This window comes from Bufo gargarizans, chromosome 3 (genome assembly GCF_014858855.1).
Source record: "Bufo gargarizans isolate SCDJY-AF-19 chromosome 3, ASM1485885v1, whole genome shotgun sequence".
Taxonomy (NCBI): Eukaryota; Metazoa; Chordata; class Amphibia; order Anura; family Bufonidae; genus Bufo; species Bufo gargarizans.
In genome coordinates this window covers 414641733-414785911 of record NC_058082.1, presented here as the reverse complement: position 1 = coordinate 414785911, position 144179 = coordinate 414641733, and positions in this window count along the sequence as shown.

Genomic DNA, 144179 nt, shown 5'->3' with positions numbered 1-144179 from the left:
ACCACACTACTGAGGGTTAAATGCACTTGGTGACGGGCGCAGCTTGCCCCTGATGTAGTATATGGCCAAAAAATGAACAGACTATTGCTGGTTAAATGCACTTGGTGTCACAGCTTGACGAACCACACTACTGAGGGTTAAATGCACTTGGTGACGGGCGCAGCTTGCCCCTGATGTAGTATATGGCCAAAAAATAAACAGACTATTGCTGGTTAAATGCACTTGGTGTGACAGCTTCACCCTGATGTAGGCTTTAGCCAAAAAACAACCACACCATTGAGGGTTAAATGCACTTGGTGACAGGCGCAGCTTGCCCCTGATTTAGTATATGGCCAAAAAATGAACAGACTATTGCTGGTTAAATGCACTTGGTGTGACAGCTTCACCCTGATGTAGGCTTTAGCCAAAAAACAACCACACCATTGAGGGTTAAATGCACTTGGTCGCAGCTTGGATGCACTTGGTCGCAGCACCGCACAAGACACAAAATGGCCGCCGATCACCCCAGAAAAAAGTGACTGACAAACGGTCTGGGCAGCCTAAAAACAGTGAGCATTTGAATTTCAGCAGCTCAATGATGCACAGCTGCAGATCGATCGATTAATCAAGTGAAGTCCTTTGGAGGAGTTAATCTGCCTAATCTCGCCCTACTGTCGCAGCCGCAACCTCTCCCTACGCTAATCAGAGCAGAGTGACGGGCGGCGCTATGTGACTCCAGCTTAAATAGAGGCTGGGTCACATGGTGCTCTGGCCAATCACAGCCATGCCAATAGTAGGCATGGCTGTGACGGCCTCTTGGGGCAAGTAGTATGACGCTTGTTGATTGGCTGCTTTGCAGCCTTTCAAAAAGCGCCAAGAAAGCGTCACAAAAGCGCCAAGAAAGCGACGAACACCGAACCCGAACCCGGACTTTTACGAAAATGTCCGGGTTCGGGTCCGTGTCACGGACACCCCAAAATTCGGTACGAACCCGAACTATACAGTTCGGGTTCGCTCATCCCTAGTTGCAATAATGCCTGCTCAAGTTACAGGGGTTAGGTCAAGATTTGGCTTGGGTGGTGCCATTTCAATTTTCTCCTCCCCTGCCACTGGCCATATAGCACAGAGGGAAGGGGGGCCCAAGCTGAATTCTTGCACCAGGGCCCATGAGCCTTTAGCTACGCCCCTGGCTGTATGAGAGCTAGTTTTTGCAGGACAAGTTGTACTTTGGCACCATTTAATGGGACACATAATTGTTGATTAACTTTTATTAACTCTTTCTGGGAAAGAATGAAAAAGAAACATCAATACCCATGTTTCCTTTTGAAGTGAATTTTGCGATATTCACTTTGAGGCATAAATAATTTGATAACTTTACTCTCAGGTAGTACAATTCCATTGATCCCAAATACATACAGATTTTTTAACTACTTATAAAATAAAATTCCTTCTTAACCACTTCAGCCCCCCTAGCTTAAACACCCTTAATGACCAGACCACTTTTTACAATTCTGCACTACACTAATTTCACGGTTTATTGCTCGGTCATGCAACTCACCACCCAAATTAATTTTACCTCCTTTTCTTCTCACTAATAGAGCTTTCATTTGGTGGTATTTCATTGCTGCTGACATTTTTACTTTTTTTGTTATTAATCGAAATTTAACAAAAAAAATTCAAAAAAATGACATTTTTCACTTTCAGTTGTAAAATGTTTCTAAAAAAACGACATCTATCTCTAAATTTATTGTTCTACATGTCTTTGATAAAAAAAATGTTTGGGTAAAAAAAATGGTTTGGGTAAGAGTTATAGCGTTTACAAACTATGGTACAAAAATGTGAATTTCCGCTTTTTGAAGCAGCTCTGACTTTCTGAGCACCTGTCATGTTTCCTGAGGTTCTACAATGCCCAGACAGTAGAAAAACCCCACAAATAACCCCATTTCGGAGAGTAGACACCCTAAGGTATTCACTGCTGGGCATAGTGAGTTCATAGAACTTATTATTTTTTGTCACAAGTTAGCGGAAAATTATGAATTTTTTATTATTTTTTTCCTTACAAAGTCTCATATTCCACTAACTTGTGACAAAAAAATAAAAACTTCCATGAATTCACTATGCCCATCATGAAATACCTTGGGGTGTCTTCTTTCCAAAATGGGGTCACTTGTGGGGTAGTTATACTGCCCTGGCATTTTAGGGGCCCAAATGCGTGCAAAGTAGTTTGAAATCAAAATCTGTAAAAAATGGCCGGTGAAAACCGAAAGGTGCTCTTTGGAATGTGGACCCCTTTGCCCACCTAGGCTGCAAAAAAGTGTCACACATGTGGTATCACCGTACTCAGAAGTTGGGCAATGTGTTTTGGGGTGTCATTTTACATATACCCATGCTGGGTGAGATAAATATCTTGATCAAATGCCAACTTTGTATAAAAAAAATGGGAAAAGTTGTCTTTTGCCGAGATATTTCTCCCAGCATGGGTATATGTAAAATGACACCCCAAAACATATTCCCCAACTTCTCCTGAGTATGGCGATACCACATGTGTGACACTTTTTTGCAGCCTAGGTGGGCAAAGGGGCCCACATTCCAAAGAGCACCCTCACTGGACCCACAGCTGTCCTGTGAACACATTGGCACCCCACTATCTCATTCATGGCGGCACCCATGGCTGATTGCTCTGTAACCACTTAGATGTCTCTGTCGCTATTGACTGCAGCATTTAATGGGTTAAATAGCAATTATCAGTGCTTTTGCCAGGCCATTATAGCAGCTGCCCGGCTGTCATGAGAGAGCCAAGCTCCTGCTCTTCGCTGCATTGGTGACCTCTCCAGTGTTTACACTAGGCTGCCATAAAAAAGGTGGAAGCCTAGACTAAGGCCATTTAATAACCACCATAAAACAGTGTAGCGGTGGTAATTAAGAGGTTAAAAAAGCCAAAAGTATTACAGGGTTGATACTTGTACTGTCTAACCCAAAAAATGGTATCTGAAAGCTTTCAGGGCATAGACATGTTTACACCAGAGCGCTGCAGTCCCTTCAAACTGCTGATCGGGGACCTGAGAGTTGGACTTCCACCAATCTGATATTAATGACCTATCCTGAGGATAGATCATCAGTATTTAAGTCCCGGACAATCCTTGTAACCTATATACAGTCATGTGAAAAAATTAGGACACCCTTTGAAAGCATGTGGTTTTTTGTAACATTTTTAATAAAAGGTTATTTCATCTCCGTTTCAACAATACAGAGAGATTAAAGTAATCCGACTAAACAAAGAAAACTGAAGAAAAGTCTTTTCAAGATCTTCTGTAAATGTCATTCTACAAAAATGCCTATTCTAACTGAGGAAAAAGATAGGACACCCTTGCCCCTAATAGCGAGTGTTACCTCCTTTGGCTGAAATAACTGCAGTGAGACGGTTCTTGTAGCCATCTACCAGTCTTCGACATCGGTCTGAGGAAATTTTACCCCACTCCTCAATGCAGAACTTTTTCAGCTGTGAGATGTTTGAGGGGTTTCTTGCACGTACAGCCCTTTTCAAGTCACCCCACAGCATCTCAATGGGATTCAAATCTGGACTTTGACTTGGCCATTCCAGGACTCTCCATTTCTTCTTTTTCAGCCAATCTTTGGTTGATTTACTAGTATGTTTTGGGTCATTGTCATGTTGCATGGTCCAGTTCCGCTTCAGCTTTAATTTTCTAACTGATGGTCTCACATGTTCTTCAAGCACCTTCTGATACACAGTAGAATTCATCGTGGATTCTATGATGGTGAGCTGACCAGGTCCTGCTGCAGCAAAGCAGCCCCAAACCATGACACTTCCACCTCCATGCTTCACAGTTGGTATGAGGTTCTTTTCTTGGAATGCTGTGTTTGGTTTACGCCAAACATGTCCTCTGCTGTTGTGTCCAAATAATTCAATTTTGGACTCATCTGTCCAAAGAACATTATTCCAGAAGTCCTGGTCTTTGTCAACTTTATCTCTGGCAAATGTCAGTCTGGCCTCGATGTTTCTCTTGGAAAGCAAAGGTTTCCTCCTTGCACACCTCCCATGCAAGTTAAACTTGTACAGTCTCTTTCTGATTGTAGAGGCATGTACTTCTACATCAACAGTAGCCAGAGCCTGCTGTAGTTCTCGAGATGATACTTTAGGGTTTTTGGAGACCTCTTTTAGCATCTTGCGGTCTGCTCTTGGGGTGAACTTGCTGGGGCGACCAGTCCTGGGCATGTTGGCAGTTGTTTTGAAAGCCCTCCACTTGTAGACTATCTTCCGGACAGTGGAATGGCTGATTTCAAAATCTTTTGAGATCTTTTTAAATCCCTTCCCAGACTCATAGGCTGCTACAATCTTTTTTCTGAAGTCCTCTGACAGCTCTTTTGCTCTCACCATGGTGCTCACTCTCACTTCAACAGTCAGGAGCACACCAAACTAAATGTCTGAGGTTTAAATAGGGCAAGCCTCATTCAACATGCAGAGTAACGATCTACTAATTATGTGCACCTGGTGTGATATACCTGTGTGAGATCTGAGCCAATTTAAGAGGGAATACATGTGAGGGTGTCCTATCTTTTTCCTCAGTTAGAATAGGCATTTTTGTAGAATGACATTTACAGAAGATCTTGAAAAGACTTTTCTTCAGTTTTCTTTGTTTAGTTGGATTACTTTAATCTCTCTGTATTGTTGAAACGGAGATGAAATAACCTTTTATTAAAAATGTTACAAAAAACCACATGCTTTCAAAGGGTGTCCTAATTTTTTCACATGACTGTATATGGTAGCTTTAGGCCCCTTTCACACAGGCGAGTTTTCCACGCGGGTGCAATGCGTGAGGTGAACGCATTGCACCCGTACTGAATCCGGACCCATTCATTTCTATGGGGCTGTGCACTGGAGTGGTGATTTTCACGCATCACTTGCGTGTTGCATGAAAATCGCAGCATGCTCTATATTGTGCATTTTTCACACAACGCAGGCCACTAAGAAGTGAATGGGGCTGCGTAAAAATCGCAAGCATCCGCAAGCAAGTGCAGATGCGGTGCGATTTTCACGCATTCGTTGCTAGGAGACGATAATAAGGGAAAATAATAGCATTCTTAATACAGAATGCGAAGTAAATTAGGGATGGAGAGGTAAAAAAAATAATAATAATAATTTAAACTCACCTCATCCACGCTGCCCGGCTTGTCTTCTTTCTTTTTCTTTGAGGACCTGGGAGGAAAAGGAACTTTGGTGACGTCACTGCGCTCATCACATGATCTTTCACTATGGTGATGGACCATGTGATGAGTGCAGGGATGTCACCAAAGGTCCTTTTCCTCCCAGGTCATCAAAGAAGAAGACAAGCCGGGATGCACGAACAAGTGGATGAGGTGAGTTTAATTTAATTTTAATTTTTTTTAACCCCTCCATCACTATTTTACTAAGCATTATGTATTTAGAATGCTATTATTTTCCCTTATAACCTTGTTATAAGGGAAAATAAAATCTACACAACACCTAACCCAAACCCGAACTTCTGTGAAGAAGTCCGGGTTTGGGTCTGGGTACCAAACATGCAGATTTCTCTCACGCGCGAGCAAAACGTATCAAAACGCTTTGAACTTGCGGGGAAAAATCATGCATTTTCCCACAGCGCACACGCATCTTTTTCCGCACGTCACCCGCAGCGCCCGTGTGACAGAGGCCTTAGTCTTTTGTGAAAAATTGCTTTTTAATCATCCTGATATAATTTTATGTAATCAGTCTATTCTGGTCAAATATTCCTAGAATAAATGCTATACAGAAGACATTACCAGGTATTTCCATGTAGCAAGAAATATGTCTCATTGGTAGAATAGACTGACTTGCCAATTACTGTAAATAAGCAGGGACATATAGAATGTTACAGTCACTTGACTAGAAGCTCAGAAATGGTTCAATAGTTCAATATGCATTAGTCATAATAGGGTCTGCTCAAGTTGCTATGTGCTTCTTCTAAGTAAAGGAAAAAATAAGCAATGTTGTTTTCTGGAGTCCATCTGAAATGTGTCCTCTTTGGTCATTGACATTCACGGATGTCCAGTTCATTCAAGTCCATGGACATAGAGAGAACAGTGTAGATGGCTTCATTCTATAGGATTATTCAGTTCCTGAAGAAAGTAGTTGGTTCTTTGATGTGCACATGTGAGGGGAATGTTCGAATAAGGTTATGTTCATAGCTGCATCACGGCCTACATTTTGCGCATCCATCATCTGCTCTGTCACTTTTGTCAGTGGAAATAGTGCTGCATGTACAGTACAGACCAAAAGTTTGGACACACCTTCTCATTCAAAGAGTTTTCGTTTTTTTCATGACTGTGAAAATTGTAGATTCACACTGAAGGCATCAAAACTATTATTATACATAACAAAAAGTGTGAAACAACAGAAAATATGTCATATTCTAGGTTCTTCAAAGTAGCCACATTTTGCTTTGATTACTGCTTTGCAGACTCTTGGTATTCTCTTGATGAGCTTCAAGAGGTAGTCACCTGAAATGGTCTTCCAACAGTCTTGAAGGAGTTCCCAGAGATGCTTAGCACTTGTTGGCCCTTTTGCCTTCACTCTGCGGTCCAGCTCACCCCAAACCATCTTGATTGGTTTCAGATCCGGTGACTGTGGAGGCCAGGTCATCTGGCGCAGCACCCCATCACTCTCCTTCATGGTCAAATAGCCCTTACACAGCCTGGAGGTGTGTTTGGGGTCATTGTCCTGTTGAAAAATAAATGATGGTCCAACTAAATGCAAACTGGATGGAATAGCATGCCGCTGCAAGATGCTGTGGTAGCCATGCTGCTTCAGTATGCCTTCAATTTTGAATAAATCCCCAACAGTGTCACCAGCAAAGCACCCCACACCATCACACCTCGTCCTCCATGCTTCACGGTGGGAACCAGGCATGTAGAGTCCATCTGTTCACCTTTTCTGCGTCGCACAAAGACACGGTGGTTGGAACCAAAGATCTAAAATTTTGACTCATCAGACCAAAGCACAGATTTCCACTGGTCTAATGTCCATTCCTTGTGTTCTTTAGCCCAAACAAGTCTCTTCTGCTTGTTGCCTGTCCTTAGCAGTGGTTTCCTAGCAGATATTCTACCATGAAGGCCTGATTCACACAGTCTCCTCTTAACAGTTGTTCTAGAGATGTGGCTGCTGCTAGAACTCTGTGTGGCATTGACCTGGTCTCTAATCTGAGCTGCTGTCAACCTGCGATTTCTGAGGCTGGTGACTCGGATGAACTTATCCTCCGCAGCAGAGGTGACACTTGGTCTTCCTTTCCTGGGGCGGTCTGCATGTGAGCCAGTTTCTTTATAGCGCTTGATGGTTTTTGTGACTGCACTTGGGGACAGTTTCAAAGTTTTCCCAATTTTTCGGACTGACTGACCTTCATTTATTAAAGCAATGATGGCCACTCGTTTTTCTTTACTTAGCTGCTTTTTTCTTGCCATAATACAAATTCTAACAGTCTATTCAGTAGGACTATCAGCTGTGTATCCACCTGACTTCTCCACAACGCAACTGATGGTCCCAACCCCATTTATAAGGCAAGAAATCCCACTTATTAAACCTGACAGGGCACACCTGTGAAGTGAAAACCATTTCAGGTGACTACCTCTTGAAGCTTATCAAGAGAATGCCAAGAGTGTACAAAGCAGTAATCAAAGCAAAAGGTGGCTGCTTTGAAGAACCTAGAATATGACATATTTTGAGTTGTTTCACACTTTTTTGTTATGTATATAATTTCACATGTGTTAATTCATAGTTTTGATGCCTTCAGTGTGAATCTACAATTTTCATAGTCATGAAAATAAAGAAAACTCTTTGAATGAGAAGGTGTGTCCAAACTTTTGGTCTGTACTGTATGTCTGTTCTTGCTGTCAAAATATGGACACTTTTGCCCCTGATGGACCTCATTATAAGTCAATGGTGTTTGCTGTAAGATGGATCAACCACAGCACAAAGGATTCAATTATGGATGGATTTCACAACACAGATATGGATACAGCCTGATACATGTGCATTTTTTTTTTATTACGAAATGACATACATACCGTGCTGTAGGCATGAAGATAGAAGCTGAGGAAACAATAATGTGTGCATTTATAAGCCGCACTTGTGTTGATGTCACAATAGTGCGTGCACTAATAAGTTATGCTTCTGTACAATGTACTGATGCCACATAGAGCCTTGTTCACATTGGCACTACTTGTTTTTATTGTTCTTCTTCTCTTTTGATGAAAAATGAGGGATGTGGTGGATCCATCATATAACGAACAACAACAGTGCCCGACAAACCCTGTTGACTATAATAGGGTCTGTTGGGTTTTGTTGTGGATTCCTGCATTTAACAGGACAAAATAGTGCAGCATGCTAAATGTTTTACAAAATTGGCAACAGAGGCTCCAATACACACACTTAGTGTGTCTGTGTGTACAGTATTTACAGGTTGTGCTCTGTTATGACGATATCAGCATAGACTACCTAAGTATAATGGTCCATTCACACGTCCGCAACTGTTTTGTGGTCAGCAAAACACGGACACCAGCTATTTTTTTTGCAGGGCCGCGGAATGGAAGTGCTGTCCGCATCTATTGTGGCACCATTGAGAATGAATAAGTCCGCACCCGGACCCGTTATGCGGACGTATAAATGGACCCTGATGGTGTTACACATATGAGTGTGTGTATTCATCTGTTAGCTGGGCTCTGCTGTGATGTCACAAAAATGTGTATATGGATATTTATAAGCTGCATTATACTGTGATGATGTCACAATAGTATGCGAAGGCTGTATTTCAGTGACGTCATAATAGTGTGTATTCTGTTGTAATGACATCGCAATAGTCTATGCTACAGAATGTGTATATCTATAGGTTGTGCTCTTTTGTAATAATTGCACAATAGGGTTTGTGCATAGATTCCATTCATTTTTTTACATCACCATAGTGCGTGTGTTTATATTAAAGGGGTTTTCTGGGACACAGCAGATCCCACAAAGCCATCTTAAAGGGAACCTGTCACCATGAAAATTGCAGTGTAATCTGCCAGCAGCATGTTATAAGTAGTCAAGAAACCTTACGTGGTCGTACCCTTACCGCTCTGAAGTTTCACCCAGAAACCCAGTCACGTGATTCTGTCCTTCTGAAAATACAGCTTCTGTTGACATCACATCCTTTACCAGATCTCAGACCTGAGCTATGGATGACACCTCACTTCCACTATGGACAGGGCCAAAACTATTCCTCCTTCTGATGCATGCGCAGATAAGGTGGATTCAGGAGTTTATGCAAGCGGCAGGAAGAGACAGGGAAATGACATTCCATCCATAACCCAGGCTGGAAACCTGTTAAAGGACGTAAGTTTAAAATCTATAGATGGAAAATTACTTTAAAGTATAATAGCTAGGGATGAGCGAACTCGAACTGTATAGTTCGGGTTCGTACCGAATTTTGGGGTGTCCGTGACACGGACCCGAACCCGGACATTTTCGTAAAAGTCCGGGTTCGGGTTCGGTGTTCGTCGCTTTCTTCGCGCTTTTGTGACGCTTTCTTGGCGCTTTTTGAAAGGCTGCAAAGCAGCCAATCAACAAGCGTCATACTACTTGCCCCAAGAGGCCATCACAGCCATGCCTACTATTGGCATGGCTGTGATTGGCCAGAGCACCATGTGACCCAGCCTCTATTTAAGCTGGAGTCACATAGCGCCGCCCGTCACTCTGCTCTGATTAGCGTAGGGAGAGGTTGCGGCTGCGACAGTAGGGCGAGATTAGGCAGATTAACTCCTCCAAAGGACTTGATTAACTGATCGATCTGCAGCTGTGGATCATTGAGCTGCTGATCCTCAATTGCTCACTGTTTTTAGGCTGCACAGACCGTTTGTCAGTCACATTTTTCTGGGGTGATCGGCGGCCATTTTGTGTCTTGTGGTGCGCCAGCACAAGCTGCGACCAAGTGCATTTAACCCTCAATGGTGTGGTTGTTTTTTGGCTAAAGCCTACATCAGGGTGAAGCTGTCACACCAAGTGCATTTAACCAGCAATAGTCTGTTCATTTTTTGGCCATATACAAAATCAGGGGCAAGCTGCGCCTGTCACCAAGTGCATTTAACCCTCAATGGTGTGGTTGTTTTTTGGCTAAAGCCTACATCAGGGTGAAGCTGTCACACCAAGTGCATTTAACCAGCAATAGTCTGTTCATTTTTTGGCCATATACTAAATCAGGGGCAAGCTGCGCCTGTCACCAAGTGCATTTAACCCTCAATGGTGTGGTTGTTTTTTGGCTAAAGCCTACATCAGGGTGAAGCTGTCACACCAAGTGCATTTAACCAGCAATAGTCTGTTTATTTTTTGGCCATATCCCAGTCTAATTCTGTCACTAAATCCATACCGGTCACCCAGCGCCTAAATACTAGGCCTCAAATTTATATCCAGCTAAATCTGTCCCTAGTGCTGTAGCTGGGCGAGTTATTTAGTGTCCGTTCAAGCACATTTCTTGTTCTGGGTTGAAATACAATTCCCAATTTAGCAATTTCATAATTTAGTGGTTTCTGCTATATCAGAGCTATTTGAAATCTATCCCTAAAAGGGTATATAATATTCAAGGTGCACATTGGGTCATTCAGAATAACTTCACACACACCCGCTACTGTGTATTTCCAAGTCTAATTCTGTCACTAAACCCATACCTGTCACCCAGCGCCTAAATACTAGGCCTCAAATTTATATCCTGCTAAATCTCTCGTTAACGCTGTCCTGTTGTGGCTGGGAAAGTTACAGGTACAGGCATTAGTCAATTGGGTGGCCGACAGTGGATCCAGCACGTTCACATTATCTCCCACCCAGTCTTCTGCAGAAAGCGCACAGATGGCGCCTGAAAACCAACCCCATCAGTCTGTCACATCACCCCCATGCATACCAGGGAAACTGTCTCAGCCTCAAGTTATGCAGCAGTCTCTTATGCTGTTTGAAGACTCCGCTGGCAGGGTTTCCCAAGGGCATCCACCTAGCCCTTCCCCAGCGGTGAAAGACATAGAATGCACTGACGCACAACCACTTATGTTTCCTGATGATGAGGACATGGGAATACCACCTCAGCATGTCTCTGATGATGACGAAACACAGGTGCCAACTGCTGCGTCTTTCTGCAGTGTGCAGACTGAACAGGAGGTCAGGGATCAAGACTGGGTGGAAGACGATGCAGGGGACGATGAGGTCCTAGACCCCACATGGAATGAAGGTCGTGCCACTGACTTTCACAGTTCGGAGGAAGAGGCAGTGGTGAGACCGAGCCAACAGCGTAGCAAAAGAGGGAGCAGTGGGCAAAAGCAGAACACCCGCCGCCAAGAGACTCCGCCTGCTACTGACCGCCGCCATCTGGGACCGAGCACCCCAAAGGCAGCTTCAAGGAGTTCCCTGGCATGGCACTTCTTCAAACAATGTGCTGACGACAAGACCCGAGTGGTTTGCACGCTGTGCCATCAGAGCCTGAAGCGAGGCATTAACGTTCTGAACCTGAGCACAACCTGCATGACCAGGCACCTGCATGCAAAGCATGAACTGCAGTGGAGTAAACACCTTAAAACCAAGGAAGTCACTCAGGCTCCCCCTGCTACCTCTTCTGCTGCTGCCGCCTCGGCCTATTCTGCTGCTGCCGCCTCGGCCTCTTCCTCCGCCTCTGGAGGAACGTTGGCACCTGCCGCCCAGCAAACAGGGGATGTACCACCAACACCACCACCACCACCTCCGTCACCAAGCGTCTCAACCATGTCACACGCCAGCGTTCAGCTCTCCATCTCACAAACATTTGATAGAAAGCGTAAATTCCCACCTAGCCACCCTCGATCCCTGGCCCTGAATGCCAGCATTTCTAAACTACTGGCCTATGAAATGCTGTCATTTAGGCTGGTGGACACAGACAGCTTCAAACAGCTCATGTCGCTTGCTGTCCCACAGTATGTTGTTCCCAGCCGGCACTACTTCTCCAAGAAAGCCGTGCCTTCCCTGCACAACCAAGTATCCGATAAAATCAAGTGTGCACTGCGCAACGCCATCTGTGGCAAGGTCCACCTAACCACAGATACGTGGACCAGTAAGCACGGCCAGGGACGCTATATCTCCCTAACTGCACACTGGGTAAATGTAGTGGCAGCTGGGCCCCAGGCGGAGAGCTGTTTGGCGCACGTCCTTCCGCCGCCAAGGATCGCAGGGCAACATTCTTTGCCTCCTGTTGCCACCTCCTCCTTCTCGGCTTCCTCCTCCTCTTCTTCCACCTGCTCATCCAGTCAGCCACACACCTTCACCACCAACTTCAGCACAGCCCGGGGTAAACGTCAGCAGGCCATTCTGAAACTCATATGTTTGGGGGACAGGCCCCACACCGCACAGGAGTTGTGGCGGGGTATAGAACAACAGACCGACGAGTGGTTGCTGCCGGTGAGCCTCAAGCCCGGCCTGGTGGTGTGTGATAATGGGCGAAATCTCGTTGCAGCTCTGGGACTAGCCAATTTGACGCACATCCCTTGCTTGGCGCATGTGCTGAATTTGGTGGTGCAGAAGTTCATTCACAACTACCCCGACATGTCAGAGCTGCTGCATAAAGTGCGGGCCGTCTGTTCGCGCTTCCGGCGTTCACATCCTGCTGCTGCTCGCCTGTCTGCGCTACAGCGTAACTTCGGCCTTCCCGCTCACCGCCTCATATGCGACGTGCCCACCAGGTGGAACTCCACCTTGCACATGCTGGACAGACTGTGCGAGCAGCAGCAGGCCATAGTGGAGTTTCAGCTGCAGCACGCACGGGTCAGTCGCACTACAGAACAGCACCACTTCACCACCAATGACTGGGCCTCCATGCGAGACCTGTGTGCCCTGTTGCGCTGTTTCGAGTACTCCACCAACATGGCCAGTGGCGATGACACCGTTATCAGCGTTACAATACCACTTCTATGTCTCCTTGAGAAAACACTTAGGGCGATGATGGAAGAGGAGGTGGCCCAGGAGGAGGAGGAGGAGGAGGAGGAAGAGGGGTCATTTTTAGCACTTTCAGGCCAGTCTCTTCGAAGTGACTCAGAGGGAGGTTTTTGGCAACAGCAGAGGCCAGGTACAAATGTGGCCAGCCAGGGCCCACTACTGGAGGACGAGGAGGACGAGGATGAGGAGGAGGTGGAGGAGGATGAGGATGAAGCATGGTCACAGCGGGGTGGCACCCAACGCAGCTCGGGTCCATCACTGGTGCGTGGCTGGGGGGAAAGGCAGGACGATGACGATACGCCTCCCACAGAGGACAGCTTGTCCTTATCCCTGGGCAGCCTGGCACACATGAGCGACTACATGCTGCAGTGCCTGCGCAACGACAGCAGAGTTGCCCACATTTTAACCTGTGCGGACTACTGGGTTGCCACCCTGCTGGATCCACGCTACAAAGACAATGTGCCCACCTTACTTCCTGCACTGGAGCGTGATAGGAAGATGCGCGAGTACAAGCGCACGTTGGTAGACGCGCTACTGAGAGCATTCCCAAATGTCACAGGGGAACAAGTGGAAGCCCAAGGCCAAGGCAGAGGAGGAGCAAGAGGTCGCCAAGGCAGCTGTGTCACGGCCAGCTCCTCTGAGGGCAGGGTTAGCATGGCAGAGATGTGGAAAACTTTTGTCAACACGCCACAGCTAACTGCACCACCACCTGATACGCAACGTGTTAGCAGGAGGCAACATTTCACTAACATGGTGGAACAGTACGTGTGCACACCCCTCCACGTACTGACTGATGGTTCGGCCCCATTCAACTTCTGGGTCTCTAAATTGTCCACGTGGCCAGAGCTAGCCTTTTATGCCTTGGAGGTGCTGGCCTGCCCGGCAGCCAGCGTTTTGTCTGAACGTGTATTCAGCACGGCAGGGGGCGTCATTACAGACAAACGCAGCCGCCTGTCTACAGCCAATGTGGACAAGCTGACGTTCATAAAAATGAACCAGGCATGGATCCCACAGGACCTGTCCGTCCCTTGTCCAGATTAGACATTAACTACCTCCCCATAACCATATATTATTGGACTCCAGGGCACTTCCTCATTCAATCCTATTTTTATTTTCATTTTACCATTATATTGCGATGCTACCCAAAGTTGAATGAACCTCTCCTCTGCCTGTGTGCTAGGCCTAAATATATGCCAATGGACTGTTGCAGTGGTGGCTGACATGAAGCCTGATTCTCTGCTATGACATGCAGACTAATTCTCTGCTGACATGAAGCCAGATTGTCTGTTACGGGACCTCCCTCCTCTGCCTGGGTGCTGGGCCTAAATTTATGACAATGGACTGTTGCAGTGGTGGCTGACGTGAAGCCTCATTCTCTGCTATGACATGCAGACTGATTCTCTGCTGACATGAAGCCAGATTGTCTGTTACGGGACCTCTCTCCTCTGCCTGTGTGCTAGGCCTAAATATATGCCAATGGACTGTTGCAGTGGTGGCTGACGTGAAGCCTGATTCTCTGCTATGACATGCAGACTGATTCTCTGCTGACATGAAGCCAGATCCTCTGTTACGGGACCTCTCTCCTCTGCCTGTGTGTGTGCTGGGCCTAAATATATGCCAATGGACTGTTGCAGTGGTGGCTGACGTGAAGCCTCATTCTCTGCTATGACATGCAGACTAATTCTCTGCTGACATGAAGACAGATTCTCTGTTACGGGACCTCCCTCCTCTGCCTGGGTGCTGGGCCTAAATATATGCCAATGGACTGTTGCAGTGGTGGGTGACGTGAAGCCTGATTCTCTGCTATGACATGCAGACTAATTCTCTGCTGACATGAAGACAGATTCTCTGTTACGGGACCTCTCTCCTCTGCCTGTGTGTGTGCTGGGCCTAAATATATGCCAATGGACTGTTGCAGTGGTGGCTGACGTGAAGCCTCATTCTCTGCTATGACATGCAGACTAATTCTCTGCTGACATGAAGACAGATTCTCTGTTACGGGACCTCCCTCCTCTGCCTGGGTGCTGGGCCTAAATATATGCCAATGGACTGTTGCAGTGGTGGCTGACGTGAAGCCTCATTCTCTGCTATGACATGCAGACTGATTCTCTGCTGACATGAAGCCAGATCGTCTGTTACAGGACCTCTCTGCTCTGCCTGTGTGCTAGGCCTAAATATATGCCAATGGACTGTTGCAGTGGTGGGTGACGTGAAGCCTCATTCTCTGCTATGACATGCAGACTGATTCTCTGCTGTCATGAAGCCAGATTGTCTGTTACGGGACCTCTCTGCTCTGCCTGTGTGCTAGGCCTAAATATATGCCAATGGACTGTTGCAGTGGTGGGTGACGTGAAGCCTCATTCTCTGCTATGACATGCAGACTGATTCTCTGCTGTCATGAAGCCAGATTGTCTGTTACGGGACCTCTCTGCTCTGCCTGTGTGCTAGGCCTAAATATATGCCAATGGACTGTTGCAGTGGTGGGTGACGTGAAGCCTCATTCTCTGCTATGACATGCAGACTGATTCTCTGCTGACATGAAGCCAGATTGTCTGTTACGGGACCTCTCTCCTCTGCCTGTGTGCTAGGCCTAAATATATGCCAATGGACTGTTGCAGTGGTGGCTGACGTGAAGCCTCATTCTCTGCTATGACATGCAGACTAATTCTATGCTGACATGAAGCCAGATTGTCTGTTACGGGACCTCTCTCCTCTGCCTGGGTGCTGGGCCTAAATTTATGACAATGGACTGTTGCAGTGGTGGCTGACGTGAAGCCTGATTCTCTGCTATGACATGAAGACTGATTCTCTGCTGACATGAAGCCAGATCCTCTGTTACGGGACCTCTCTCCTCTGCCTATGTGTGTGCTGGGCCTAAATATATGCCAATGGACTGTTGCAGTGGTGGCTGACGTGAAGCCTCATTCTCTGCTATGACATGCAGACTGATTCTCTGCTGACATGAAGCCAGATTCTCTGTTACGGGACCTCTCTCCTCTGCCTGTGTGTGTGCTGGGCCTAAATATATGCCAATGGACTGTTGCAGTGGTGGCTGACGTGAAGCCTCATTCTCTGCTATGACATGCAGACTAATTCTCTGCTGACATGAAGACAGATTCTCTGTTACGGGACCTCCCTCCTCTGCCTGGGTGCTGGGCCTAAATATATGCCAATGGACTGTTGCAGTGGTGGGTGACGTGAAGCCTGATTCTCTGCTATGACATGCAGACTAATTCTCTGCTGACATGAAGACAGATTCTCTGTTACGGGACCTCTCTCCTCTGCCTGTGTGTGTGCTGGGCCTAAATATATGCCAATGGACTGTTGCAGTGGTGGCTGACGTGAAGCCTCATTCTCTGCTATGACATGCAGACTAATTCTCTGCTGACATGAAGACAGATTCTCTGTTACGGGACCTCCCTCCTCTGCCTGGGTGCTGGGCCTAAATATATGCCAATGGACTGTTGCAGTGGTGGCTGACGTGAAGCCTCATTCTCTGCTATGACATGCAGACTAATTCTCTGCTGACATGAAGACAGATTCTCTGTTACGGGACCTCCCTCCTCTGCCTGGGTGCTGGGCCTAAATATATGCCAATGGACTGTTGCAGTGGTGGGTGACGTGAAGCCTCATTCTCTGCTATGACATGCAGACTAATTCTCTGCTGACATGAAGCCAGATTGTCTGTTACGGGACCTCTCTCCTCTGCCTGTGTGTGTGCTGGGCCTAAATATATGCCAATGGACTGTTGCAGTGGTGGCTGACGTGAAGCCTCATTCTCTGCTATGACATGCAGACTAATTCTCTGCTGACATGAAGACAGATTCTCTGTTACGGGACCTCCCTCCTCTGCCTGGGTGCTGGGCCTAAATATATGCCAATGGACTGTTGCAGTGGTGGGTGACGTGAAGCCTGATTCTCTGCTATGACATGCAGACTAATTCTCTGCTGACATGAAGACAGATTCTCTGTTACGGGACCTCTCTCCTCTGCCTGTGTGTGTGCTGGGCCTAAATATATGCCAATGGACTGTTGCAGTGGTGGCTGACGTGAAGCCTCATTCTCTGCTATGACATGCAGACTAATTCTCTGCTGACATGAAGACAGATTCTCTGTTACGGGACCTCCCTCCTCTGCCTGGGTGCTGGGCCTAAATATATGCCAATGGACTGTTGCAGTGATGGCTGACGTGAAGCCTCATTCTCTGCTATGACATGCAGACTGATTCTCTGCTGACATGAAGCCAGATCGTCTGTTACGGGACCTCTCTGCTCTGCCTGTGTGCTAGGCCTAAATATATGCCAATGGACTGTTGCAGTGGTGGGTGACGTGAAGCCTCATTCTCTGCTATGACATGCAGACTGATTCTCTGCTGTCATGAAGCCAGATTGTCTGTTACGGGACCTCTCTGCTCTGCCTGTGTGCTAGGCCTAAATATATGCCAATGGACTGTTGCAGTGGTGGGTGACGTGAAGCCTCATTCTCTGCTATGACATGCAGACTGATTCTCTGCTGTCATGAAGCCAGATTGTCTGTTACGGGACCTCTCTGCTCTGCCTGTGTGCTAGGCCTAAATATATGCCAATGGACTGTTGCAGTGGTGGGTGACGTGAAGCCTCATTCTCTGCTATGACATGCAGACTGATTCTCTGCTGACATGAAGCCAGATTGTCTGTTACGGGACCTCTCTCCTCTGCCTGTGTGCTAGGCCTAAATATATGCCAATGGACTGTTGCAGTGGTGGCTGACGTGAAGCCTCATTCTCTGCTATGACATGCAGACTAATTCTATGCTGACATGAAGCCAGATTGTCTGTTACGGGACCTCTCTCCTCTGCCTGGGTGCTGGGCCTAAATTTATGACAATGGACTGTTGCAGTGGTGGCTGACGTGAAGCCTGATTCTCTGCTATGACATGCAGACTGATTCTCTGCTGACATGAAGCCAGATCCTCTGTTACGGGACCTCTCTCCTCTGCCTGTGTGTGTGCTGGGCCTAAATATATGCCAATGGACTGTTGCAGTGGTGGCTGACGTGAAGCCTCATTCTCTGCTATGACATGCAGACTGATTCTCTGCTGACATGAAGCCAGATTCTCTGTTACGGGACCTCTCTCCTCTGCCTGTGTGTGTGCTGGGCCTAAATATATGCCAATGGACTGTTGCAGTGGTGGCTGACGTGAAGCCTCATTCTCTGCTATGACATGCAGACTAATTCTCTGCTGACATGAAGACAGATTCTCTGTTACGGGACCTCCCTCCTCTGCCTGGGTGCTGGGCCTAAATATATGCCAATGGACTGTTGCAGTGGTGGGTGACGTGAAGCCTGATTCTCTGCTATGACATGCAGACTAATTCTCTGCTGACATGAAGACAGATTCTCTGTTACGGGACCTCTCTCCTCTGCCTGTGTGTGTGCTGGGCCTAAATATATGCCAATGGACTGTTGCAGTGGTGGCTGACGTGAAGCCTCATTCTCTGCTATGACATGCAGACTAATTCTCTGCTGACATGAAGACAGATTCTCTGTTACGGGACCTCCCTCCTCTGCCTGGGTGCTGGGCCTAAATATATGCCAATGGACTGTTGCAGTGGTGGCTGACGTGAAGCCTCATTCTCTGCTATGACATGCAGACTATTTCTCTGCTGACATGAAGACAGATTCTCTGTTACGGGACCTCTCTCCTCTGCCTGGGTGCCGGGGCCTAAATATCTGAGAATGGACTGTTCCAGTGGTGGGTGACGGGAAGCCAGATTCTCTGCTATGGAACCTCTCTCCAATTGATTTTGGTTAATTTTTATTTATTTAATTTTTAATTTAATTCATTTCCCTATCCACATTTGTTTGCAGGGGATTTACCTACATGTTGCTGCCTTTTGCAGCCCTCTAGCTCTTTCCTGGGCTGTTTTACAGCCTTTTTAGTGCCGAAAAGTTCGGGTCCCCATTGACTTCAATGGGGTTCGGGTTCGGGACGAAGTTCGGATCGGGTTCGGATCCCGAACCCGAACATTTCCGGGATGTTCGGCCGAACTTCTCGAACCCGAACATCCAGGTGTTCGCTCAACTCTAATAATAGCACATCCCAGCAAACATCAGCAGCAAACATGAATTCATGAAATAATAAGCAGGAATGTGGACAGATGGCTTTTAATCAGTGCAATATAATTAGACTGTACTAAAACGCGTCATACTGTCCTCTGCAGGCAGTAATAGCACTTCTATGGATAGCAATGTTTGGAATTCCATACAAAGTTGGCTAAAGAAAAACATCCAATCAGCAGTCATAAAAGGCTCACATTCAAATTAGACTAGGATCTGAACTAGGACCATTCATTAATATGAAACAGGTATTTAAAATATAGAATAACGGTCAAATAATCAAACTGCTAGTAGGAGGTCAGAAAGGAAAATAGCAAAGCAGTCTGTGCCTTTCATGGATGGTTCTGATCAACTAGGGTTTGTAAGTATAAAATGTTGAAATTAATGGATTTATGTATATTTATTCAAATTACTATGTAATTGTCATGTTATTATAATACTATATACTCATACAGTACAGTCTACTGTGGAGATAACATGGCTGCCACTGCTCTTCTCCCAGCCTCTGTTGCTTACCTACCACTTCTTTATGCTCATCTCTTGCTCCCCACCTCTCTGCGCAACATCCTGGACCCGTCAAACAGCTGATCAGTGGATGAGTCGGACCCCCACCGATCTGACATTAATGACCTACCCTGAGGATAGGTCATTAATATTTACCTCCTGAAAAAACCCCAGTTAAGGGCACTTTACTAATTACTAATTACTAATTACGTGCCTAAACAATAATGTCCCTTATGTTCTATTTCTTGTGCAAAGGTGTTCCACTATTTATCCGCTCCATTATTGACCCTCACTGTTTCCTTGCAACATGCAGATCCATTGAAAACCTGGAAAAAGATTTAGATCTCACTGTGCAGGCACTGGTTGGGGTCAATGAAATAGAGGTGGGTGAAGGAGGGCAAGATCAGGACTCTGGGTTCAGCAGCTGGGTAACAGTTATGATAATGGGTAGGGGGTAAAGTTCCATGGAGGCTAGTCCTGAGCTGGAACACCCTAGTAAATATGCCTGTTTGTTTCTCCTAGCAACCAGGAGGATGACTACTGTGGGAAGGATGGGAGGAATGCAGCAAAGGTCATGCAGATGCTGGTGGTAGGGGACTCTATTATTAGGCAGACACACAGGGTCATCTGTTTCCAAGAACATGAATGCCGAACAGTGTGTTTCCTTCCGGGTGCTTGGGTTTGGCATATTGCGGTTTGGATAGACAGATTTCTAGGTGGAGCTGGGGAAGACCTAGGAGGTCATGGTACACATTAGTACAAATTACAAAGTCAGAGGGAAATGGAAGGTCCTTAAAAATCAAGTCCAGAACCTCCAAGATAGTGTTTTCAGAAATACTACCAGGGCACAAGCGTCACTAGACAGATAGTAGGAGCTTAGGGAGTTAAGTATCTGGCTCAGAAACTGGTGCAGGAAGGAAGGGCTAGGGTTCATGGAGAACTGCGCTGACTTCTCTATCGTATACAGACTCTACAGTAGGGACGGGCTGCACCTTAATGGGGAGGGTGCCTATTTTAGAAAAGTCTTAATCAAATCTGTAAAAAAAAGAGATTAAATCTGCCAAAATACAAAATGAACTGCAGGTGACCAAAGAGAGCAAAACAAATCCCCCAAAAATATTTAAATATATAAATGCTTAAAAAACAAGATCAGAGCATGTAGGTTCCCTAAATAATGGTAAAGGGGGGATAGTAACTAATGATAAGGAAGAGGCAGAGTTATTAAATGTTTTTTTCAGCTCTGTATATACAAAATAAGAGAAAGGAGCTGATATCTGTGGTGCTGGGGCTGTTAGTACATCCAGTAATATACTCAATTGGCAAACTGTAGATATTGTCCAAACTAAGTTAAACAAGGTAAATATGAACAAGGCTCCGTGTCCAGATGGATTACACCCAAGAGTGCTTAAAGAGCTCAGCTCAGTCATTGCTCTGCCCCTGTTTATAATTTTTTGACCTTCTCTATGGTGAGGATTCGCTCTGGTAGGCCGGGTAAGTGTACGCAGAACAGGCAAAAAAACTGTTTGTAAAACAAAACTTCAGTGTTTATTCACACACACAAGCCAAAAACAAAACAACCGCGGCATGAAAGAGGGTAATCCGCCGGCATCGCCTTTTACAGCATTGCCGGGTGCTACCAGAGACTGCCGGACCTCTGCAGTGATTGTGCTCGCACCGCTCCGGTGCCCGCCTGATCAGCCCTCCGTGCATCTACGGCGGAATGCATTCTTGCAATGCATCCACCACCGTACATGCACTTCGTTTTGCATTAATGGGTTAATATATTATATATTGTCATAATGTCTCTCAGTGTCAGGGTAAACCATTGGAGTGGATATCTTCCTGTGGATGTGGAGACGCAGCCGCCGGGAGCAGAGGTCTCCGTTGGCGAATGGTACATGTGCTATGCACTGGGCTGTGGGCCGGGGGAGACTGATGTGAAGCGGAGCAGGGTTTTCTTGGCGACTGTATGGAGGCCAACTAGGGCCCCCACACAAGACGCGGATTTATTGGCTTGGTGTGGATGCAATATAATATATGAAAGGAACATGCGTTTGTTGTCTCTAGTGCGCCTGATCAGCCTCTCAGAGATAATGACGTTGTCCCTGTAAATAGGCACACATGAGAATCATAGTAACTTTATTGGGCATTGATCACTGAGCAAGGCTGGATAAAGTTTACTCCAGTGGTAATGGGAGATTATTGTATACATGTGTTTTGTTAGCTGGCTATGTTATTTTATTGTATTGAAGAAGTGATAGTGGTTTCTCGTCTTCCTGTATCATCACTTCCTGTATATTATCACTTCCTGTATGTTTGTTACTGTTCAGGAAGGAAGTAGTTGGGTGACGGGCCTTTGCCTTTCTATTGTTACCCCTTTGGTGGCTATAAAATAAAAGTGAAGAGACTAGGCAGGAGAAGGAAGGGTGCTCAACAGAAGCTATACAATTAAACAGCTTGTCTGACTCTGGTCACCTTTCCTTACACAAAAGAGCTTGATACACTTGCTTTTAGGCACGGGGGAAATTCTTTGTGGTTGGCGTACTTTGGCGCACTTTAAGCGCAGGTTGGATATGTGCATCTGACGCAAGCAAATATTTACAGCAAAATATCATAAGTGATACCCAGCAAGGACTGAAGTTGTCAGACTAACCTGATTTGTTTTTATGAGGAGGTGAGTAGAAGCCTGGATGGGGGGGCGGCTGTGGATGTAGTATTCTTGGATTTTGAAAACACATTTGATACTGTCCCTCATAGACGTTTTATAGTTAAAGTAAGGTCTATAGGCTTAGAAAGTATAGTTTGTAATTGGATTGAAAACTGGTTGAAGGACCATGTCCAGAGAGTTGTGGTCAATGACTCCTATTCAGAATGGTCCCGGGTTATAAGTGGTGTACCCAAGGGTCAGTGCTGGGTCCCCTATTATTTAACTTATTTATTAATTACATCAAGAATGGGATTACCGTAATAGCACTGTTTCTATTTTGACAGATGACACTAAGCTATGTAGTACTGTATAGTCTATGGAAGATGTTCATAAACTACAAGCTTACTTGGATACTCTGAGTGATTGGGCATCAACTTGGCAACTTGGTTCAATGTGGATAAATGTAAAGTTATGCATCTTGGTAGTAATAATCTCTGTGTCCTAGGTGATGTAACATTGGGGGAGTCACTTATAGAGAAGGATTTGGGTGTCCTTGTAAATAGTAGATTAAATAACAGCATACAATGTCAATCAGCTGCTTCTAAGGCCACCAGGATATTGTCATGCATTAAACGAGGCATGGAGTCGCGGGGCAGGGATGTAATACTACCACTTTACAAAGCGTTGGTGCGGCCTAATCTGGAATATACAGTTCAGCTAGAAAAAGTGCAAACTAAACAGATAAGGGGTATGAAGGGTCTTGATTACCTCTTGCATAACTGTACATTTATCAGTAATAAACCTCATCTGCCACTTCTCTGCCCAAGCCTCCAATCTAGCCAGGTCCCTCTGTAGCGGTATATTGTCCTCTTCTATGTTAATTACTTTACACAGTTTAGTATCGGCAGCAAAAAACTTATTTTACTGTGCAAGCCTTCTATAAGATCATTAATAAATATATAATAACCACCCTCTGTTTTCTATCACTGAGCCAGTTACTTACCTGCATACAGACATGTTCTCCCAGTCCAAGCATTCTCATTTTTTATACAAACTTCATATGAAGCACAGTTCAAATGCTTTGGGAAAATCTAAATACATCACACTTAATAACTTACCCCATTGCAACTTACTAAAATTTTTAAGATTGACAAATCCATTATTTTCCTATGCTGAGACATTTATTGTGGCTGAAAGACTTCTTATAGGCAAACATTCAAACAATTTACCCCTACAGAGGTTAAACTTACAGGCCTATGGTTTCCAGACTAACTTCTTTACCCCTTTTTGAATATTGGCGCCACCTTTGTTATTTGCCAGTGGTCTGGAACATACACAGCCATTATATAGTCCTTAAAAGTTTCTCTGAGACCAGTAACCCCTTTCAATATGGCCATACAGGGGGCATAGATTAAGAAAAATACTTCTCTGTCATTGATGCTCTGGCTCCAGTTCCATGCTCCATTCTACTCTACTTCTGGTTTCCACTGGACTAGGAGTAAGATGTGCCATCTACAAGTACGTTACCAATTACAGCAAATTAATGACCTCAGAAGTGATGTGTGCAGGCATGGCATGTGACCATTGATTGGAACCGAAGGTGGAGAAGGGAGTTTGTTTCTGGAATTGGGCCACTTTTGAAAGGTGAATCTTTTTTTTTCCTTCTTTATAAAAAAAGATTCCTGGTCTAAAGAACCCCTTTAAATATTAGAAACAAGGTCTGTCTATTACATTACTTAATTCCCTTAGGATACAGGGGTGTATGCCATCTGGACAAAGTGATTTATTTTAAGTTTTTATTAAGACAGTGCTGCGCTTCTTCCTGGGTCAGACAGATAACATTTAATGGGAAGTTTACTTTGATAATCTGCATTTCACTTGACATTTTCTTTTCTTCTGTGAATACAATGGAGAAAACATATTTAAGTAATTTGCTCTTCCTCATCACCATCTACAACTCCCTCACTCTCTGATTACATTTTAATGGGCCAAAATTTTCAGTTGTACGCTAGGTTCACATTAGCGTTAAGAGATCCAGGGGCCTGTTCCTCTGATGGAACAGTTTGCCGGATTTTGAACACTGATGTGAACGTACCTTTAACCTTTTTACCAGCTGGAGTACAATGTGTGTGTTTGTGTATTTACAGGGCGTGATGACTTATGATGTCACATTATTGTCCATGAAAGATGGATGGAAACTCCCATAACTAAATACAAATATATTGTCTGAAATGTGCTTGCCTAGCAATAATCCAAGATTACACTAGGTGACAACTGCAAATCTACCTAGTCATATGTAATAGGCCTCATGCACACAACCGTTTTTTTTAAGGTCCGCAAAAACGGGGTCCGTAGTACCGTGATCCGTGACCGTTTTTTCATCCGTGGGTCTTCCTTGATTTTTGGAGGATTCACGGATATGAAAAATGAAGAAAACAAATCTAAGTCAAGTTTGCTATTGAAATGATAGGAAAAAACGGACACGGATCACGGACACGGATCACGGACGCGGATGACAATCTTGTGTGCATCCGTGTTTTTTCACGGACCTATTGACTTGAATGGGTCTGTGAACCGTTGGCCGTGAAAAGAATAGGACGGGTCATATTTTTTTCACGGCCAGGAAACACGGATCATGGATGCGGCTGCCAAACTCTGCATTTTCCGATTTTTCCACTGACCCATTGAAAGTCAATAGGTCCGCAAAAAAAAAATGGAAAACGGCACAACAGCCACTGATGCACACAACGGTCGTGTGCATGAGGCCTTATGCTTTTGGGGTGTAGTGTGATTTTGCCGCTGAATTACTTCTGGGCTACTTCCTGTTTTCCATAGGCTTGTGTTAGCCCAGCACTTGCGCCTGCGCTCCTGTCCCTGCACACGGGCACGGGTGATGGGTTACCTCACTTCCCCTTGCTGCTGTGCACCGTGCTGATAAGCGTGAGCAACAGGTAGCTTAAACTGTTGTATCTGCGCCCCATGCTGGAGCTTCCTTCCTGCTTAGAGTCCTGTACTGTTTGTTAGGGCATGCACGGACATGTCTCTCCTCCTTTTGTGAGGCACCATGGGCACGCTCTCTATCTCCCCAGCATATGGCTGGGTTGCAGGATGTATTTAAAGGCGCTTCCTGCCTCAGGAAGGGACTTGAACAACCTTGGTCACTAGCCAGTCTAGTTCCTTGTGTGAAGGTGTTTGGAAGTTTACTGTTTCCCGGACCCTGCTTCTTGATTAAACAGACTTTGCTTGATTGCCACCTGCCCCTGATCTTATGATCCAGTCCTTCTAACCTCCACCACCAAAGAAAGATAAATAGACCGCTGAGGAAGGTCTGTAAGGACCAAAACGTCCGGTCATCATCAATATCAAGAGTGATTTTCTATTTTGACTTTTGTTGAATTATGTAACTGGATTATAAACTTTGTACGTCATTGTACTAATACATTATCCATAATTGCAAGAGAATAATCTGAGTGCCACAATTTCATATTATTATTATTGACCCCCGACTTCGATTACGGATATTGCTTGATCACTGCCTGCCCTGACTCTGGACTTCCTGACCACGTCTTTACCCTCAGTGCTTTTCGCCGGTATCTCTGACCTCCAGGTCAGCTGCCACTGGCCTGGGGACTGCTGAGAAGTGGTACCTGGTAAGTACTCTAACAGCCCAAGCCTATCCTCACCATATGGGGATCTAGAGAAGACCAGGTAGTTACTTAGTCACGCTCCTCCAGGATATATTGGTCAGTGGCGCAGTGGGTCCACACCCGCTTGCATAACACCTTGCCTGTCATGTGGATTAGTTCTACTCCGAAGAATCTTATACATAATGATATGTAGCTTCTGCGACATATGAGCTGACATCATTTACCTTTATGATGCAAGGCTTTATGGGTCAAGTTGTAGTTACCAGGACTGCTCGCTGCAGGCAGTGATTTGCCCATGCAACATGGTGGACCTGAAAAAAGTTTAATGAAAGAAAAAAGGAGCTACAGTATATAATATCCGCTAGGTTAGGTAGCACAGGTGGGCAGTAGAGTGTAAAGGCCGAGCTGTCCGTCAGAAGCCCTTTGGCAATCATCATTAGGATTACTTCAGGGGTCTAAATAAATAATTTGAGGGCTATAACACATTTTCTGCCTAAAAAAAACTTTGTAAGATATGATTCATGTAAGTGAGTAAACCTTCATTTTAATAACAGTAAACATCATAAGCATTCACACGTTCAATCCTGTCATCCCAGTGTGAAATGTGTCTTTCCATCAATTTTCTCAATAGCTTCCTATCCCATGGGAACTAATGGTTTATGGACCTTTTACAGAAGTTGTATTATAATCCAATGCTCCTTTCTAGCAAAATCCATTAGCAGGAAATTGTTCTTTTCTTCTCTGTCAGAGAGAAGGTCATCACCATGTAGCTGCTATTTCCACCTTTCCGATTTTCAAGGCAATTATTGGTACCTTTAATTATAAAACGACCATAAAACTAGCAGGTGTATAGTATACAGCACTGCACGAACACATTGTTGGAAACACAATAACCCCCCCCTATTTGCTTTATACATTTCTTAGATGAGCATTGACTAACTGCACAATTCTCAATTCCATTTAGTGTTAAACACTTAAAAGAACATTAAACATAGAAATGAATGCGAAAAAGTAAAATCACAAAGCATTCATTGACTAAGCTCCTGAAACAAAGAGTCTTGTAGAAATGTAACACCATAAAGAGCAGGGCTTACTGCTTCCTAGTCTCAACTGCATTGGGGAATTGTCTACGGGATGTGGTGAGGCAGAGTAGGCAGTCTTGTAGGACTCCATTGGTGAGGGAGGCACAATTTATTAATGTAATCAAAAAAAGTTATACTTTTATGTTTTTGTTTTCCTGCAAAGATAAGAAGCAGAAAACAGTTACAAGGTATGTCCCAGCCAAATATAAAGCAATCTAAACCCATCTACTTTCTCTAAATCTATTCTTACAGTCTGATCTGGTGAGATAGAGATGTAGAGAAAATTGATTTAAAATGAATACAGAATAAGAATATGTGAATGGTAACATTTTACCATTTGAGATGCAATCCAAACATAGTACCAAGGAATATAGGAATAGCATTGCAAGTGTTGCTAGTATTTTTCTATATTTTTCAACTTTTTTTCTGTAATTAGGGAACAGGGGTAATTGTGGCAACACTGACAACTTGAGAAAAAAGGGTTGAAATGGTATGTCCAGCTTTTCAACAATTGAATGGATCCAGTGCCATTACAATGAAAACTGAACCGTCATTGCATCAGATTTGTATAAACCTGTACATCTCCTATGAAGACCTAGGTGCCTCCACAATTGCAGGCTACAAACAAAACAGTGTGCAGTCTTTTTCTGTATTATATGTTACTCCACTCCTCTGATTGCCATCTTGCTAATTTAAAGACGAGGCATATGTAAGGGACAGATTTTCAGGATCAGACTACACACAGGACTTGTTTGTAGTCTGTCGCCATGGATACAGTGACACATTGACCTGCATAAGAGATGGAAACACAACAGATGCATATTCTTAATCAAGGGTATTTACAAACTTGCTTCTTTATCACTGTAGACACATTGGAGCAAAACAAAATTTGCTAAGCTGCATATGCAATTTAACCCTTTCAAGACTAAGTCCTTTTAACCCCTGCATGTCCAAAGCAATATTTCATCTTTTGGAATGCTACATTCAAAGGGTATATATTTTTTTTTACTATATACTTTGGCAATTTGGTTTTCCTTTTTTTGGAGTACAGTTCGGGCTTTAACTAGGTACCAAAACAGAACCGGTATCTTTTCATTTTTTATGTTTTATTTATCAGAAAATGGGAAAACAAATTTCCTTTATTTTGCAATTTAACATAAATTAGTCAACCCTATCCTGACATACAAGTGAAACTCGAAAAAATTTAAATATCGTGCAAAGTTCATTTATTTCAGTAATGCAACTTAAAAGGTGAAACTAATATATGAGACTCATTACATGCAAAGCGAGATATTTCAAGCCTTTATCTGTTATAATTTGGATGATTATGGCTTACCGCTTATGAAACCCCAAAGTCTCAATTTTGAGGTCCCCTTTGCTCAGGGGGTATGGATTAATTAGCTGACTAGAGTGTGGCACTTTGAGCTTAGATTATTGAACCTTTTCACAAAATTCAAATTTTAAGCTTCATTAATGCAATTCCTTTTAAGTTGCATTACTGAAATAAATGGACTTTTGCACAATATTCAAATTTTTCGAGTTTCACCTGTAGAGATTTTCCATTTTTGTTTTTAACTTCCTGTCTTATGAGGGCTTGTTTTGTGTGGAATAAGTTGCATTTTATAACATAAAAAGAAACAAAATACATTTTTTTTTTTCTTTGCATCACCATATTCCGACCCCCATAGCTTTCTTATACTTACATCTAGGGACCCTGTGTCATTGTATTCACAAGTGACCATGGCATCTAAGAGGTTAAGCATCAATGATCGGCATGCACCCTGCAGCTATGGCACCATCTTTAAAGAGCCATCATCCTCTGTAAATGTACGGAGGATGTCAGGAAGGGCTTAAACAGTCAGCTATACAGCATTTCACAAAATAAACCTCACACTGTACTGTGTATAACGATAGCAAATATGTGCTGTTGTTCCTCCTACATCATTACTATAATGCTGCAGATCAAAGGTCTCCATTTTTTTTTTCTAGAGTGACTCAAGCGTTCAGGTGGTATGCAGGATCGGTAAGTAGGTACATAACACCCATGTCCCAAAAAACTGTGGCAGGGATCCCGTGGCAAAAACTAGTGACAGGAGACGATTTGCGTGGATATAAAATAACATATTCTGTTATATGGATGCAGTTATTAAATTCATCTTTGTTAAATGCATGCCACAGAAATTAGTCCTTGCTGATGTAGGTACGTTGTGTGTGGTGTTAGAATTTATTTTTAACAGGCTATTTTATAGATTTTTGCTTAATTTCATTATTTCACTTTTTTCCTTATCTGAAGAAAGCAGGAAGAACATTATAGAGCATTCCTCTATACAGTTGCAAGAAAAAGTATGTGAACCCTTTGGAATAATATGGATTTCTGTACAAATTGGTCATAAAATGTGATCTGATCTTCATCTAAGTCACAACAATAGACAATCACAGTCTGCTTAAACTAATAACACACAAATAATTAAATGTTACCATGTTTGTACTGACCACACCATGTAAACATTCACAGTGCAGGTGGAAAAAGTATGTGAACCCCTAGACTAATGACATCTCCAAGAGCTAATTGGAGTGAGGTGTCAGCCAAATGGAGTCCAATCAATGAGATGAAATTGGAGGTGTTGGTTACAGCTGCCCTGCCCTATAAAAAACACACACCAGTTCTGGGTTTGCTTTTCACAAGAAGCATTGCCTGATGTGACTGATGCCTCGCACAAAAGAGCTCTCAGAAGACCTACGATTAAGAATTGTTGACTTGCATAAAGATGGAAAGGGTTATAAAAGTATCTCCAAAAGCCTTGCTGTTTATCAGTCCACGGTAAGACAAATTGTCAATAAATGGAGAAAGTTCAGCACTGCTACTACTCTCCCTAGGAGTGGTGGTCCTGTATAGTCGACTGCAAGAGCACAGCGCAGACTGCTCAATGAGGTGAAGAAGAATCCTAGAGTGTCAGCTAAAGACTTACAAAAGTCTCTGGCATATGCGAACATCCCTGTTGGCGAGTCTACGATATGTAAAACACTAAACAAGAATGGATTTCATGGGAGGAAACCACAGAGGAAGCCACTGCTGTCCAAAAAAAAAACATTGCTGCACGTTTACAGTTTGCACAAGAGCACCTGGTTGTTCCACAGCAGTACTGACAAAATATTCTGTGGACAGATGAAACCAAAGTTGAGTTGTTTGGAAGAAACACACAACACTATGAAAAAGAGGCACAGCACACCAGCATCAAAACCTCATCCCAACTGTGATGTATGGTGGTGGGGGCATCATGTTTTGCTTTGCTACGTCAGGGCCTGGACGGATTGCTATCGTCGAAGGAAAAATGAATTCCCAAGTTTATCAAGACATTTTTCAGGAGAATTTAAGGCCATCTGTCCACCAGCTGAAGCTCAACAGAAGATGGATGTTGCAACAGGACAACGACCCAAAGCATAGAAGTAAATCAACAACAGAATGGCTTAAACAGAAGAAAATACGCCTTCTGGAGTGGCCCAGTCAGAGTCCTGACCTCAACCCGATTGAGATGCTGTGGCATGACCTCAAGAAAGCGATTCACACCAGACATCCCAAGAATATTGCTGAACTGAAACAGTTCTGTAAAGAGGAATGGTCAAGAATTACTCCTGACCGTTATGCACGTCTGATCTGCAACTACAGGAAACGTTTGGTTGAATTTATTGCTGCCAAAGGAGGTTCAACCAGTTATTAAATCCAAGGGTTCACATACTTTTCCACCTGCACTGTGATTGTTTACATGGTGTGTTCAATAAAAACATGGTAACATTTAATTCTTTGTGTTATTAGTTTAAGCAGACTGTGATTGTCTATTCTTGTGACTTAGATGAAGATCAAATCACATTTTATGACCAATTTGTGCAAAAATCCATATCATTCCAAAGGGTTCACATACTTTTTCTTGCAACTGTATATATAGGTCATACATCATACTGATCTAAGGGTTATTGACCATTAGATCGCTATTAGGAGTGATCTGTATGCAGAGGAATGCTGGGATGATACAGATGCTGAATTTGCCCAAAATGTCTGCTATATGTGAGCACCATAGTAGGCAATTCCTTAAAATCCCTCTTTTTATCATGTTTTTTTAATGTCACTTGCAAATTTATCCATGTCGTATTGGGAGGAGCGATATATATATATATATATATATATATACTGATGATAATCCATTTATGACGGTGATAGAGTGGTATGGCAGGTTCATCAATGATTTGCTCACTATATGGAACTTGCCATACCCTCGTTTTTAAGCTATCTCAATGATAATCCTTACAATTTGAAGCTTGTCTGCTCATATGATGCTACTACGATTAATTTTTGGGATTTGACCCTGACTGGTGTTGCAAATCAAAATGTACGATCACAAACATATCACAAATCGACTGCGGGCAATACCATTCTTAGGGCCAATATTCACCATCCTATTCAAACTATAAAGGCCATCCCTGAGGGGGGATTTTTTCCGAGCTAGAAGAAATTGTAGAGAGGATAATTCGTTCATTAGTGAATGCCAAAAAATGACTACTAGGCTGTCAGCTAGAGGTTATCCTCAATGGATGATCTCAAGAGCAGAAAAAATAGCACAAAACAAAAATCGCAGGGATCTACTTTTCAGAGACATTATAAAAAATTGTGAGAAAAGGAGGGATTTTAAGAAATTGCCTACTCTGGTGCTCACATATAGCAGACAATTTGGGCAGATTCAGCAGGCTGTTTCTAAATACATATCCATTTTATATGAGGATGAAATTCTTTATAATTTACTTAGAGATGGATACAGGGTGGTTTCGAAACGTTCTCCCACTCTAGCGGCCTCGTTATCTGCCTCTTTATTCCTCTCTGTGCCCAGAAGAAATAAACATAGCACGTGGTTGAAATATAGTGGATTCACACGATGCGGTAGTCATCATTGTAGGACATGTAATTTTGTAGTACCTAAGATGTTTCATGACTCAGATCATACTATTAATTTTCCTATTAAATCCTATACAAACTGTAACACCGCAGGAGTCATTTACATTATCAAATGCACACAGTGCGATTTACTTTATGTGGGCAGTACAGCAAGGAAACTAAAAAAATGAATTCTGGACACTTAAACTATATTACCAGTACATCATATGCAAATATCTCCAATGCAGCGAGATATTTTAGCACTGCAAATAATAGAAGTCTGCAGACCTTTTGTGCTTATGCCATTGAACGAGTTCTCTCCCCTTTCAGGGGAGGTAACCTCAAAAGACTAATGTTACAGAGAGAAGCTTTCTGGATTTTTCGATTCAAAACTAGATCTCAGGCGATCTGAGAGAAGGACGCTTGCTTGCTCAGCACTTCCTCAGTGCGCCTGCACCGATGACGTATTCTCTTTCAGGTTTAGAGGTGACGTCATCGGCGCAGGCGCACTTAGGGAGTGCTGAGGAAGCGAGCGTCCTTCTCTCAGAGGCCTGCGCCGAATGAGGTGCAGGCGTGGGATTTCAATTGCAGACAGGGCCAGCCGGAGGATGAGAGCGCTCGCTGGCCCTGTCAATCAGCAGGAGGAGAGGGCGTTTTTTTTTATAGGAGGATGCAGCGGCTACCAGCAAGTAGACGCCCTACTTGCTGGTAGTGAATTCATTTGCATATTTTAAAAGATCGCTTTTTAGTGAAACCAAGCCACAGAACAAGGTAAGAGCCCTATATAGGGAAAAGTCTTCCAATAAGGATTTTAATATGCCCAAAAATGAAAAATTAGTTTTGGGGGGTGACATAAGCCCTTTAAGCCATTTTGTTGTTGATTTACTTCTATGCTTTGGGTCATTGTCCTGTTGCAACACCCATCTTCTGTTGAGCTTCAGCTGGTGGACAGACGGCCTTAAGTTCTCCTGCAAAATGACTTGATAAACTTGGGAATTAATTTTTCCTTCGATAATAGCAATCCGTCCAGGCCCTGACGCAGCAAAGCAGCCCCAAACCATGATGCCCCCACCACCATACTTCACAGTTGGGGTGAGGTTTTGATGTTGGTGTGCTGTGCCTCTTTTTCTCCACACATAGTGTTGTGTGTTTCTTCCAAACAACTCAACTTTGGTTTCATCTGTCCACAGAATATTTTGCCAGTACTGCTGTGGAACATCCAGGTGCTCTTGTGCAAACTGTAAACATGCAGCAATTTTTTTTGGACAGCAGTGGCTTCCTCTGTGGTATCCTCCCATGAAATCCATTCTTGTTTAGTGTTTTACGTATCGTAGATTCGCTAACAGGGATGTTAGCATATGCCAGAGACTTTTGTAAGTCTTTAGCTGACACTCTAGGATTTTTCTTCACCTCATTGAGCAGTCTGTGCTGTGTTCTTGGAGTCATCTTTACAGGATGGCCATTCCTAGGGAGAGTAGCAGCAGTGCTGAACTTTCTCCATTTATGGACAATTTGTCTCACCGTGGACTGATGAACAGCAAGGCTTTTGGAGATACTTTTATAAACTTTTCCAGCTTTATGCAAGTCAACAATTCTTAATCGTAGGTCTTCTGAGAGCTCTTTTGTGCGAGGCATCATTCACATCAGGTAATGCTTCTTGTGATAAGCAAACACTGAACTGGTGTGTGTTTTTTATAGGGCAGGGCAGCTGTAACCAACACCTCCAATCTCATCTCATTGATTGGACTCCAGTTGGCTGACACCTCACTCCAATTAGTCTAGGGGTTCACATACTTTTTCCACCTGCACTGTGAATGTTTACATGGTGTGTTCATTAAAAACATGGTAACATTTAATTCTTTGTGTGTTATTAGTTTAAGCAGACTGTGATTGTCTATTGTTGCGACTTAGATGACAATCAGATGACATTTTATGACCAATTTGTGCAGAAATACATATCATCCCAGGAGTCGATTCTGATAAATTCAGCTGTCTGGGCATTTCTTGTAAGTCATGAGTAAGAACTATCTGGTTTGAAATGTGTCGATTTTGTTTGACACCAGATGATGGTATTGATGCTGCATGTATTTCATCACTGAAAATAAAGGAACTAACAACTCAAAAAATACTGGATGCAATTGTATTTTGCAATAAGAATCGAGGTCTTACCTGTGGTTGTCGTGCATGAGGGAGAAATAATTCAGGATAGAGAAGCAGGTGAGCTGGATTTTTCCATTATTGCTTGAAAGTCTCTCAGTTCAAGGATTCTGTCCCCCTCAGTTGGTGACAAGTGGCGATAACTGGCACGTAAACAAAAGGGAGACATCCCACAATCATCCCACATTAATTAATCAGATTCTTGTACCCCAGGTGTTTCGGGTGGCAATCACGTAAATGACACCGATGTGGAATAATAGGTAGATTCATTTTCTTTTTACTAGATTTAAATTGATGCCATCATAAAAATATCTGATATCATATGGTGGCATTTAGCCGCTGTCAGAGACTATGAATGATCTCTTAGGGAAAGGTTAATGGTTTGATTGTAAATCATCCTTATGGTGAAGTCTCCAATTTCTTTTATTATAGGAAAGATGGAGGCAAAGTAATAGCTGATGTTATTATGGACCAGGCACAGTCTAATTTTTATCAACTCTTAGCACTATATGTGTTATAACATTATATTTTGCAATGCAATATGTTGTAATAGCTTAATATATCACCTAATAAGTGTTATTAGAAACGGATAAGAATGCAGTTATAAAAAATCCAACTAGAAGTGAAATGTACTGTACAAACATAAAAAGGATAAGTATAGCGTACAAAACTATTGTATTAATTACTTTTCCCATTCTCAGTCCCTACGTCATTTTCAGGAATGTCACAGCTCTTACGTTTGGTGTCAAATGCTCTATCAGTTATCTTCCAATTAATTTTTCTCAGAATTCCAGATTTCATTGATGCACACATTAGATTCTACCCTTTCTGTAGTTTGTCTACTATTTCTACTTTCCCACCTATAATATGCCCTATTTAAACTCCTCGGGTCTATTTTAGTATAATGTATTATGCAATATATTTGTGAAAGCTTTTCTCTGTTGATTGGGAAAAGTCTTATGGAAATATACGGGAATCCACACACTGACGCTCTTCCATTGATAATAGCATAAGAAGTCATTTACAGGTATTAAAAATGTTTGCAATACCCAATCACAGTTATATTTATAGTTATATAGACTTTTCATAGTCCAACTGTTAGATACTGTATGCCATCAGTCTACTACTTCAGTTGGTATTAAAGGGGTTCTCCAGGAATGCTTTAAAATGATCACCAGCAACCTGTCACAGAGTGGCCAACCCGCGATGGTGATCATACCTTGCTGGCCTCCTCCGCTGCCTTTCGGTCTCTATGGCGCTATGGCAAGCTCATCTCTCTTGTGAGCTCATATCAACATTCTGTTGAAGGGGTGGCCACATCAGTGAACTTCTCCCCTTGCTTCACAGCAAATGGTTATGTGACGCAGGGGAGAAATTCACTGCTGTGGCCAGCTATTGGCTGCAGCAGTCACATACCCCCTAATCAACAGGATGTTGATATCAGACTGAACCAGGTAACTATGTGATGTCTGAAATAATGTTGGATAACCCCTTTAAGCTTCATTTATAGACCTGTTTTCCCTCCAGAGAACTTTAAAAACTGTTTGAAAATCCTTTAAACTTATCTCAGTTTTTATATATTACTAGGCAACCTCTGTAAATGTGCTAAAAAAAAAAAAAAAAGCCATGATCACCCCTTTTCTCCACTGTTTCTGTGAGCGTTGAGCTCCAGTCCTCCTGCTGCTGATGTCATCTTCCTGGCTGCAACGGTGACGTTCTGTGCACAAGTCAATGCTGTAGCCAATCACTGGCGTCCACCATGCATGGTATGTCTCTGTTGAGGCCAGGGACTGGCTGCAGTGGTGACTTGTTTACACAGAATCTCACTGCAGAATCCAGAAGAAAAAAAAAAAGAGCAGTGGTGAGGACCGAAGCTCAGCGCAGGAAGAAAAAGAGGAGAAAACAGGTGAGTATCCATTCATTTGCTATTTTAGACCATTAACTGGGGTTGTCTGAGTTTATATATAACTCAGACAACCCCTTTAAGAGATGGCATGCTAGCTGCTTGCAATCACCACTAGACGGAGCTTACTGAGTTCAATGTTTATTCCTCAAGTGACATATACAGATACACTTTAAAAAAAAAATATCTATATAAATGTGATACTTATATTTATTAAGGGCATTGTACATAGGGCCAGATTTATCATTATCTCAAGTCAAAATAATGGAGTGAAAAAGTCGCAAATGTTTGTGCAATCGCTAAAACTGCGCAAAAATTAGCGACTTTTGTAGGCTCTGCGCTATGCTCTCCAGTTTTCTGAAAGTGGGCGTGTTTTCTTATGTAAATGAATCTCTAGACTGATTTACTATTGCGACAATTTAAAAAGTTTCAAAAAATTGCGCAATTTCACTCCAGTGAGAACCATGCTTATCTTATGCGACTTTTTAATAGAACATGCAACTTTTTCGTAAAGACGTGCAACTTTTGTAAAGTCGCTTACTGAAGGATAAACTTCTACCGTCAAACCACATTTATCACAGTAATAAATCTAACTTAGCCAAAGTGTAATGATAAATCTGGCCCATAGTGTGTAGATTTCTCCATTATACGAGCTATTGGAAAAAAAACAACTTACCTGACTATACTTAGTGAGGAAGCCATTGCTGGATTAGTCCTAACTAGAGAAAATAAAGAATGTGTACGGTGCTATGGCATATGTTATCTTTTTACGAATAAAGTCATCACCATTGTCATGTGGACTCACAATAGAATAACACAATTGTTAGAAACGTTCAGGGAGATTCTTTATTTTGATATGTCGAAGTGTACACAATATTTTTCACACATATAACATTTTACATTACAATGTTTCAACATTTTCTGCGTGAAGACAAACATTGACAATATCAGTTTGGTAACAAGATATCACTTTTGTTGTAAATCACAGAAATTGACATACATCAGAGATATTTAAGATATACATTCTTACTATTATCACTAGACTGCGATTACCCAGTCCCTTTTTTAGGCCAGTTTCACGCCAGCGTGTTCAGTCCGGTGGGGCTCAATGTGGCAGCTGCCTTACCCGGCCAGAACACAGCTCCTCTGACCTGAACACACAGCATCATCGTGACTTAAGATGCTGTGAGTTCATGCATGACCACAGGTCTACTATTCTATACTCACAAAATGCTATGAGTACAGGTGTACAGTAGACTCGCTTTCAAGCAAGTACTCACAGAGTCATTACGAGGTTGTAAGTTCCGAGCAGTGTTCGGGTCGGGAATTGCGTCCGTCACACGGAGCCTGTTACCGAGACCAAACACGATGGTGTGACACTGGCCTTAATCCTTATAATGACTACTAATGGAAGGATCTCCTTTAAAGGGCCACTTCAAAAGTACAAACTTAGAAAAGTAAAGCATAAAAAAAACTCTGCTGATACAAGTCTCTCATATGTATGGAAAGGTTTTGGAATGTAATGATATCTAATCCCATAATACTGCACGCGCTTTGGATGTGAAAGTCCAAGCGCTTTTTCTCATCATTGCGTTTCAAGAGCTATAATTCTTCAATTTTTCCATCTATATAGGTGTGCAAAGGCATGTTTTTTTTAGGCTGGGTTGTACTTTCCAGTGGTACCACTTTGGGTTACATATAGTTAATTGATGAGCTTTAATTAACTAGCGAAGGTAAAGTGCAAAAATAAAATATATAATTCACCATAGTTTTTTTGCATTGTTTTGTTTGCTGTTCTCCATGCGATAACAGAATTAGGCTACTTTCACAAGAGCGTTAACATTTTCCGGTATTGAGATCCGTCATAGGGTCTCAATACTGGAAAAAAAATGCTTCTGTTTTGTCCCCATTCATTGTCAATGGGGACAAAACGTAACTGAATGCTGTGATTTACTTTCCGTCCTGGGATGCGGAGCAAGATGGATCCCAATGCAATCGGGACAGATCCGCTTTCTCTGACACAATCTTTTTTTATAATAGAAAACGGATATCGTCCCCTATTGACTTTCAATGGAGTTCATTACGGATCAGTCTTGGCTATGTTAAAGATAATACAACCGAATTCCGTTCATAATGGATGCAGATGATTGTATTATCAGCAACAGAAGCTTTTTTTTTCTAAACTCTGTGGGATCCAGCAAAAATGCTAGTGTGAAAGTAGCCTAATCACTTTTTTCCCCAAAAGTGGAGGGAAAATGGCCCTGTGTCTTATAAGGCAAATACTAGTGAGTACTTCCATTATGGGGCCAGAGCTTCACTGTCCTGACCGCGTACAGCGTCAGGACATAGTTTGCGCACTATAACCTGAGGCTGCACGCAGTCAAGTGACAGAGCAGCACAGACCGGGAAGACAGGGCAGCGCGACTTCTGCCGGAGGTGGAGAGGAGCCGCGGCGCAGGATAGGTAAGAAGAGGCTTTTATTTTCATTTGATCTGAGGTCTGATGGGTTCTAACATTGAGGGCTGATCTGAGGGCTGATGGGGTCTAACATTAAGGGCTGATCTGAGGTTTGATGGGGGTATGACAATGTGGGCTGATATAAGGTCTGATAATGTGGGCTGATCTGAGGTCTGATGGGGGGTCTGACATTGTGGGCTGATCTGAGGTCTGATGGGGTTCTGACATGGAGGGCTGATGTGATGTCCTGATAAGGGGATCAGATGTGATGTCCTGATGTGGAGACCTGATGTCCTGATATTCATGGGGGTCTGATCTGAGGATCTGATATGAGGTCTGATGAAAAATATTTGTTTATTATTTTCCTCCTCTTAAACCTTGGGTGCGTCTTATTATCGTCTTATCAAGCGAAAAATACAGTACATTCAGTGGATCAGTGTGAATAGAGTCATCACTTTTTTATTTTGCCATCATTGTATCTGTATGAATGCTTTTTATAAAAAAAATATTTAAAAGAACCCAGCAGTTCCGCAATTGTAAAATTTGTTTGCTCTTTTTGCTCATTGTTTACCGTGTAAGTTATTTTTATTTTTTTGTTCTCCTAGGGGACTTAAAGTAGCAATTCTTGGATTACTTCTATAACATTCTGAAAAAAACATAGTGTTCCAAGGCATCATTGTTCTGATAGGTGAACTATTTATTAGGATATACTTCTGACACGGCCGAATAGGCAAATGCTTCCGGCAGGCCTATGTTTGTACAATTGGCCCCCAGATGCCATAGTAAAGCGGCAATCCACTGCGAGTACATTGCAGGGGGAAAATGGGCTATAGATGAAACCCCTCCTCTGTCAAACACCTTAGGTACTAAGTTTGCTATTAACCACACCATCTAAGGGGTTAACACAATTGGAAACTAACTTTAATGGTCTCCGATCAGTGCCCGATACCCAAGGCAGTTAACACTTGATTTTGGAGTGCACAGTAGCCCTGCATCTTCCTCTGCAGCGCCTCCGTTAAAAGGCACTGCATCAGAAGATGTCTCCTCAACAGCCCCCATAAAACACTATACAGTGGTCATAAAGCGGTTAAGTACTGATCATGGGGAAGACATTTTGCAGGACAGTCTCTCCTCAGCCTGGAATTGCACCTACCTGTCCCACTAATGTAACTAACATAAGCTGTAGGTTTTGTGTCCCTTTGACGAGGACCTGGCACCTCTCCTGGCTTATCTACTTTAGTAAAACCTTCTCTATGAAATAATTCTGGAAATATTTTCTAACAACTCTGCATTGTACCGTTCCTCTGTTAGTACGCCTGAAAATGTATGAATAAACTGTCAATTTCTCTTGCCAAAAGGGCAAGTCCCTAGATATGTAACACTATGGAAACTGTGCGATCGGTGTCAGACTGTGGATGGACACACTGTACTGACAGGAGGAATGGTTGTCAATTTAAGAGAATCTGTCACTGTGTTTTACCCCCACCAACTGCAGTAATGGCTGGATAGATGAATAGACAGAATGTGTAATTTTTATCGTCCTACTCATTTGCATTCCCCCATAGTCTGCCGTGCTCTGAATGCTGATACATACCCAGGTCTCCTAAACTCAGCGATATAATGGAGGGGACATCTAAGTGGTTTAGCACATGGACCCTTTTCAGACTGACTGTAGAGGAATGCCAGTGAGTACTGAGAGAAAAAGTACACATCCAGGATCAGCGTCTTTTTTACCTAAACAGCCATTACAGCAAAACACAGAGACAGCTGTTAGAGATGCCTCTGTTGGCATAATCATTGAGTGTTTACAACAGCAAATGTCAGAATTGTGAATGCAGCTCTAGAGCACAATACAGGCTGTACTTGTGATCAGTTATACAGGTGAAACTCGAAAAATGTGAATATCATGCAAAGTTCATTTATTTCAGTAATGCAACTTAACAGGTGAAACTAATATATGAGATGTCAAGCCTTTATTTGTTATAATTTGGATGATTATGGCTTACAGCTTATGAAACCCCAAAGTCATAATTTTGAGGTACCCTTTGCTCAGGGGATATGGATTAATTAGCCGACTAGAGTGTGCCACTTTGAGCCTAGAATATTGAACCTCTTCACGATATTCAAATTTTAAGCTGCATTAATGCAATTCCTTTTAATTTGCATTACTGAAATACATGGACTTTTACACGATATTCAAATTTTTCGAGTTTTACCTGTTCAAAAGAAGCAACAATGCAGTGCTGGATTCATCATATGACACCTTTCATGATGGACCCAAATACTCCGGGGTATGTCATGGTTCTGCCTTGTGCTATTCTTGCTGTTAAATGTGAAGGAACTCCCAACAGAGGCTCTGTAATGCAATGTATTTACGAAGTCTTTCCTTTTCTATATAAAGAAGCACTCCAGTTTCTTTTTTTATTTTACATATATTGCTAACTCATCACCAGTATTATAGCATTGTAATTTATTGCACTGTGTACATTTTTAACCTTTTTATTATGTAAACTTGGTCATGTGACCTGATGTCTGACCAGAAGTCCACAGTTTGCTCTAATGTGTAAACTACAGGATGACATCATCACCAATCACATCCCTCCTGTATATCCCCGGCTCCTCCCCTCTCCCAAGTTCCTCTGTATGTGAAGTGTGAAGGGGCCTATCCTGCACTATACAGGCAAAGAAAAAAATTAAGTGCTTCTTTAATCTTGTAAAAAACTTAAAGGTGATCATACACCTTAGGGCTCATTCACGCTGCTGTTCCATGCATTGTGACCCGCAATTTGGGGTCCCCAATGCACGGACACCATCCGTGCGGCTGACACAGCGGATCCAGACCCATTCAACTTGAATGGGTTCGTGATCCGTCCACATCGCAAAAAATAGAACATGTTCTATTTTTTTGTGGTGCCGAGGCATGGAGAGAAACTCAGCGGAAGCACTCTGTAGTGCTTCCGTCGGGTTCCGTGCCTCCGTTCCGCACCAACCGTCTGGATTATGGACTCATTAGAGTGAATGGATCCACATCTATAATGCAGGGTGCACACGGCCGGTTTGCGGGCTGCAATACGGGCACAGCCAAACAACAACCCCGTTCATGAGCCCTTAATCATTTGACATTGAATCTTGTTGCAGAAGGCAAAAAAATGAATGCTCGTTTTCGTATTTGGTGGCATGAAGGTTTATTTTTGCTGCCAGTCAGGTCTGATCATAATTCTGTCCACTTTCCAAATGTATATTTATCGTATATGTATATTTATTTGCTCTATTTTAAATTTTTTTAAAATGTATTAGAATATGGCCTTGTGCACCTACAGGAGTACCGTATGGGTCCATGTACTTCTATTGGTGCGGTATTACAGCTCAGCTGTAAGGAGCTGTGAATAAAATTATACAAAGCCATAGGGACCTACTGCATGTCACGCACCAAGTTGCAGTTTTCATGCAGCATAGTGCAGATTTTAAAATCCGCAGGATGCTCAATTTAGTCCTGGATTGTTCTATTTGAGCTATATGACGGAGATCTGCACTCTCATGGTCTATCATGTGTGAACCTGGCCAAATTCTTTTTGCAATATGTACTGTACTGTGATGGCAAATGTTCTGTCTTCCTCAATTATTTGGCAACTTAAATCATCTGCTGACTCATGATATGGCGCCACAATAAACATCCGCTCAATTAACCAATTTACATATTAACAAAGCAGTATATAGCAGCACTGAAAAAAAATACAAAGTCTACCCTGGAACAAGTGGAATTTGATACAGAAGTTAGGTCATTTTATTGCTTTATTTACCCTAATTGTCAGCTTATGTGTGTCAGAAAATGCTCTTGTGGGGGACTGTTTCTCTTTGCGGTATGCAAACCATCAAGGTTTACAAATAAACTCTCCTTCAGAAGAATAAAACTGTCTTTTAAAAAGCCTTGAAACATGACGTTTTTGGATTTTAGCTAAGCCAGAGTCTTCTCCAAAAGGAAGAGAAACCCATCTGTAGACAACTCTTTCAGGGTTCTTGTCCCTAGTCAGTGCAAAGCAAGGCATGGGTTGGCCAAATGAGAAGCATTTCACAGTAGCTCTTCGGGACGGTAACAGTACCGATCAGTGGCTTCAGATTTCTTTCTTCTGGAGGATAGCTAAATTACACATCTTTAAAAGGGGTTTCCAACATTTTATAACTCAGTATCTGATCGGTGTCGTCACTGGCCTAGGGAAAGCTGCGAGAAGGCAGCTGCGCTCCCAGGTGTCGGACCACCATCGATCACATACTGATGACCTATCCAGAGAATAGGCCATCAGTTAAAAAGTCTTGGAAAATACCTTTAAAGGGGTTTTTCGAGTCTTCCACATTGGTGGCCTATCCTCAGGATAGGTCATCAATATGTGATCCATCATGGTCTGACACACAGCACCAGCGCTGATCAACTGCTTGAAAAGGCCACAGAACTCCTTAGATCACTGTGGCCTCCTGGCCTAGGAAGCTTGCCCCCCAGTGCCACCAGCTTGCCCCCCAGTGCCACCACCTTTAAAGGTTTTTTTCGAGTCTTCCACTTTGGTGGCCTATCCTCAGGATAGGTCATCAATATGTGATCCATCATGGTCTGACACCCAGCACCAGCGCTGATCAACTGCTTGAAAAGGCCACAAAACTCCTTAGAGCACTGTGGCCTCCTGGCCTAGGAAGCACTCACTCCCAATCTGTGGAGGTCCTGGGAGTTAGACACCCACTGATCAGATATTGATGGCCTATCTGGAGAACAAACCATCAATATAGAAGACCCAGAAAACCCCTTTAAACATTGAGCATTGCCTGTAAGACTCGCTATGCCAGCTGGCGGTCTCGACAAGGACTAACAGTACCTATTGAGAGCTCTATCAAAGGCTTCTCATCAGGCCAACTCATTCCGTGTTCTATACTAGCAAGGGGCAATAACCCCAAAACAGCTATCTACACATGGATTTCTCTCCCTTTTGAAGTAGACTCTGGCTTGGTTAAAATCCCTATATTAGTAGAAAAAGTAAGAGATAGGTTGGAATTTGCATACAATGTAATATTGTAATAGTGGAAATAAAATTAGTTAGGTACAGAACACCAGAGTGAGAAAAACGAGTATGGATTTCACGGTGAATGGCTTCCAATAGCTCTACTCTTCAATGTGCGATCTTGGGGAATAAAGCAGATATACAGCTGAAATTACATACAGGCAGTACACGTAAAAGCCCCACTGCCCATATGAAAATTGTATACAATACTGCATGAATCTTCCCTGTGGAAGTCTTGTGGAACACATAAAAAAATAAGGCAACTTGCATAATGGAAATGTGGAATGTATGTTGGCATGTTCTGTAAATTGTTCACTTGCATGGAGATGAGCTGCAATACCAGACACAGCCCTTGGGCAAGAGTGAAGCTATCTGGGGAAAAGGCCCGTCTTGACATCTTGGACAGCTCATGTAATGAGCTTATCAGTGATGTTTACTGGCATACAAAAGTACCCACACAGAGCTAAATCATAGTTGTAGACCTACCCACCTGCCCCAGGAGAAGAAGAAATGCCATGGGTGAATGCTACTATGTGTAAATGGTATTAAACACAACTATTTGGGGGGTAAACATGACTGGCCACTGCACAGGATAAGTTACACACTAGTGATCACATCGTTAGACAGAACGGACTTACATTTATAGCTTTGGTACATACACTTATAATGTAAAGCTGAGTGTATATATATATATATATATATATATATATATATACTTATGTAGCATTTGACATAAGACGTAAAGCTTGCAGCGTCAGTGAGAAAGGTAACTGATACGTGGACCACGCTGAGATGGAATCTGTTACAAATAGTCCATATGTTACCATGGAATCACATCAGTTAGCAGCAGGACTGGATCCAGTGATCTACTTTACAGTGAATGGCAATGATCACAAAAAAAGAAACAACTTTTTGCATCTAGGTTTTGTCTTTTCCTTCTAAGACATATTGCACTGAATCCGGGGGAGTTTCCGATTTCAACTAAATTTCTTCAACATAATGCACTTGTGTAAAACAGAAAAAGTACGAACAGAGTTTATAAAAATAGAAAGAAAATATTACTGAGAGACCAAGTCTTCTGTTGGTCGCCATACTGCGGTGTCTCTTCATAAAGAGTCTTTCACATTTCATTCCGTGGAGATCTATCATTTGAGGCTTCTTCAGCAACATTTCTTCAAGAAGTGACATGGTTTCTGCATTTTCCAGCTTCTGGAAAATAACTAAGGCAAACATTCTTGTATTACGTATGATACAGGCCTTTGAAAATCTTCTTTTACTGCAAAGAAAAAAAAACAACAACTAAGATTCAATTCAATTATTAGTCATAATTGAAATACCTTTACACCAAGCACATGCCCTGAAATATCCTCTATCTATGCCCCTGCATTTAATCTCTTAGTTAAAGGGGTTATCCAATCCTGTAAACACACCCCTGAAATGCCTGGGTCCCTCATACAGAACATACTTACCTGGTCCCCAACCCCTGCGTTCCTCTGGATCCCTGCACGGCCACTGCTGCATCTCCCCGTCGTGCAGATCTCAACAACTATGTGATGGGGTGTGCAGCCGATAGGAAGACGGGACAGTGACCTGCCCCTTGCAACACGTGTGACGTCACCCGTGGCGCTAGGGAAGCAAGTCACCGTCGCGGACTGCTATTTGCTGTAGGGCTGAAACGATTACTCAATTCAATTGAGTAATTCGACACAAAAAAATCCTTGATGCAAATTTTTGGCATCCAGGATTCATTTGCGTCATGTGACCACAGAGCGGGAGTGAAGCGCTTGCTATTACTTACCGCTCCGTGGTCACCCGCCGGCCCGCACCGCACTTTCTTCCTGACACATCGTCAAGTCATAGTGCATGTAAGCGCGCACTATAACCCGACGCTGTGTGGCATCAGGACGACAGTGCAGTGCGCAGAGAAGAAGATGGAGGAGCTGTGGAGCGGTGCTGGGGACATGGCTAGGAGGGGGAGATGGTGGCACAAGGGGGCAGTTGGTGACACTGGGGGGCAAGCTGGTGGAGTTTTTATAAAGGAAAACAGTCTATTAATTCATTTTTTCTTATTAGATTACTCGATTAATCGTAAAAAATAATCGATAGAATACTCGATTTCTACAATAATTGTCTACTGCAGCCCTAATTGGCTGCACGCCCAGTCTCCGGATGTTGTAGTCTGCACGATGGGGAGCTGCAGCTGCGGCCATGCAGGGATCAGGAGGGACGCAGGAGTTGGGGGCCAGGTAAGTATGTTTTGTATGAGGGGCCTGGGCATTTCGGAGGGTAAATACAGGATTGAATAACCCCTTTAAAAGGTTTCCCTATTGTTCCATGTCCTTCTTAATAACTGCTCCTTCTCTTAGGGGGATTCACCCAATGGATTTTGGTGAAATTTCACGCCACAATTCCGTGTGAAAGTCCCTTATCATGTATTCTGTTGTCTAGTCAGAGAGTCCTAATACATGTCTATGAAGCATGAAGAGGGACTGTCTTCTAAAAACAGCAAATCTAGTGATCATTTGAGTATATGTAACTACTGCATTATTGTAGCGTAAAGAAGTTGCACATTTTGGCGCACCCCTTATTTGCAGCAAAAGCTGAAACTGACAAGGGGATTTGGCAAGGGCAGGACCAGCAGGAGCGGCACATTTATCTGAATTCACTCCAGTTTTCGAATGTGAATCTATGGCAGCTAGGAGGCTGCCATAAACTTTAGCCTGTCGCATGGCCAGAGGGAGGATGTGCCAAATCTATCTGTGCCCCCGCATAAATTAGGTGCCCCCTTCGGCTTCGCAGAAGAAATGAAGAACGTTGATGAAAACGCTGGTCTTGATAAATGTCCCCCATAGATTCTACATAACTGGAAGAGGTTTAATGCTTGTAATTGGGAGAGATGAATGGGGTTAACAGATCATGCCACCCAGCACCACACCTTTCCCTATATATCCAACCCAACTTTCTAACCCTTCCGCAAAATGCGGAGAACACACAGCCGGCATCTGTGTTTTGCGGATCCACAATTCCCAGACCGCAAAACAGCTTATGGTCCTGTGCATGAGCCCTTGTAAGCATAGTGACTATAGCAGTGAAATAATGCAAATATTCAACGTTTCTGGATATCTTATCACCTGCTGCTGCTTTTTGTTTGTTTTAAGCTGCCTTTACTTTCTTATGTATATATACAATGTAATTGTATTGACTTTTAAAAACGGAAAAAAAAATCTGTAAAAAATGTACTACTCATCTGTCACGGCTGGCGGTGGGGGAAACCCCCAGCCGTGCAGTGCCAGGAGATGGTAGCGTTACCCCTTGGCCGGGACCACAGAGTTAGGGAGCAGGTCACCTCCTATTGTGTCCCTAACGCTGACCCTGTCTCCTATCAGTATGAGCCGACCTTGATGGTAGGAGGACTCATACGCCGGAACCTTACAGTCCCTACGAGCCCTCAAGTCGGCCCTGTACTAGGGGACAGAGTCAGACGCCCTACTCCTCCTAGGCACGGAGGAGCAGGGGTCTCAACGGCCAAGCAACACAGGGGGAACATCAACAGACATATGGAAATGACAGGTAAGTGAGACTAGTCCTGCACTTACCTGCCACAGACACACAATCCTGGAACCCATGAACAAGTGCTGATGTCCACAGCAACATAAAGGACACAGCACACACCAGACATTACACGGGAAACCAGGAAACCATAAGCTGCACTAACAAGATAACCCCACACACACCTAGATAACACCGTGAACATAGTTTTAACTGACAATGGTTTATGACCAGAAGGATGGTCCCCACCAGGCAGATGGAGGCGACAGGAGGCTGCTCCAGCCAGCATGGCTGAGAGCAACCTACTGAGCCCAGCCAGGGACTGAGGCTTTATAGGCCAAGAGGCCCCACCCAACGATCAGCACACACCCAGTGAAGTCACACACACTGGGAAGGGAGTTAACCCTTCCAGCAACACAGAAGGGAAAACACCAACTTAAAGGGGAATGCACACAACCTCACTCACCTGTCTCCGACGGCAACGGCATGCGTGGCAACCGTGTCCTCCAGAACAGCCAACAGGCCGAGACACTTCCACAGCATGCAAACATCGCCAGACGTTGCCGCGGACAACCGCAGGTGAAGGGAGGAGTCCAGGTGCATATAAAACATCACCTCGTGCACAACAAACAACACAAAGTGCACACAGACATACAAACGGGCATTCACACAAAACCCGTTGCCAAGGGCAACCGCACGCATGCCTGTTATTCGCGGCAACCGCACCTGAGGCAAACCACTAAGTGCCCCCAGCTGCGGTTGCGACAACACCAGACCGCGGATAACTGCATGCGGCTCCCAAGGAGTCACGACCATGACCAGGGGTCGTGACATCATCAGTTCAAATTTATTAGGGAATAAAGTATAACTAGGATATGTTCACACTACAACTGTACATCAAGTAGCTAACGCATTTTATTCAAATTCCTCAGTGCATTCAAAATCTGTAAGGCTTTTTGGTGAGAGCACAGCCATCTATCATCCCGGTCCATCTGCTAAACGTTTTCATTTTAGAAAAATCTGCAGCTGTTTTTTCCAGGTCACCTTTACAACAAATGTCCGCTTGTTAAGTGTTCACTTAAAACATCATTAAAAAGCTCATCAAAATCACATGGCAACCTCCAGCAGTGGAAAATACTGATTTCTGCAAAGACAATGAACAACATGTGACAATAAGGCCATGTTTACATGCCTTGGTGGCCACATGTGGATGGAACTCTGCCCACCCGTGACCAGCAATGGTTGCACAATTGCAAAGGTAAGACCTTGGATTTATCTGCACAATCATGTGGGCGAAGCTTTGTCCACACGAGACTGCCAGTAAAGGTCTAAAGGTGCCCATACACCTGATAGCTATCATTCCAAGGCTCATTCCTGCTGACAGTTATTCCTTGAGACCTCTATATACATACAAGCTTACCTTGGACAAGTGTACATGTGTTCTCAATGGGAAGATGGGGAAAAGATGCTTGCAGACACCACTGGTGGCTACTACCTCCTGAGAGTCTTATCTACTTTTTATATAATGTCTTGAAAAAAGTATAGAAGGACTCCAGTAATGTCTTTTCAGACCTCCATGTACACAATGGGGGAGATTTATCAAAACTGGTGTAAAGGAAAATGCAGTCACCAGGAACAGGCAGTTCCGAGAACAGCCCCCGCGGGCCTTCATTGGGCTGTTCTCGGAACTGCCTGTTCCCGGTGACCACATTTGATTTCAGACCGGCTCGCGGCACAGGTAAGGGCTTACTTGTGCATCGCCGGACGGGTGAGTCTAACCTTACTAAAGATGGCAGCCCGCATGTGTTCGTTGGCGAACACTGCGAACTGGCCATCACTGCCAATCAGATCCCACCTTAAATTTTTCAGAGCTCTTTTGGAAAATGAAAGGTGCAATCTGATTGGTTTACCAGTTTCCCTTTACACCAGTTTTGATATATCTCCCTCTGTATCTTTTAGTCTCCTTAGCCAAGTTAAAGCTTGCCACCATAGGTACATCCGCTGGCTCCTCATTGCTTTGTTGAGCAATATTAATTTCAATAAAACCTGAACTTGCCACCTGATTGGTATTGCACTTGATCCGATCCCCACTGAAACAAATAGCAATGGTGAATTATTAGGAAGCAGTCAGCCACTGCTGGACTACCCTGACTGCGAAATATAAGATGCAGGCGCTTCATAGGAAGATTTTTGCTTGTTAAAAGGGATGAGTTGAAAGTTGCAAAAAAGGATCATTATTGGACTTGGGGCCAAGGGTGGCAGTATTTCATAAACTGCTCAGTTAGTGAACTGTTCACATGCTGCTGTGGTGAAAGTGTATTTATGATTGGACAAATGGCACCACTGCAAATAAGCGTTGTGGAAACGGCCGAGCACCACGCGCAGTTGATGTAAGAGGTGAACGTCGGCTATGAAGAAGCATAAAGGCAGAGCGACACACTACAGTGGAGCAGCTTACCACCTTAATGAACCATGGGGATACCAGTATTGTGTCTAAAACATAATGCAGTGAACCATACTGCGTAAAGGGCTCCAAAGCAGACGGATGGTCACTGCACCTCTGTTAATGTAGTGGCATCAGCAGAAAAAGCTTAAATCTTTGCAACGTATCGGAATAGGACCTCCACTGATTGGCAAATGGCTGATTTCACCGATGAGTCACATTTTTGCTTTGTCTAACGGATGGATGTTGGCATATGAGGTAAGAAACTTCAGAGAACACCCTGCAACCAATGCTGGAAGAAGCTGGTGGTGGCAGTGTTATGGTCTGGGGAGTGTATCCATGGCATTCTCTGGGCCCACTCATCCATGTGGAAGGCATTCTCAACTCATTTAGGCATGAATCCATCCTTGCAGATCATGTACACACATACATGCTGATTGTCTTCACTGGGGCAGATGGGATCATCCAGCAATACAATGTGACATGTCACACAGCTAGAAATGTCCCCCACTGTTTGGAAGAGCATCACCAAGACTTCCAAATACTATCCTGGCCCCCTAATTCCTCAGACTTGAGGATCTGTGTACCACTTCGATCATCATGTTCGTTCTATGGATCCTCCTCCACAAACCTTCCAGTAGGTGTGGGATGCACTGCAGTCAGCATGGCTCCAGATACCTGTGACAACCTACCAGGACCTCACTGATTCACTCTAGCTGCTGTCCATGCTGCACATGGCGGTTACTCTGGTCATAATAATGTGACTCAACTGTGTATATATTTTCTAGTCCTCTCTAGCATCTGTAAACAGGTAGTCTAAAGATGTGCCAAATGTATTACAGTGGATCAGGCTGGATGATAATTTCAGTGCATGGCCAGAAACTTCAGCTATTGGGTGGCACATATTGCTGCATCGTAACCCATGGCTCTTTCAATGAAGCCAAGCCTTTTCCAATAAATTATGACCAATAACTAAGTTACACAAAGTTTTTTGGGGAACATTTGCTTCACAATATGTCTATACCCCTTGCCTTTATACATTATTACTACTTTTCTCAAACAAATATACCTTTACAGTAACTGGAGGCTGCTGCATAGCATCTCTGAGCTTAGTTTTCACTGTAATGTGGTGACCACCATGCTGGGAACCAGTACATCCTTTTGCCATCAAGTACAGTATATAGACTTATGATTGTTATATTGTCATTTGGCACTCACTTCCGGCGCCAATGTAAATAGGCAGAAACTAAACCCTTCCTCCCAGACTATCCTTGGGGAGACTCAATGTGTACAATATATCGATCGGCACTGTGGGAGATAGAGTGGCGGTCGCGTGTCCCAGGGCAGGCGTCCCATGCAGATCAAAGGAAGAACGGACTGGCACTCGCTGTTAGTATATAATCTTGTCAAACTGTCTGATAAAGGCAGATTGTAAGCCGAAATGCCGTCACTGGAATGTGATAATAAATTACAAGATTATATACTAACAGCGAGTGCCGGTCCGTTCTTCCTTTTATCCTTGGGGAGACTTCAGCAGCTCTCATCATTCACATAGCACTGAGTAAGGCAAGCAGGAATTACCCAATGTAGAAGCCAATGAGAAAAAAACATGGCTTCATCATTTAATAGAAATAAGAGCTAATTACTGGCAACATTTCTGGAGACAGGCACTGAGTTTTTCTCGTTTGTGAAGTTTTTTTAAAATGATCTACTTCGATTGTCCATCTCCTTCGAGGATCAATGCCCAAACTCCTAGCAAATGTGCTGTGTACTGTAGGTGCATCCCCTAGTAGACAGTTTCTATAGACATTTCTGAAACCGAAAATCCATATATGTGAATATGGTTGATTTTGAAGCATGTGCGTGGATTTCTGCAAGCCTGTTATGTGTGATATTACGGTTGGGAAGCTTCTCGGTATTGTGCAATATGCCATTGCTGACTACATCACAGCCCCACTGGGGCTAAGAGAAAGAGTACATGCACACACATATTTACTAGAACCATAAGTTAAATGAGATCTGTGATCCCCTGTATTTTTTTCTTAAAAAGATATTTAAAAAGATAAACATTTTAGCTATGGCAAGGTCTGTTTTAACTTTGGGCTTTGTATGTTAGGGGTTTACCCAGCCAAGATACTGTGCATGACCTTGCTGGGGAGGTTGCGACGTTGACCAGTCAAGCCCCAGCTGGTTGACCTGGAAGCCAAACTAATCAGGATCCTGGCTCAGCGTCCAATCAAAGCGCTAAGCAGGGGATTTAATCCTGCTACTCATTCAGGTGCTGACTGTTGCACTTCTGTATTTTGTACCTCAGGACCTTCTCGTTAACCTTCTGTGTTCCGACCTTGGCTAGTTTTCTGGTTTAACCCCTTGTCTTCTGAATCGGTTACTAATTCTCCTGGATAAATCCCTCATCCACTCTTTTGACTATCCATATCTCCTGGTCTACTACTCTCTGCTGCTCAAACTGGTAGGTCTGATTCTGGTGAGCTTTTCCTAGTTTTTTGATACCTTACTCTGAGTATTTCTCACCTTGAGTGAATGATCTAGGGACAGCCTTATCTTCCTACCAATTGGAGTTGTTAAGGAAGACTGGTAGCAGTTTCTGAATTTGCACTAGACGCAATGCTCTCCTAAAACTACTAGGCACAGACCCCCTCCCCCACCCAACAAATTAGACAAGTAGGGACACTCTACATTGATGCCAAAGCGATCTGTGGCAGTTCATTTGTATGAAATGGTGCCTATGCCATGTAGCAGGCATTAAATCTGTATCACTAGCCTATACCACAAACATCCAGACATTGACTAAAGGCCCTTTTACACGAGTTTAGGATCGGGACAATTATATATCCCTTGTAAGGCCACATCTTGAATATGGGATCAGTTTTTAGACTCCATATACTATGTAAGATATGGGAGAGCTAGATAGGGTTTATAGACCAGCAGCTAGATTTTTAAATGGGATGGAAGATATATAATGAGAGGGTTAAAAAAAACTTACAAATAAATGTGTGATCACTCATATGGAGGAAAGGAGATATAGACATCAATATAGGAAAGGATTCTTTATAGTTAATGTAGTCATGGCATGGAATTACCCCAGGAGGTAATAATGGCAGATACTATTTCAGCATTTAAAAAAAGGCTAGCTGGTCTTCTAAGGCCTCATGCACACGACCATATGTATTTTGCAGTCCGCAAAAACGGATCCGCAATATGGATGACGTCCGTGCACATTCCGTATTTTGCAGAACAGAACAGCTGGGCTCTAATAGAACAGTACTATCCTTGTCCGTAATGCGGACAATAATATGACATGTTCTATTTTTTTGCGGAACTGAAATACGGACATACGGAAACAGAATGCACATGGCGTACCTTCCGTTTTTTTTGTCCAGACCAATTAAAAAATGAATGGTTCTGCATATGGTCCGCCCAAAAAACGGAACAAACACGGAAAGAAAATACGTTTGTGTGCATGAGGCCTAAAAGCAAACAGCATTGGCAGTCATAATTAATCTAACAATAAACGATGTATAATCGATCTGAGAAAGGTGAACTTGATGGACCTATGTCTTTTTTAACCTATGTAACTATATACCTATCATACAAATGTTTGTTCTCGATAACTGTGCTGTGTAAAGGCCACCACTCCCTGGATGATCACATCTTTAAGGCAGCACCTAAAATAACATGAAACAGTATGGGAATAAATGATCGAGGCAGGATTGTTCATCCCCATAGAAAGCAGATTAATGCTGCATGCAAATGCTTGCAGCTGTACTCCAGCACAATGATCTATGGTTTGATCCTGATCACTGCCTTGTGTAAAAGAGCCCTTACACATTACCTTGCCTTGAGAATCCACCATGAACCCCCTTCTGCCCCAGGCTAGTTTTCCTTATCCTTATTTTTCGCTTATCCTGATCCAAGCCATTCTGAGAATGTTTTCTCGTGACACATTGTACTTCCTGACAGTCGTAAATTTGAGTCAATATATTTCACCTTTATTTTTATAGTAATCCAAAATTTGCAATTTTCTAATTTTTAGGTTTTTTTTAAGCGAGATAGTGATACCTCATAAAATAGTATACATTCCCTATATGTCTACTTTATGTTGGCATCAATTTGTAAATGTTATTTTTATTTTTTTGGGATGGAGTTCAATTGTAGATGCAATTTTTAACATTCTTAAGAAAATTCCAAAACCCGCTTTTTAAAGGACCAATTCAGTTATGAAGTCACTTTGTGGGGCTCATAAGGGACCCCATTTTAGAAACTACACCCCTTAAGTTATTCAAATATGATTTCAAAATGTCACTACAGTTTCCATTTTAAGCCATTTTTCCCTGTAAAGCTCAGGTCACATCAGTGTTCAGCCTTTCCATTCTTCTGCTCCATTATAGGAACAGAAGAACGGAAAGGACCGATTCGGCACATAGCTAAGCTGAATGGAGCCTACGGACCCAAAAGAGTATAATGGGGTCTGTTAGGTTTCCGCTCAGAGGAGGATTTTTGAAGCGGAGACAAAAGTCGTGCAAATAGACTATGGGGTCTGTAGGTTCCTTTTAGGTCAGTTTTGTGCCGAATCTGTCCTTTCTGTTCTTCTGCTCCTGATTCTGCAGTTTACAGAAACATCCCATATGTGGTAGTAAACTGCTGTATAAGCACCCGGCAGGGCATAGAAGGGAAGGAGCAACATATGGATTTTGGAGGGCAGAATTCACTGAGATAATTTTAAGTTACTATGTTGCATTTGAAGACCCCCTGATGCATCCCTACAGTAAAAACTCCCAAAAAGTCACCTCATTTTGTAAACTATTGGATAAGGTGACAGTTTAATTAGTACAATTTAGGGGTACATATAATCTATGCTTTTTGTGAGGCAAGGTAACCGAAAAATGGCTGTTCTGGCACCATTTTTATTTTTTATGGCTTTCACCTGACAGAATAGATCATGTGTTATTTTTAAAAAGCGGTTTGTTATGGACATGATGATACCAAATAGGTTCTTTTTTTATTTTTTCAGTTTTACATAACAAAGCATTTTTGAAAAACAAAAATCAAGTTTTTGTGTCTCATAGTAACATAGTTTGTACGGCCAAAAAAAGACATTTGTCCATCCAGTTCAGCCTGTTAGGGTCCATTCACACGTCCGCAAATTACGGATCCGCAAAACACGGAAACAGCAATGTGCATTCTGCAATTTGCGGACCGCACATCGCCTGGCACTATAATAGAATAGGACATATTCAATTTTTTTGCGGAAACGGAAGCATGGATGCGGAAGTGCGGATCCGCAAATGCGGATGCCCAAATGCGGACAGCACATTCCGGCCACATTGAAAATGAATGGGTCTGCACCCGTTCCGCAAAATTGCGGAACGGATGCGGACCCATTTTGCGGACTGTGTGAATGGACCTTTATCCTGCAGGTTGATCCAGAGGAATGTAAAAAAAAAAACTGTGAGGTAGAAGCCAATTTTCCCCACGTAAGGGGAAAAAAATTCCTTCCTGACTCCAATCAGAATAATTCCCTGGATCAACAACCCATCTCTAGTAGCTATAGCCTGTAATATTATTACACTCCAGAAATACATCCAGGCCCCTCTTTAACTCTTTTGTGAACTTACCATCATCACCTCCTCAGGCAGAGAGTTCCATAGTCTCACTGCTCTTACCATAAAGAATCCTCTTCTATGTTTTTTGTACAAACCTTCTTTCCTCCAGATGCAGAGGATGTCCCCTCGCCACAGTCCTGGAGATAAATAGATGATGGGATAGATCTCTGTACTGACCCCTGATATATTTATACAGTTATTAGATCTCCTCTCAGTCGTCTTTTTTCTAAAGTAAATAACCCTAATTTTGATAATCTTTCAGGGTACTGTAGTCCCCCCATTCCAGTTATTACTTTAGTTGCCCTCCTCTGAACCCTATCCAGCTCTGCTATGCCTGCCTTGTTCACAGGAGCCCAGAACTGTACACAGTACACCATGTGTGGTCTGACTAGTCATTTGTAAAGTGGTAGGACTATGTTCTCATCACGGCATCTATGCCCCTTTTGATGCAACTCATTATCTTATTGGCCTTGGCCGCAGCTGCCTGACACAGTTTTTTTGCAGGTTAGTTTGCTGTTTATTAAAATTCCTAGGTTCTTTTCCATGTCAGTGTTACCCAGTGTTTAACCATTTAGTATGTACTGGTGACTTGCATTATTCCTTCCCATGTGCATAACCTTACATTTGTCAGTGTCAAACCTCATCTGCCACTTATCTGCCGAAGCCTCTAATCTATCCAGATCCATCTGTAGCAGTATACTGTCCTCTTCCGTGTCCATTACTTTACACAGTTTAGTGTCATCTGCTAAAATTGACATTTTACTGTGCAAGCCTTCTACAAGATCATTAATAAAAATATTGAAGAGAATAGTGCCCAATACTGACCCCTGAGGTACCCCACTAGTGACCCAATCTGAGTGTGTACCGTTGATAACCACCCTCAGTTTTCTATCACTCAGCCGGTTACTTACCCACATACAGCCATTTTCTCCCAGTCCAAGCATTCTCATTTTATATACTAACCTTTTATGTGGTACAGTGTCAAATGCTTTGGAGAAGTCCAGATATATGACATCCATTGATTCGCCGCTGTCAAGTCTAGAACTTACCTCCTCATAGAAACTGGTTAAATTAGTTTGACATGATCAATCCCTCACGAAGCCATGCTGATATGGCGTTATTTGCTTAGGTACTCCAAGATAACATCTCTTAGAAAACCTTCAACAGTTTACCCACAACAGATGTTAAACTTACCGGCCTATAGTTTGCAGGCACTGTTGTTTTTGGACCCTTTTTGAATATTGGCACCACATTTGCTATGCGCCAATCCTGTGGGACATTCCCTGTCAGTATAGAGTCTGTAAATATCAGAAATAAGGGTCTGGCTGTGACATTACTTATTTCTCTTAGAATACTTTCTGAAAGCCCAATTTTTTTTATTCTTATGTCAATCGTCTTGTGTAGGGGCTCGTTTTTTGCGGGAAGAGTTGAAGCTTTTATTGGTACCACATTTGGGTACAGATGATTTTTTGAGCATTCGAATATAACACTTTTTTGGGCAAGCTGACTAAACAATGGCTAGGATGGGGTTAAAAGGGCTGTCCAGTGTAAGGATTTCCCAAATGGTAGCCTTCGGATAAATACACAGAAGCCTTTATTCAGTGAAAATTAAAGTAATAAATGTCTTATATTGTTGGCACACAACAGGCGGCAATGATCGGCTTACTCCAGCCGACACTTAAAGAAAAAAACAATTCAGTCCCGTATCTGGTGACATCACACAGGTATTATTAAGGCACAGTACTATAATCCCCACGGAGTGGAGGGGGATCTTGCTTTGTCCTCTTTCTCTCGGCAGAGACTTCCCGGCTTTCACTCAGCTAAAAAAACACCCAACTATCCAGAGCTCCACCGTCAGCCAGGTAATCACACACACCCCACCTGACCCTGTTGGCTGACTTTTTGTAAGCCAGTCAAAACCCAGCCTGGACCGTGGGGAGTATCCACCAGCCCAGCACTATGGCTACTCCCAGTAAGAGCCGTCCCGGATTAGCTTTTCACAGCTATGCTAACTACTAAAGTGTCCATCAGCAACTGCTGCGGACATATGCACTACTAGCTCCTACTTCACCGAGTCGAGGAACCTAGGTGACACATATCTTACATCTATGATGGTCCCTTGTGCCTTTCTACACCAGCTATATACACTCCTCAACACTCCTTTCCTTAGCGTTGCCCACGTAGTATCCAGACCAATCTCTGGCTATCATTGCATCCAAGGCAAAAGCATTGAAGAGGAGAGACCTCAATTACAGCCTCCACTGCTGTCTTGCTGTGCACCAAGATAGTCTTTGAGAGTGGTGGCGTGAGGTCAATGGAACACCCGCCCCAGGACTTATGTCTTATATCCCAATTTCATGTAAACGTCTTCTGACGTTTGTTTGGACATTGTTTGCTACCCTAGGTTTGGGATGTGACGTCCAGTTTCACTAGAGAATAGATCACTACAAGCCATTCTTGTAATCAGACCGTCCATCCGTACAGAGGTTCACCTCTTGCTTTCATTCCAGTTCATCGTTGTTCTCCCAACAACCAAGACACACAATGTTAAACTGTGCTGATATCTAGGCTTAGGAATGTAGCGCTATGCTGGAGTTATAAGCCCAGGTCTCTCGGTTCAAGGATTCTGCCAAGTGGCCATAACTGGCATGTCAATGAACAGGAGGCACCGCAGAATAATCCCACATGACTTGATACGATATTTGAGGTTTCATGTGGCTAAAAATAGTATCTTTTCAATCTGACTTTTATGTCCCTTCCACATGCCACAAATTAGAGCTAGTTGCTTGAAAATTTGATTATCTCCAAATCTTAGTGGAACATGCTGGTTCTTTGATTTGCATAACCTTACAGACAGTAATTACTATCAAAGGCTAAATGCAAACAGTGATATGACACAAGTTTTCACAATAAAATGTATTCTGTTGCTAATTTTCTTGATTTATTGTTTCCTTTAACCTTATAATTATGTTCTGAATATTGATTTACTATTCAGGGTTCCCAGAATGAGTACTGAATGAGTACATTTGGATGGTAATATTGCTAAAATGCAGACTGCATGTAGTTATTATATCTTGAATCTATTATTAATATGGACTGCAAGGGCCTAGACAATGACTAAGACATCAATTCATTCTGTTTTTTATATCTACATACAGTATATGAAAGTAGGCCTTAAATAGTCTCTTAATTAAACTTTCATAAGAATACAATGGTTAAACCACTATGTTTTAACATAAAAAATATTATATTCTCTCAGCTAGGTTTTAGCTCAACATCCCAGAATGCATCATAAGGTATACTGAAATCCTACAAGAGTGATGTTTTGGGGGTCCCGATTGGGAGCTTATACAAAAGTGCATTAACAGCAAGTACAGTCTTACTTTGGATGATGCCTTCTGCAATACTCCCCATATGGTGTACTGTTACCGAGTGGAGAAATAACCTGTGATGCCAGTGGTCCATGGACACTGCCATATTCCTGTTCCCAGCAGGTATGGCTGCGGAAGTGCTAACTCAAGTCCCTGCTTATGCGCTCTGGTGGCCTGTGCCCACTGGCGTCTCGCTGCTCCATCGACTGCCATCTGCCCTTGGCCTGCAACGCCTCTATCTGCCTATAGAGTGCACACACTTCTTCCAGTTTTTAAAGGGCCAGCACGTGGTTTAATCTGCCCAGTCTATGACTAGTCTTCTTAGGGCATTTAAGGCACCCTGCCTGAGCAACAGGTTCTAGTTACTAGTTTCCTGTGAAGGTGGGCCATTCTATTGTTCATTTGCCTGTGTAACAACCCGTGCCTGTTTACTGGATTTGACCCTTTTCTGCCTGACCTGACCTCTGCCTATTCCTCATATTGACCCTGTGCTGCCCGCCCTAACCTTTACTGGATAATATGAACGCTGCCCGCGCTGACCTTGGGTCGTCCACTGTCTATGGTTTTGCTTGATTCCTTGCTGCCCTGCATCGGTGTGTCTCAACTTTTGTGAGTCAGCAGCCACTGAAATACTCAAAGAGATAGTTACCTGGTTGTTCCCCTGTTTAGAGGTAAAGACCAGGACGGCCCCTAAATAATAAATTAGGAGTAGCCCCAAGCCAAGTCTGTTCAAGTGACACAGCGGATGCGCATCCGCTTCCATAACATATCCATGCTAAACACTGTTCTCTTGATAGATGCAGGAGGAGGGACCTACATCCTTCAGTCATTTATGGCACAGTATACTGTGTGGATATGCCATAGGAAAACCCTTTAAAGGGGAAGTCCACACAGGATGCACAAGCTGCAAATTTGCTACCATCGATTTTTGTGCGTCAAATCCACAGCGATTTACACTAAAAGTAAAAATGGGTGAGATTTCAAAAAATCTCATCTATACACTGTGAAAAATTTGACCTCCAGTGTGGATTTTAAATCTGCATGATGTCAATTTATGCTGCGGATATCCACTGTGGATATTACCCGTTACAATGTACCCTTTGCAATCATGGCAATATCTGCAGCAGAAAATCTTCTGCGAATAATCTGCCCTGTGTGATCTCATTCTATCCTTGGTTTAACAGAAATCGGTTTTCCATTTACTGACCCCCTGATGATCTTGTGGTGAGCTAATAAAATAGTCTAATAAAGATTTCATCTGCTCTGAAAAATATTATGAATTTACTTTTATTTGCATTTTTACTTATTTTTGCAAACCTGCAGCATATTTTGCAAAAAACAACACAAAAACCAGTGTGCATACAACAGCTCTAGCTTGGTGCATGCCATCTTCCCTTATTAGTAAGACAATAAATATATAGATAAATAATATATGCTGTAGATAAAAAAAAAATATTCCTCATTTCCCGTAGTTCAAGTGTAACAACTGAAGTCCAGTGTCCTGCTGAAGCTGGATAACCCCTTTAATAAGCAGAGCTGCTGTGTAAAGCAAGGTGGTATGGTAAAGCAGGAAATAGAACTTCAGACTACTTCAGGGATTTCAGACTACCTCAGTTTCAATAGACAATTTAACAAAACCTCAGTCATTTCTCATAAATTTGTCCAAATGGAGCAGAACTAAAAGAGAACCTGTCACCACGAAATACGGCGCAAGCTGCAGGAAACATGCTATGGAGCAGGAGAAGCTGAGCAGACTGCTATATAGTTTTATGGAAAATGATTCATAACTGCTTGGCGATCCTATTCAATGACTGTCTTGCCTGTATGCTTGAGATTCAGATACTGATGACCTATCCTCAGTATAGGTCATAAATATCAGATCGGCAGGGTCCGACACCCAATCAGATAAGGAGGCCTTCTCGCAGCTTACCAAGCACAGAGCCGTCCATTGGATAGGGAGTGTGCTTGGTATCACAGCTCAGCCTCATTCATTTGAATGGGACTGAGCTGTACCTAGACCATGGGACCAATGAACTTCGATCCGAATTTCAGGAAAAACACAATTCTCCTCAAAGCCGAATTTCCTTGCACTTCGTGGTGATGAATCTTTCCTGTAATGGCATTCATCACAGCATCTGAGGCTACCATTTTGGCCTTCCAGGGGTTAATCAGGGCAAAATAAAAACCCATCCATTTGCGCACAAAGAGGCCATATCACATTTACGCGGGGTGACATATTGCATCACCACGCTGGCGCGCTGATATTATCAGTGATGACATCACCATGTCCGTGAATCTCACACAGTGCACAATCAAGATGGCTGCGATGGCCTCTACTTGAGCAAATGGATAGGGTGAGTATTTTTTTACCCTGATTAACCCCTAAAAGGCCAAAATTGTACTCTCAGATGGCGTGATCAGCGATGGACACGACATCTGAGGGGTTCAATGACGGGGGAGGCACAATCACCATTCACATCATTTTGCCTGCTACATACAAAGTAATTTGCCCCAAATCGAATTTCGGCTAAGCAGCGGAATTGAATTTTTCAGAACTTCGCTCATCTCTAGTCACTGGGCTAAGAAGAGACCACGGCATTCACTGAAGCACCATGGCCTCCTCAAACAGATGATCAGCTGGGGTCCTGCGTGTCGGACCTCCACTGGATCTGAATATAATCAATCACCAACAGGACCACCCACATGACTCTTAAGCACAGAAGGAGCAGAGAATTAAATGAATAAATGACAAGTTGTGTATAATCTTTTGCCAACAAACCTCTGCTCAGCTGCTTCTGCTCTATAACATGCTGCAGACCGAACTCTATTTTCATGGGGACGAACAGCAGCTAAAGGTAATAACTTATGCCTATGTTTAAAGCTCACAACCAAACATAATAAATTCATACATAAAAATCAAACAGAGCAAAAAAATTACTATTATGTACAAAATCCCACATTTACTAAGGGAGAATATCTCCGTGTTACACTTTTCTCATTTCCCTCCTGTGCTGTAAATCCTACAAACGGCTTCATGGCGAGGCTGCAGTAAAGAAAGAAAATCCATAATCAGACATCGTACATGCAGCTCGTTGTGAGCTCTATAAATATGGCTTTGCATCTGTATATTCTCCGGTTCATGAATTGGCTGATTCCTTTTCTAGATTTCTTCCTGGAAATGTTTCTTCGCTCCAGGCTTGTTCTTATTTGATAATGCTGGGACATTATCACAAAAGTCTGTGCTCATTCAGAATCGCCTAATATAGATTGAGCAGTAACTGCAAGGCAATAGGGAAGGCCGCTGGGCAAAGTGGGATCTTATCAAATCTTTCCACCACATGAGGTTCCTTTCACATGGCGGATTTTGAATAATCTACCTCCAATGAAGCTGTGTTTTTTTGTGCAGTTTGACACCTTTTTTGTACGTTTTTTTTTTTTTAACCAGTGGGTGTGTATTTTAAAACTGCATATTCCCCTCATGGTTTTTGGTCCAGAGTCTAAAGCAGTTTCATGAGGAGTAAGATCTGAGATGAGACTGCATGCAGTACTTTTAGTCTGGCTGCCTCTCGCCTTGTGCTGCTGTTCCGCCACCGGAACTCCGCCCCCGCCCCTATTATAGTCAATGGGGACGGAGCGTCAGTCCGGGGTCACATGTGAACTAGCGACAGGACGGATACGACAGGCTGTTCACCCGCCGGAACAGCCTGCCGGAGTCCCCTGCTGCTAGTGTGAAACTAGCCTAAGATTGGTGAAGTGAAATGAGAAAAATATATAAATAAAACAATTGTTTATAAATAGAAAACAGAAAATGGGCATGTGCGTATGTATTCACCCCCTTTGTTAGGAAGCCCCAAAAAAGCTCTGGTGCAACCAATTACCTTCAGAAGTCACATAATTAGTGAAATGATGTCCACCTGTGTGCAATCTAAGTGTCACATGATCTGTCATTACATATACACACCTTTTTTGAAAGGTCCCAGAGGCTACAACACCTAAGCAAGAGGCATCACTAACCAAATACTGCCATGAAGACCAAGGAAGTCTCCAAACAAGTAAGCGACAATGTTGTTGAGAAGTACAAGTCAGGGTTAGGTTATAAAAAAAATCCAAATCTTTGATGATCCCCAGGAGCACCAAATGGAAAGAACATGGCACAACAGCAAACCTGCCAAGAGACAGCCGCCCACCAAAACTCACAGACTGGGCAAGGAGGGGCATTAATCAAAGAGGCAGCACAGAGACCTAAGATAACCCTATAGGAGCTGCAGAGTTCCACAGCAGAGACTGGAGTATCTGTACATAGGAGGACAATAAGCCTGTACGCCCCATAGAGTTGGGCTTTATGGCAGAGTGGCCACAAGAAAGCCATTACTTTCAGCAAAAAAACAAAAGGGCTCGTTGTGAGATTGCTGTAAGGCATGTGGGAGACTCCCAAAATGTATGGAGGAAGGTGCTCTGGTCTGATGAGACTAAAATGTAAACTTTTCGGCCATCATAAAAAACGCTATGTCTGGTTCAAACCCAACACGTCACATCACCCAAAGAACATCATCCCCACAGTGAAACATGGAGGTGGCAGCATCATGCTGTGGGATGTTTTTCAGCAGCTGGGACTGGGAAACTGGTCAGGGTTGAGGCAAAGATGGATGGTGCTAAATACAGGGATATTCTTGAGCAAAACCTATACCACCTGTGCGTGATTTGAGACTAGGGCGAAGGTTCACCTTCCAGCAGGACAATGACCCCAAACACACTGCTAAATCAACACTTGAGTGGTTTAAGGGGAAACATGTAAATGTGTTGGAATGGCCTAGTCAAAGCCTAGATCTCAATCCAATAGAAAATCTGTGGTCAGACTTAAAGATTGCTGTTCACAAGCACAAACCATCCAACTTGAAGGATCTGGAGCAGTTCTGCAAGGAGGAATAGGCAAAAATCCTAGTAGGTAAGATGTGACAAGCTCCTAGAGACTTATCCAAAGCGACTTGGAGCTGTGATTGCCACAAAAGGTGGCTCTACAAAGTATTGACTTTAGGGGAGTGAATAGTTATGCACATTGACTTTTTCTGTTATTTTGTCCCTTTGTTGTTTGCTTCACAATAAAAAAAAACATCTTCATAGTTGTGGGCATGTTCCGTAAATTAAATGCTACAAATCCTAAAACAATCCATGATAATTCCAGGTTGTGAGGCACCAAAATACCAAAAAAAGGTCAAGGGGGTGAATACTTTTGCAAGGTATTGTACGTACAGTAACAGTGCATGCGTACGATTATCATTTTCATGCGAGCCCTGCGGCCGTGTTAATCTGGCCACTTGTGGAAAATGCTATTTACCGGTGTTACCGAATCATATTTGTAAGTAGAGGTATGAGCCGAATCATCACTAATAAATTAATGCAGAAAAGCATTTGTAAGGTCAGCCGCTGATGTCGGATGAGAGGGCCTAGTTCATCCCAAAGGTGTTCGATGGGGTTGAGGTCAGGGCTCTGGGTGACTTTTTTGCCCTAAGCACCTCAGAACTTGGGTGACCCCACTCTGTCATTTCACTTGACATCCTATCACAGTACCACACACTATTTCAGTGAGTTCTTTAGAATGACCCATTCTTTCAAAAAATGTTTGAAAAGCAAGACTATATGGCTAGGGGCTGGATTTTATACACCTGTGGCAATGGGAATGAATGAAACACCCTATCCAATGATGAAGAGGTGTGCCCCAATACTTTTCTCCATATAGTGTATAAATACAGTATATGCTCAGCTATGTCCACAAATACAATACTGCTCAGTACATGTGCATATTAGATTGTACAGATGGGAACATATACATTTCAAGTGGACAGAACATTGGCACCTGACTGTCACAACGAGACAGACAAAATGTCAAATCATATGCCTATAGATCTTTGTTATGTTATATAATGCTGCAGTGAGAAAATTCATATGGGATTTCACATGGTAGTGCTGCCATCTAGTGGCTAAATAAATTATTAACACACCAAAAGTATTGTATGTCGCCAGCAGACAATGTTGATGATTATTGATCATGTATTTTTCCATATACATGTCATATGGCTTTGGCGTCATTTAACCCTTTCCCTCTCATGAGGCAATTTCACTGTGCCACTGCAGAGGTGCTACCCGAGAACCATGTGTCATTATGTGGAGAGGAAAAAGCAGGTGGCTAGTGTGTTCTCCACTTAGTAATGATGTCTTAAGGTTTCTGAGTATCAATAATTTATTGAAGTACTGTACATATAGTGAATATGGCTTTTCTTTCTTCCTAGTGAACCGCTGTGAGTGCTTCTGACTCTGCCAACTTCTACTTATAATATATGAGCATGAACAGTTATCAACACAGTTAGGGAGAGTCCAAGGGTATGACCATGCGACAAGGTCGTGTGGTGTCTGTGACACAGCCGAAAAATCCAATTAAGGTTAAACAATGTAATAAAAAACAGAACAAATAAAAAAGCACAAACACAGTGGAGTAGGTGCTGTAAACCTGCCCATGGACCCCATCAGACATGCTCCCCATTTATTACAGTGGCTTAGACTGGATGATAAATTTGGTGCAGGGACATTCGCTTCGGGGTATATTTATCAAAACTGATGTAAAGGAAAATTGGCTTAATTGCCCACAGCAACCAATAAGATTTTTCTTTAGAAAATGAAAGGTGGAATATGATTGGTTAATATGGGCAGCTTAGCCCAATTTTCCTTTACACCATTTTTGATCCATCTCCTTCCTTTAACCATCCAACAATTTCTTAAAATCATTTAACAATCTGTATTTTTTTAAGGCATATCAAACTTTTTATTCTTCTTGGAAACCTCCAGAACCTGCAAAGTACTTGTTTTTCTGGGCTACTGGGCTTTATGGATGGTGATACATAACACCAGGCTGGCAAGCTCGTCTATTGTAAAACTTGTCTGTAAACTTTTGAGGTTTTTCCAACTGGAGGATAGTGCCCTCAGAAGGTATAATGCCTCACTTAGTGCCCCCAGTACTCACTGAGACCACTGTAGTTATAAAGCCCCTGAAGTACTGCCCCCAGAAGGTATGATGTCCCTTTTAGTGCCCCCCCATACATAGGGCCCCCAGTACATGCAATGCCCCTTTTAGAGCCCCCAGCACTTACAGAGCCCCCCAATGTCAGTTACACTGCGGTCAGAGCTGCTGGCCTCTGGACTCAGGCAGTGCACTGAAGTCAATGCGCCACCTGCATCTTAGTGCAGGCATGTATGATCGTCGTTGCTCCGCCTGAGTCTAGGTGTTAGTTAGCGACTACCTGCACTGTTCTAGTCTATCATAAGCCTGTGAGAGTAGGCGGCAGGGCATGGGAGCTATGGGCTCCTGTGCCCCGCTGTAATTATTCAACTATGGCCACAACATCTCAGGTACTGTACAAAACATCTGGGGCTCAAGCCTTTGATAATATGCTATCTGCAGCTGAAATGTTCATGTTCATTGTGAACGGTTCCCTTAAAGTTGGATAATGGAAAGTATGTGTACAGCCCCCAGAGGCTTTTCAATGCTGTAAAGTCTCACTACAGTGCTGATTGGGGTCTGCTAAGACCCAGAAGCTTGCACCCACACCCTGCCCTCTCAGAGATCTTCCTGGTCTGTATATACAGTAGTCATTGGCCGTCTTGGTTAGGTTGCCAGGAGATGGGCTGACCCCACCTCACTTTCTACCATGAGAATAAAATCTGCCAGGGAGCAACTGAACTGAGAGACTACCCATAAGAGAAAGAAAGACCTTTGGTTTTTAATGCACGTTTATGGCAATATACTTTACTGCTTGTGGAAAGAGTGTATTGACTCTAGTCCCCACCACACCGCGATAATGAGAATGTAATTGCATGACTTTGCTTATATGGGAAGATTGCAAAGTGCACCTGGAGAGAGACTCAGGGGGTCTACTAACATCATTGCCACCTCCTACGTACAACAGTTGGGAGAATCCTGTTGTGTTCTATACCTCATAACTGTGCCACTTTGTGTGTACTCGCTACAACTCCCAACATCTGCTCAGTAAAGAGAGACTTTATTTATTCTAGCTAAACGGTCGTTGATGCCACCATTCATCCTCCAGCCCCTTACCCTTGTTCTTCTGCCTTGCACCCTGCTACTCATCCACCTACCATCACAGGCACCCCATCCACAAACAGGCAGCAACCCCCTAAAATTCTGGGGTGTGCCCTGAGGGAAAAAGGGTGCACTATCCAAGTACTGCACTGCATGGCTTGGGGAGGGGAGTGCCAGGGTAAGGACTGCCACCATGAGTACTACTACTCCTACCTTTGCCACTGCAACCACTCTGTCCTCCCTGCTCTCGACTCTCCTGCAGCTTCGCATCATATACAGCAAAGGAGAAGGTAGGGGTAGTAAAAAACATCCCTGCCATCACTGACAGCAGGCTCCCCACTCCCGCAGCTGCACAATTAGTGCGGAGCCTTCTCAAACAGCTGATCGGTGGGGGTGCTGATCAGTAGAGTTGAGCGAACACCTGGATGTTCGGGTTCGAGAAGTTCGGCCGAACATCCCGGAAATGTTCGGGTTCGGGATCCGAACCCGATCCGAACTTCGTCCCGAACCCGAACCCCATTGAAGTCAATGGGGACCCGAACTTTTCGGCACTAAAACGGCTGTAAAACAGCCCAGGAAAGGGCTAGAGGGCTGCAAAAGGCAGCAACATGTAGGTAAATCCCCTGCAAACAAATGTGGATAGGGAAATTAATTAAAATAAAAATTAAATAAATAAAAATTAACCAAAATCAATTGGAGAGAGGTTCCATAGCAGAGAATCTGGCTTCCCGTCACCCACCACTGGAACAGTCCATTCTCAGATATTTAGGCCCCGGCACCCAGGCAGAGGAGAGAGGTCCCGTAACAGACAATCTGGCTTCATGTCAGCAGAGAATCAGTCTTCATGTCATAGCAGAGAATCAGGCTTCACATCACCCACCACTGTAATAGTCCATTTTCATAAATTTAGGCCCAGCACCCAGGCAGAGGAGAGAGGTCCCGTAACAGACAATCTGGCTTCATGTCAGCAGAGAATCAGTCTTCATATCATAGCAGAGAATCTGGCTTCCCGTTACCCACCACTGGAACAGTCCATTCTCAGATATTTAGGCCCCGGCACCCAGGCAGAGGAGAGAGGTCCCGTAACAGACAATCTGGCTTCATGTCAGCAGAGAATCAGTCTTCATATCATAGCAGAGAATCAGGCTTCACGTCAGCCACCACTGCAACAGTCCATTGTCATAAATTCAGGCCCAGCACCCAGGCAGAGGAGAGAGGTCCCGTAACAGACAATCTGGCTTCATGTCAGCAGAGAATCAGTCTGCATGTCATAGCAGAGAATGAGGCTTCACGTCACCCACCACTGCAACAGTCCATTTTCATAAATTTAGGCCCAGCACCCAGGCAGAGGAGAGAGGTCCCGTAACAGAGGATCTGGCTTCATGTCACCAGAGAATCAGTCTGCATGTCATAGCAGAGAATCAGGCTTCACGTCAGCCACCACTGCAACAATCCATTGGCATATATTTAGGCCTAGCACACAGGCAGAGGAGAGAGGTCCCGTAACAGACAATCTGGCTTCATGTCAGCAGAGAATTAGTCTGCATGTCATAGCAGAGAATCAGGCTTCACGTCAGCCACCAATGCAACAGTCCATTGTCAGATATTTAGGCCCAGCACCCAGGCAGAGGAGAGAGGTCCCGTAACAGAGGATCTGGCTTCATGTCACCAGAGAATCAGTCTGCATGTCATAGCAGAGAATCAGGCTTCACGTCAGCCACCACTGCAACAATCCATTGGCATATATTTAGGCCTAGCACACAGGCAGAGGAGAGAGGTCCCGTAACAGACAATCTGGCTTCATGTCAGCAGAGAATCAGTCTGCATGTCATAGCAGAGAATGAGGCTTCACGTCACCCACCACTGCAACAGTCCATTTTCATAAATTTAGGCCCAGCACCCAGGCAGAGGAGAGAGGTCCCGTAACAGAGGATCTGGCTTCATGTCACCAGAGAATCAGTCTGCATGTCATAGCAGAGAATCAGGCTTCACGTCACCCACCACTGCAACAGTCCATTTTCATATATTTAGGCCCAGCACCCAGGCAGAGGAGAGAGGTCCCGTAACAGAGGATCTGGCTTCATGTCACCAGAGAATCAGTCTGCATGTCATAGCAGAGAATCAGGCTTCACGTCAGCCACCACTGCAACAATCCATTGGCATATATTTAGGCCTAGCACACAGGCAGAGGAGAGAGGTCCCGTAACAGACAATCTGGCTTCATGTCAGCAGAGAATTAGTCTGCATGTCATAGCAGAGAATCAGGCTTCACGTCAGCCACCAATGCAACAGTCCATTGTCAGATATTTAGGCCCAGCACCCAGGCAGAGGAGAGAGGTCCCGTAACAGAGGATCTGGCTTCATGTCACCAGAGAATCAGTCTGCATGTCATAGCAGAGAATCAGGCTTCACGTCACCCACCACTGCAACAGTCCATTTTCATAAATTTAGGCCCAGCACCCAGGCAGAGGAGAGAGGTCCCGTAACAGAGGATCTGGCTTCATGTCACCAGAGAATCAGTCTGCATGTCATAGCAGAGAATCAGGCTTCACGTCACCCACCACTGCAACAGTCCATTGTCATAAATTCAGGCCCAGCACCCAGGCAGAGGAGAGAGGTCCCGTAACAGACAATCTGGCTTCATGTCACCAGAGAATCAGTCTGCATGTCATAGCAGAGAATGAGGCTTCACGTCAGCCACCACTGCAACAATCCATTGGCATATATTTAGGCCTAGCACACAGGCAGAGGAGAGGTTCATTCAACTTTGGGTAGCCTTGCAATATAATGGTAAAATGAAAATAAAAATAGAATTGAATGAGGAAGTGCCCTGGAGTCCAATAATATATGGTTATGGGGAGGTAGTTAATGTCTAATCTGGACAAGGGACGGACAGGTCCTGTGGGATCCATGCCTGGTTCATTTTTATGAACGTCAGCTTGTCCACATTGGCTGTAGACAGGCGGCTGCGTTTGTCTGTAATGACGCCCCCTGCCGTGCTGAATACACGTTCAGACAAAACGCTGGCTGCCGGGCAGGCCAGCACCTCCAAGGCATAAAAGGCTAGCTCTGGCCACGTGGACAATTTAGAGACCCAGAAGTTGAATGGGGCCGAACCATCAGTCAGTACGTGGAGGGGTGTGCACACGTACTGTTCCACCATGTTAGTGAAATGTTGCCTCCTGCTAACACGTTGCGTATCAGGTGGTGGTGCAGTTAGCTGTGGCGTGTTGACAAAAGTTTTCCACATCTCTGCCATGCTAACCCTGCCCTCAGAGGAGCTGGCCGTGACACAGCTGCCTTGGCGACCTCTTGCTCCTCCTCTGCCTTGGCCTTGGGCTTCCACTTGTTCCCCTGTGACATTTGGGAATGCTCTCAGTAGCGCGTCTACCAACGTGCGCTTGTACTCGCGCATCTTCCTATCACGCTCCAGTGCAGGAAGTAAGGTGGGCACATTGTCTTTGTAGCGTGGATCCAGCAGGGTGGCAACCCAGTAGTCCGCACAGGTTAAAATGTGGGCAACTCTGCTGTCGTTGCGCAGGCACTGCAGCATGTAGTCGCTCATGTGTGCCAGGCTGCCCAGGGGTAAGGACAAGCTGTCCTCTGTGGGAGGCGTATCGTCATCGTCCTGCCTTTCCCCCCAGCCACGCACCAGTGATGGACCCGAGCTGCGTTGGGTGCCACCCCGCTGTGACCATGCTTCATCCTCATCCTCCTCCACCTCCTCCTCATCCTCGTCCTCCTCGTCCTCCAGTAGTGGGCCCTGGCTGGCCACATTTGTACCTGGCCTCTGCTGTTGCCAAAAACCTCCCTCTGAGTCACTTCGAAGAGACTGGCCTGAAAGTGCTAAAAATGACCCCTCTTCCTCCTCCTCCTCCTCCTCCTGGGCCACCTCCTCTTCCATCATCGCCCTAAGTGTTTTCTCAAGGAGACATAGAAGTGGTATTGTAACGCTGATAACGGTGTCATCGCCACTGGCCATGTTGGTGGAGTACTCGAAACAGCGCAACAGGGCACACAGGTCTCGCATGGAGGCCCAGTCATTGGTGGTGAAGTGGTGCTGTTCTGTAGTGCGACTGACCCGTGCGTGCTGCAGCTGAAACTCCACTATGGCCTGCTGCTGCTCGCACAGTCTGTCCAGCATGTGCAAGGTGGAGTTCCACCTGGTGGGCACGTCGCATATGAGGCGGTGAGCGGGAAGGCCGAAGTTACGCTGTAGCGCAGACAGGCGAGCAGCGGCAGGATGTGAACGCCGGAAGCGCGAACAGACGGCCCGCACTTTATGCAGCAGCTCTGACATGTCGGGGTAGTTGTGAATGAACTTCTGCACCACCAAATTCAGCACATGCGCCAAGCAAGGGATGTGCGTCAAATTGGCTAGTCCCAGAGCTGCAACGAGATTTCGCCCATTATCACACACCACCAGGCCGGGCTTGAGGCTCACCGGCAGCAACCACTCGTCGGTCTGTTGTTCAATACCCCGCCACAACTCCTGTGCGGTGTGGGGCCTGTCCCCCAAACATATGAGTTTCAGAATGGCCTGCTGACGTTTACCCCGGGCTGTGCTGAAGTTGGTGGTGAAGGTGTGTGGCTGACTGGATGAGCAGGTGGAAGAAGAGGAGGAGGAAGCCGAGAAGGAGGAGGTGGCAACAGGAGGCAAAGAATGTTGCCCTGCGATCCTTGGCGGCGGAAGGACGTGCGCCAAACAGCTCTCCGCCTGGGGCCCAGCTGCCACTACATTTACCCAGTGTGCAGTTAGGGAGATATAGCGTCCCTGGCCGTGCTTACTGGTCCACGTATCTGTGGTTAGGTGGACCTTGCTACAGATGGCGTTGCGCAGTGCACACTTGATTTTATCGGATACTTGGTTGTGCAGGGAAGGCACGGCTCTCTTGGAGAAGTAGTGCCGGCTGGGAACAACATACTGTGGGACAGCAAGCGACATGAGCTGTTTGAAGCTGTCTGTGTCCACCAGCCTAAATGACAGCATTTCATAGGCCAGTAGTTTAGAAATGCTGGCATTCAGGGCCAGGGATCGAGGGTGGCTAGGTGGGAATTTACGCTTTCTATCAAATGTTTGTGAGATGGAGAGCTGAACGCTGGCGTGTGACATGGTTGAGACGCTTGGTGACGGAGGTGGTGGTGGTGGTGTTGGTGGTACATCCCCTGTTTGCTGGGCGGCAGGTGCCAACGTTCCTCCAGAGGCGGAGGAAGAGGCCGAGGCGGCAGCAGCAGAATAGGCCGAGGCGGCAGCAGCAGAAGAGGTAGCAGGGGGAGCCTGAGTGACTTCCTTGGTTTTAAGGTGTTTACTCCACTGCAGTTCATGCTTTGCATGCAGGTGCCTGGTCATGCAGGTTGTGCTCAGGTTCAGAACGTTAATGCCTCGCTTCAGGCTCTGATGGCACAGCGTGCAAACCACTCGGGTCTTGTCGTCAGCACATTGTTTGAAGAAGTGCCATGCCAGGGAACTCCTTGAAGCTGCCTTTGGGGTGCTCGGTCCCAGATGGCGGCGGTCAGTAGCAGGCGGAGTCTCTTGGCGGCGGGTGTTCTGCTTTTGCCCACTGCTCCCTCTTTTGCTACGCTGTTGGCTCGGTCTCACCACTGCCTCTTCCTCCGAACTGTGAAAGTCAGTGGCACGACCTTCATTCCATGTGGGGTCTAGGACCTCATCGTCCCCTGCATCGTCTTCCACCCAGTCTTGATCCCTGACCTCCTGTTCAGTCTGCACACTGCAGAAAGACGCAGCAGTTGGCACCTGTGTTTCGTCATCATCAGAGACATGCTGAGGTGGTATTCCCATGTCCTCATCATCAGGAAACATAAGTGGTTGTGCGTCAGTGCATTCTATGTCTTTCACCGCTGGGGAAGGGCTAGGTGGATGCCCTTGGGAAACCCTGCCAGCGGAGTCTTCAAACAGCATAAGAGACTGCTGCATAACTTGAGGCTGAGACAGTTTCCCTGGTATGCATGGGGGTGATGTGACAGACTGATGGGGTTGGTTTTCAGGCGCCATCTGTGCGCTTTCTGCAGAAGACTGGGTGGGAGATAATGTGAACGTGCTGGATCCACTGTCGGCCACCCAATTGACTAATGCCTGTACCTGCTCAGGCCTTACCATCCTTAGAACGGCATTGGGCCCCACCATATATCGCTGTAAATTCTGGCGGCTACTGGGACCTGAGGTAGTTGGTACACTAGGACGTGTGGATGTGGCAGAACGGCCACGTCCTCTCCCAGCACCAGAGGGTCCACTAACACCACCACGACCATGTCCACGTCCGCGTCCCTTACTAGATGTTTTTCTCATTGTTATGGTTCACCACAACAACAAATATATTATTTGGCCCAATGTATTGTATTCAAATTCAGCGGGATATAAATTTGAGGCCTAGTATTTAGGCGCTGGGTGACAGGTATGGGTTTAGTGACAGAATTAGACTTGGAAATACACAGTAGCGGGTGTGTGTGAAGTTATTCTGAATGACCCAATGTGCACCTTGAATATTATATACCCTTTTAGGGATAGATTTCAAATAGCTCTGATATAGCAGAAACCACTAAATTATGAAATTGCTAAATTGGGAATTGTACTTCAACCCAGAACAAAAAATGTGCTTTGACGGACACTAAATAACTTTCCCAGCTACAACAGGACAGCGGTAACGAGAGATTTAGCGGGATATAAATTTGAGGCCTAGTATTTAGGCGCTGGGTGACAGGTATGGGTTTAGTGACAGAATTAGACTTGGAAATACACAGTAGCGGGTGTGTGTGAAGTTATTCTGAATGACCCTATGTGCACCTTCAATATGATCTACCCTTTTAGGTATAGATTTCAAATAGCTCTGATATAGCAGAAACCACTAAATTATGAAATTGCTAAATTGGGAATTGTATTTCAACCCAGAAGAAAAAATGTGCTTTGACGGACACTAAATAACTTTCCCAGCTACAACAGGACAGCGGTAACGAGAGATTTAGCAGGATATAAATTTGAGGCCTAGTATTTAGGCGCTGGGTGACAGGTATGGGTTTAGTGACAGAATTAGACTTGAAAATACACAGTAGCGGGTGTGTGTGAAGTTATTCTGAATGACCCAATGTGCACCTTGAATATTATATACCCTTTTAGGGATAGATTTCAAATAGCTCTGATATAGCAGAAACCACTAAATTATGAAATTGCTAAATTGGGAATTGTACTTCAACCCAGAACAAAAAATGTGCTTTGACGGACACTAAATATCTTTCCAAGCAACAACAGTACAGCGGTAACGAGAGATTTAGCAGGATATAAATTTGAGGCCTAGTATTTAGGCGCTGGGTGACAGGTATGGGTTTAGTGACAGAATTAGACTTGGAAATACACAGTAGCGGGTGTGTGTGAAGTTATTCTGAATGACCCAATGTGCACCTTGAATATTATATACCCTTTTAGGGATAGATTTCAAATAGCTCTGATATAGCAGAAACCACTAAATTATGAAATTGCTAAATTGGGAATTGTACTTCAACCCAGAACAAAAAATGTGCTTTGACGGACACTAAATAACTTTCCCAGCTACAACAGGACAGCGGTAACGAGAGATTTAGCGGGATATAAATTTGAGGCCTAGTATTTAGGCGCTGGGTGACAGGTATGGGTTTAGTGACAGAATTAGACTTGGAAATACACAGTAGCGGGTGTGTGTGAAGTTATTCTGAATGACCCTATGTGCACCTTCAATATGATCTACCCTTTTAGGGATAGATTTCAAATAGCTCTGATATAGCAGAAACCACTAAATTATGAAATTGCTAAATTGGGAATTGTATTTCAACCCAGAAGAAAAAATGTGCTTTGACGGACACTAAATAACTTTCCCAGCTACAACAGGACAGCGGTAACGAGAGATTTAGCAGGATATAAATTTGAGGCCTAGTATTTAGGCGCTGGGTGACAGGTATGGGTTTAGTGACAGAATTAGACTTGAAAATACACAGTAGCGGGTGTGTGTGAAGTTATTCTGAATGACCCAATGTGCACCTTGAATATTATATACCCTTTTAGGGATAGATTTCAAATAGCTCTGATATAGCAGAAACCACTAAATTATGAAATTGCTAAATTGGGAATTGTACTTCAACCCAGAACAAAAAATGTGCTTTGACGGACACTAAATAACTTTCCCAGCTACAACAGGACAGCGGTAACGAGAGATTTAGCAGGATATAAATTTGAGGCCTAGTATTTAGGCGCTGGGTGACAGGTATGGGTTTAGTGACAGAATTAGACTTGAAAATACACAGTAGCGGGTGTGTGTGAAGTTATTCTGAATGACCCAATGTGCACCTTGAATATTATATACCCTTTTAGGGATAGATTTCAAATAGCTCTGATATAGCAGAAACCACTAAATTATGAAATTGCTAAATTGGGAATTGTACTTCAACCCAGAACAAAAAATGTGCTTTGACGGACACTAAATAACTTTCCCAGCTACAACAGGACAGCGGTAACGAGAGATTTAGCGGGATATAAATTTGAGGCCTAGTATTTAGGCGCTGGGTGACAGGTATGGGTTTAGTGACAGAATTAGACTTGGAAATACACAGTAGCGGGTGTGTGTGAAGTTATTCTGAATGACCCTATGTGCACCTTCAATATGATCTACCCTTTTAGGTATAGATTTCAAATAGCTCTGATATAGCAGAAACCACTAAATTATGAAATTGCTAAATTGGGAATTGTATTTCAACCCAGAAGAAAAAATGTGCTTTGACGGACACTAAATAACTTTCCCAGCTACAACAGGACAGCGGTAACGAGAGATTTAGCAGGATATAAATTTGAGGCCTAGTATTTAGGCGCTGGGTGACAGGTATGGGTTTAGTGACAGAATTAGACTTGAAAATACACAGTAGCGGGTGTGTGTGAAGTTATTCTGAATGACCCAATGTGCACCTTGAATATTATATACCCTTTTAGGGATAGATTTCAAATAGCTCTGATATAGCAGAAACCACTAAATTATGAAATTGCTAAATTGGGAATTGTACTTCAACCCAGAACAAAAAATGTGCTTTGACGGACACTAAATATCTTTCCAAGCAACAACAGTACAGCGGTAACGAGAGATTTAGCAGGATATAAATTTGAGGCCTAGTATTTAGGCGCTGGGTGACAGGTATGGGTTTAGTGACAGAATTAGACTTGGAAATACACAGTAGCGGGTGTGTGTGAAGTTATTCTGAATGACCCAATGTGCACCTTGAATATTATATACCCTTTTAGGGATAGATTTCAAATAGCTCTGATATAGCAGAAACCACTAAATTATGAAATTGCTAAATTGGGAATTGTACTTCAACCCAGAACAAAAAATGTGCTTTGACGGACACTAAATAACTTTCCCAGCTACAACAGGACAGCGGTAACGAGAGATTTAGCGGGATATAAATTTGAGGCCTAGTATTTAGGCGCTGGGTGACAGGTATGGGTTTAGTGACAGAATTAGACTTGGAAATACACAGTAGCGGGTGTGTGTGAAGTTATTCTGAATGACCCTATGTGCACCTTCAATATGATCTACCCTTTTAGGGATAGATTTCAAATAGCTCTGATATAGCAGAAACCACTAAATTATGAAATTGCTAAATTGGGAATTGTATTTCAACCCAGAAGAAAAAATGTGCTTTGACGGACACTAAATAACTTTCCCAGCTACAACAGGACAGCGGTAACGAGAGATTTAGCAGGATATAAATTTGAGGCCTAGTATTTAGGCGCTGGGTGACAGGTATGGGTTTAGTGACAGAATTAGACTTGAAAATACACAGTAGCGGGTGTGTGTGAAGTTATTCTGAATGACCCAATGTGCACCTTGAATATTATATACCCTTTTAGGGATAGATTTCAAATAGCTCTGATATAGCAGAAACCACTAAATTATGAAATTGCTAAATTGGGAATTGTACTTCAACCCAGAACAAAAAATGTGCTTTGACGGACACTAAATAACTTTCCCAGCTACAACAGGACAGCGGTAACGAGAGATTTAGCAGGATATAAATTTGAGGCCTAGTATTTAGGCGCTGGGTGACAGGTATGGGTTTAGTGACAGAATTAGACTTGAAAATACACAGTAGCGGGTGTGTGTGAAGTTATTCTGAATGACCCAATGTGCACCTTGAATATTATATACCCTTTTAGGGATAGATTTCAAATAGCTCTGATATAGCAGAAACCACTAAATTATGAAATTGCTAAATTGGGAATTGTACTTCAACCCAGAACAAAAAATGTGCTTTGACGGACACTAAATAACTTTCCCAGCTACAACAGGACAGCGGTAACGAGAGATTTAGCGGGATATAAATTTGAGGCCTAGTATTTAGGCGCTGGGTGACCGGTATGGATTTAGTGACAGAATTAGACTGGGATATGGCCAAAAAATAACCACACTATTGCTGGTTAAATGCACTTGGTGACGGGCGCAGCTTTCCCCTGATGTAGTATATGGCCAAAAAATGAACAGACTATTGCTGGTTAAATGCACTTGGTGTCACAGCTTGACCAACCACACTACTGAGGGTTAAATGCACTTGGTGACGGGCGCAGCTTGCCCCTGATGTAGTATATGGCCAAAAAATAAACAGACTATTGCTGGTTAAATGCACTTGGTGTGACAGCTTCACCCTGATGTAGGCTTTAGCCAGAAAACAACCACACCATTGAGGGTTAAATGCACTTGGTGACAGGCGCAGCTTGCCCCTGATTTTGTATATGGCCAAAAAATGAACAGACTATTGCTGGTTAAATGCACTTGGTGTGACAGCTTCACCCTGATGTAGGCTTTAGCCAAAAAACAACCACACCATTGAGGGTTAAATGCACTTGGTGACAGGCGCAGCTTGCCCCTGATTTTGCTAGGAGAAAGGTCCCGTAACAGACAATCTGGCTTCATGTCAGCAGAGAATCAGTCTGCATGTCATAGCAGAGAATCAGGCTTCACGTCAGCCACCACTGCAACAGTCCATTGGCATATATTTAGGCCTAGCACACAGGCAGAGGAGAGAGGTCCCGTAACAGACAATCTGGCTTCATGTCAGCAGAGAATCAGTCTGCATGTCATAGCAGAGAATGAGGCTTCACGTCAGCCACCACTGCAACAGTCCATTGTCATAAATTTAGGCCCAGCACCCAGGCAGAGGAGAGAGGTCCCGTAACAGACAATCTGGCTTCATGTCAGCAGAGAATTAGTCTGCATGTCATAGCAGAGAATCAGGCTTCATGTCAGCCACCACTGCAACAGTCCATTGGCATATATTTAGGCCTAGCACACAGGCAGAGGAGAGGTTCATTCAACTTTGGGTAGCATCGCAATATAATGGTAAAATGAAAATAAAAATAGGATTGAATGAGGAAGTGCCCTGGAGTCCAATAATATATGGTTATGGGGAGGTAGTTAATGTCTAATCTGGACAAGGGACGGACAGGTCCTGTGGGATCCATGCCTGGTTCATTTTTATGAACGTCAGCTTGTCCACATTGGCTGTAGACAGGCGGCTGCGTTTGTCTGTAATGACGCCCCCTGCCGTGCTGAATACACGTTCAGACAAAACGCTGGCTGCCGGGCAGGCCAGCACCTCCAAGGCATAAAAGGCTAGCTCTGGCCACGTGGACAATTTAGAGACCCAGAAGTTGAATGGGGCCGAACCATCAGTCAGTACGTGGAGGGGTGTGCACACGTACTGTTCCACCATGTTAGTGAAATGTTGCCTCCTGCTAACACGTTGCGTATCAGGTGGTGGTGCAGTTAGCTGTGGCGTGTTGACAAAAGTTTTCCACATCTCTGCCATGCTAACCCTGCCCTCAGAGGAGCTGGCCGTGACACAGCTGCCTTGGCGACCTCTTGCTCCTCCTCTGCCTTGGCCTTGGGCTTCCACTTGTTCCCCTGTGACATTTGGGAATGCTCTCAGTAGCGCGTCTACCAACGTGCGCTTGTACTCGCGCATCTTCCTATCACGCTCCAGTGCAGGAAGTAAGGTGGGCACATTGTCTTTGTAGCGTGGATCCAGCAGGGTGGCAACCCAGTAGTCCGCACAGGTTAAAATGTGGGCAACTCTGCTGTCGTTGCGCAGGCACTGCAGCATGTAGTCGCTCATGTGTGCCAGGCTGCCCAGGGATAAGGACAAGCTGTCCTCTGTGGGAGGCGTATCGTCATCGTCCTGCCTTTCCCCCCAGCCACACACCAGTGATGGACCCGAGCTGCGTTGGGTGCCACCCCGCTGTGACCATGCTTCATCCTCATCCTCCTCCACCTCCTCCTCATCCTCGTCCTCCTCGTCCTCCAGTAGTGGGCCCTGGCTGGCCACATTTGTACCTGGCCTCTGCTGTTGCCAAAAACCTCCCTCTGAGTCACTTCGAAGAGACTGGCCTGAAAGTGCTAAAAATGACCCCTCTTCCTCCTCCTCCTCCTCCTGGGCCACCTCCTCTTCCATCATCGCCCTAAGTGTTTTCTCAAGGAGACATAGAAGTGGTATTGTAACGCTGATAACGGTGTCATCGCCACTGGCCATGTTGGTGGAGTACTCGAAACAGCGCAACAGGGCACACAGGTCTCGCATGGAGGCCCAGTCATTGGTGGTGAAGTGGTGCTGTTCTGTAGTGCGACTGACCCGTGCGTGCTGCAGCTGAAACTCCACTATGGCCTGCTGCTGCTCGCACAGTCTGTCCAGCATGTGCAAGGTGGAGTTCCACCTGGTGGGCACGTCGCATATGAGGCGGTGAGCGGGAAGGCCGAAGTTACGCTGTAGCGCAGACAGGCGAGCAGCAGCAGGATGTGAACGCCGGAAGCGCGAACAGACGGCCCGCACTTTATGCAGCAGCTCTGACATGTCGGGGTAGTTGTGAATGAACTTCTGCACCACCAAATTCAGCACATGCGCCAAGCAAGGGATGTGCGTCAAATTGGCTAGTCCCAGAGCTGCAACGAGATTTCGCCCATTATCACACACCACCAGGCCGGGCTTGAGGCTCACCGGCAGCAACCACTCGTCGGTCTGTTGTTCTATACCCCGCCACAACTCCTGTGCGGTGTGGGGCCTGTCCCCCAAACATATGAGTTTCAGAATGGCCTGCTGACGTTTACCCCGGGCTGTGCTGAAGTTGGTGGTGAAGGTGTGTGGCTGACTGGATGAGCAGGTGGAAGAAGAGGAGGAGGAAGCCGAGAAGGAGGAGGTGGCAACAGGAGGCAAAGAATGTTGCCCTGCGATCCTTGGCGGCGGAAGGACGTGCGCCAAACAGCTCTCCGCCTGGGGCCCAGCTGCCACTACATTTACCCAGTGTGCAGTTAGGGAGATATAGCGTCCCTGGCCATGCTTACTGGTCCACGTATCTGTGGTTAGGTGGACCTTGCCACAGATGGCGTTGCGCAGTGCACACTTGATTTTATCGGATACTTGGTTGTGCAGGGAAGGCACGGCTCTCTTGGAGAAGTAGTGCCGGCTGGGAACAACATACTGTGGGACAGCAAGCGACATGAGCTGTTTGAAGCTGTCTGTGTCCACCAGCCTAAATGACAGCATTTCATAGGCCAGTAGTTTAGAAATGCTGGCATTCAGGGCCAGGGATCGAGGGTGGCTAGGTGGGAATTTACGCTTTCTATCAAATGTTTGTGAGATGGAGAGCTGAACGCTGGCGTGTGACATGGTTGAGACGCTTGGTGACGGAGGTGGTGGTGGTGGTGTTGGTGGTACATCCCCTGTTTGCTGGGCGGCAGGTGCCAACGTTCCTCCAGAGGCGGAGGAAGAGGCCGAGGCGGCAGCAGCAGAATAGGCCGAGGCGGCAGCAGCAGAAGAGGTAGCAGGGGGAGCCTGAGTGACTTCCTTGGTTTTAAGGTGTTTACTCCACTGCAGTTCATGCTTTGCATGCAGGTGCCTGGTCATGCAGGTTGTGCTCAGGTTCAGAACGTTAATGCCTCGCTTCAGGCTCTGATGGCACAGCGTGCAAACCACTCGGGTCTTGTCGTCAGCACATTGTTTGAAGAAGTGCCATGCCAGGGAACTCCTTGAAGCTGCCTTTGGGGTGCTCGGTCCCAGATGGCGGCGGTCAGTAGCAGGCGGAGTCTCTTGGCGGCGGGTGTTCTGCTTTTGCCCACTGCTCCCTCTTTTGCTACGCTGTTGGCTCGGTCTCACCACTGCCTCTTCCTCCGAACTGTGAAAGTCAGTGGCACGACCTTCATTCCATGTGGGGTCTAGGACCTCATCGTCCCCTGCATCGTCTTCCACCCAGTCTTGATCCCTGACCTCCTGTTCAGTCTGCACACTGCAGAAAGACGCAGCAGTTGGCACCTGTGTTTCGTCATCATCAGAGACATGCTGAGGTGGTATTCCCATGTCCTCATCATCAGGAAACATAAGTGGTTGTGCGTCAGTGCATTCTATGTCTTTCACCGCTGGGGAAGGGCTAGGTGGATGCCCTTGGGAAACCCTGCCAGCGGAGTCTTCAAACAGCATAAGAGACTGCTGCATAACTTGAGGCTGAGACAGTTTCCCTGGTATGCATGGGGGTGATGTGACAGACTGATGGGGTTGGTTTTCAGGCGCCATCTGTGCGCTTTCTGCAGAAGACTGGGTGGGAGATAATGTGAACGTGCTGGATCCACTGTCGGCCACCCAATTGACTAATGCCTGTACCTGCTCAGGCCTTACCATCCTTAGAACGGCATTGGGCCCCACCATATATCGCTGTAAATTCTGGCGGCTACTGGGACCTGAGGTAGTTGGTACACTAGGACGTGTGGATGTGGCAGAACGGCCACGTCCTCTCCCAGCACCAGAGGGTCCACTAACACCACCACGACCATGTCCACGTCCGCGTCCCTTACTAGATGTTTTTCTCATTGTTATGGTTCACCACAACAACAAATATATTATTTGGCCCAATGTATTGTATTCAAATTCAGCGGGATATAAATTTGAGGCCTAGTATTTAGGCGCTGGGTGACCGGTATGGATTTAGTGACAGAATTAGACTTGGAAATGCACAGAAGCGTGTGTGTGAAGTTATTCTGAATGACCCTATGTGCACCTTCAATATGATCTACCCTTTTAGGGATAGATTTCAAATAGCTCTGATATAGCAGAAACGACTAAATTATGAAATTGCTAAATTGGGAATTGTATTTCAACCCAGAACAAAAAATGTGCTTTGACGGACACTAAATAACTTTCCCAGCCACAACAGGACAGCGGTAATGAGAGATTTAGCGGGATATAAATTTGAGGCCTAGTATTTAGGCGCTGGGTGACAGGTATGGGTTTAGTGACAGAATTAGATTTGGAAATGCACAGTAGCGGGTGTGTGAAGTTATTCTGAATGACCCTATGTGCACCTTGAATATTATATACCCTTTTAGGGATAGATTTCAAATAGCTCTGATATAGCAGAAACCACTAAATTATGAAATTGCTAAATTGGGAATTGTATTTCAACCCAGAACAAGAAATGTGCTTGAACGGACACTAAATAACTCGCCCAGCTACAGCACTAGGGACAGATTTAGCTGGATATAAATTTGAGGCCTAGTATTTAGGCGCTGGGTGACCGGTATGGATTTAGTGACAGAATTAGACTTGGAAATGCACAGAAGCGTGTGTGTGAAGTTATTCTGAATGACCCTATGTGCACCTTGAATATTATATACCCTTTTAGGGATAGATTTCAAATAGCTCTGATATAGCAGAAACCACTAAATTATGAAATTGCTAAATTGGGAATTGTATTTCAACCCAGAACAAGAAATGTGCTTGAACGGACACTAAATAACTCGCCCAGCTACAGCACTAAGGACAGATTTAGCGGGATATAAATTTGAGGCCTAGTATTTAGGCGCTGGGTGACAGGTATGGGTTTAGTGCCAGAATTAGACTTGGAAATACACAGTAGCGGGTGTGTGTGAAGTTATTCTGAATGACCCAATGTGCACCTTGAATATTATATACCCTTTTAGGGATAGATTTCAAATAGCTCTGATATAGCAGAAACCACTAAATTATGAAATTGCTAAATTGGGAATTGTATTTCAACCCAGAACAAGAAATGTGCTTGAACGGACACTAAATAACTCGCCCAGCTACAGCACTAAGGACAGATTTAGCGGGATATAAATTTGAGGCCTAGTATTTAGGCGCTGGGTGACAGGTATGGGTTTAGTGCCAGAATTAGACTTGGAAATACACAGTAGCGGGTGTGTGTGAAGTTATTCTGAATGACCCAATGTGCACCTTGAATATTATATACCCTTTTAGGGATAGATTTCAAATAGCTCTGATATAGCAGAAACCACTAAATTATGAAATTGCTAAATTGGGAATTGTATTTCAACCCAGAACAAGAAATGTGCTTGAACGGACACTAAATAACTCGCCCAGCTACAGCACTAAGGACAGATTTAGCGGGATATAAATTTGAGACCTAGTATTTAGGCGCTGGGTGACAGGTATGGGTTTAGTGCCAGAATTAGACTTGGAAATACACAGTAGCGGGTGTGTGTGAAGTTATTCTGAATGACCCAATGTGCACCTTGAATATTATATACCCTTTTAGGGATAGATTTCAAATAGCTCTGATATAGCAGAAACCACTAAATTATGAAATTGCTAAATTGGGAATTGTATTTCAACCCAGAACAAGAAATGTGCTTGAACGGACACTAAATAACTCGCCCAGCTACAGCACTAAGGACAGATTTAGCGGGATATAAATTTGAGGCCTAGTATTTAGGCGCTGGGTGACAGGTATGGGTTTAGTGCCAGAATTAGACTTGGAAATACACAGTAGCGGGTGTGTGTGAAGTTATTCTGAATGACCCAATGTGCACCTTGAATATTATATACCCTTTTAGGGATAGATTTCAAATAGCTCTGATATAGCAGAAACCACTAAATTATGAAATTGCTAAATTGGGAATTGTATTTCAACCCAGAACAAGAAATGTGCTTGAACGGACACTAAATAACTCGCCCAGCTACAGCACTAGGGACAGATTTAGCGGGATATAAATTTGAGGCCTAGTATTTAGGCGCTGGGTGACAGGTATGGGTTTAGTGCCAGAATTAGACTTGGAAATACACAGTAGCGGGTGTGTGTGAAGTTATTCTGAATGACCCAATGTGCACCTTGAATATTATATACCCTTTTAGGGATAGATTTCAAATAGCTCTGATATAGCAGAAACCACTAAATTATGAAATTGCTAAATTGGGAATTGTATTTCAACCCAGAACAAGAAATGTGCTTGAACGGACACTAAATAACTCGCCCAGCTACAGCACTAGGGACAGATTTAGCTGGATATAAATTTGAGGCCTAGTATTTAGGCGCTGCGTGACAGGTATGGGTTTAGTGACAGAATTAGACTTGGAAATACACAGTAGCGGGTGTGTGTGAAGTTATTCTGAATGACCCAATGTGCACCTTGAATATTATATACCCTTTTAGGGATAGATTTCAAATAGCTCTGATATAGCAGAAACCACTAAATTATGAAATTGCTAAATTGGGAATTGTATTTCAACCCAGAACAAGAAATGTGCTTGAACGGACACTAAATAACTCGCCCAGCTACAGCACTAGGGACAGATTTAGCGGGATATAAATTTGAGGCCTAGTATTTAGGCGCTGGGTGACAGGTATGGGTTTAGTGCCAGAATTAGACTTGGAAATACACAGTAGCGGGTGTGTGTGAAGTTATTCTGAATGACCCAATGTGCACCTTGAATATTATATACCCTTTTAGGGATAGATTTCAAATAGCTCTGATATAGCAGAAACCACTAAATTATGAAATTGCTAAATTGGGAATTGTATTTCAACCCAGAACAAGAAATGTGCTTGAACGGACACTAAATAACTCGCCCAGCTACAGCACTAGGGACAGATTTAGCTGGATATAAATTTGAGGCCTAGTATTTAGGCGCTGCGTGACAGGTATGGGTTTAGTGACAGAATTAGACTTGGAAATACACAGTAGCGGGTGTGTGTGAAGTTATTCTGAATGACCCAATGTGCACCTTGAATATTATATACCCTTTTAGGGATAGATTTCAAATAGCTCTGATATAGCAGAAACCACTAAATTATGAAATTGCTAAATTGGGAATTGTATTTCAACCCAGAACAAGAAATGTGCTTGAACGGACACTAAATAACTCGCCCAGCTACAGCACTAGGGACAGATTTAGCTGGATATAAATTTGAGGCCTAGTATTTAGGCGCTGGGTGACCGGTATGGATTTAGTGACAGAATTAGACTGGGATATGGCCAAAAAATAAACAGACTATTGCTGGTTAAATGCACTTGGTGTGACAGCTTCACCCTGATGTAGGCTTTAGCCAAAAAACAACCACACCATTGAGGGTTAAATGCACTTGGTGACAGGCGCAGCTTGCCCCTGATTTAGTATATGGCCAAAAAATGAACAGACTATTGCTGGTTAAATGCACTTGGTGTGACAGCTTCACCCTGATGTAGGCTTTAGCCAAAAAACAACCACACCATTGAGGGTTAAATGCACTTGGTGACAGGCGCAGCTTGCCCCTGATTTTGTATATGGCCAAAAAATGAACAGACTATTGCTGGTTAAATGCACTTGGTGTGACAGCTTCACCCTGATGTAGGCTTTAGCCAAAAAACATCCACACCATTGAGGGTTAAATGCACTTGGTCGCAGCTTGTGCTGGCGCACCACAAGACACAAAATGGCCGCCGATCACCCCAGAAAAATGTGACTGACAAACGGTCTGTGCAGCCTAAAAACAGTGAGCAATTGAGGATCAGCAGCTCAATGATCCACAGCTGCAGATCGATCAGTTAATCAAGTCCTTTGGAGGAGTTAATCTGCCTAATCTCGCCCTACTGTCGCAGCCGCAACCTCTCCCTACGCTAATCAGAGCAGAGTGACGGGCGGCGCTATGTGACTCCAGCTTAAATAGAGGCTGGGTCACATGGTGCTCTGGCCAATCACAGCCATGCCAATAGTAGGCATGGCTGTGATGGCCTCTTGGGGCAAGTAGTATGACGCTTGTTGATTGGCTGCTTTGCAGCCTTTCAAAAAGCGCCAAGAAAGCGTCACAAAAGCGCGAAGAAAGCGACGAACACCGAACCCGAACCCGGACTTTTACGAAAATGTCCGGGTTCGGGTCCGTGTCACGGACACCCCAAAATTCGGTACGAACCCGAACTATACAGTTCGAGTTCGCTCATCCCTACTCACCACAAGGACACCATACTCAAACCTGATCCCAAACAGTTCCTGGATTCGTTGCTAAAGACGATATTGTTCCAGGCGAGCGATGTGTATGGATGGTGAACAACGAATTTGTGGGAGCTGCTTGTGCTTGTCAGCAGATCAAACCATCCTCTCCACTGGCCTGTATGGGCCATCTGAATTCTGTTTGCTGTGTGTGCTTGCCCTCATGTAACCACTGTACCCAAAACCTCCTAACAGTTCGGTCATAATAGTCTAGATGGCGGGCGTTTTGTCTGTCAACTGGCGCAAAATGCCTTTGAGTGCATGTGTTGCAGTCAACAGACTCTAACCAAGAGGTGCACTACCACCAAAAAGTTGGATCTGTGAGCCTGACTTTTGTTCTAAGGAGCTACTGTATTTGAGCTGCCTAAAACATGCCTTCCAACCACCACAGATCGAGTGGAGTAGTCATGTTTCTTCATATGTTGTGCTGCTGTCCCTGGAAGCTCAGTGTATGTCTGTTGTTCGCCAAGACTGTATGGTGCCTTGCAAGGCCAAGCAGGTGGGGGAGAGCTTGGTGCATGCTCCCTCATCTCCCTGCTACTGCAGTAACTCCCTAAGTAGGGAGGGAGCCGTCACACAGCAATACATTGAAGATCTGGTGATGTGTGGCTACCCCTCTCACACTATCCCTGCCCATGGGTTGCAGTTCTGGACTGCAGCATGCAAGGAGCACAGAGCCTGGGCCACAGGAGGAAAATGAGCCTGGGAGCTATGGCCTATTCCAGGAGTTCATACCTCTGGCCATTAGTTCTTTTGGGAAACTACAAATATCAGTAGACCCTGACAAATGCAGACAATCAAAGAATGCTGAGAATGATAGTTTTCCCAAAATCGTGTGAACTTTTTGGTTTGGAGGTGTGGTATAACAGAAAAAAAAAATCCAGGTGGCCCTTTTTATTGTCCCTCTTTGTATTTCTTAAAAGCAGTCTGTCATAAGGAAATTCACTGTTAAATCAGACACAATGGTGGAGGTTTATCAAGACTTGCGTTCCTTACACCAGTCTTGATCTCCCTGCACTGGATTGTGATAAGCCAAATTGATTATGAGGCAGATGCCTTTTTAATAAACCAGGTAAATCTTTGGCACTCTGTGCACCAGAAACTCAAATCGGCACCATCTGAGGGCTGGCATGGAAGTGAGCTATAATTTAAAGGGGTTATAGAGGTTATTCGACTTTTTGTAACTGATGGCCTATCCTCTGGATAGGTCATCAGCATCTAATTGGTGGGAGTCTAACACCTTGGACCTCTGCCAATCAGCAGCTGTTTGAGAAAGCCCTGGCACTTTAACTGAATGGGGTTGAGCTGCCATTAGATAACGTGATAGATGGTCGTCACTGGCCTAGGGTGAGCAGCAAGAAAACCAGGGCGGCCTTCTCAAACAGTTGATTGACGGAGTGGTGATGACCCCTCAAGAGGTTAGGTCTGTGATGGCTAAGCTTCGGCACTCTAGCTGTGGTAAAACTATAACTCCCAAGATGCACACTTGCTTGTCTGTTCTGAGAACTCCATAGAAATGAATGGAGCATCCTGAGAGTTGTAGTTTTACCAAAGCTGGAGTGCCGGAGGTTAGCCATCACTGGGTTAGGTCATCACTTACAAAGAGTAGGATAATCCCTTAAAGCCAGTTTCTGGCATAAATGAGAGTAAATACGGTGGGCTGCAGAGTGCCACCCCTTTAATCACTACTTTAGAAAAGTGGCAAGAGCTCTAAAAGCCGCAACTTATGGCACAATATGGTGTCCACCATAGTTTTTTGACTTTTTAAAGCCACTTTTGTGGCCTAAAAGTAATGTTATAACTCCCCCAATGTGTTACAGGCCTAGCTCTGCTGAATGTAATGATACATTTCACTTAGCAATCTATTGATAAAAATAATCTTTATTTATATGGTGCCACCATATAACACTGTCCTTTACAATCCAGAGGGTACATGTACAAATCAAAACAGACATCACAAATTACAGATTGTTTTCTAAAGTTGTGCAGCCATCTTTCTACTAATTAGAGCAGTGTAGAAGGATCCACCACTTTATTCTGGTGAAAAAGTTTAATCCATATGCAAACAAGCAGTTATAAGGCAGGCTCAAGCCATTCTGTGCACCCTTGCTCCTCCTGCTTACTTTGTCAGACCCTCTCTCTCCTTCTTTAATGACAGAGACAGGTTCCTGCAGGCCATCTCGCCTGGCCCTGTTAATCAAGGAGATGTGCCATTTCTTGCCAAACTATAGCAAACAAATGACAGATGTAATAATGGTCTGAATAGGCCAATACCAATGATCTGGGATGGTAGTAGGCACTTGAAAACCACATAAACCTTCATGTTCATGACCTGCTGGTTACACGCTGTGCTCTGTTCAGGAGTCAGGCTCTGGAGAAAAGGAACATGAAATAGGAAAATATCCCTATGCAATTAAATAGCTATTTACCACTGAACAGTCCTTGGGGTCCTGTTTAGAGAAGACAGGCAGCTACAGATTCCTCACGCCACTTGTTATGCTGGAAAATTGCACGAGATGCAGTTAGAGGCCATGTCTTGTTAAAGATCATTATGTTATACACAAAGCTCAGGAAGCTGATGCAATCACTATTAATATCAGTAACATACAGAATGACAGAAGTCATTTGGCAAATGTAGGTATTTACCTGCCCAACCAGGCTTAAGCCCATGTGCCAAAACCAATGATCTAGTGGACACCATATTTAAAGGCTTTAGTTATCTGAGCTCTGATTTATAGAAAGTGCCAAAGATCTGAGGTGACATCTTGGAGGCAGCACTCTAGATGGAGGCAGCACTCTAGCGGATGCGTAGAAGAACCCTGACATTTCAAAGGGTTGTATGGTGAGTGAAAATCTTTTACAAAAGGCTACAAATAGGTTAATAAAACTTTAAAAAAATACTCACCTTACCAATACTTTATAATGCTTCCCAGGTCCCACACTAGTCTCTCCTTCCAGGACTCTATAAACACACAGTAAATGAACTCTCAGCCCATCACTGCCCAGCCAATGTGGCCAGTGATTGGCCGGGTGGTCATATTTCCTGTAGAGAAAGGCTTGGCCCAAGAACTGATGGAATAGTAACGATGGGCAATTGGTGAGGTAAGTGTTGCCTATTCTAAGCCTTTTGTAAAATCATTTTGTAGAATTCTACTTGTAAGACAACCCCTTTAACCCCTTAAGGACTCAGCCCTATTTCACCTTAAGGACTTGGCCATTTTTTGCAAATCTGACCAGTGTCACTTTAAGTGCTCATAACTTTAAAACGCTTTGACTTATCCAGGCCATTCTGAGATTGTTTTTTCGTCACATATTGTACTTCATGACACTGGTAAAATGAAGTCAAAAAAAATATTTTTTTTGCAGAAAAAAATACCAAATTTACAAAAAATTTGGAAAAATTTGCAAATTTCAAAGTTTCAGTTTCTCTACTTCTGTAATACATAGTAATACCCCAAAAAATTGTGATGACTTTACATTCCCCATATGTCTACTTCAGGTTTGAATTATTTTGGGAATGATATTTTATTTTTTGGGGATGTTACAAGGTTTAGAACTTTAGAAGCAAATATTGAAATTTTTCAGATATATACAAAAACCCAATTTTTAGGGACCACTACAGCTCTGAAGTCACTTTGCGAGTCTTACATAATAGAAACCACCCAAAAATGACCCCATTCTATAAACTACACCCCTCAAGGTATTCAAAACTGATTTTACAAACTTTGTTAACCCTTTAGGTGTTGCACAAGAGTTATTGGCAAATGGGGATGAAATTTGAGAATTTCATTTTTTTGCCTAATTTTCCATTTTAACTCATTTTTTCCACTAACAAAGCAACGGTTAACAGCCAAACAAGACTGTATCTTTATTGCCCTGACTCTGCCGTTTACAGAAACACCCCATATGTGGCCGTAAACTACTGTACGGCCACACAGCGGGGCGTAGAGTGAAAGGTGTGCCGTTTGGTTTTTGGAAGCCAGATTTTGCTGGACTGGTTTTTTGACACCATGTCCCATTTGAAGCCCCCTGATGCACCCCTAGAGTAGAAACTCCCTAAAAGTGACCACCTCTAAGAAACTACACCCCTCAAGGTATTCAAAACTGATTTTACAAACTTTGTTAACCCTTTAGGTGTTGCACAAGATTTAATGGAAAATAGAGATACAATTTAAAAATTTCACTTTTTGGGCAGATTTTCCATTTTAATATATTTTTTCAAGTAACAAAGCAAGGGTTAACAGCCAAACAAAACTCATTATTTATGGCCCTGATTCTGTAGTTTACAGAAACACCCCATATGTGGTCGTAAACAGCTGTAAGGGCACACGGCAGAGCGCAGAAGGAAAGGAATGCCATACGGTTTTTGGAAGGCAGATTTTGCTGGACTGGTTTTTTTGACACCATGTCCCATTTGAAGCCCCCCTGATGCACCCCTAGAGTAGAAACTCCAAAAAAGTGACCCCATTTTAGAAACTACGGGATAAGGTGGCAGTTTTGTTGGTACTAGTTTAGGGTATATATGATTTTTGGTTGCTCTATATTACACTTTTTGTGCGGCAAGGTAACAAGAAATAGCTTTTTTGGCACCCTTTTTTTTGTTATTTACAACATTCATCTGAAAGGTTAGATCATGTGGTAATTTTATAGAGCAGGTTATCACGGAAGTGGCTATACCTAATATGTATACTTTTTTTTTTTTATTTATGTAAGTTTTACACAATGATTTCATTTTTAAAACAAAAAAAGTTTTTGTGTCTCCATAGTCTAAGAGCCATAGTTTTTTTCAGTTTTTGGGCGATTATCTTATGTAGGGTCTCATTTTTTGCGGGATGAGATGGCTGTTTTATTGGCACTATTTTGGGGTGCATATGACTTTTTGATCGCTTGCTATTGCACTTTTTGTAACGTAAGATGACAAAAAAATTGCTTTTTTTAAACCGTTTTTATTTTAATTTTTTTACGGTGGTCACCTGAGGGGTTAACTCATGTGATATTTTTATAGAGCCGGTCGATACAGACACGGCGATACCTAATATGTATACTTTTTTTATTTATGTAAGTTTTACACAATGATTTCATTTTTGAAACAAAAAAAATCATGTTTTAGGCCTCTTTCACACGGGCGTCATGTTTTTTAGCCGGATGCGTTCAGGGTGCGTTCAGTTAAAAGCTTGCGATTTTTCAGGCGAGTGCTGTCAGTTCATTATACGTTTGGCTCGCGTTCCGTCGTTTTTCCCGTGCGTGTGACATCTGGATGGCATGCGTTTTTTTCAACGCGCGTTAAAAAAAACTGATCAATCCACTACATTCACCTGTAACTGCACACACCATATAAATACCCCCATCATGCATTGTTTTGTTGGACAGCTCCATTTTTTGGTGGAGTGGTTTGTGTGTTGATTGGTGTGTGTGTTTGTTAGTGGATTTTCCTTTGCAGGATGTCCACTTTCACCCTGTCATCCACTGACCATGTCTTTTTGCACTGGCTGGTCTCCCGCTGTTTTGGCGAACAGCCAGAAATGCTTGAGGAGGAGCCGCAGAGGAAGCGCATGTGGGTGCATCCTATACTTGCGCAGCGTGCCAGCAAAGGTATCTTTGTTGGCTTGTACGCAGAGCTCCGTGCGCACCCTCCAAAGTTCTTCAATTATTGCCGCATGTCGGTGTCTACGTTTGATCGTCTGTTGGAGGAGTTGAGGCCTTCCTTAACTTTTCAGGACACCAATATGCGGCGGAGTGTGTCACCTGAAGAACGGCTTATTATTACTTTAAGGTAAGACTATATATATTTTCCTACTAAATACTTATTTAATGCCACCCTATTTTCAAATACATATTTTTTCGGTCAATGGCCTATGTATTCTAAAGTTTAAATATTATCTGCCTGAGTGCGTAAATGAAGTAGACCTGTATTGAAACTCCCTGATTTGTAGTGAGAAACTGTGTGTGGTTAGATTAGTCACACCAGAATCCAGTTCCGCAGGGGTTAATTATTCTAATGCAGCCTGTAATGATGAGGACACCTCACCTGGGTGTGTATATGTTAATTGTCTAGAACTTTATCAAGGTTTAAATGCTATTCCTTATTTACTTTGATATCAGAATATAAAATATTGGTTAACTAAATATACCACTATGTGCTTGTTTCATTTATATTTACCAGCTACTTTTCCATTAAATAATGTCAAGTAATGTTGTCGATTTACCAACATATGCTATGAAAGTATCTAATTCCATTTTTTTTTCTTTGCAGATATCTGGCGACTGGTAATTCATTTTCGTGTTTGCATTTTGTTTTTCGAATGGGCACTTCCACAATAGCTGGCGTGGTACGGGCTACATGTGCCGCCATTTGGTTGACACTGAAGGCTTCAGTGCTGCCACAACCAACCAGGCAGCAGTGGCTTGATATAGCCCATGGCTTCCAGGAAAGGGCTCAATTTCCGAATTGTATTGGTGCCCTAGACGGGAAGCACATACGGGTTAAGAAGCCACCCAACTCAGGGTCCCAATACTATAATTATAAGCAGTTTTTCTCTGTAGTTTTGTTGGCCTTGGCTGACACAAACTACAGGTTTATCATTGTAGATATTGGGTCCTATGGAAGTTCTGCAGATGCTCGCATCTTCAGGGCTTCCAGAATGGGTCGCTGGCTTCAGTCCAACCAACTGGACGTACCACAGCCAGCAAACCTTCCTGGCTCTACTGGGCCACCTGCGCCTTATGTGGTCGTAGGGGACGAGGGATTTGCCCTTTCTAGCCACCTGATGCGTCCTTATCCTCGACGCGGTTTGGATGCCAAGAGGCGCAATTTTAATTATCGGTTAAGTAGAGCCAGAAGGTTTGTGGAGTGCACATTCGGCATTTTTTCAAATAAATGGCGTGTTTTCCAGTCGTCAATACAGCTGGCACCACAAAATGTCAATCAGGTCATCAAGGCATGTGTAGTGCTGCATAACTACATAAGCACCTATGAGGCCACACCAGAAGAAGATGCCCAAGTGTACAGTACACCATCATCAAGAGACACTTTACTACTTGGACGATCTGTATCTGCTGGACTCAGAGTGCGTGATTTTTTTTCTGATTATTTTATGTCCCCTATCGGTTCTTTTCCATTTCCACAATAGTCGTCAATTCATGGACTTTTGTGTTTGGCAGTCTATTTTCATAACCAGGATGGTTTGAGTTTAGTTCAGTTTTGCTTTTTTGAAGTTAGGGACTCGCAAGATAATGAGGACCCTTGACGTGGGTTGCGAGCTTACATATTTTGCAAAAAAAGAGTCGAATCTACCTGGTAGGTGAAATATGTACTAATACCTCATTTCTCTATTACCTCTAAAACGGGGCAAAATTTCTCAAATTTGTCCAAATGGTTTATTTTCGGTTTGAGGAAAATCCCATTGAGAGGATTGAAACGTCGCATGCTTGGTGAATAAAGTTTGTCATTTTTCCTACTACGTGGATGTGCTGCGGAATTGTTTATTTAAATGTTTTGTATGTATGTATAATAAAACAAACTCATTTACATTTATTATGACCAACATTTTGATGTAAGAAGCCCTAAAAATAAAAACTATTGAACCTCAGTGTTTGTGTGCAAAATTAACTTTTCTATTGTGTCCTAAGTGGTTACTAATGTCTAGTCCAAATGTACTAGCTATATATTGTGGTATGTGTATGCACAATAAAATAAAATCACACACATTAGCAGCTTGAAAACAAAAATGTGTTTAATTTCACACAATATTAAAATAAAATCTGGGGTATATGAAAATAAATACATTTATCCGCCAAAAATCCTACAAATTAACATATTGGCTTGAGGGCGAACAAGATCCCTGATAAGGAGGGCCAGAATATTGTGAGGGTCCAGCCTGATTTGGACCTTGTCCCTCATAAGGAGCCCTGGAATATTGGCCCTGTGAAGGGGGGCCGGAATATTGGCCCTGGGAAGGGGGGCCGGAATATTGGCCCTGGGAAGGGGGGCCGGAATATTGGCCCTGGGAAGGGGGGCCGGAATATTGGCCCTGGGAAGGGGGGCAGGAATATTGGCCCTGGAAAGGAGCCCTTGAATATTGGGCCTGGGAAGGTGGCCCAGCTCGACTGGGCGAGGGTCCCGGAGGACCATAGCTCGGCTCCCCCTGAATCTGGGGAACATATGGCGCCATCGGTGGCCCATAATGATCCCTTGGGGGGGGCATTTGTGGTTGGTCGGGGAATGGCTGGGAAACAGTGGGGTGTTTGGGGACAATTAGTTGCCCATAGCGGCGTAAGTTTTCGAGGGCATCATGCATGATCGAGGGATCAGGAAGCGAATTCGCTAGCTCCAGAACGATTTCTACGGAAGTTCTTGTCCGTAACAATCGTTCTGGAAGGTAGCTGCCGCATATAATGGGCCAGACTACGGGCAAACATATCGTGATGATCCTCCTGCCGAGCCCGAGATAAATAATCCAAAACTTGGACATTCACGTTGGACTCGGCAGGGGGATTTGCCCGTCGTCTGGACCTGATGGGTAGAGCCAGAGGGAGGGGGGGGGGAATCAGCTCCTGATGCTGCAGGAGGCTCGGAAGGTCCTGGTGTTGGTCCCGGAAGACTCTCCTGCTGCCCAGCTGTCGGCTCCTCGTCACAGGCACTTGACAACTGGGGTGCAGATTCTTCTTCATCCTCCTCTAGGTTGTCCTCCGTTCTACAAAAGGATGAAAATATATAAACATGACGATTCGCCAAAAAACAATTAACATATTCCTGTCATGAGCTACACCATCTACATTTGTCACATAGTACTAACAGGCACAACAAACCGAGGTTTCTTTTTGGCTAACCATTCGGGGCTTGTGCCCCATATGTTTGGTCCAGTGCCCTGAATGTTATGCTGGATTGCTGATAGAATGTTAAGGAAATATTCCAGTGAATTTTTCCATTGATTGGAACTGCCCAACCCCCTGATCACCCCCCTTGTACTAGTTCCGCTACTTATCTGCTGCGATTGAGCACCGATGGCACAGAAGTGACTGAACTCATGCCAACGCAGCAGATAAGTAGCGGAACTAGTACAAGGGGGGTTGGGGGTTGATCTGGGAGTCGCCCAGATGGCTAGTCTCTTCGCAGTAGTTATTAAACCACTTTCAGCACTCCCCCATTCACTGAAGGGGGGACTGCTGAAAGGGGTTAATAACTAGTGTGATGCCCCCCTCCCCCCCGGGGATAGCGACATAGCTTCATGGGTGGAACTTTGATTCACGGGGGTGTTGGACAGTGGCCTTGTGCCTCAGATGTTTTCACACACTAGCAACTCCCCTGCCAACCTAAAATAGACATATGTGGTAATTGTGGTAGTATAGATGTAGCAGGGATAACCCACACACTCAGAAATACAAGGTCTATACTCATGTATACTATCGTGTTAACTTTAACCAAAACGAGGAAACTAAAATTTGAAAATACATTTATTACACATCTTATGTTCCATAGAGCATGTGGGTTCATCCTGCTACATTATTTACGTACCATCAATCTTTACTCAACTTATCATTTAAATCTCCTACTTTAGGTTAAGAAAGGAGCAATGCGAATGTTTGCTAGTGATAAATAGGACATTTCACATTGATCCATTCAAAACATTCACAGTATGTAAAAATTCCCCATACAGTGCGTATAGCTTATTGTGTAGAATGGACTTACGGACGCAGATCCATGACAGCGCGGAGGAACATTAGCTGCTCCCGGAAGAGGTACGGCCTTTTCTTGGGGAGACCAGCCCCGCTCCGCCCCTGCTTTCGCATTTCCTTGCGGAATTGGTCTCGGCAGCTCCTCCAACGATTCTTGACCTCTTCAACTGGTAATAGAAAGGCAATAAAGGAACATGGATCAATTTCTAAAGTGATAGGTAAACAAAGGTATAACAAGGCCTATATACTAGGGAGGACATGTATACATTGTTTAACTTACTTAAATTCCGGCGACTTTGCCCTTTTGTCGTTTGCCATATGGCTGCAAATAGATCCTGGGTAACCTCCTCCCAGGCAGCGTCCTTTTTATATCGGTCCTGGTATTCCGAACAACGGAGATCCCAGAGGCAGGGCCTATCCTGCACCAGGACAATCAGCTTCTCAACATCCATGGCTCTAGGATTTTTGGGCATGCTGCAGATAATTCGCTCCGCGAGGGCTTGAAATAGATCCAGCAAACTTCTCTCTCATGTGCTGCCAAAAAGCACATGCAGACCGAGACAGAGAAAAAAAACGCCTACTTCCTGTATTATATAGCCCAGGAGTGTTGCTAAGTGACTTCCGTCAAAAAAAACTGAACGCAACGCGTTGCCATCCGGATGCCATCCGATTTGCACGCACCCCATTCACTTCTATGGGGCCTGCGTCACGTCAAAATCGGACATTATAGAGCATGCTGCGATTTGCACTGAACGTACAAGTGATGCGTTAAAAACAACGCTCATGTGCACAGCCCCATATAAATGAATGGGTCAGGATTTAGTGCGGGTGCCATACGTTCGCCGCACGGATCGCACCCGCACGGAAAAGTCGCCCGTGTGAAAGGGGCCTTAGTGTTTCCATAGTCTGAGTCATAGTTTTTTCAGTTTTTGGGAGATTATCTTGGGTAGGGTCTCATTTTTTGCGGGATGAGATGACGGTTTGATTGGCTCTATTTTGGTGTACATGCAAATTTTTTGATCACTTTTATTACCTTTTTTGGGAAGTAAGGTGGGCAAAATTTAAATTTTCTCATAGTTTTAATTTTTTTATTTTTATGGCGTTCACCGTGCGGGGAAAATAACATGACCGTTTTATAGATCAGGTGGTTACGGACGCAGCGATACCAAACATGTGTAGGGAATTTAATTTTTTTCATTTTTAATTAGTGCTAAATGTGTTTTTTGATTTTCACTTTTTTTTTCCCCCGCCCGCCTCTCGCCGAATAATCGTTGGCTTCTAGCTTCTGCGATCCCCTGCACCGCCCACACCGCCCGCAACACCCTCCCCCCTGCACCTCCCAAATCATGCAGGGGTGCAGGGGGGGGGGGGGGTGATAACTATATATTTGTGCCACACTAAAGTTTCTGATCGCCGCGGTCAGGGACCGCGGCGATTAGAAACAGCAGAAATCGCAACAAACCGCAGGTCTGAATTGACCTGCAGTTTGCTGCGATCGCCGATACGGGGGGGTCATATGACCCCCCCAGGCGTTGTGACAGGATGCTGGCTGAATGATTTCAGCCGGCATCTTGTGCGGATTAACCCCTGGGGCGCCACAATCTCAATTTAAACTCATGACGTACCGGTACGTCATGGGTCCTTAAGGACTCGGGATCCATGCTGTACCGGTACGTCATGGGTCCCTAAGGGGTTAATACACTGGGGGACATTTATTAAGCTATTTACGCCACTGTTGTGGTGCAAAAAAGTAGCAAATTATGGTGCACACCATGTGTGCGCAATAATTTGCAACTTTTTGAGCTTCTCAACACTTTTCTGAAGTGGAAGGGGCAGGGCTTAGCGGGATGGGGAGGGGTTTAGTGCATCCTGCCAAATGTACTATAACTTACGCCATAAACTGGGTTTCTAGATTTGAGTTTCTAGCGGACAGAGCGCCAAAGATGCTACTAATGCGTCTTAATAAATCAGGCACATCTTCCTCCTGCACAAGGGGATCAAGACTGCAGTATGGGAACGCCAGTCTTGATAAATCTCCCCCGCTGTTTTCAGTCCAGTACAAGTTGCTGAAGTATAGGTTATCCAGTAACAGACACAGGTGCTGATTTACTAACGAAAAAGCAACAGTTTTTTGGCGCAATTTGCACCAAACAACTAGCATGCATGCTTTTCTAAGCTTTTTCCTCCTTGTCCAACAAGAGGATACGGCTTTGCCAGAAAGGGGTATGCCTTTACTAGAAAGGGGTGTGACCTAAATGTGCAACCCCCGGCGCAACAAACATGTGACAAAATGTTAAAACTATGCCAACTTATAAGCAGTGCAAACTTAGACTAGACAGTTTTTTTGGCACACGAACAGAATTTTTGGCACACAGATGAAATGTTAGCATATGGCTACATGCCATCCGTTTTTTTTTTTTTTGTGGATCCATTGTAACAATGCCTAAAATGGACAAGAACAGAACCTGTAATTTTTTATTTTTTTTTGCGGGGCTACGGAACGGACATACTGATGCACTGACAACACGCATTTTTTGCGGACCCATTGAAATGAATGGGTCCGCATCCTATCGGCCCCAAAAAAAACGGAACGGACAAAGAAACAAACAACGTTGTTGTGCATGTAGCCATAGTCTGATGCAGGATTTACGACATTCCAAATTCACAAAGGTCCATGCACCAGGATAGTGAATTTGTGTGCCAGGAGCTTGCCTTATATTGCTGTGCAGAGTCAGTCTGGGAGGGTTTCTATGCCAACCAGACAAGCCGCTGCTGCTGGACCTGTCAGTACGACTGGAAACAAAGCCAATAATTCTGTGTCCAATCATAGAGTGAGATGGGGTATTTAAATTAACTAGTTCCAATCATCAGTGCCTGGTATTTAGTTTGTCCAGGCTCTGTACTATTGTGCTCTCTGGTTTTGACCCTGGCTTGTTTTTGGATTTCCCTTTGTTTGCTGCAATCATCGTGTTTGTCTCTCCTGGTATTATGACCCTGCCTGCTGACACTTCTTTTACTTACCTGGTAATCCTGAGAGTGCCTGCACCTATAATCTGATATCTTGATCCACAGATGTATCCTGGGTCCTTAGCAGCCAAGTCCATCCTGCTTTGCGGAGGGTTCTGGTGAACATCTAAGGGTAGCCCTACTTTCCCACTACCCAGAGAGGTTTCAGAAGTCTGGTAGCAGGTTTTGGGCACACTAGCGGTGGTCTGGACGATGACTGCAGTTTCCATAACACTGTGATTCATATTCTTATACAGTGTAAAGTATGACACTAAAAGTGCAAAGTATGACACTAAAAGTGTCAAGAATAACACTAAACAACACAAAAAGGAAAAAATATCCAAGTTCTATTTTTATAGCAGCACGCTCTATAGTAGTACATCCACATCCCCCTTTCACTTATCCCAGTATTGCTCCTTGGACCACATGCATTGACTGTTACATAGCTGTGTTATCCAATGCTAGCTCCACATATATTGTACCTGTGCATAAAGATGTCATATCAGCCTACAACCACTAGTGACAATATATCATGAAGGCCAAGGAAACACAATGCCAAAAAATGCCAATGGGCCTATGCTTAGGCTAGGTCATCAATATCAACTTGTTGGGGTCCGTTTCCCAAGCACCTCTGCCAATTAGCTGTTCTGCAGTAGCTCCACAGCTACACTGTATGGGGGACAGATCTGGCTATTGCAGCGCTGCCCCTATTTACTTCAATGGGAGCAGTGCTGCAGTAACCAAATCTGCCACTACATAGAGGATGGAGTAGTGTAGTTTTGGCACCAACTTCCAGCACTGGAACTACTGCAGACCATTTGATCAGCAGGGGTGGGGGTGTCAAACACCAATGATCTGATATTGAAATTCTGGAGAACCCTTTTAAGGATTGCAGTAGTGAGTATGATGCAAACATCTTTGTTTTCAACCCCCTTGATGTCATAAATCTTTGCTTAAAGCAGGTTTTCCAGAAAATCATACCCTGAGCTACCAGCAAAGTAAATCCCTTGCTAACTTTTGAAATTATTTCCCATAAAACATGTAATACTGACAAGTAGTGTCCAAATATTATGGTAATACCATTATATGCCACTAAATAATACTAGGTGGTTGTGAATGGCTTGAATGATTGCTGTATACTGCCCTTGGTATGTAGTATTAATATGGGATTAATCATTGCTTAAACAGGTTGTGCCACTAGTATCACTCGTCCCCTATCTTCAGGATAGGTGTTACGTGTTTGATCACTAGGACCTACAGCGATCAAGAGAATGGGGACCTGCAAGTGCTGCAAAACTGTCCCATGAAAATGGAGCACGGGTGCACATTTGTATCCTTTGCAACATTCACTTGATACAACATACACTAGAGGAGTAGAGGACACAGGTGTGCACCACCGCTCCATTCCCATGGGGAAGATCACCCGTTCTTGTGATCAGATCCTGGGGATAGAGGATAGGTGTTATTAGTGGCTAAATACCTTTAATAACTCCTGACTGCGAATGTGTCTACTGCACAGAGACCTATAGGGTACCTATCATTTCAGAAAGGTTTGATCAGTGGGGGTCTTGGTGCTGATACCCCACTGATCGCAGAAACAAAGGGGCAGAAGTGCTCAGCTGTGCCTCTTCAGTTCAGATCAGCTTTGGGAGTGGCTTCTAGATGGATGAGTGGGCCAAAAGAATGCCATGAAAACATTCCCCAGACTATAATGCTGCCACCACCTGCTTGTGTTCTTCCAACAATGGTTGCAGGGTGTTTGTTCAGTCATAAATGAGGGCCACTGTATCCTTTCCTGCCAGTCAAGTAGTACTCTTTGCGGGGGGCAATAGAGTTGTGCACGAGTGTGTCCAACTTGCCATATTCAATTCAACAAAAAATTGGAATAGTTGAGGCCGAATTACACACACAGATGTGTACATGAACACTTCTGAGCAATCCTATGCACAGTTAACTTATGATGAGAGTATGTACTGTTTTAGCAAGATGGCACAACTTGCGATATGTTGCAGGCCATGTCAAATTCACGTACCATTCAGAAAGGATGTATAGTGACCTCTATGGTAACATGCCCTAAGGATGTGAAATTTATATCTGTGATGTCACCTAAAGGGTGGGGTTTATAACACTTATCCTCAGCCACTGTCTGAACTGAAACAGCAAACTGAAATGTATGTATGGCATATGGACCATGTGGTGTTTCAGAAAATGTCCCTGAACATGATAAGATGGCAAAACTTTGCATAGCTGCTGATGGAAACCACTTCCAGCATCTCCTGTAATGGATAATTATGTTGCTCCTCCATTATCCAATATGCTCTACAAAGCACACAAGAGAAACAAGGTTCTTTTTTTTGTGCCCCACACAATACTCTTAAGCATGAGTACTGTTTCTTTCAGAAAGATGGGGCAACTTGCCATATGTCACAAACATTCTCTGTGTCAAGTTAAAGTGGCATTCACAGAAGAACGTTTGATGAGCAAGGGCTTGTGGCCTCCACGTCACCAGACCTAACTGTGTGACTTTTATCTGTGAGGTTACCTGAAGGGTGGGGTTTATAAAACTAATCCCCAGATGGTGCCCGAACTGAAACTGAAATTCATGTATGGAATTCATGCACAACTCTGGATAGCCATTGGCGGAAACCACTTCCAGCATCTCCACCATGTATAATGATGATGGAGGCTGTGATACACCAAGTGCTTCTCTAATGCTTGACATTAGGGACTAAAATGATTCACAGAGACACTGACTTTGAAACTGGCAAATCATGATATTGTAATAGATTTATAACACCTCATGGTTCACACTTATTATTAGTCACATCTGGTTATTTCCTTTTTATCACATTTCCCTATCAGTCATCCCTCAATATGCTACAGTCAGTAGGTGTCTTCCACACCACATATGAAAGCTAAGCCAAGACATTTATCTTGTTCTGTGACTCATTAGTCTTCACTCATTACATGTCACCTGTGTATAACCATCATAAATTATTTCTGATCCTTATGCTTAGCTATCAAAACACTTGCTTTGCTGTGTTTTTGGATAATCACACAGTAATAATGATATTAAATATGATTATAATGTCTGATCATGAGAAGTGCTGCCCCCTGCTCTGATCAGCAATCTCTATTAGCTTTGGTCAGGAAATTCACTCTAGAAATAATGTATGCCACAGTATGAATGCTTACACTGATCAGTGGATCCCTATGAATTTTGTGGTGATTTATTGTCTCCTGTCACTATTTTATGAAGCTATTGTCAGCAGACATTATATTATTATTTAAAGAGTTAAAGGCTATGTACATCTTTGTGGGGAAATTTATTTTATGATTGCATTTTACGCATTTTAGGCTAAAACTGTGTTTTCAATTAAAAATATTTTGCCGTTCTGTCACAAAGGGTTAACTGTCCTACTTTCACGTTCAATTTGTGCAGATCATCTAATAAACCTTATCTCTAAATTACTAAAAGGCCATAAATACTTAGTTAAGCCACATTCTTGTCAGTAAGATAAGAATTGAGCTATTATGAGTGTTTACCAGGTCAGCTAGGCTGCCTGACAGGAAACGGTAAAAATCCAAAGCAGACTACTAGAGAGTCTCGAGACTGTACAGAGAAAGGAGCTCAAAATTTTTAAGAAGGACCAAAAGAAAAATAGATTTTTAGCTAAAAATGAGTACAATGCAATAATAATAAAAAAAAGAATGATCCCCAAATGTGTACATAGCCCTTAAAGTTAAATTTTACTGCAGTAACATACTGTATTGTACGTTTTTGCACATACTTTACACTTGACTTTCTTCTGTGCATCTCCTTCTTCCAGGCTTAAAAGCTCATAAATACACATTTAAGTTAGCCAACTGATAAGGTTTCCACTACAATGACTGTTTGTAAGCTGTCAGGACATCAGAGATAAGGGTTACAGATTTAGCTGTTAGAACAGTACTGACAGATTTCAGCAAACTTCAAAGGAGCAGTATGGAGGTACAATGAAATCAGAATAGAGGACAAACAATTGGACATTTTGAATGAAGACAAACCTAAAACATATTTAGCCGACGATAAGTAGAATGAAATAAATAAAAAAATGCTCAAAAAGGTGTCCGCAGCCTTTAAGGCGGCCTATGGATACATTCAAGGCAATTTTGTTTAACATTGTATTTTACTCATTTTGGGCTAAAAATCTTTTTTTAAATTATTCTTTATTAAAAAATTTTAGCAGTTTTTGTGTTACATACAGTTAAAAATCATCAGTGAAGTCATTTAAGCCATATTCTCATCAGTTTGATAAGGGTTTATCTATAATAAGTGCTTATGTGGTCAGCCGACATAAGCTCTCACATGAGCCGTGAGCCGACAGAACTCAGGAGGGATAGTCTGCAAAATGACTGATTTTTAACCACACATATCACAAAAACTGCTCAATAAGACCAATAGAAAAAATGTGTAAAATTCAATCATAAAAATGTCTTGATGGTGTCTAATGCCTTTAACTACTTACTAGAATTACCTGGCAGATCACATCTTTCCCTCACAGCAGCAGTAAACTGACAAAAGATTACCTTTCTATATAGGAGGCCTTATCAATTCTATAAACTGCTACAGAAGAACAATATTGTTGTATAATGTGTGCGCAAGGCATTGGGCGTACACATTATGTTTGGTACAGCACCTGCGCCCTAGAATCAGCTATTGAGAATTATTCTATTTTAATTAAATGTGATGGGACCAAAAAAGGAGGAAGTTTCTTAGTTGACCTTTATCCCCAGAAGAAGCCCAGTGTGGTGAAACGGCGTTGGGAGGAGGTGGCCACAGAGTTGGTGCGCTGCTTGATGGTATTATATAGATTGCTATTTATATTGCTATGACCTTTATCGCTATATATTCGGTGTTATTACTTTTTGATATTGGGATTTACCTTTTGATTTTTTCTAGTGCCGTTCTAGTGATTTTTGTGTCAGGCTTATCTACCTTATTTCCATTTTTACCACCCTTGGCGCTCCAGCCCTGTGGCTCCCTCCTATTTATCTTCTCCTGTATTGATCTATCCTTTGCTAATTTTAGTACTATTTTACGATCGTCTATGTGTAATTATTGTGTTTTCAATAAAGGACTCTTTTGTTACTCTAATGGTGATTATTGACAATTTTTTGGTGGGATGGATACCAATTTTTCAGCCAAACCAGGAGTGGGTCCAAAACAGGAAAGAAGTGCAAATCTTTCCATTATACTATTTAACTATGTATGCTCTACTTCTAATTTTGGCTTACAAACAACAATGCAAAATACTGACAGAAAACTGGTATGTGAAAGTAGCCTGAGATTGAACAGAAATTAGAGCATGGCAGGAAAGAACCTGCTTTAATTAATCATCATTTGTTAGCAGGATCAACCATATTTAACCAGGCAGACTACCGTATAGGGCTGATCCCACTGATTAAAATGATACCTGTCTTGTTATTTGCAGTGTTCCCAAGAAAAAAACTTTAATTTTTTTTTGCAACTGAGGACTTCAGTGCCCCAAGGCGAGTGGCCTAGACCCTCAGCTTATCAATGCTGGTCACGCCCCTTAGTGCCAAAATTTGTATAAAAAATAAAAGTATTTTTTCTCGGGAATGCTGTGAATGATTTTCACAAGTCAAGTATTACTTTAATTAGGAGGGTCTACCCTACCAGGCATTAAGCCTAGTTTAATAGGGCTGATTCTGCTGACATGTGCTCTTTAAAGGGGTCATTCCATGAAAACAAAAGTTTAGATTGGTAGAGGTTTGAGTGCTGAGACCATCACGATCTCTAGAAAGAGGGAAGAGACGCGCTCACTTAGCTCCTCACTGCACAAGATGGGCACAGGGTCTGTCTTGCTTACTGTCCTGCAGAGAGGAGAGAGAACGAGGTAAGCAAGAGCTACTCCACTCTTTCTAGAGATGTGCTCTGAAAAAGCGCAGACCACCACCGGTCTTAATTTTTGATTTGTCCCTATGCCATATTAAAGGTTTACTGAAAGTATAGTGCCATGTTAAGCAAATGAGATGACCAGACAATAAATGGGGGAAATAAATAATTACCTTCCCTACATAAAGCGTCTTTAACCCCTTCCCGATATCTGCCGTACATGTATGGGCGGATGTCAGGAGCAAATTCCATTATTGGAATGGGGATTTTTGGGGATATATATACATATATATACTAGCAGAAGGACCCGCCCCTTTAACAGTGACCTTCACAGTGGCCGCCCCTTTTAACAGTGACTTTCACAGTGACCGTCCCTTTAACAGTGACTTTCACAGTGATCGCCCCTTTAACCTCTTAAGGACACAGGCATACAGGTACGCCCTGATGCCTGGTACTTAAGGACACAGGGCGTATCGGTACGTCCTGTGTAGTTCTGATCACTGCCGCACTGCCTGATCTATAAAACGGTCATGTTACATTCCCCGCATGGTGAACACCATAAAAAAAAAAAAAAAAACTATGATAAAATTGAAATTTTGCCCGCCTTCTTTCGCAAAAAAAGTAATAAAAGTGATCAAAAAAGTCGTCTGTATGCCCAAAAAGTACCATTCAAACCTTCGCCTCATCCCGCAAAAAATGAGCCCCTATATAAGACAATGGCCCAAAAAATAAAAAAAACTATGGCTCTCAGACTAAAACATGATTTTCTTTCTTTCAAAAATGCATTTTTATGTTAAACGTAAAAAAAAAAAAATGTTGACATATTAGGTATCCTCACGTCCGGAAGACCCTGCTCTATATAAATACCACATGACCTAAACCCTGAGGTGAACACCGTAAAAAAAAAAAACGGTGTCAAAAAAGCAATTTTTTGTCACCTTACATCACAAAAAGTGCAATAGCAAGCGATCAAAAAGTCGTATGCTCCCCAAAATAGTGCCAATCTAACCGTCATCTCATCCCGCAAAAGTGGTACCCAACCTGAGACAGTTGCCTAAAAACTGAAAAAACTATGACAAAAAAAAATGATATTATTGTGTGAAACCTTAATAAATAAAAAAAGGTATACATATTAGGTATTGCTGTGTCCGTAAGAACCTGCTCTATAAAAATATCAAATGACATAACCCCTCAGGTGAACAACGTAAAAATAAAAAGTAAAAATAGTGTCAAAAAAGCCATAATTTTGTCACTTTACATCACAAAAAGTATAATAGCAAGCGATCAAAAAGGTATACGCACCCCAAAATCATACCATTAAAACAGTCATCTCATCCTGCAAAAAATGAAACCCTAACTAAGACAATTGACAAAAACAAAATTAAAAAAATATGGCTCTCAGACTATGGAGACACTAAAATGATTTTTTTTTTGTTTCAAAAATGATATTATTGTGTAAAACTTAAATACATTTAAAAAAGTAAACATATTATGTATCCCTGCGTCCGTAAAAACCTGCTCTATAAAAATAGCACATGATCTAATCTGTCAGATGAACGTTGTAAATAATAAAATAATTTTTTCCCGTAACAAAGCAAGGGTTAACAGCCAAACTTCAATATTTATTGCCCTGATTCTTTAGTTTACAGAAACACCCCATATGTGGTCGTAAACTGCTGTATGGCCACACAACAGGGCCTGAAGGAAAGGAATTTTATATGGATTTTGGAAGGCAGTTTTTGCTGGACTTGTTTTTTGACACCATATCCCATTTGAAACCCCCCTGATGCACCCCTAGAGTAGAAACTCCAAAAAGTGACCCCATTTAAGAAACTACACTCCTCAAGGTATTCAAAACTGATTTTACAAACTTTGTTAACCCTTTAAGTGTTCCACAAGAGTTAATGGCAAATGGAGATGAAATTTCTGAATTTCTATTTTTTGTTACTTTGCTTCACAAAAAGTGTAATAGAGCAACCAAAAATAATATGTACCCTAAAATAGTACCAAAAAAACTGCCACCTTATCCCGTAGTTTCCAAAATGGGGTCACTTTTTTGGAGTTTCTACTCTAGGGGTGCATCAGGGGGCTTCAAATGGGACATGGTGTAAATAAACCAGTCCAGCGAAATCTGCCTTACAAAAACCACACGGTGCTCCTTTCCCTCTATGCCCTGCCGTGTGCCTGTACAGTAGTTTACGACCACATGTTTCTGCAAACTACAGAATCAGGACAATAAATGTTGAGTTTTGTTTGACTGTTAACCCTTGCTTTGTTACTGGAAAAAAATTATTAAAATGGAAAATCTTACAAAAAAGGGAAATTCTGAAATTTTATCTCCATTTTCCATTAAATCTTATGGAACACCTAAAGGGTTAATAAAGCTTGTAAAATAATGTTTTAATACCTTGAAGTGTATAGTTTCTTAGATGGGGTCACTTTTAGGGAGTTTCTACTACAGGGGTGCATCAGGGGGGCTTCAAATGGGACATTGTGTAAATAAACCAGTCCAGCAAAATCTGCCTTCCAAAAACCACACGGCGCTCCTTTCCCTCTACGCCCTGACGTGGGGCCGTACAGTGGTGTACGACCACTTATCGGGTGTTTCTGTAAACCGCAGAGTCAGGGCAATAAATATAGAGTTTTGTTTGGCTGTTAACCCTTGCTTTGTTAGTGGAAAAAAAAAATTAAATGGAAAATTTGCACAAAAAATTTTAATTCTGAAATTTCATCTCCATTTGCCATCACCTAAAGGGTTAATGATGTTTGTAAAATAAGTTTTGAATACCTTGAAGGGTGTAGTTTTTAGGATGGGGTCACTTTTGGGTGGTTTCTATCATGTAAGCCTCACATAGTGACTTCAGACCTGAACTGGTCCCTAAAAAGTGGGTTTTTGAAAATTTCCGAAAAGTTTTGCATCTAAACTTCTAAGCCTTGTAACGTCTCCAAAAAATAAAATAGCATTCCCAAAATGATCCAAACATAAGGTAGACATATGGGGAATGTAAAGTAATAACTATTTTGTAGGTATTACTATGTATTATAGAAGTAGAGAAATTGAAACTTGGAAATTTGCTATTTTTTACAAATTTTTGGTAAATTTGGTATTTTTTTATAAATAAAAATGATTTTTCTTACTTCATTTTACCAGTATCATGAAGTACAATTTGTGACAAATAAACAATCTCAGAATGGCCTGGATAAGTCAAAGCGTTTTGAAGTTATCACCACTTAAAGTGACACTGGTCAGATTTGCAAAAAATTGCCTGTTCCTTAAGGTGAAATATGGCCGTATAGCCGTTTCACAGTGGCCGCCCCTTTAACAGTGACTTTTACAGTGACCGCCCCTTTAACAGTGACTTTCACAGTGCCCGCCCCTTAACAGGGGCCTTCATAGTGCCCGCCCCTTTAATAACAGTGACCTCCACAGTGCCGCCCATTTAATAACAGTGACCTCCACAGTGCTTACCCCTTTAATAACAGTGACCTCCACTGTACCCGCCTCTTTAAAAACAGTCACCTCCACAGTACCTGCCCCTTTAAGCAGTAAAGAAAAATGGCTAGGTTGTTATGGAAACCTGGAGTAAAACTGTGTTTATGGCAGTTGGAATTTGAAGAGAAAGACTTGCAGGCTTGTATTGGCTAATGTGGGTTATTTTTTGGGAATGGTACGTCCTAGAGGACACCTGATGTACCTGTGTTCCAAATTTGGTAAAGATCGGTCCAGTCGTTTGGCTGAACGTCCAGACAGACAGACAGAAATTCTTTTTTATATATATGATATATATTTTTTTTTTTTCAAATCCCGCCCCCTTCTCTAAAAAAAAAATTAAAATACAGATTGTCCCACAAAAACATTTTGAAAAGTTTTTTGTCCACTATTAAAACACAAGAAAAACTATATAAGTGTGGTATCACCGTAATCATACTGACCCAGAGAATGATGAGCACAAGTCAATTTTAGGGCTCATGCACACTAACGTATTTTCTTTCCGTGTCCGTTCTGGTATTTTTGCGGACCATATTCGGAACCATTCATTTCAATGGGTCCGCAAAAAAAAAAACGAAGTTACTCCATGTGCATTCCATTTCCGTATGTCCGTATTTCTGTTCCGCAAAAAAATAGAACATGTCCTATTATTGTCCGCATTACTGACAAGGATAGTTCTGTTCTATTAGGGGCCAGCTGTTCCGTTCAGCAAAATACGGAATGCACACGGACGTCATCAGTGTTTTTTGCGGATACATTTTTTGCGGACAGCTAAATACATACGGTCGTGTGCATGAGGACTTACTGCATAGTTAATGCTGTAGAAACAAAACGCATAAAACTGTGGTGGAACTGTGTATTTTTCCAGTTCCACACCATTCAGAGTTTATTTCCATCTTCCCTCATATTAAATAAAGGCATTAGAAAGTACAACTTATCCTGCAAAATTATGGTTATGTGAACTGAAAATTAAAAAAGTTATGGCTGGGGAAAGGCAGGGAGCGAAAAACAAAAACTGAAAATCACTTAGGAAGGGGTTAATGTAGGAATAGCAATAGAGGAGCTTTAGGAGTGACTGAAACTTTCTGTACTAGCATATAAAGTTGAAAAACTGACATTAGGAACATACGGTATATGAAAGCATTGTTTCTGCAAATATAATAAAACATGAGGGAAAATGAATCCGTTCCAATCATTTATCACCTAAAATACCACAGTAATTAATTTAAATTCATTCTCTAATAAATTGTGCATTTAGTAAACTGTGTTGTGGGAATTGAGATGTCGAGAGGCAGCACATAATGGGGCTAGCTAGCTGTCAAGATATTGGCTGATGCTTTCTGCAGTATTTTTCTACTTGGCTCCTTTGAGTGACTAGCACTCATATAGTCGTATTGTTAGCAGTGCATCTACTTTTGTTGTCTGGGGACCCATAGGACTGAAATTATTCATAGAAAATCCACCACCTGGTTGCCTAATTTAGTGAGTACCAGATGGGGGATCTGAAAAGGGCAGATTTGACTCACCATTGGGGATAAATAAATCATTTACTTTTGACAGACGCATACAGGTATAGCTGAAAACATACCCAAACATACTAATTATCCAATGTCTTCCTTGTTCTTACAAGTGCATTAAGCATTTTGAAGCAAATGCTGCCTCATCCTCCTCTCTGCTCTGCTTGTCGGGGATTATGATCCTGACTACAATTTAAGCTGAATCTCTGTGGGGATGGAGTTCATGGGGAGACATGAAGTACAGAGAGGATGGACAGGACAGACTGTGGTAATCGAGACTGCATACAAGTGATGCTGCTCATTACTACACCCCACCCTCCTCCCTGTACTTCATATCTCCTCATGGACTCTATTCCTACAGAGATTCAGCTGAAGATCTTATCATCTGTATTTAGGATCATAATCCCTAATAAGCAGAGCAGACAGGAGGATAAGGCAGCTCTTTAGCTCAGTGTTGTGAAGTAACTTGTCCTCCTGTGTTATTAGGACAGGTTCTGTGTGTACTAATAGGACAGCAACCATTTTATTTCTCCTAACAATTGCTCCATAGACAAAACAAGCCATTATAACTAATGAAAGCTATTTGAGAATATATTTATAATAAAGTAATATAGTATTTTCATTTTCTTAATTGCCAGAGAACCTCTTTACGTAGACAAATGTAAAAAAAAAAATCTAAATTGTAGGGGAGAATTTTATTTTCCATTCCAAAAGTACTTTTCTGGTGACATTACTGATAAAGCCTTATTTCTGCCACTGGTACCAAATAAATTAGTATAAATGTGCTATATGTTGAAAACATTGTGGCGCTCCTGCAATGAGATCCCAATGTACTTTCTCAAATGAAGTCTAAAGTTATTTTTCAACAATTTCAGGTTTGTCCATTTCTAGTTTTTGTTACGTTTTTTAACCAATTTACCGGTAAGCAGTGCTATATAGATTTATATAGAATTCCTAATGCTTCTGTTTTAGACATAATTAGCTTCATTGCTGCTGAGCTCAGCATGTTAACAACCCGGGTTTCAATCAATTATGAAATTATATCAAGCGCTAAGGCTACTTTCACATTTGCGGCAGAGGATTCCGGCAGGCAGTGCCGTCGCCGGAACTGCCTGCCGGATCCGGCAATACGGATGCAAACTGATGGCATTTGTCAGAAGGATCCGTCTGACAAATGCATTGAAATACCGGATCCGTCTTTACGGTGTCAGCTGGAAAAAACGGATCCGGTATTAATTTTTTGGGGCATTTTTAAAGGTCTGCGCTTGCGCAGACGGGAATGCCGGATCGGGCACTAATACACTTCAATGTAAATTAATGCCGGTAAATTAATGATCCGGCATTTCGGCAAGTGTTCAGGATTTTTGGCCGGAGAGAAAACTGCATCATGCTGCTGTATTTTCTCCGTCCAAAAAACGTAAGAGTGACTGAACTGATGCATCCTGAACGGATTGCTTTCCATTCAGAATGCATTAGGATAAAACTGATCAGTTTTTTTTCCGGTATTGAGCTCCTGTGACGGAACTCAATACCGGAAAACAAAACCGTTAGTGTGAAAGTACCCTAAAGTATATGGTTATAGGGGTCCAGGGCAGGCACACCTACCACCCAGCCGCATGATGGACAAAGGGAATCTACAATGGATCCCTAAGGGGGATATACAGTCAACTTCAACTGTGAAACGTTTGGATTTGCTCCTTGTAGTAGCCTCCTACAGTCCATGTATTCTTTTTTTTTTTCCAGTGAAATTTAACAAATATAAGCAGACTTCTAAATTTGTCATTATGAGTAATAAGGCCTCATATAATCTGAAATACTTTAGATTTATGAGAATGCTGAGAAAGGTGACTAATGGTATATTGTATATAGTATTTACAGTAAGTTCAGCTTGGGTATATGCATGGTAAATAGGTCCATAAGAAACAGCAGGACATCTTGGGGGTCATTTACTAAATGATATACACCAGTTTTCTAGCATATATTTGTCGCAGAATGCAACACAAAGGTTATTTGTTCCACAATCTGTGACTTTTCCCAGCTCACGTCTGGTCCGGTCTAAAACATGGGATGTACCTCTAGGCCTGTCTCATTTATCATTTTTTAGGCCTAAAACAGGGGAAGCAAGGAAGTGGGCGTAGATTTAGACCGGCGGTGGCTGCATTGAAGTTATGTAGAGGTCGGCATCTCTACGTAACTTCAGCAGATCCGCCACCAGTTCAGGGATTATTAAGGTCACCAGTCTTAGTAAATGACCCCCCTTGTGCCTACACTTTAGGAATCCTTAGCTGAGTAGGTAGGAGCGCTGAAGACTTATGTGTAGAGTTGAGCGAACACCTGGATGTTCGGGTTCGAGAAGTTCGGCCGAACATCCCGGAAATGTTCGGGTTCGGGATCCGAACCCGATCCGAACTTCGTCCCGAACCCGAACCCCATTGAAGTCAATGGGGACCCGAACTTTTCGGCACTAAAAAGGCTGTAAAACAGCCCAGGAAAGAGCTAGAGGGCTGCAAAAGGCAGCAACATGTAGGTAAATCCCCTGCAAACAAATGTGGATAGGGAAATGAATTAAAATAAAAATTAAATAAATAAAAATTAACCAAAATCAATTGGAGAGAGGTTCCATAGCAGAGAATCTGGCTTCCCGTCACCCACCACTGGAACAGTCCATTCTCAGATATTTAGGCCCCGGCACCCAGGCAGAGGAGAGAGGTCCCGTAACAGAGAATCTGTCTTCATGTCAGCAGAGAATTAGTCTGCATGTCATAGCAGAGAATGAGGCTTCACGTCAGCCACCACTGCAACAGTCCATTGGCATATATTTAGGCCCAGCACCCAGGCAGAGGAGGGAGGTCCCGTAACAGAGAATCTGTCTTCATGTCAGCAGAGAATTAGTCTGCATGTCATAGCAGAGAATGAGGCTTCACGTCAGCCACCACTGCAACAGTCCATTGGCATATATTTAGGCCCAGCACACACACAGGCAGAGGAGAGAGGTCCCGTAACAGAGAATCTGGCTTCATGTCAGCAGAGAATCAGTCTGCATGTCATAGCAGAGAATGAGGCTTCACGTCAGCCACCACTGCAACAGTCCATTGGCATATATTTAGGCCCAGCACACACACAGGCAGAGGAGAGAGGTCCCGTAACAGAGAATCTGGCTTCATGTCAGCAGAGAATCAGTCTGCATGTCATAGCAGAGAATGAGGCTTCACGTCAGCCACCACTGCAACAGTCCATTGGCATATATTTAGGCCCAGCACCCAGGCAGAGGAGGGAGGTCCCGTAACAGAGAATCTGTCTTCATGTCAGCAGAGAATTAGTCTGCATGTCATAGCAGAGAATGAGGCTTCACGTCAGCCACCACTGCAACAGTCCATTGGCATATATTTAGGCCCAGCACACACACAGGCAGAGGAGAGAGGTCCCGTAACAGAGAATCTGGCTTCATGTCAGCAGAGAATCAGTCTGCATGTCATAGCAGAGAATGAGGCTTCACGTCAGCCACCACTGCAACAGTCCATTGGCATATATTTAGGCCCAGCACACACACAGGCAGAGGAGAGAGGTCCCGTAACAGAGAATCTGGCTTCATGTCAGCAGAGAATCAGTCTGCATGTCATAGCAGAGAATGAGGCTTCACGTCAGCCACCACTGCAACAGTCCATTGGCATATATTTAGGCCCAGCACCCAGGCAGAGGAGGGAGGTCCCGTAACAGAGAATCTGTCTTCATGTCAGCAGAGAATTAGTCTGCATGTCATAGCAGAGAATGAGGCTTCACGTCAGCCACCACTGCAACAGTCCATTGGCATATATTTAGGCCCAGCACCCAGGCAGAGGAGGGAGGTCCCGTAACAGAGAATCTGTCTTCATGTCAGCAGAGAATTAGTCTGCATGTCATAGCAGAGAATGAGGCTTCACGTCAGCCACCACTGGAACAGTCCATTCTCAGATATTTAGGCCCCGGCACCCAGGCAGAGGAGAGAGGTCCCGTAACAGAGAATCTGTCTTCATGTCAGCAGAGAATTAGTCTGCATGTCATAGCAGAGAATGAGGCTTCACGTCAGCCACCACTGCAACAGTCCATTGGCATATATTTAGGCCCAGCACCCAGGCAGAGGAGAGAGGTCCCGTAACAGACAATCTGGCTTCATGTCAGCAGAGAATCAGTCTTCATATCATAGCAGAGAATCAGGCTTCACGTCACCCACCACTGTAAGAGTCAATTTTCATAAATTTAGGCCCAGAACCCAGGCAGAGGAGAAAGGTCCCGTAACAGACAATCTGGCTTCATGTCAGCAGAGAATCAGTCTTCATATCATAGCAGAGAATCAGGCTTCACGTCACCCACCACTGTAAGAGTCAATTTTCATAAATTTAGGCCCAGAACCCAGGCAGAGGAGAAAGGTCCCGTAACAGACAATCTGGCTTCATGTCAGCAGAGAATCAGTCTTCATATCATAGCAGAGAATCAGGCTTCACGTCACCCACCACTGTAAGAGTCAATTTTCATAAATTTAGGCCCAGAACCCAGGCAGAGGAGAAAGGTCCCGTAACAGACAATCTGGCTTCATGTCAGCAGAGAATCAGTCTTCATATCATAGCAGAGAATCAGGCTTCACGTCACCCACCACTGTAAGAGTCAATTTTCATAAATTTAGGCCCAGAACCCAGGCAGAGGAGAAAGGTCCCGTAACAGACAATCTGGCTTCATGTCAGCAGAGAATCAGTCTTCATATCATAGCAGAGAATCAGGCTTCACGTCACCCACCACTGTAAGAGTCAATTTTCATAAATTTAGGCCCAGAACCCAGGCAGAGGAGAAAGGTCCCGTAACAGACAATCTGGCTTCATGTCAGCAGAGAATCAGTCTTCATATCATAGCAGAGAATCAGGCTTCACGTCACCCACCACTGTAAGAGTCAATTTTCATAAATTTAGGCCCAGAACCCAGGTAGAGGAGAAAGGTCCCGTAACAGACAATCTGGCTTCATGACAGCAGAGAATCAGTCTGCATGTCATAGCAGAGAATCAGGCTTCACGTCAGCCACCACTGCAACAGTCCATTGTCATAAATTTAGGCCCAGCACCCAGGCAGAGGAGAGAGGTCCCGTAACAGACAATCTGGCTTCATGTCAGCAGAGAATTAGTCTGCATGTCATAGCAGAGAATCAGGCTTCATGTCAGCCACCACTGCAACAGTCCATTGGCATATATTTAGGCCTAGCACACAGGCAGAGGAGAGGTTCATTCAACTTTGGGTAGCATCGCAATATAATGGTAAAATGAAAATAAAAATAGGATTGAATGAGGAAGTGCCCTGGAGTCCAATAATATATGGTTATGGGGAGGTAGTTAATGTCTAATCTGGACAAGGGACGGACAGGTCCTGTGGGATCCATGCCTGGTTCATTTTTATGAACGTCAGCTTGTCCACATTGGCTGTAGACAGGCGGCTGCGTTTGTCTGTAATGACGCCCCCTGCCGTGCTGAATACACGTTCAGACAAAACGCTGGCTGCCGGGCAGGCCAGCACCTCCAAGGCATAAAAGGCTAGCTCTGGCCACGTGGACAATTTAGAGACCCAGAAGTTGAATGGGGCCGAACCATCAGTCAGTACGTGGAGGGGTGTGCACACGTACTGTTCCACCATGTTAGTAAAATGTTGCCTCCTGCTAACACGTTGCGTATCAGGTGGTGGTGCAGTTAGCTGTGGCGTGTTGACAAAAGTTTTCCACATCTCTGCCATGCTAACCCTGCCCTCAGAGGAGCTGGCCGTGACACAGCTGCCTTGGCGACCTCTTGCTCCTCCTCTGCCTTGGCCTTGGGCTTCCACTTGTTCCCCTGTGACATTTGGGAATGCTCTCAGTAGCGCGTCTACCAACGTGCGCTTGTACTCGCGCATCTTCCTATCACGCTCCAGTGCAGGAAGTAAGGTGGGCACATTGTCTTTGTAGCGTGGATCCAGCAGGGTGGCAACCCAGTAGTCCGCACAGGTTAAAATGTGGGCAACTCTGCTGTCGTTGCGCAGGCACTGCAGCATGTAGTCGCTCATGTGTGCCAGGCTGCCCAGGGGTAAGGACAAGCTGTCCTCTGTGGGAGGCGTATCGTCATCGTCCTGCCTTTCCCCCCAGCCACGCACCAGTGATGGACCCGAGCTGCGTTGGGTGCCACCCCGCTGTGACCATGCTTCATCCTCATCCTCCTCCACCTCCTCCTCATCCTCGTCCTCCTCGTCCTCCAGTAGTGGGCCCTGGCTGGCCACATTTGTACCTGGCCTCTGCTGTTGCAAAAAACCTCCCTCTGAGTCACTTCGAAGAGACTGGCCTGAAAGTGCTAAAAATGACCCCTCTTCCTCATCCTCCTCCTCCTCCTCCTGGGCCACCTCCTGTTCCATCATCGCCCTAAGTGTTTTCTCAAGGAGACATAGAAGTGGTATTGTAACGCTGATAACGGTGTCATCGCCACTGGCCATGTTGGTGGAGTACTCGAAACAGCGCAACAGGGCACACAGGTCTCGCATGGAGGCCCAGTCATTGGTGGTGAAGTGGTGCTGTTCTGTAGTGCGACTGACCCGTGCGTGCTGCAGCTGAAACTCCACTATGGCCTGCTGCTGCTCGCACAGTCTGTCCAGCATGTGCAAGGTGGAGTTCCACCTGGTGGGCACGTCGCATATGAGGCGGTGAGCGGGAAGGCCGAAGTTACGCTGTAGCGCAGACAGGCGAGAAGCAGCAGGATGTGAACGCCGGAAGCGCGAACAGACGGCCCGCACTTTATGCAGCAGCTCTGACATGTCGGGGTAGTTGTGAATGAACTTCTGCACCACCAAATTCAGCACATGCGCCAAGCAAGGGATGTGCGTCAAATTGGCTAGTCCCAGAGCTGCAACGAGATTTCGCCCATTATCACACACCACCAGGCCGGGCTTGAGGCTCACCGGCAGCAACCACTCGTCGGTCTGTTGTTCTATACCCCGCCACAACTCCTGTGCGGTGTGGGGCCTGTCCCCCAAACATATGAGTTTCAGAATGGCCTGCTGACGTTTACCCCGGGCTGTGCTGAAGTTGGTGGTGAAGGTGTGTGGCTGACTGGATGAGCAGGTGGAAGAAGAGGAGGAGGAAGCCGAGAAGGAGGAGGTGGCAACAGGAGGCAAAGAATGTTGCCCTGCGATCCTTGGCGGCGGAAGGACGTGCGCCAAACAGCTCTCCGCCTGGGGCCCAGCTGCCACTACATTTACCCAGTGTGCAGTTAGGGAGATATAGCGTCCCTGGCCGTGCTTACTGGTCCACGTATCTGTGGTTAGGTGGACCTTGCTACAGATGGCGTTGCGCAGTGCACACTTGATTTTATCGGATACTTGGTTGTGCAGGGAAGGCACGGCTCTCTTGGAGAAGTAGTGCCGGCTGGGAACAACATACTGTGGGACAGCAAGCGACATGAGCTGTTTGAAGCTGTCTGTGTCCACCAGCCTAAATGACAGCATTTCATAGGCCAGTAGTTTAGAAATGCTGGCATTCAGGGCCAGGGATCGAGGGTGGCTAGGTGGGAATTTACGCTTTCTATCAAATGTTTGTGAGATGGAGAGCTGAACGCTGGCGTGTGACATGGTTGAGACGCTTGGTGACGGAGGTGGTGGTGGTGGTGTTGGTGGTACATCCCCTGTTTGCTGGGCGGCAGGTGCCAACGTTCCTCCAGAGGCGGAGGAAGAGGCCGAGGCGGCAGCAGCAGAATAGGCCGAGGCGGCAGCAGCAGAAGAGGTAGCAGGGGGAGCCTGAGTGACTTCCTTGGTTTTAAGGTGTTTACTCCACTGCAGTTCATGCTTTGCATGCAGGTGCCTGGTCATGCAGGTTGTGCTCAGGTTCAGAACGTTAATGCCTCGCTTCAGGCTCTGATGGCACAGCGTGCAAACCACTCGGGTCTTGTCGTCAGCACATTGTTTGAAGAAGTGCCATGCCAGGGAACTCCTTGAAGCTGCCTTTGGGGTGCTCGGTCCCAGATGGCGGCGGTCAGTAGCAGGCGGAGTCTCTTGGCGGCGGGTGTTCTGCTTTTGCCCACTGCTCCCTCTTTTGCTACGCTGTTGGCTCGGTCTCACCACTGCCTCTTCCTCCGAACTGTGAAAGTCAGTGGCACGACCTTCATTCCATGTGGGGTCTAGGACCTCATCGTCCCCTGCATCGTCTTCCACCCAGTCTTGATCCCTGACCTCCTGTTCAGTCTGCACACTGCAGAAAGACGCAGCAGTTGGCACCTGTGTTTCGTCATCATCAGAGACATGCTGAGGTGGTATTCCCATGTCCTCATCATCAGGAAACATAAGTGGTTGTGCGTCAGTGCATTCTATGTCTTTCACCGCTGGGGAAGGGCTAGGTGGATGCCCTTGGGAAACCCTGCCAGCGGAGTCTTCAAACAGCATAAGAGACTGCTGCATAACTTGAGGCTGAGACAGTTTCCCTGGTATGCATGGGGGTGATGTGACAGACTGATGGGGTTGGTTTTCAGGCGCCATCTGTGCGCTTTCTGCAGAAGACTGGGTGGGAGATAATGTGAACGTGCTGGATCCACTGTCGGCCACCCAATTGACTAATGCCTGTACCTGCTCAGGCCTTACCATCCTTAGAACGGCATTGGGCCCCACCATATATCGCTGTAAATTCTGGCGGCTACTGGGACCTGAAGTAGTTGGTACACTAGGACGTGTGGATGTGGCAGAACGGCCACGTCCTCTCCCAGCACCAGAGGGTCCACTAACACCACCACGACCATGTCCACGTCCGCGTCCCTTACTAGATGTTTTTCTCATTGTTATGGTTCACCACAACAACAAATATATTATTTGGCCCAATGTATTGTATTCAAATTCAGCGGGATATAAATTTGAGGCCTAGTATTTAGGCGCTGGGTGACCGGTATGGATTTAGTGACAGAATTAGACTTGGAAATGCACAGAAGCGTGTGTGTGTGAAGTTATTCTGAATGACCCAATGTGCACCTTGAATATTATATACCCTTTTAGGGATAGATTTCAAATAGCTCTGATATAGCAGAAACCACTAAATTATGAAATTGCTAAATTGGGAATTGTACTTCAACCCAGAACAAAAAATGTGCTTTGACGGACACTAAATATCTTGCCCAGCAACAACAGTACAGCGGTGGGTAACGAGAGATTTAGAGGGAATTAAATTTGAGGCCTAGTATTTAGGCGCTGGGTCACCGGTATGGATTTAGTGACAGAATTAGACTTGGAAATACACAGTAGCGGGTGTGTGTGAAGTTATTCTGAATGACCCTATGTGCACCTTCAATATTATATACCCTTTTAGGGATAGATTTCAAATAGCTCTGATATAGCAGAAACCACTAAATTATGAAATTGCTAAATTGGGAATTGTACTTCAACCCAGAACAAAAATGTGCTTTGACGGACACTAAATATCTTGCCCAGCAACAACAGTACAGCGGTGGGTAACGAGAGATTTAGAGGGAATTAAATTTGAGGCCTAGTATTTAGGCGCTGGGTCACCGGTATGGATTTAGTGACAGAATTAGACTTGGAAATGCACAGAAGCGTGTGTGTGAAGTTATTCTGAATGACCCAATGTGCACCTTCAATATTATATACCCTTTTTGGGATAGATTTCAAATAGCTCTGATATAGCAGGAACCACTAAATTATGAAATTGCTAAATTGGGAATTGTACTTCAACCCAGAACAAAAAATGTGCTTTGACGGGCACTAAATAACTTTCCCAGCTACAACAGGACAACGGTAACGAGAGATTTAGAGGGATTTAAATTTGAGGCCTAGTATTTAGGCGCTGGGTGACAGGTATGGGTTTAGTGACAGAATTAGACTTGGAAATACACAGTAGCGGGTGTGTGTGAAGTTATTCTGAATGACCCTATGTGCACCTTCAATATTATATACCCTTTTAGGGATAGATTTCAAATAGCTCTGATATAGCAGAAACCACTAAATTATGAAATTGCTAAATTGGGAATTGTACTTCAACCCAGAACAAAAAATGTGCTTTGACGGACACTAAATATCTTGCCCAGCAACAACAGTACACCGGTGGGTAACGAGAGATTTAGAGGGAATTAAATTTGAGGCCTAGTATTTAGGCGCTGGGTCACCGGTATGGATTTAGTGACAGAATTAGACTTGGAAATACACAGTAGCGGGTGTGTGTGAAGTTATTCTGAATGACCCTATGTGCACCTTCAATATTATATACCCTTTTTGGGATAGATTTCAAATAGCTCTGATATAGCAGGAACCACTAAATTATGAAATTGCTAAATTGGGAATTGTACTTCAACCCAGAACAAAAAATGTGCTTTGACGGGCACTAAATAACTTTCCCAGCTACAACAGGACAACGGTAACGAGAGATTTAGAGGGATTTAAATTTGAGGCCTAGTATTTAGGCGCTGGGTGACAGGTATGGGTTTAGTGACAGAATTAGACTTGGAAATACACAGTAGCGGGTGTGTGTGAAGTTATTCTGAATGACCCTATGTGCACCTTCAATATTATATACCCTTTTTGGGATAGATTTCAAATAGCTCTGATATAGCAGAAACCACTAAATTATGAAATTGCTAAATTGGGAATTGTACTTCAACCCAGAACAAAAAATGTGCTTTGACGGACACTAAATATCTTGCCCAGCAACAACAGTACACCGGTGGGTAACGAGAGATTTAGAGGGAATTAAATTTGAGGCCTAGTATTTAGGCGCTGGGTCACCGGTATGGATTTAGTGACAGAATTAGACTTGGAAATACACAGTAGCGGGTGTGTGTGAAGTTATTCTGAATGACCCTATGTGCACCTTCAATATTATATACCCTTTTTGGGATAGATTTCAAATAGCTCTGATATAGCAGGAACCACTAAATTATGAAATTGCTAAATTGGGAATTGTACTTCAACCCAGAACAAAAAATGTGCTTTGACGGGCACTAAATAACTTTCCCAGCTACAACAGGACAACGGTAACGAGAGATTTAGAGGGATTTAAATTTGAGGCCTAGTATTTAGGCGCTGGGTGACAGGTATGGGTTTAGTGACAGAATTAGACTTGGAAATACACAGTAGCGGGTGTGTGTGAAGTTATTCTGAATGACCCTATGTGCACCTTCAATATTATATACCCTTTTTGGGATAGATTTCAAATAGCTCTGATATAGCAGAAACCACTAAATTATGAAATTGCTAAATTGGGAATTGTACTTCAACCCAGAACAAAAAATGTGCTTTGACGGACACTAAATATCTTGCCCAGCAACAACAGTACAGCGGTGGGTAACGAGAGATTTAGAGGGAATTAAATTTGAGGCCTAGTATTTAGGCGCTGGGTCACCGGTATGGATTTAGTGACAGAATTAGACTTGGAAATACACAGTAGCGGGTGTGTGTGAAGTTACTCTGAATGACCCTATGTGCACCTTCAATATTATATACCCTTTTTGGGATAGATTTCAAAGAGCTCTGATATAGCAGGAACCACTAAATTATGAAATTGCTAAATTGGGAATTGTATTTCAACCCAGAACAAGAAATGTGCTTGAACGGACACTAAATAACTCGCCCAGCTACAGCACTAGGGACAGATTTAGCTGGATATAAATTTGAGGCCTAGTATTTAGGCGCTGGGTGACCGGTATGGATTTAGTGACAGAATTAGACTGGGATATGGCCAAAAAATGAACAGACTATTGCTGGTTAAATGCACTTGGTGTGACAGCTTCACCCTGATGTAGGCTTTAGCCAAAAAACAACCACACCATTGAGGGTTAAATGCACTTGGTGACAGGCGCAGCTTGCCCCTGATTTTGTATATGGCCAAAAAATGAACAGACTATTGCTGGTTAAATGCACTTGGTGTGACAGCTTCACCCTGATGTAGGCTTTAGCCAAAAAACAACCACACCATTGAGGGTTAAATGCACTTGGTGACAGGCGCAGCTTGCCCCTGATTTTGTATATGGCCAAAAAATGAACAGACTATTGCTGGTTAAATGCACTTGGTGTGACAGCTTCACCCTGATGTAGGCTTTAGCCAAAAAACAACCACACCATTGAGGGTTAAATGCACTTGGTGACAGGCGCAGCTTGCCCCTGATTTTGTATATGGCCAAAAAATGAACAGACTATTGCTGGTTAAATGCACTTGGTGTCACAGCTTCACCCTGATGTAGGCTTTAGCCAAAAAACAACCACACCATTGAGGGTTAAATGCACTTGGTCGCAGCTTGTGCTGGCGCACCACAAGACACAAAATGGCCGCCGATCACCCCAGAAAAATGAGACTGACAAACGGTCTGTGCAGCCTAAAAACAGTGAGCAATTGAGGATCAGCAGCTCAATGATCCACAGCTGCAGATCGATCAGTTAATCAAGTCCTTTGGAGGAGTTAATCTGCCTAATCTCGCCCTACTGTCGCAGCCGCAACCTCTCCCTACGCTAATCAGAGCAGAGTGACGGGCGGCGCTATGTGACTCCAGCTTAAATAGAGGCTGGGTCACATGGTGCTCTGGCCAATCACAGCCATGCCAATAGTAGGCATGGCTGTGATGGCCTCTTGGGGCAAGTAGTATGACGCTTGTTGATTGGCTGCTTTGCAGCCTTTCAAAAAGCGCCAAGAAAGCGTCACAAAAGCGCGAAGAAAGCGACGAACACCGAACCCGAACCCGGACTTTTACGAAAATGTCCGGGTTCGGGTCCGTGTCACGGACACCCCAAAATTCGGTACGAACCCGAACTATACAGTTCGAGTTCGCTCATCCCTACTTATGTGAGCCATCTGTAATTAACATTTCAAGTCAGACAATCCTTTAAATAAATCCTCATGTAGAAAATGTAGAAAACATGTGGTCTGACATATTGAAAAGAAGGGCTGTGCATGCAAACTGAAAATAATAATACTGCCATCAGTGGCGTACACACAATCCATGGGGCCCCGGTGCGAAACTGATCTATGGGGCCCCCTCCCCGTCGCCCCCCCCCCCAACCTGCCTCCTAGCCCCCCCCCCCCCCACTACCTCCCCTACCAGTGGTGTAACTATAGTGTTATGGGCCACAGTGCAAACATTTTTTCAAAGAACCGGCAGATTTTTTTTACTAAGGGCTCTTTCCGTGCGGCTAATCCGCGGCGTGACTGAGTGCCAAGCCCCATTCTAGACAGCAGAGACACGGAGCAGTGACATGATTGACTGTGATCTTTTTACTACAAAATCACGGTGACAACTTTATGTCTCTGTGATTTTGTAGTAAAGAGATCACAGAGAGGCACGGAGCATAATCAGTCATGTTACTGCTCTGTGTCTCTGCTGTCTGGAACGGGGCTTGGCTCTCATTTACGCAGCGGATTCCTCGCACGGGATCCGCTTGTGTTAAAGAGCCCTAAGCCCAATGCATGGCTACACTCACCTAGTCCTAATAAAATCTGGTCCTACCTCATCCAGGGTGTCGCTGGCGTCGGCGTGATGTCCGCTGGATCCAGAACAAGGTCCCTGTGGTGAGAAAAAAAGAATAATCACATAAGGAAGGGATGGTGACTGCCCCTGTGAAATCACCAGCTGGCCTGTAAGACTGAGCCATGCCAATGTGTAGCAGGGTAATCTAGGACATTTCCCCTAAGTGCAACCACACGGTACTAATGCCCACCTTGTGGCCCCTCACAGTAGTTATGCCCACCTTTGTTCCCGTCACAGTAATTATGCCCAGATATGTGCCCCCTCATAGTAGTTATGCCAAATATGTGTCCCCTTACAGTAGTAATGCCAGATTATGTGCCCCCTCACAGTATTAATGCCAGACTATGTGCCCCTCACCTAGTAACGCCAGATTATATGCCCCTTACAGTAGTAATGCCAGATTATGTGCCCCTCACAGTATTTATGCCCAGTTATGTGCCCCCTCAAAGTAAATATGCCCACATATGTGCCCCCTCAGAGTGGTTATGCCAGATTACGTGTCCTCTCACAGTAATAATGCCAGATTATGTGCCCCTTCACAGTATTTATGCCCGGTTATGTGCCCCCTCAAAGTAAATTTGCCCAGATATGTGTCCCCTCAGAGTGGTTATGCCAGATTATGTGCCCCTCACATTAGATATGCTCACATATGTGCCCCTCATATTGGTTATGCCAGATTAGGCTCCTTTCACACTAGCGTTCGTCGGTCCGCTCGTGAGCTCCGTTTGAAGGAGCTCACGAGCGGACCCGAACGCCTCCGTCCAGCCCTGATGCAGTCTGAATGGAGCGGATCCGCTCAGACTGCATCAGTCTGGCGGCGTTCAGCCTCCGCTCCGCTCGCCTCCGCACGGACAGGCGGACAGCTGAACGCTGCTTGCAGCGTTCAGCTGTCCGCCTGGCCGTGCGGAGGCGAGCGGATCCGTTCAGACTTACAATGTAAGTCAATGGGAACGGATCCGCTTGAAGATGAGCCCATATGGCTCAATCTTCAAGCGGATCCGTCCCCCATTGACTTTACATTGAAAGTCTGAACGGATCCGCTCAGGCTGCTTTCACACTTAGAATTTTTTCTAAGTTATTAATGCAGACGGATCCGTACTGAACGGAGCCTCCGTCTGCATTAATATGATCGGATCCGTTCAGAACGGATCCGATCGAACGCTAGTGTGAAAGTAGCCTTACATGCCCCGTCACAGTAGTTATGCCTTCATATGTGCCCCCTCATAGTTATGCCTTTATATGTGCCCCCTCACAGTAGTTATGCCACATTAGGTGCCCCCTCAAATTAGTTATGGCAGATTAGGTGCCCCTCAGTAGAGATGCCAACTTTTGTGCCCCCTCACTCTAGTTGTTCCCATCAATCCCCCCCCCCCCCTCTGCCCCTCTGCCCCTCTGCCCCCAGTCTGCAGCATTAGAAAAAAAAATTCTTACATACTTACCTTCTTCCCTGAGGAGAGTAGGCAGCTTGCCGGGTTTTTAGGTCTCCTCCCACAGTGACAGGCAGCAGCGCGATCTGGGGCCAGCAGGGGGAGCTCCTGAGCTCTGAAGATCAGTGAAGCAGGGAGCAGAGAGGTTTCCCTGCTTCACTATAGAAACGGAACTGCCGGCCCTGTGTGTGTGAGTGCGTGCCCCCCCCCTTACTTGACCCTCCGGCCCCCCCACCCCCCATATTATACATGTAATGGTGGCATGGAGCGCTCTGATGGGGCCCGAAATTGCCACTGTACTTCATGCCGGGCCCCACCAGAGCGCTCCATTACATCTGAGTACAGCGGGAGCCCTGCCAGCGGCCTGGGGGGGGGGTCCACAGGCGGCCGGGCCCCCTGGAGTGCCGGGCCCGGTCGCAACTGCGACCCCTGCGACCCTGGTATGTACGCCACTGACTGCCATGACTTACAGTGCTGAGAAGCTCAGGATAGCGGATGAATTGTCATGTTTACCCTGAAGTTATAGGAAACCTGTCAGGTCCCTTATGCTGCTCAAGGTAGTATAGTGTAGTATTTCAGTGGTCTGTCACTTAGAAATTAGCATTAAAGGAGTTGTGTAACTTCAATAAATGGCATTTATCACATAGAGAAGGTTAACACAAGCCACTTACTAATGTATTGTTATTATCCATATTGCTTCCTTTGCTGGCTGGATTCATTTTTCCATCACATTATACACTGCTCATTTCCATGGTTACGACCACCCTGAAATACATCAGTGGTGGCCCTGCTTGTACGCTACAGAAAAAAAGCACTCGCCTATGTGAGCTCCGATGCTCCCAGCCACTATGGTGGGCAAGCACGCACACCTCTCCCGGAGTGCAGGGTGGTCATAACCATGGAAACGAGCAGTGTATAATGCCATGAAAAAATGAATCCAGCTAGCAAAGAAAACATTATGGACTATCAAAATACATTAGTAAGTGGCTTGTATTAACTTTCTCTACATGATAAATGCCACTTGCTGAAGTGAGACAACCCCTTTGAGCTCCCTCTAGTGGAGGGAGGGAAAGGGGTGAGGGAATAAGGGCTTGAAACTAGGGAAAGGAGATGGACACCTCCTAGTAAAACCCTAATCAAAGTCATGACAGTATTAACAGACCTCAGAGGTAGGTGAGTTCATACACAGGAATACCTAGTGTCCTAACTCACTCTATAGGACCCTGGTACTAATGTCAGGACTGAGACAACCTGTTCCTCCAAAAGGAAGGACGAACAGGAGAGTCCCTCAGGCCTTAATACAAATGACAGGGAAATGCAAAACACAAAATAACCCAAACAAAATACAAAAGGGAAAGAAAACACCTAACTTTAAGTGGCTATGTCAGCACCAGGAACTCAGTCGAGATCCACACACCAGCAATCCACAACTCAAACAGAAGCTATAAACCGCATAGCATAGTGGGAGAAAATAATAATAAATAAAGAAGGTTAAATGACCATAATAGCCACACCTGAGGAAAGCACCAGAAACAACACAGACGTCATTTCATCCAAAAGGAAAACATGTCAGATCAAACCACGTGTTGCCAGTCTCACCGATCTCCTGCCACCTGTCGCGGGAATGTCCGTGACATAGCTACAGCTGTGCTCCCTCTCCCCCAAGTTACAATAGTGCTCACTCTCCCCCAATAGTTACAGCAGTGCTCTCTCTCCCGAATAGTTACAGCATTGGTCGCGCTTCTGCAATAGCTACAGCAGGACTCCACCTCCCCCAGTAGCTACAGCAGCGTTCCCTCTCCCCATATAGTTACGGCAGTGATCAATTCCCCCAATAGTTACAGCAGTGCCCCTTTATTATAGTAGTCAGAGCAGTGACCCTCATCTCTCAACAGTACAGGAGATTCACCCCAGCAGTCAAATTAAGGCGCTGCTTTCCACCACCATTCAACATACTCCAGTAGACTGAATAGGTCCCCACTCTTCCCAAATAAACATAACAGGCTCTCTTATGATCCCATACACTTGACTATTACCAGCTGTTAGAGGAAGCTCTGTGCCTCCATATGAATCTCTATCAACAGTAACTGATATAGGATAAGCACAAGCAAACTGTCAGGAGTAGTCTGTGGGCAACTCTGCAGGAACTGAAGGAGCCTGATGCTTTCAGTGACAGTATAAGGCGCCACAAATTTTGCTGCGGAATGCCTCTGGAGCAAGATCAGATCCGCTGAGCTGCTTCCCAGTTACCATGGCAACCAAGAGACTGCGGGTTGGCCAGGACAATTTTCTATAGCAAAGAAAAGAAATATTTATTTCCATAGGATGATGTTTCGACCTTTATAACTATGGCAGATCTCAAAAGGTCAGGGGCCTAGTGAAACTAGGATTATTGCTATGATTGGAAGATTAATTTTAACGTACAATTAATGATACTTTCATGATTTATTGTTTGTTCTGTTTATAAAAGCAATTATAGGGACAGAATAGGGACAATATTACTTACACCCGACAGTCAGCATTTATACAACATAAAAGGAGCTGCAGAGATGACGCCAGAGGCGAGGGTGACCTTAGATTTACAACTGAAGGGGTTATTTAATCATCTTAGACATTTTTAGCTATTTCTGAAAGCTTTGTTTCTTAAAACAGTGGGTAAACATAATGAAAGTGAGCTAGCCTAATCGTATGTGCTAGAAAAATATAACACCCATTCATTCACACATTTTAAATTGGATATTGCACATCCTGATACTAACAAACTAGAAGTACAGTGTCCCAGAGAAAGTTAGTACTATATTTCAATTTCGCTTTATAACTGAAAATGTTTAAAGGGGTTTTCCGAGACGTTTATACTGATGACCTATCCTGCAAAAAGGCCACTGTGCTACTGCAAGTGCCGGTGCCTTCTCAAACAGTTGATCAGATACTGATGACCTATCCAGCTGATGACCTATCCAGCTCCAGAACAGACCCCATCACCCTCAGATCGGACCACATCAGCCACAGAACATACCCCCAGCAGCCTCAGATCAGACCCACCAGCCTTAGATTGGACGCCCAGACCCCATCAGGCCCAGAACAGACCCAATCAGCCTCAGATCGGACCCCCCCATCAGATCTCAGGTGTACCCCCCATCAGACCTCAGGTCAGACGTAAATAAATAAATAAACTTACCTTACTTGCTCTGGACAGCACTGCCACTCACCGCTTCTTGGTCTTCTTCTGGCCTGCACTGCACTGTGATGTGACGTGCACTATGCTGTACACCGTCATGACACAAGTTTAGACCAAAAATAGGTCACGCAAAAGAAGGAAAAACAACAAGCCGCATAAACCCCTCCAAGCAAAGCTAGCTCAGCAACACAAAGGAACCTACAACAATGCACTGAGGCTGAATAGCTACTAAAAATACAATTTTATTGAAATATATATTAAAAAACATCCAGAAAAGAGATGACAAACGTACAAATACTAAGTGCGGTACACCCCTGGAAGATGTAAATCACGGGTAAGACACAAAGAGGAATAGGGAGAGGGCACTAAAAATAACCTGTGCGGTCTTCCTTCAGAGATATTACTTTTGGAAGGGTATGTTGTTACTTGGATACATTATTTGGTATTTATTGGTAGGGCAGGGATACTGCCTCTGTTGTACAATAGGGCTTGTTTTGTACATTATCTATATAGCGCTTTATATGTATGGATGCCCACACAGCAGGTTATTTTTAGTGTCCTCTCCCTATTCCTCTTTGTGTCTTACCCGTGATTTACATCTTCCAGGGGTGTACCGCACTTAGTATGTGTATGTTTGTCATCTCTTTTCTGGATGTTTTTTTTATATATATTTCAATAAAATTGTATTCAGCCTCAGTGCTTTGTTGTAGGTTCCACCGTCATGACACAGTGCAGAACAGGGCCCAGACCATGGAGGGTGAGTACAGTCCAAAGAATATGGTATATCTATAATACATGTTGTAATTAGCAGACATGTAGTTTTGTCTTTAGCTTTCTTTACCACACCTTATTAAGGGTTATTTAGACGAGTAGATAATCGTTACGATTTGAAAGCTAACAATTCATGGTAGACGATAATCATGTAATGTGAATGTATGTAGCGATTTTACTAAAAACGCTTGTGAAATCGTTTGATGCGAACAAGTACATTATCTTTTGCCATTAATGAATTGTAGCACGATGACTAGACCTATCTGAACATAGTCATGATAAGCGAGCATGCTTGTCCGAATACCTGTTCGGCTCGAGCATCGCTATGCTCGGCACAAGGTGGTACTTGGCCGAGTACCACATGTGCTCGAGCGCCATGCTCGAGTCTCCTCCCTGCAAGTTTTTGCGCCTGCTAACCAGCCAATAAACATGCTGGTAAGTATTGCCATCACTGTTATGCCATTAGCCTTGTTTTCTACTGGCATTACAGTGATTGGCTGGCCGGAACGCATCATCGGGTGCTATATAGCACCCGGTCACGCGGGTTCAGCTCATTGCAAGTCAGGGAGAGCTGCTGTTAGGAAGGGACAGAGAGTGTAGGGACAATTTGATCGCAAATTACTGCATTTTAAAGACGTTTCAAAGACCCAAAAGTCCTTTTAAGGACTATTGTGTGGGTTGGCAGCAAATCGAAAGTGCAAAGTTGCACATTTTTTTTTTTTTATTTACATATATTTCCCAGAATCTGACCACACTTTTGCTGTCTGCGGTTGAATCCGTTAATCTCAGTTCTCTGCATTTGAACACCGTCTGTGGTTTTCAGGGCCATATATTGGGAAAAAGTGAAAAAAACTAATATATACATATTTCCCAGAATCTGACCACATTTTTGCTGTCTGCGGTTTAATCTCTTAATCTCAGTGCTCTGCATTTGAACACCGTCTGTGGTTTTCAAGGCCATATATTGGGAAAAAGTGAAAAAAAAAAAAAAAAAAACATATTTCCCAGAATCTGAACACATTTTTGCTGTCTGCGGTCTAATCCGTTAATCTCAGTGCTCTGCAATTGAACACCGTCTGTGGTTTTCAGGGCCATATATTGGGAAAAAGTGAAAAAAACAAATATATACATATTTCCCAGAATCTGACCACATTTTTGCTGCCTGCGGTTTAATCTGTTAATCTCAGTGCTCTGCATTCGAACACCGTCTGTGGTTTTCAAGGCCATATATTGGGAAAAAGTGAAGAAAAAAAAACAAAAAACATATTTCCCAGAATCTGAACACATTTTTGCTGTCTGCGGTTTAATCCGTTAATCTCAGTGCTCTGCAATTGAACACCGTTTGTGGTTTTCAGGGCCATATATTGGGAAAAAGTGAAAAAAACAAATATATACATATTTCCCAGAATCTGACCACATTTTTGCTGTCTGCGGTTTAATCTGTTAATCTCAGTGCTCTGCATTTGAACACCGTCTGTAGTTTACAGGGCCATATATTGGGAAGAAGTGAAAAAAAAATATATATATATATATAGATATTTCCCAGCATCTGAACACATTTTTGCTGTCTGCGGTTTAATCTGTTAATCTCAGTGCTCTGCATTTGAACACCGTCTGTGGTTTTCAGGGCCATATATTGGGAAGAAGTGAAAAAAAATAATAATATATATATATATATATATATATATATACACATATTTCCCAGAATCTGACCACATTTTTGCTGTCTGCGGTTTAATCTGTTAATCTCAGTGCTCTGCATTTGAACACCGTCTGTGGTTTTCAGGGCCATATATTGGGAAAAAGTGAAGAAAAAATAATAATATATATATATTTCCCAGAATCTGAACACATTTTTGCTGTCTGCGGTTTAATCCGTTAATCTCAGTGCTCTGCATTTGAACACTATCTGTGGTTGATAGGGCCATATATTGGGAATAATATAGTTATAAATATAAACAACATCATAAAACAGTGTCTGTACTGCAGATTCCAATAATCTGTGGCTAAAATAGTGTCCAAAATCTGTGCTGTTCTGTGTCATATACTGTACTGCATCTGAAAACGGTGTCTTTTGTGGACAGTAATAAAAAACAGCGTCACCACCAGTAACAAATCTATAAATATGAAGGAGAGCACTAAGGGACGGGGAAGTGGGCGTGATGCTGATGGTTCACGCAGAGGCTGTGGCACTGGGCGCATTGAAACTGTGCCTGCTGCCAGTGCACCACAAAAAAAATGTAAGAAAACCGTACCCAGCTTCATGTCCAACTTAACTGGGCGGCGCACAACACTGTCCAAGACGGACCAGTGTGAACAGTTGGTCGGTTGGATTGCTGAAGATAATGCTTCCAGTCGGTTAATCACCACCCTCTCTTCCACCAAGTCCAGTCTCTGTAGCCAAGAGTCTGGTCAACCGAATCCTCACTCAGATCATCCTTCTTCCCACTATGGAGAGGCTTGCCAAACGAGTGATCCCACACTCGGATATTCCAAGAGCTCTTTCCAGCGCCACTATTACATTTGGCCCTCGCGCCCAGCACGCTTGAAGAGGGACCTGAGATATTGTGGCCTGAATCCCAACCTCTTGAGCCTTCACAGTCTCAAGAAGATGACGGTAGTGAACGGCAATCATTCGTTAACGAGGTGGATGATGATGAGACACAGTTGTCAATTACTGAGGTTGTGGTTTAGGCCAAGACAGGAGGATGAGCAGAGTAAGGAAGTGGAAGAGGAGGTGGTGGACGATGAGGTTACTGACCCAACATGGGAAGGTGAAAAGCCGAGCGAGGACAGCAGTACAAAGGGGGAGGAATCCGCAGCACCGCAACAGGCTGGAAGAGGCAGTGGGGTTGCAAAAGGGAGAAGTCAGCCCACGCAAAACAGGACCACACCTGTTACACCGAGCACCCCCATGCATAAATTAACCTTGCCAAGGGGTAGGTGTTCCGCAGTATGGCGCCTTTTTGAGGAAAGTGCAGAGGACAAAAGAGTGGTAGTTTTCAACCTATGCCATATCAAAATGAGCCGGGCGTGAACACTAGCAACCTCACCACCACCAGCATGATCCACCACATGGCATCCAAGTGCCCTAAAAAGTGGGCCAAACGCCTGGGTCTACAATCTGGGTCTGCAGGTCACACCACTGCCTCCTCTTCCCCTGTGTTATGTGCTGTCCAATTCCCTGTCCAAGACGCAGGCCGGGATGCCTCTCGCCCTGGACCTTCGCATGAACCATCAGCAACAACATCCACTTCCCTGTCCCAGTGCAGCATCCAAATGTCTATAACACAGTCATTTGAACGCAAGCACAAATACCCACCCACAGGCCATAGCACTAAGCTGCCAACTTTCAAAATTACTGACCTTGAAATGTTGCGATTTAGGCTTGTGGACACTGAGGCCTTCCGCAGCCTGATGTCGGCAGCCATCCCTTGGTACTCAGTCCCGAGCCGCCACTATTTTTCACGGTGTGCCGTGCCTGCCTTACACCAGCATGTGTCCCAGAACATCAACCGTGCCCTTACCAAAGCAGTTACTGGGAAGATCCACTTAACCATGGACACATGGACAAGTGCTGGTGACCAAGGATGCTACATTTCCCTGACCTGACCGCACACTGAGTGAATGTGGTGGAGGCCGGAAGTCATACCCTGGGATGGCATAGGTGCTACCCACGCCCAGGATTTCGGGCCCTACGTCCATCAGGTTCTCCGCCAGCAGCTATGTTACTAGCTCCAACCCCCACTTCTCCTCCTTCGTCTCATCCTCCTCCACTTCCACCTCCAGCACCAGTCAGTCATCAGTCGCTAGCTGGAAGCAGTGTAGCACTGCTGTGGGTAAGCGTCAACAGGCCGTGCTGAAGCTGATCTGCTTAGGGGACAAACAGCACACCACTGCAGAGCTTTGGCAGGGTATAAGGGGCCAGACCAAGCTGTGGCTCTCGCCACTCAACCTACAACCAGGCATGGTTGTGTCTGACAATGGACGTAACTTGGTGGCGGATTTGGAGCTCGTGAACCTGACACACATCCCATGCCTAGCCCACGTCTTAAACTTAGTGGTTCAGCGGTTTATCAAAACATACCCCAGGAGGAGGAGGAGCTGGAGACAGTTACCTCTGCTACAGAGGGTAGTACCCATGGAACTTTCATTCCATCTGTTTAGCGTGGATGGGCAGAAGAGGAGGAGGAGGAGATGGAGAGTCATCCTGATGTCGACATCGACGTCTTGCCTGCTGGTACTCTGGCACACATGGCTGAATTCATGTTAGGCTGCCTTTCCGGCGACCCTCGCGTTATACGCATTTTAGATAACAAGGATTACTGGGTGTTTACCCTTCTCAACCTCCGCTTCAAAAATAACTTCTCATCTCTCATTCCTGTGGTGGAGAGGATGAGTAAAATGGTGCAATATCAGAAGGTACAGAGGCAACCGAGGAAGGAAGACAATGTGAACACACAGCAGTTCCAACAAAGGCAGGGCAACACTCTCCAAGGCATGGGACACTTTCATGACACCCCGCCAGCAACCTCACCCTGAAGCCTAGTAGTACAAGGAGGGAAAAGTTTTGGAAGATGGTGAAGGAATACATAGCAGACAGTGTCAGCGTCCTAAATGATCCATCAGTGCCTTACAACTACTGGGTGTCCAAACTAGACACTTGACACAAACTTGCGCTCTACGTCTTGGAGGTGCTGGCCTGCCCTGCCGCCAGGGTTTTGTCTAAGAGTGTATTTAGTGCTGCTGGTGGCATCATAACAGATAAGCATATCCACGTGTCCACTGGCAATGCTGACAGGCCTGGATTGCCCCAGATTTCTCAGAGGAAAGCTGAGCTGAGGATGAACATAAAGGCAATTTCAATCACTTATAATGTACTCAATCTACTGTAGTGTATTCCCATGCACCTTTTCCACCACAAAAAAGAGTGTATGGTTGAATCTTGTTTTCTGCTCCTCCTCATTGTATATATTCCCTCCACTCTAATTTCTTTTTAGGGTCTGCTCAACGGCAGGCCCTTAACTCAATTTTTTTTACTGGGTCTGCTCAACTGCAGGCCCTCAACTCAAATTTTTTTAGAGCGTCTGCTCATCTGCAGGCACTCGCATATAATGTTTAAGAGCGTCTGCTCATCTGAAGGCACACGCATTTAATGTTTGAGAGCGTCGGCTCATCTGCAGGCACTTGCATAAAATGTTTTAGAGCATCAGCTCACCAGAAGGCCCTCGCCCCTAATGTTTTAGAGGGTCAGCTCAGCAGCAGGCCCTCACCCCTGATATTTTAGATGGGGTAGATTTGAGGGTCACCAGCAGGCCATTAATGATAATTTTTCAAGGGTGTGTATGATGCCCTTTTTTATGTGTAACAAAGGGTGTATTGGAGCGCTGATTCCTTGTAATTTTTGGCAGCCCTTTCACTTAGTGCATAGGCTTTATGAGTGTAGAAGTCCCACTACCTGAAAAATTGTACCACAATGTGAATAAGGCCCTCCTTTATGTGATATACAGGTTGTATCGGAGTGCCTCTTCCTTGTAATTTTTTGCAGCACTTGCACTTTATATACAATTTAATATACAGGAAAGAATATTTCCTAACAATTTTTTATGTAAAATACATTTTTTGGGGGGGTTTTGTGCGTATTTTGATCAGTCTGTAAAAGTTAGGTACAACGCGGACAAAATGGTTCTCCGCAGCGACCTGGGAGTCCAAGATGCATCCAGACATCGTCCCCATGCTGTTCCTGATCCATTTCTGTGATGTTTCTGTCACTTTCTGACATTTTACAATGGATCAGGCACCCTCCCCTCTTCAGAAGAGGGGGTGCCTGGTTGTCTCCCATTGACTCCCATCTCGGGAAGTGCTCGGCCGAGCGCACGAATATCGAGATGTGTTCGGGCCGAACACCCGAATACTTTGGTGCTTACTCATCACTATCAACGCTCGAATATGAACAAGTTTGTACACCATACCCCCTGCATGTAAATGCTTGTCGCTATCATTGCCGTTGCTTCGGTAGGGCGCTCAAGTCGTCAATCGCCTGATCGATTATCTACTCGTCTAAATGGGCCTCTAATTTCACAGTAATATGAACCAAAACTTCTGATGAAGACGGTCATTTGATATAAGACAATAGTTTTTGTGTTTGGGCAGGGATTTGGAGCGGAGAAATTGCTTGGTATCTACTTGAGCATCTAATGTTTAATTTATGCATCATAAAAAATTCAGATTATGGCATCACTTGAAAATACTGTAAGTGGTTGAATTTCATCAAGGATTCCAAATTTGGAAACATGTATCTGTGAGCATGAAAAGGTTACGAACCTCATTCACGGCAAATTGAAGTAGTCCTCATTATTATAGCTATATACATTTATTATAATGTATATTTATTGAAATGTATATACCTACGGAATCGCTTAATGGGAAAATTGTATTCTAAAATAACTAATGATGACACTAAATGGCCAAATGAGGAAATAGGTAGACATTATACTCTGTGATTATAATATATATTATATATATATATATATATATATATATATATTAGATCAGTGATACCAAATACAAATTGTGTAGTCATGGTTATAATGGAAAATAACGGAATCCATAAGACGGAAGGACGAATCCATTCTTCTGCCCTTAGATCTTGTATTATGACGGAATGCAAAACGGAAGCCTTTAAAAGGCATTCCGTTTGCTCTCTGTCCTAATAGACGTCTGTCTGGGTCCCGTTTTGCAAGACGGAAAACCAAGTCGTGTCAACAGGACTTTGTTTTCCGGCTTACATAACGGGACCCAGATGGATCCATTATACTTTCCCATAGACTTCTATTAGGACGGAAAGCAAACGGAATGCCTTTTAAAGGCTTCCGTTTTGCATTCTGTCTGGGCATTCTATTATAACCATGTTATAACGGAAAGCCATAAGGGAATCCCTAACATGCTGCAGGCGCTATTGCTTGTGGAATGTAAGGGGTTAAACAGCCCGGATTGGCACTTTGGCCATTCTGGGCTGTTAGACTTGGAATGCGGCTGGTATGTTAGAGTTGTGCTTCTGCTTTCCGCTGCATGGGTAACCTGTTCAGCGCTTAGACTGGGCCTCATACTCCGGAAATGGGTTAATCGAAATCCTCCTACAGTGGGACAGTGGCAAGAATCAGTTGATAATTTGATTAAATTGGAACGGGTCTCTGAGAGATATAATGTGAGACCAGAAAAAATTGATAAAATATGGGGAAAATGTTTGAACTAGCGCCAGATAGGTGTTTTTTGTTTTTTTTTTCCTCTCTCTTCTCCAAAGGGTGGGGGTTGGGTGCGGGGGGTAAAATGTTTATGTATTCTTGTTTAATGGAGTCTGGATTTTCGGAGTTTTTCTGATTTTGTATGTGTTTTGTATGTGTTTTTTACATAATTGAAATAAAAAGATTAAAAAAAAAAAGGTAGCACCGTAAAAAAGGTGTATTGGTGGTCACTAAGGGGTTAAGCTATATGACATGCACATACAAGGTAACCCTGTACTCATAAGAACACTTACAATAAAGTTACCATGCCTATTAAGGTGAGGCCTCTTGCACACGTACATTGTTTTGTTTTTTTTCGTCACATTCCGTGGCTCCATTAGAGTCCATGGTTCCGCAAAAAAAATACTGAATGCATACAGAATGCATCTGTATGTCTTCCGTATCCGTTTCGTTTTTGCGGAACCATCTATTGAAAATATAATGCCCAGCCCAATGTTTTAATGTACTTACTGTTTAAACATTACTGTTTAAACAATAATGCTTCTATTTCTGTTTGCGATCCACCAAAAACGGATCACAAACGGAAAAACGGAATGGAACCGCTACTGAAAAAAAAACCCCGGAAAAACTGATCTGTTAAAAACGGACCGCAAAATACTAAAAAGAGCCATATGGTTGTGTGCAAGAGGCCTAAATGGTGAATTGCTGCCACTATTAGGCCCCTTTCACACGGGCGAGTATTCCGAGCGGGTGCAATGCGTGAGTTGAACGCATTGCGCCTGCACTGAATCCTGACCCATTCATTTCTATGGGGCTGTGCACATGAGCTGTGATTTTCACGCATCACTTGTGCGTTGCGTGAAATTCGCAGCAAGCTCTATATTCTGCATTTTTCACACAACGCAAGCCCCATAGAAGTGAATGGGGCCGCGTGAAAATCGCAAGCATCCGCAAGCAAGTGCGGATGCGGTGCGATTTTCACGCATGGTTGGTAGGTGACGATCGGGCTGGGGATCCGATCTGTATTATTTTCCCTTATAACATGGTTATAATGGAAAATAATAGCATTCTGAATACAGAATGCAAAGTAAAATAGTGATGATGGGGTTAAAATAAATAACTCACCGAGTCCACTTGATCGCGTAGTTGCGGATCTCTGTCTTCTTCTGTAATGTTGAGCTGCCGGCTAAGGACCTATCACATCACATGATCCAATCACATGGTCCCTCGCCATGGTGATGAACCATGTGATTGGACCATGTGATGAGCACAGTGACATCATCAAAGGTCCTATTCCTGTGCACAGCAAAGAAGAAGACAGAAGAGATGCCGGCTGCGTGATCAAGTGGATTAAGGTGAGTTAAATTATTTTTGATTTTTTTTTAACCCCTCCAGCCCTATTTTACTAAGCATTCTGTATTCAGGATGCTATTATTTTCCCTTATAACCATGTTAGGCTACTTTCACATTTGCGTTCGGGGCTCCGCTTGTGAGTTCCGTTTGAAGGCTCTCACAAGCGGCCCCGAACGGATCCGTCCAGCCCTAATGCATTCTGAGTGGATGCGGATCCGCTCAGAATGCATCAGTATGGCTCCGTCTGTCCTCCGCTCCGCTCAGCAGGCGGACACCTGAACGCTGCTTGCAGCGTTCGGGTGTCCGCCTGGCCGTGCGGAGGCAAACGGATCCGTCTAGACTTACAATGGAAGTCAATGGGGACGGATCCGTTTGAATTTGACACTATATGGCTCAATTTTCAAACGGATCCGTCCCCCATTGACTTTCAATGTAAAGTCAAAACGGATCCGTTTGCATTACCATGAAGAAAAAAAAAAAAAAAAAAAAAAAAATATATATTTTTTTTTTTGTTCATGGTAATGCAAACGGATCCGTTCTGAACGGATCTAAGCGTTTGCATTATAGGTGCGGATCCGTCTGTGCAGATACCAGACGGATCCGCTCCAAACGCAAGTGTGAAAGTAGCCTTATAAGGGAAAATAATACAATCTACAGAACACCGATCCCAAGCCCGAACTTCTGCCCAAACATGCCGATTTTACTCACGTGTGTGCAAAACGCATTACATCGCGCAGGTTCCTGCAACGCACCCGCACCTTTTCCCGCAATGCCCGTGTGAAACCAGCCTTACTTGGCTGCAGCTGCCATCCACTGATTGTAAGGCTACTTTCACACTAGCGTTCGGGCGGATCCGTTCTGAACGGATCCGCTCATAATAATGCAGACGGAGGCTCCGTTCAGAACGGATCCGTCTGCATTATATTAGCAAAAAAAAGCTAAGTGTGAAAATAGCCTGGGACGGATCCGTCCAGACTTTCAATGTAAAGTCAATGGGGGACGGATCCGCTTGAAGATTGAGCCACATTGTGGCATCTTCAAACGGATCCGTCCCCATTGACTTACATTGAAAGTCTGGACGGATCCGCACGGATCCGCACGCCTCCGAACGGCCAGGCGGACACCCGAACGCTGCAAGCAGCGTTCAGCTGTCCGCCTGTCCGTGCGGAGGCGAGCGGAGCGGAGGCTGAACGCCGCCAGACTGATGCAGTCTGAGCGGATCCGCCTCCATTCAGACTGCATCAGGGCTGGACGGCTGCGTTCGGGTCCGCTCGTGAGCTCCTTCAAACGGAGCTCACGAACGGAAACCCGAACGCTAGTGTGAAAGTAGCCTAATGCTGGTTCCTTTTTTTTTTTTTTCCTAGGCCCCCTTCCATTCTTGAGCAATCTGTGCAATCTTTTCTCGCCGCGTAGGATACATGATAAGTAACAACTAGTCTAGAAAGTCATTTGTCTATAAAATGTGAACAATGAGCCCACTTAGATCAGTCCTCTTAACTCAAGGCAGAATATAAGCAGAGAGTTGCAGAGTTTGCACTGGTAGTTTTGGTTCCTGATGCAATGTGATTTTTAACGGGTAGTGTCCATACTGACTGGATAGAGTGAAAGAGCTCTGGTTCACTCCCCGTTGAGCATCAGTGCTAGGGATCGGCGACTTGACAGTGCATGGGCTGCATAGCATATTGGGAGCTGAAACTACCAACACTGGAGCAGGGGCATAAGAAGAAAATGACAGCACAAGAATCTGTGCAGCGTCGGCTAGCCAGGTAATGGTGGCTGGAAAGGCCTTCTTTAAACTAGAACATATGAATGTTCTTTTGTGGAGTTGTCAACATGGCAATATTCCTGTATGCAAATCCTTGGCAGAAATCCAAGGGCCGACCTTTAGATTTCTGCCACGGATCCAGTGGTAGATTTTTACAATGAACAAGTCTGCTGTGTGAACATACCCTTAGGGTATAATCAGAAGTGGTCAATTTTCTGAAGAAATTCCTGCAACTCAAGATTGGTTCCATTGACTTCAAATTCTGGTGATACTATGTAGACACAGGAAGAGGAGAGCACCTCTACCACCTTGCTATATAGCCTTCCAAACTTCACATCTATCTATTTATACGCAGCCCTGAATCGAGAGGACTTTGATCTCAGTGAGCTCCCTGTTCACATTACATAGATGGAGGACCTGCTGACTAGTTCACCATGCAGCGAGAAAAGATTGCTCCCAGCCCAGCCGCACCTTCCCAGGAAAAAATACACCGGACATCCAAACCACGCTGGCTTCCACCATCACTACCCTCATTACAGGCCTTGCAAACTGAGGTAGCGTCACATGCCTCCAGAATCGGGGAAGCGGAGCAACGACTATCTGGAGCAGAGGATGATCTAATGGGAGTTCACTCATACATACAGTATCTCCTTCTCAACCAAGCATGAATGGCTAAAAAACTAGATGATCTTAAAAAAAAGATCATGGCCACACTGGCACAAGACCCGGCCCCTACCATACTGGTTGCTGGGATTTCAACTCAGTAATGAAGCAATTTCTTCCAATTTATATGGTGATTTGATGCTTTGATGCCTCCTGATGCAGCCACTATCTTGAATCTATCTTCCTACCAAAGCTTAACAATGAACAACTCGACCTGCTCGGACATTACGCAGGAGGAACTGGTAAAGGAGATTGTGCAATTAAAAAAACATAAGGCCCTGGAACCAGATGGATATCCACCAGAAGTCTACAAATAGCTGAGATACCAAATATCTACACCTCTCATCATATTTTATCCCCATCTTACATGACCACACAGTGCTGCAATAAACACTGCTTATGTTAGAGTTCTTCCCAAACTTAATAAAGGCCCTATTCAACCGGTATCTTACCGCCCAGTCTCCCTCATCCATCAGGATCAGCAGATATCTTGGCTCATTTACTAGTGCAGTTCCATCCCAATTTATTACAACCAATTCAGATTGGATTTGTAAAGGATAGGGCAGCAGTATCTAATATGAAATGGGGTCTAACCATCTTAAGGTGGATTTAAACGTTGCAATTATTGGGCACATTACCGGGAATTAACTTTCCTGCAAACGCTCTTTTTGGACAATCTGCCTGTGTAAAGATGCAGCCGATCAGTGGGTGATCCTGTAGTTCGCGCAGACACCTAAATTATCATTTTTGGGCAGCAATTTGTGGTGTCTAAACAGCAATTTGCTGCCCAGAAAAAATTATTCTGTTTGGGGACGAGGGATCGCAACAGCCATCCCTCATTCTCATACTGTGGAGGAGATCGCTCAACTGAGCAAGCAGCCAACTATCGGGAAGGAACGCTTCCTTCCTGAAAATCTGCTGCTCATTGCAAAGTGTAAATGTGTATTTAGATGCGGATAAAGCATTTCACTGCATTCTCTGGTGCTGGATGGACTTAGGGTTGGGCGATATACCGGTATCACGATATACCGCGGTATTAAAAAAACGGCGATATGGCGATATCGCCGTTTCCTAAATACCGCGGTATTTCGTGACATCATAGAAGCGGTCATGTGCGCTGACCGCTTCTAAATCTGCGTCCGCGGCCGCCCGCCCCAGCATGAACCGTACAGCACATTTACAATTAAGCCAGCGTGAGGGAGGGAAGGAATTCTGTGACTCGCATTCCCGGCACCCGACCTCTGAGAGGACGCTGTGATCCGCGCAATTAACCCCTCAGGTGATCACAGCGTCCTCTCAGAGGTCGGGTGCCGGGAATGTTCTTAAGTCCCTGCATTGGTGGCAGTGGGCAGTTCTGATCGGAGTCCCAGCAGTGTAATGCTGGGGCTCCGATCGGTTACCATGGCAGCCAGGAAGCTACTGAAGCCCTGGCTGCCATAGTATGTTAGTGAGCAGCATTATACTCACGTGCGCCGTGGCCGCCGGACGCTCCTTCTTCTCATAGGTCTGTGCGGTGCATTGCTAATGGTATAAGCATTAGCAATGCGCCGCACAGACAGAAGAAGGAGCGCCCAGCGGCCACGGCACACGTGAGTATAATGCTGCTCACTAACATACCATGGCAGCCAGGGCTTCAGTAGCTTCCTGGCTGCCATGGTAACCGATCGGAGCCCCAGCATTACACTGCTGGGACTCAGATCAGAACTGCCCACTGCCACCAATGATGGGGGACGACCCTGTGGCCTCCAATGATTAATACTGGGGAGGGAGGAGGGGGGCCCACTGGCACCAATGATGGGGGGATGACCCTGTGGCCTCCAATGATTAATACTGGGGAGGGAGGGGGGCCCCACTGCCACCAATGATGGGAGGGGGAGGGGGACCCTGTGGCCACTGCCACCAATGATTAATACAATTAACGTCTCCTTGTGGCTGCCTAGCTGCCCCCATACAGTATAACGCCTCCTTGTGGCTGCCCCCATACAGTATAACGCCTCCTTGTGGCTGCCCCCATACAGTATAACGCCTCCTTGTAGCTGTTCCCATACAGTATAACGTCTCCTTGTGGCTGCCCCCATACAGTATAACGTCTCCTTGTGGCTGCCCCCATACAGTATAACGTCTCCTTGTGGCTGCCCCCATACAGTATAACGCCGCCTTGTGGCTGCCCCCATACAGTATAACGCCTCCTTGTGGCTGCCCCCATACAGTATAACGCCTCCTTGTGGCTGCCCCCATACAGTATAACGCCTCCTTGTGGCCCCCCATACAGTATAACGCCTCCTTGTGGCCCCCCATACAGTATAACGCCTCCTTGTGGCTGCCCCCATACAGTATAACGTCTCCTTGTGGCTGCCCGGCTGCCCCCATACAGTATAACGTCTCCTTGTGGCTGCCCCCATACAGTATAACGCCTCCTTGTGGCTGCCCCCATACAGTATAACGCCTCCTTGTAGCTGTTCCCATACAGTATAACGTCTCCTTGTGGCTGCCCCCATACAGTATAACGTCTCCTTGTGGCTGCCCCCATACAGTATAACGCCGCCTTGTGGCTGCCCCCATACAGTATAACGCCTCCTTGTGGCTGCCCCCATACAGTATAACGCCTCCTTGTGGCTGCCCCCATACAGTATAACGCCTCCTTGTGGCCCCCCATACAGTATAACGCCTCCTTGTGGCCCCCCATACAGTATAACGCCTCCTTGTGGCTGCCCCATACAGTATAACGTCTCCTTGTGGCTGCCCGGCTGCCCCCATACAGTATAACGTCTCCTTGTGGCTGCCCGGCTGCCCCCATACAGTATAACGTCTCCTTGTGGCTGCCCCATACAGTATAACGTCTCCTTGTGGCTGCCCCCATACAGTATAACGTCTCCTTGTGGCCCCAAGTGTTTTTTTCTTCTAAATGGGCATTTATCGCGATATATATCGTTATCGCGATAAATTTCTTAATATCGTTATCGTGGGAATATTTTTGATATCGTCCAACCCTAGATGGACTTAGTATTAGATTAGATAAAACTAGAATTGTGGGAAGTTTTTGACATTTTCTAAGAGCTATGTATTCAAACTCCCAGACAGCTATTTATTTCTCCAGGCACCGATCAGATTTATTTCCATTACAAAAATGGACTTGACAGGGACGTCCCCCGTCACCCCTCCTCTTTAATGTGCCAACTGAGCCACTGGCACATACAGTATGCTGGAGACAGACGTGCTTTTTGATATATTGGCATATATTGGCAGTGTCGGACTGGGATGCCTAGGGCCCACCAGTAAAATTTATTTTTGGGGCCCACCATACGGATACATTCAAATATTACCTGCTTACACAGAAGCAATCTGTGGTTTTTATGTGACCGCTAGTATCCTTCACCCCGCAAGCGAAGAGCAGACACTGTATGGACCTGGAGGGAAATATGGAAACAGTTTGGCTTCTCTTTCAGAGTATCTAAATATCTACCTCTGTGGTCCCATGTGGAATTCCTGTCAGGCTCTCAGAGAAGGTTATTTCTTCTGAGGCACAAAGCAGGAATTCTGAACCTAAGAACCCTTCTGGAGCTTGCCAAATGACTGTATTTCATCTTTCTGAAGGTCAGCTATTCCAATCAGTACAACTGAAATCCTGTGCAAGATTTCTACAGAGAAGCAGGCCCACAGCCCTTTGATAACAATTAATATGATTTATCTATGGGTCAATTATGGATGTATGCAGCCCAATACGTAAACTGATTTAACTAACTGGTCTACGGCTCTCCATATCTACAGGCTGGTCATTTGTGCGCAAACATATTCTGAATGAACAATTGCATGAATCCCACTTCAAACTCATAGATTCTGCAATATATGGGTTCAATGTGCCCCTCAAACTGTCCTGATAAGAAAACACCGGGCCCTAAGTGCAACCTAATGAACTCGGGCTTGTTCCATGGCATATGGGTATGCCCTTCTAGGCAAACTTATTGGAAGGAAGTGATTGAATATATATAAGCACGGTTTGGCAAGTTAGCCCCCTTACCCCTGATATACCACTCAGTGCTCTCCAAAGATCAGGAGGGTCATACAGGAGCCGAGCTCCAGGTGCGCTTACACATCATTTTATTTGTGGCCAAGAAATGCCTTCTAAAGATTGCCTCTTAACCTACACGCTGTCCAAGGCGGATATTACCCAACAACTAAAGTACTATCTGTTTGTGGATACATTAGAAGTGGAGAGCTTTAAGCAGGGTAGAAGAGGAAACCCTTTACCATCACCTCCCAAACCGCAGGTGAAATCACGGATTTGATAACACTATTCTTTACCTCCTTATTGCACCATAAAGAACCTCTTAAGTGGTCGTTAGGGGTACTAATGCAATCCAGTTATGGGTATCTTATCTAACTTCACTCTATCACTGAGAATGACACATTGTGATCCAGTTAGTATGGTTTCTTCTTTTTCTTCTTCATGTTTTTGAAACATCTATTTGACAACTCCCGTGTTGCGACCCTTTTTCAGTTTTTATATTGTCTAGAACAGGCATGTCCAAAATGCGGCCCTCCAGCTGTTGCAAAACTACAACTCCCAGCATGCCTGGATAGCTTACAGCTATTAGGGCATGCTGGGAGTTGTAGTTTTGCAACAGCTGGAGGGCCGCAGTTTGGACATGCCTGGTCTAGAAGAATGCATACAATACCAATATAAAGCTATAAACCTTTGGGTTAATTGGATGTAGTTGATATCCTATTTGTACTACATTTTCAAGTATTATATACTTGACAGACTTAAAAAAATAAAATAAATATGGGTTCCATAACTGGATTGTATTGGTGGCCAGAACATGGATTTGTGCTGGTTCCATTCTGGTAAATCCGACAGCTGCAGAACTTTCTGCAACACCTATGCCACTTGTGAATAT